Source organism: Pristiophorus japonicus, unplaced genomic scaffold, assembly GCF_044704955.1.
Source record: "Pristiophorus japonicus isolate sPriJap1 unplaced genomic scaffold, sPriJap1.hap1 HAP1_SCAFFOLD_636, whole genome shotgun sequence".
NCBI lineage: Eukaryota > Metazoa > Chordata > Chondrichthyes > Pristiophoridae > Pristiophorus > Pristiophorus japonicus.
This window is the reverse complement of record NW_027254548.1, coordinates 4,417-148,595: the sequence shown is the minus strand read 5'-3', so window position 1 is coordinate 148,595 and position 144,179 is coordinate 4,417. Positions and strand designations below refer to the sequence as shown.

Genomic DNA, 144,179 nt, shown 5'->3' with positions numbered 1-144,179 from the left:
TAGATGCCTGGGCTTTATTGACATGCTTCGTTGAGCTGTGGGCACCAATCAGGGACATCGCTGCAGCTTGACGGCTTTGGGAGAGATATTCAGAACCGGTGGGGGGGGTGAGGGGATACAGGGCAGAAAGGCAATCCGGTGGGTGAGGGGGGAGAGGCAATCTCGGGGCAGGGGGCAGCGGGCTGTGGATTTTGTGGGCCCGGGGGAGCACTCCAACTCCTTCTGCCCCACGCCAAAAAATAAGAAATACTACGTGTGTGGTTTTTTGAGTGGCCTCCAGTGACTGGGACAATGGGCAGAGCATGCTTCGCACACATTCTGTCCATTTGAACCTCAAAATTACAGAGTCCTGTGTACGTCATAGGATTTGTGTATTACAGGTGGCCCCCTGCCTGAAACAGGCGGTCATTCTGGCCGCCCATCTCAGGACCCTACCCAAGATGGAGGCAGCCAGAGCAGCAGCCTAAATAGGGCAGTAAGTGACCTGACGCCATTTTCTGCCGTTACCGTCCCATTTACGCTAAGTGCAGCGAGTTAAAATTGGCCCTGCTGTACCTGATTGCAGCCCGACTGTCTGGGATCAGATTTGAGTGTAGCCATAGCCTTTTCTGTCTACACTGAGGGCTGAAGGGAGCAGGAACTGTTGAAAACCATTACATCCCTCAAAGGAGGAGGACGCATATCATGATTTACAAAAATTGTGCACTGCGAGTTTGAGATTCCCAGGGCCTGAGCTGGAGGGTTGTGAGGAACCAGGACATGCACATATACAAACACTGCACTGGCACTTTTCAACATTCTGGAAAATTGGATCTGGTTCACCAGAGTACAGGACAATCGGGACATTCTATCATGTGGGTCTTCGCATTGCTGGGCGGTAAAACTGATCCACCTGCTCCCTCGACCTAATTCCCACCAAATTGCTGACCAACCAATCCAAATTCCTGGCCCCCATGTTAGCTGACATTGTTAACGGTTCTCTCGCCACAGGTACAGTCCCTACCCCCTTCAAATCTGCATCATCACCCCTCTCCTAAAAAAAAACAACCTTGCAAAATACCGCCCCACCTCCAATCTCCCTTTCCTCTCAAAAGCCTGGAATGTGCTGTCAACTCACAAATCCATGCCATCTTTCCTGGAACTCCATGTTTGTATCCCTCCAATCACATTTCCACCTCTGCCACAGTACCGAAACGGCACTCATCAAAGTCACAAATGACATCCGATGTGACTGTAAACATGGCAAACAATCCCTCCTCATCCTTCTCAACCTGTCTGCAGCCTTTGACACGGTTCACCCCACCATCCTCCTCCAACGCCTCTCCTCCATCGTCCAGCCGGGTGGGACTGCACTCGCCTGGTTCCATTCTTATCTATACAATCGTAACCAGAGAATCACCTGCAATGGCTTCTCTTCCTGCTCCTGCACCGTTACTTCGAGAGCCCCCAAAGATCTATCCTTGGCCTCCTCCTGTTTCTCATCTATATGCTGCCCCTCGGCGACATCATCCGAAAACACAACGTCAGGTTCAAGCTCTAAGCTGCCGAAACCCAGCTTTATCTCACCAGCACCTCCCTGACCTCCCCACTGTCTCTAAATTGTCAGACTGCTTGTCCGACATCCAGTACTGGATGAGAAGAGATTTCCTCCAAGTAAATATTGCAAAGACCGAAGCCATTGTCTTCTATCCCCGCCACAAACTCCATTCCCTTGACACCAACTCTATCCCTCTCCCTGGTAACTGGCTGAGGCTGAACCTGACTGTTTGCAACCTTGGTGTGGTATTTGACCCTGAGATGACCTTCCGACCACATATCCACACCATCACTAAGACCGCCTACTTCCACCTCGGTAACATTGCCTCAGCTCATCTGCTGCTGGAACCATCAAACAGGCCTTTGTTACCTCTAGACCCTCCATAAACTTTAGCTTATCCAAAACTCTGCTGCCCATATCGTAACTCGCAACAAGTCCCATTCACCCATTACCTCTGGGCTCTATGATCTACATTGGCTCCCGGTTAAGCACGCCTCGATTTTAAAATTCTCATCCTGATTTGCCTTCAACTGCCGAGGCGCTTAGCTCTGGAAATCCCTCCCTAAACTTCTCCGCCTCCCTAGCTCCCTTTCCTCCTCTAAGAGGCTCCATAACATCTACCTCTTTGACCAAGCTTTTGGTCAGCTGCCCTGCTGGCCCAGAAATTCCGGCCTCCCCGGAAGTACGGAGTGTCTACGGACCCAGGAATGTATCGCAAAGCCCGGTTTTCAGCGCTCATTGTGCATGCGCTGAAAACTGGCTTTTCCGCTCTGTCAAGCTCCAGCTTAACAGATCATCCGCATATCAGGAGGGAGGACATTTGCAAAGGCAAGATTCTGGTATTTACCCACATCTTGCCCAGCAAATGTCCTCAAAACTCTTGCACCTGATAAAAGCAGGCGCATCGCCTACTGTTACAGGCGTAAGTGTCTTAAAACACACTTAAAACATAAATAATAACATTAACAATACACATTTTATTTTTAAAAACCCTGCCCACTGCATTAAATTTAGTTTAAACCATAATTTAAAAAAAAATTTAAAACTCGGGAAAAAAAAATTTTCTCCAAGATATTTATTAACTTTAATTTCAATTAATTTTAGTGATGTGAGGTGTGTTTTTTATTTTTAATTTGGTGTTATTGTGTTTGTTTTTTTCTCAATTAATAGCAATGAGAACTGGTAGATCCAGAGTTCCCATTGCTATTAATTGGGAATATTGTACCTGATTGGTTGAGCAGACACATGTGACTGCACCTTCTGCATGGGAACCTCGAGGACGGGAGCGCGCTTCGCAGCACGGGAAGAGAAGGCCTCCCCACCGGAATCCGGGGAGCCTCCGGGACCACCAGGTAATTTCGTAAAAATTCTCCGGTCGGAGGCAATTGCCGGCGGGAAGTCTCCGACCGGAATTTCAGGGGAATAGCTCCTTATGTGGCTCAGCGTCAAAGTTTCTCACATCTCCTCTTGCTGCACTTCCAGTGTTTCTCAGAAAAAGCTCAACTGTAGATTATGTCTGATGGACACCAAGATATTTTAGCACTTCTGCTTTTAGATGATGGTTTAAATGGCAATGCCCTGAACTGGTGACCTTTAGGGGTCCGCCAGGTATTCCTGCCCTAAACGTGCTCTCAGACCGGGCGCTTTTATACAGATCTCTTTGGGTTTGTAGATATTCACTGTCGGTAGGAGCCCATGAGTGAAAGTGGCCTTCAACTCCCTGGAATACTATTGGGTACAGTAAGTGCTGGTGTTGGTTAGTTCCCCAGTGCAGTCTAACCAGTTGCAGACACCACAAACTGTTCTGTAGAATCTTAAGCTCCTATTTATGTGGGAAATGGATATCCGATTTGCATACAGGAAGACCTGGACAACATTCAGGCTTGGGCTGATAAGTGACAACACACAAGTGCAATGACCATCTCCAACAAGAGAGAGTCGAATGACCTTCCCTTGACTTTCAATTTCATTCCCATTGACAAGCACCCCAACATTAACATGCTGGAGCTCGTCATTAATCAGAAACTCAACTGGACCAGCCACATGAATGCCGTGGCTACAAGAGCAGGTATTCTGCGATGAGCAGCTCAGCTTCCCCAAAACCACTCCACCCCCTAAATGGCACAAGTCAGGAGTGTGATGGGATACTCTCCACTTGCCTGGATGGGTACATCTGCAACAACACTCAAGAAGATGAAACCATCCACCTTCTTAAAAATCCACTCCCTCCACCACCAGCAGATCACGGCTGCAGTGTGAACTATCGATAGTTTGCTTTGTAGCAACTTATCAAGGTTTCTTCAACAGCACCCCTCAGAAATTACACATCAAAGATAACCTGAAACTAGAAGAAAGATGACACATCTCATTGTGTTTGGAAGTAAAGGGGCTGAAATTGCCCTATTGCACGGGGCCAGTTAGTATCGCCGGCACCAACGTTGCGATAATGAGTTGGCGGGCACGGTGGCCACATCAACCTGCGTGGAATTGCCCATCTCTTCACCGGTGGCCATACAGCTTTGCGCTCCGCTCCGGTGTCGCTCGTGACTCTCTGCGTACGCCGATAATGAGATCGTCACCATGCGCATTGCCTCGAGACCGTCCCTCCAACTAATGCTTGTCAATACCAACGACAGCTTTTGCTGTCAGTTTGAAGTCATCAGGCTGCAGCTGCCGAGATTTAAAGGCACGCAGGTCGAGATATTTTTTGTTGAACAAATTTTTCCACACTTTGAAATGATTTTGTGTTTTGGTTCTGCCTCGGCAACCATTGAATGCTGAGCCTCAGTTTCCCTTGGCTTTCTCTGCAAATCATGGGCTCGGTGTTTGCACTGGACCACCTGCATCCTCACCATCGGAGGATGGTTCGGGGAAGATAACGGCACTGTGATTTAGCCAAGCAGAAGCATTGGGAGAGGGAAAGAGAAAGGCTGCCACTGGGAGAGGCCCATGGAGAGAATCATGGAGAGGCCCATGCTCCAAGGATCAGAGAGAGGGACAAGGAGAGGGACAGACAGAGGCAGATTAAAAGGAACATGGAGAGGCAAACGGAGCAACAGCAGCAGGAGGCTTCAGAGGGACAGCAAATGCAGGACCAACATCAGGAGGTCCATGAGGGTGTGGGCAGAGGAAGATGATTTTGCAGATGTACCAACAGAAGGCCGTACGCACCCAGGGTCTTTCGCCAAACATTTTCCGACTTCCACTTCTCTGAGGAGCAGTGTGTCCGAAGGCTGCGATTTACAAAAGACATGGTGACGGAGCTGTGCCATCTGATGTAGCCAGACCTTGAGCCTCAAACAAGGGTGAGAATGGTTCTTTCAGTGGCAGTGAAGGTCGCCATCGCCCTCAATTTTTATGCCAATAGATCTTTCCAGGGAGCCACAGCAGACATCTCCAACATCTCCCAGTTTGCCACCTATTGCTCCATTTGTCATGTCACAGATGCTCTGTACAGAAGGCAGATGGAATACATCTCATTCCCCATGACAAGACCGAAGCAGCTGGAGAGGTCAACAGGCTTTGTCATGATGGCATGCTTTCCCATGGTGCAGGGTGCCATAGACTGCACACACGTCACATTGCGGGCTCCACACCGAAATCGGCAGATATTTCAAAACCGAAAAGGATACCACTCACTCAATGTCCAGTTGGTGTGCGACCAAGACACAAAATAATGGCCGTTAATGCCCGCTATCCTGGCAGCAGCCACGATGCCTTCATCCTGCGCCAGACCGGTGTGCCAGCTCTGTTCCAGTCACTCAATGCCGCTCCTGGCTGACTCCTCGGAGACAAGGGCTACCCGCTGTGCCACCTGTCTCATGACTCCCCTCTGCAAACCCATCAGTCTTGCCCAGCACGCTTACAATGACAGTCATGCCGCCACCAGGAGCATCATTGAACAGACCATTGGAGTGCAGAAGCAATGGTTCTGCTGTCTTGACCGCTCAGGAGGAGTCTTGCAGTACTCACCTGACCGAGTGTCCCTCTTCCATAAACACGTCAATGAGCCCTTCCTTCCATACCACATGCCCAACAATGAAATGACAGACAAGACCAAACAGTAAAGATGACAATGAACATTTATGTGTAAAAAGTGCAACATCAACATGACATATATCATTCACCCATGTGCATCTCCTTATATCCCCTTTTATGTAAACCTACTCTACTACCATGCCGCAGTGTCTCCCCTGTGGCTGCAGCATGGCTGGTGAAAGGCTGCTGTGTTTCTGGGCCAGAGACTACAGATGGCCTTCTAGGACACCCTCAACCAGCTCTGGGCCTGGAAGGCCCGGGTGCAGACTGAAACACCTCAGGCTGGGCGGTGACAGTCTAGGCTGGCTGGGTAACAGCCGTGGATAGTTGCAATGACGGAGTGGCAGTGGTGGGATCAGAAATGTTGTCGTCCTGAGAGAGGACAGCAGGTTCCTTCTCCACTGAGCCAGTGCCACTCCCCCGGGGCAGCACCTCAGCCTCCTCTCCAATCTGATGGAGCACAGATTGCTGGGCTGCTGTGGCACCGTGTGATCCTCGGTGGACCCTGATGGACCCAGCGCCGATGGCAGCAGACAGAGCTTGCATGGCATCATGCTGAGACTGCATGAGAGCAGTCTGAGCATCCATGCGAGCAACCATGGACTATTGGAGCAGCAAGATGTTGCGTTGCTTCAGCCTATGCCCCAATAGAAGCTGCCACATTGCCCACGAGACACCTCATGAGGTCTGGCTCCGCACAGTCTGTCTGGGAGTCCACCATCATTTGCACACTGGCAATGATGAGCTCCATGATATGCGCAGAGCTGTCTACAATGTGGGAGGCATACCCCTCCACGTTCCTTACCACTTGCGACAGGATCTCGAGCACCCTTGCCATTGCCCATATCATGTCGGAGTGCAAGACCATCAACCTTTGTTCAAACGCCTCTCCAACTAAGTCCTCATCTGAGTCCTGTGGAGCAGAACTCGTGCACGCACTCGTCCTCCGGGGAGCTGGCTCCCGATCTTGCCTTCCCCCTTGACACTGCTGTGGCCCGCTAGGCCCCGGTGCAGCACACTGTGCAGACCCCTCTCCTAAGCTCAACTGCAACGACCGCGTTCTCCCAGTATCTGAGCTGGTGCGTGCGAGTGCGAGAAGCAGTGACGTGGTACATGCATCGTCCTCCTCCTCCTCCCTCTCCTCCTCCTCCCCCATTTCTTCTCCCTGCAGACTGGGTTGAGGGGGTTCAGGAACAGGTTGGGCTGTGCCCAGGGCATTGCCTGAAAGCACAAATGGTACAAGAGTGAGGTTAAGGTGAGGGAAGGGGGATAGGCATGCAGGAAGAAAGGTGGTTGGAATGTGCAGCAGCTAAATGATAAGGGCTCCTGCTTAAAGTGGAAGGTGGGATGAGAGGAAGGGTTTCACTTACCAATGTTGGCCCCAGCAGGCTCGGCGGTGCCCACTGCCATGGGGATGGCCTGCTGCCGGCCCATCAGGTGAAGTACTCGCTCCTTCAGATCTGTGAGCTGGGGCAGTTCAGGCTCCCCCTGTCCTGTTTGCTGCTGCTGCAGCTTGTTATGTGCCATCTTGGTCTGCAAAAGAAAGGAAGCTTGGTGGTGCACTTATTTATGTGGAAGGAATGGGCAGCTTAAGCAGCTGTGATTCTAAGCAAAGCATCAAATGAGCCAATAACTGTGAGTAGGCCCACATCCTGAGTTAAATGCTGGTTTGCTGAGTGCACAGAGGCTGCCTTGTAAGAGTTGTGGGAACAGGCAGAGACTCACAGGTTCATGGGTAAGAGTTGGGGGAACATGTAATCACTTGCACCACACGAGTGAGGTTGCAGAACATTTTGCGACACTGTGTGGGTGTACGGTCAAGGACGGAGGTGCCCGACACCTCGGTGCCACCTCTGCCCAGAGAGCTCTGAGAAGCTGTGGAGTGGTCCTCCCAGCTGGAGGGAGAAGGATGTGTCTCCTGTCTCCCACTGTCCCCACCACTGTCTCCACTTCTGTGTCTGAGAACTGCTTGGCCCTCGTACTGGCTCTCCCAGCTGCCATGATGGCCCTCAGTAAGCAGCTCCTGAACTCTGAGGAAGAGAATCAGCAGAACAAACCTGCAAGGCATCCCCTTTAAGAAGCCCAGTGACCAGGTGACTGGTTATGAGTGAATCAAACTCACCTGCAATTGGCTGCTCATTTCCACCATCGCCCCGGCAGCGCTCCTCCAGCGCCACACGGAGGCCACTTAGTGCTCCAACAGCGCAGCTCTCAGATCTCACAAACAAAGTTCTGAAATTACAAACTTCCTCCCGCCCATCTCAACCGGCGCTAACTTTTCAGTTAATTCAAATTCTGCGCTCCAAACCCAGCGAGGGGCAATTTCATCCCCTTCGAGTTTACTATCATTACAGTGCTGACAGGGAAGGAAGGGGCGGGCCAGCTCCAGCCCAGCACCTCCAGACTCAGGCAGGGTTTGAGTAAATTTAAACAATCTTTCCTGGATTGAAAAAAAACTATTTCGTTCTCAAATCCCTCAGACAGAAAATAGGACACCATCCTGTAACTTCTGCTTATTCTCTCTACACTGAGCTTGAAGTTTACTATTGTCCTTGGTCAGGTGGTCTTTTTCACGGCCTGGCCTCTGCAGCACCAGGAATGGACCCCAAACCTTAGCGGACTTTACCAGCTATAATTACTTACGATTTATCTGTCTGCCAGGGATGGCCCTTTCCGAGACAGGTACGGGACGCTTAAAAAAAGTCACTTTAGATTCCTGACTTTGCTCGCCACTGATGGATTCTGTGCAGGTTTCCAGCTCACGCTTTGTCTTAATAATTACTAGGCCCGACAGTCCAATGTCAGCAACTTTAATACTGTATTAATATGGAACCTTGGTGTCCCACATTCAGTCTGCCCCCTGACACCCTTTAGTGAACAATCCATGTCACCGGTCCGACCCCTGACCTCACGCTTGGTCACAGTGCAAAACTACAGCTGGAACTGGTCCCCTTTCCTGTCTGTGCTTCAGAAGGACACATTCTTTGTTACCGAGCAGCCTTCCGTTACTTGCCTTCAGTCATTTTTTTATTTATTATAATTTCACAAACATAGTTATAAGCATTCACATTATAATTAATCTATTCTATTAGTCACTCTTGCTGAAGCTAATATTGTGCTCAATAACACAAAGATACAAAGATCCTGTTATTTCCTTATCCTGTTAAATATTTCTTGTTGGCTGACCACAACGGCTGTTTTAACAGTGAATGCCTTGATGAACCATCTGCAGTGAAGTTCCTGTTTGTCTAACTCAGGCTTACTTCTCTATCCCATAATGTAGATTAGCCATTTTATGTCAATGTATTTAGCCACTTTATGTTGATATATGTCTGAAACCTACAGTACATACACAGTGGAATGGGAGAACACACTCAATGAATGGGAGTACACACTCAATGGAAAGATGCTCAAAGTTGTGGATGTATTATAAAATTATAATAATGAATAGTCAGCATGGATTTCAAAAGAGAAAGTCTTGCTTGACCAACCTCATTGAATTTTTTGAAGAGGTAACAGAGAGAGTAGACAATGGTAATGCAGTGGATGTAATTTATCTAAATTTTCAAAAGGCCTTCGATAAGGTCATCATCATCATCATAGGCAGTCCCTCGGAATCGGGGAAGACTTGCTTCCACTCCTGAAGTGAGTTCTTTGGTGACTGAACAGTCCAATACGAGAACCACAGTCTCTGTCACAGGTGGGGCAGATAGTCGTTGAGGAAGGGGTGCGTGGGACTGGTTTGCTGCATGCTCTTTCCGCTGCCTGCGCTTGATTTCTGCATGCTCTCGGCGTTGATAATAGACTGATGAACAAGGTCAGAGAATGCGGAGTCAGAGGACAAGTAGCAGAATGGATAGCTAGCTGGCTGCAAGACAGAAAGCAGAGAGTAGGGGTAAAGGGTTGCTACTCACAGTGGCAGAAGGTGGGTAGTGGTGTTCCACAAGGATCAGTGATGGGACCACAGTTGTTCACAATTTGTATTAACGATTTAGACTTTGGAATCAAAAACACAATTTCTACAGTTGCGGATGACACCAAATTGGCTTGGTAGTCAATACTGAGGAGGACTGCAACAAATTAAAGGAGGACATGAATAAACTTGCAGAATGGGCATATAATTGGCAAATTAAGTTCAACACAGATAAATGTGAAATATTACATTTTGGTAAGAAGAATAGGGAGGTCACATCACTTGGAGGGTTAGAGTCTGGGTGGAGTAGAGGAATAAAGGAATCTCGGAGTACAAATACACAAATCACTAAAAGTAGCAACACAGATTAGCAAGGCCATAAAAAAAACAGCACTAGGGTTTATTTCTAGAGGGAAAGAATTGAAAAATAGGGAAGGTATGCGAAACCTGTATCGAACCTTTGTTAAACCAAAGAGTACTGCGTACAGTTCTGATCGCCATATTATAAAAGGGATACAGGAGAAATTTCTTCTCTGAGGGTTGTAAATCTGTGGAATTCGCTGCCTCAGAGAGATGTTGAAGCTGGGACATTGAATAAATTTAAGACAGAAATAGACAGTTTCTTAAATGATAAGGGGTTATAGGGAATGGGTGGGGAAGTGGAGCTGAGTCCATGATCAGATCAGGCATGATCTTATTGAATGGCGTAGCAGGCTCAAGGGGCCATTAGGCCTTCTCCTGTTTCTATTTCTTATGTTCTTATAAAGGCACTGTCGAGGGTGCAGAGAAGATTTACAAGGATGATACCAGAAATGCGAAGGTATACATATCTGGAAAGGCTGGGTCTTTTCTCTTGAAAAAAAATAGATTCAGATGAGGAAAGACGGGAGGAGGCTCGAGTGGAGTATAATCGCGGCATGTCCTGGTTGGGCCGAATGGCCTGTTTCTGTGCTGTTTATCCTATTAATCCTATGAACAGAAAGACCTGTGGATTCAAATACAGAATTGTGTGAAAATCTGAGTGCAGATAAATGAAGCTTATAAAAAAAGACCAATAGTATATTGGGCAGCCCATTATAGAAGGGACATTACGCCATAGAGAGCAGAAAGCAAATTCACCAGGGTCCTGGTGGTGGAAGTGGTGGCTACGAGTCCAACCCATCATCAAAAAACAAGTGTGAAAATATCTTGGTGTCCATCAGACAGAATCTATAGTTGTGGCTTTTGAGAGAAACACTAAAAGTGCAACAAAAGAAACTGTTTGAGCAAAGAAATCACATTTCTTTAATTGCCTCTCAAGACAAGAAGTTCTTCCAGCTGATAATATGGAACTAGATGCCACTTATCAAAATGTTGGTGATCTTTATCCTGATCAACGAAGAGGAGACAGAGGAAAACAGAAAGTGGTGAAGCCAGGTACACATCAGTGATCTGATGTTTATGTATAGTTGTATAGTTTATGCAGTTTGAGTTAATTAGCTCGAATTCACTAACACCCTCAGATCAATTAACAACAGTGAAAAGGTCATTTCTCATTGGTTGAGAGAATGTGTTGTCAGTAAATTCGATTTCTTCAGAAAAACTGATGGATTTTAGAGCTGAACAGTGAAATAAAGCAGTGGGGTCATAAACCCCCGTGACCATCCCTTTAACTGATGGTGTTAACACACAGTGAATAAAGCAGTGGGGTCATAAACCCCCGTGACCATCCCTTTAACTGATGGTGTTAACACACAGTGAATAAAGCAGTGGGGTCATAAACCCCCGTGACCATCCCTTTAACTGATGGTGTTAACACACAGTGAATAAAGCAGTGGGGTCAGAAACCCCCTGTGACCATCCCTTTAACTGATGGTTTAACACACAGTGAATAAAGCAGTGGGGTCAGAAACCCCCTGTGACCATCCCTTTAACTGATGGCGTTGTTGGCTCACGCTGAAATCTGTGAGGAAGGTGTTGAAGTAAAGATGCTGGATGAGGGATGGTGAAAAGTTGAAGAAATGATGAGGATAGAGGTGTGAGCTGAACGAATGGTCTTTATTCCTTGTACCTTGCAGATTACCCGAGTAAATGGTACTTTGTGTCTGATGTTTGTAACTGTCCATAATGTGCGTCACTTCAATTTTGCCCAGTTTCGATCTCTAACCTGCTGTTGATGAATAAACATAAGAAATAGGAGCAAGAGTAGGCCATTCAGTCCCTCGAACCTGCTCCACTTGTTCTTGAATTGAAGAAATGTGCGTTCGATGGGCCCAGTCGTGCAAAGTTTTAAAATTCCGGTGTTGACAACAAGACTCGGCTCCTCTGCCTCTTCTTCAGGTCCAAATGAGAAAAGGTTTGGAGCCTTTTCCACAAGGCGGTTCCCTCTAATCCTTTCAGTGATGACTTGCACTTACACTTTGCAGAACATGGTGTGCGATCAGCAGAGCCTGTCTGAGGAAAACTGTCATCTCTGGTCATCTACATTCTCCTGGGTCTCTCCATCCTGCTGTCTGTAGTCATTCTTGGCACTGCAGTTATACTGTGTAAGTTTGGAGACATTTTAAACTTTGGACCTTATTGTTGCGAATTCTGCAAAGGTAGTTAACAAAGCCAATACAGCGATGTGCATAAATTAGCATGTATTAATAATGTAGGTACTGGGCTGGAATTTGCTGAAACAGTAACTATTAATGTACAAATTGGCCGACATCCTGTGACGAGGAAGAGACAACCTGTGATTTGCAAATTGCCGCAAGTTGCTGGATGATTTGCGCCGCTCCGCCGTGAGATTCGCAAAAACGATATCTCGTCCTGAATCTCCCCGTTAGTTTCCTGACGTTTCTGCATTTGCGTATTAATTGTCCATTAAACTCTGCTCAGAAAAGTAATTAATGGCGTAGGTACCCTTTTAACAATGTGATAATTGTTAATCAGTGCCAGTCTACCTCTCTGGCCCAGAAAGTGAATAATTGAATGGAGAAGTCTCATTCCTTCAGGTATTGAATTGTTTTTGGAGATTTTACAAATGTTATATTTAAAATGTAAGTTTTTTGCTTACTTTTCCTGCCCGTCCCTTTCTTCACTCTCTCGTAATCCAATCTTTTGTTGGCATTGAATACACACAGTTCTCAGTCATTCATAGTTCTCAATCCTTAAATCTCCTTGGTTAAGGATTTAGACATTTGGTCCCGTTGTCCATTAAGGTTGTGAAATTGTCGCAATCGGCGGCCGTAATCTTCTGGGGCCGGTCCTTTTATTGCCTGGCCCGGAAGACCTGCCGTGATGTGAAATTGGGCCTACCGCCCATCAAAGGGAGCAGAGCGCTGTCTCCAGCACGCCACTTCCTTTGGGGGTGGTGCCGGAGCGGTAGCATGGCGCTGAGTCCAGAGCTACGCGGACACTCCGTGTAGCGCCTATGTGCTACAATGCCCCTCGCTTTTCATTAAAGGGGAAGGCCGCTGTGCACACTGCATTGCCTTTTTGTGGCCACCACTTGACCATCAGGGCAGAGTGAGATCAGGCCGGCAGCCCGGCACACAAGACGGAATGTCTGGCTGTACGATGACGTCACGGACCATGCTAGGGCCGCCATCGTCGAGCTAACACGCGGGTCAGCCAACGAAAAAGATGGCGGCCTGCCAGCTTTGCAATCAGGAGGCACTATCAGGGCTATAAAAAGGGGCAATTTCACCCCCTAAGGTCCTACAATGCCCCATTGCACTTGCCGTACCGCTATGAGCTCAAATTTCCAACAAGTTACGGCGCAAAAAACCTTTGAGCTGAAGGGGGCAGGAAAAGTCTAACTACCTGCATACGGTGCGAGTTGCCCCACTCCAGCAAGATTTGACCCAATATTAATTCAGTAGTGGGACCGGGGACCAGAACAATAAAGGTGATCCTACTCGACAGTATGGGGCAGGACATAGAAACGTAGAAACATAAAGGGGAAATCATGCTTGACAAATCTTATGGAATTTTTGAGGATGTAACTAGTAGAGTGGACAAGGGAGAACCAGTGGATGTGGTGTATTTGGACTTTCAAAAGGCTTTTGACAAGGTCCCGCACAAGAGATTGGTGTGCAAAATCAAAGCACATGGTATTGGGGGTGATATACTAACGTGGATAGAGAACTGGTTTGCAGACAGGAAGCAGAGAGTCAGGATAAACGGGTCCTTTTCAGAATGGCAGGCAGTGACTAATGGAGTGCTGCAGGGCTCAGTGCTGGGACCCCAGCTCTTTACAATATACATCAATGATTTGGATGAAGGAATTGAGTGTAATATCTACAAGTTTGCAGATGACACTGAACTGGGTGGTGGTGTGAGCTGTGAGGGGGACGCAAAGAGGCTGCAGGGTGACTTGGACAGATTAGGTGAGTGGGCAAATGAATGGCAGATGCAGTATAATGTGGATAAATGTGAGGTTATCCACTTTGGGGGCAAAAACGCGAAGACAGAATATTATCTGAATGGCAGCCGATTTGGAAAAGGGGAGATGCAACGAGACCTGGGTGTCATGGTTCATCAGTCATTGAAAGTTGGCATGCAGGTAGAGCAGACGGTAAAGAAGGCAAATGGTATATTGGCCTTCATTGCTAGGGGATTTGAGTATAGGAGCAAGGAGGTTTTACTGCAGGTGTATAGGGCCTTGGTGAGGCCTCACCTGGAATATTGTGTTCAGTTTTGGTCTTCTAATCTGAGGAAGAACGTACATGCTATTGAGGGAGTGCAGCGAAGGTTCACCAGACTGATTCCCGGGATGGCTGGACTGACATATGAGGAGAGACTGGATCAACTAGGCCTTTATACATTGGAGTTTAGAAGGATGAGAGGGATCTCATAGAAACATACAAGATTCTGACGGGACGGGACAGGTTAGATGCGGGTAGATTGTTCCCGATATTGGGGAAGTCCAGAACTAGGGGACACAGTCTTAGGATAAGGGGTAGGCCATTTAGGACTGAGATGAGGAGAAACTTCTTCACTCAGAGAGTTGTTAACCTGTGGAATTCCCTGCCGCAGAGAGTTGTTGATGCCAGTTCATTGGATATATTTAAGAGGGAGTTAGATGTGGCCCTTATGTCTAAGGGGATCAAGGGGTATGGAGAGAAAGCAGGAAAGGGGTACTGAGAGGATGATCAGCCATGATCTTATTGAATGGTGGCGCAGGATCGATGGGCCGAATGGCCTACTCCTGCACCTATTTTCTATGTTTCTAGCTTTCTATGATTCTGATCTGTGGGGATGTGAAGAACTGCAATGTGACTGCTGGCTGCGATTAGTGCGGAGCCAGATCCGCAGAATTTCCACCCATTTCAACTTCCCTGGGAAACTGTGCTCAATGGAGGGGCTGCCCCGCTCAGACCTGCCCCATTATATCGCACTGACTGGGGGCATGTCTGGGGCTTTCCAGGACACGGCAGGAATTCTGCCATGAATAATGAGCACAGAGGTGATTGATCCTGAAGGGACTGATTACCTTCACAGAGTTTACCCTCTGTTCCCTGAGCGGCAGGTCAACATTTTCAAACACTTTTCTTTGATTTTAGCTTCTGGGCCCCATCATGGAGTTGCAGGGAGCCACTCCTCAGTCCACCTCCATTGGGGAACGTCAGCTGTCTGAATAATGTTTTAGCAAACGACCCGTCCACAGGCCTCTCTCCGGCCTTTCTCTTCTGTCTACTCCCCTTCCCATCACCCAGTCATGTCATCTTTCATTTCTCAACTCTCATTTGGCCCCTCAATCCCTACTCCAACCCAGCCTATCCTCCTGGCACTGTAGCAAGTTGTATTCCCCTTGGATAAGCCCACAGCTTTCCTCTGTGCTTCTCTGGAATGGTCTATCGAGGAATCTTTCATTGCCTGCTCACAAGTAGCAACCCAAGCTGCTTCATCCTCTTCCTTCCCACCCAGTGCACCGCCACGGACAAACTTCGCACCAACTTCCCATCCCGATCACCTCACATAGTACTGCTCCCTTGGACTTTGCCTGTGGATAAACAATCACTGCTCTTCTCCACACCTCCCTCGAGAATGTCCACTCACTCATGAACAAGGTCCTTGCCATCTTCGACCTTATTGTGGATGGTTGCATTGACATCATGGCTTTCACTGAAACTTGGCTCACTGGTGGTGAGACCTTGCCCCTTACTGAAGCCTCCCTGCCTGGCTTTTCCCTTCACCACCTGCCCCACCCAAACTGCCAGGGTAGTAGTGTGGCGCTTACCACAAATTACACCTTGGTCTCTCCCCTATTCGTCTGATACCTCGACCACTCCATGACTCTTATCTCTCTTGTTACAATTTGGCTTCTGTACCAACCCCACCCAAGCCTTATGCCGAATTTGTCATTAACATAGACATCCTGCTTTCCTCTCTCAGCCTCTGCACGGACAATTCCTCATCCTAGAATCATCGAATCATAGAAATCTGCAGCACAGAAGGAGGCCATTAAAATCACCATCCTTGGTGATTTCAATCTCCATCTCAGCAATCCTCGCTCTCTTTCCTCTCAATTCACTGCCCGCTGTGTTTCCCAAACCTCTCTCTCCATAGAAATCCCCTACCCATATTCACAGCCAGACACTTGATCTTTCCATTTGATCACTGATTAGGTCATTTCCAACCCATTCCTTGCACCCCCTAACTCCTTATGCATCCATTGCTGAAAAAAGTTATTTTCCAAGTTACCGACAACTGGGACTAAAGGTGGACAAGTCCCCAGGACCTGATGCATTGCATTCTAGTGTTGTGGAAAAATATTTCCGAGACTGTATTTAAAGAGAGGTTTATTAAATCGGAGACAAAGCTTTGTGAGAAGTGTTAGAGAACCGCGCCTGCTGAACCACTTTCTCAATTTGAAATCGCCTGCGAGGTTCCTTTATCTTACAAATTACGTCACTTTACATCACGTGCCTTAGCAACAGTCCTTATATCCAGTCATTGCATTGCTAGGTTTACAAAGCTTTTCATACAATTACCGTTCAAGGCTGGGCTCTTGATATAAGCCAGCCTCGCATTGTGACAGGCCATTATAAACAAAGAAGAGGCCTAATTCCTCTGTTTTCACAGAAAAAACAAGTGGCAGGCTTCTTATAACCAGTAAAGGCAAGCATACAATAATGCATCAGTATTGTCTCTTACAAAATTCATTTGAGGTGGACAAATGTTTGGTATACGAGTCAAGTGTCCCCCTAGGCTTTATTATGTCCAAAAATCTGCTCCAACAGTTCCCCCTTTTGGTCCTGGAGGATGTTCACGAAATCCAGATGACCACAATGATGGTAGCATGGTGTTATATATATATACCGTATATACTCGCGTATCCTACGATCTCACGTATCATGCGACCTCTAAATTTTCGTCCCCAAAACATGATTTTATCATATATCTCATGTATCATGCGAGTCACTTTTTTGAGATACCAGATGACACTAGGCTAGGCTTTCAAACAAGTTTAACAAGTACCCAACACGTAACAAGTACCCTAACACATAACAACGATCGAATACAGACCTTAACAACCGAATCATGAAACGAAAAAGGATGGATGAACGATAATGGCTGCAAGATTTGGCTGAAGAGAGTTTGGGAATCAAGAGCAGGTGGTTTACGACACCAAAAAAGTTTACTTGTGTGGGATATGTTTAGGTCATATCGAGTAGATTCTGTTGTGAAAGCTGTTCGCGAATCGAACACCGATATAGCAATCATTCCAGCTGGCTTGACTAGCGTCGTTCAGCCTCTAATAATGCAGCAAACTTCAGAGGGAGTTGTGGGTGGCGATCTCTAGACCACAGCAAAGATACAGTACAAGTGACAATAGAGGCTGCAATCCAGCCCAGGAGATACCTGCCGAGATTCAGCGTGGATACGGTCTGCTTAACAGCCTAACAGCCTAATCTTGGCACCCGCAAATTTTGTATCTCGCGTATCATGCTACCCCCCAAATTTAGGTTACAATTTAGGTCTTCAAAAGTCGCATGATACGCGAGTATATACGGTATTTATATATGGCCTTTGGGGTATGTTACTTCCCTGATGTTCCGTATGTCCACCTTGTCCGTAGCTCTAGGCTACCCTTCAAAGATAGTGGTCAGTGTCAACGTCGTCTGTTTCTTCATCCTTTGTGTCTTCAGGTATTTTCATCAGGTGTACTTCTTCTTCGACGATTACACTGGCTACTGGCATCAGTCGGGCCATCATAACTTTACAGCAGATATTAAAACACCCGATAATCAGACAGCAAGTAGTTATTATTACAACCAGAATAATTACTCCATGCATAAGATAGGACCCCCAGGATTCCCCTAATAGCCAGTCAAACCAGCCAGGTCCTCCTACTGGCGTGGATAACTTCTTTACCTCCCTTCTTATGTGATCAGCGAGGTTGGTTATGTTTTCTGAATTATCGGGAATGTAAGTGCAACATTCAGCTCCAATTAAGGCGCATGTGCTCCCACTTTGTGCTAGTGTATAATCTAGGGCCATTCGGTTCTGGAGTACCATTGTGCGTATGGCTACCATTTCAGCCGTTATGCCCTCCATTGCTTCAGCAGTGTCGTTAGCTATCCGTTCCAGTACTCTCTCTAGGTTACGTAATTCATCCATGGTGCGTCCAATCCCGAATGACCCCAAATAGCCTCTCTACCGGGGTAAGATCTCGTCTTAGTCGATCTGGCGTTTGTACTTCTGCTAAAGTACGTACCCGTCTGACGAAGGGGACCACATATCCAAAATAACAGGACCCCCTCCAGTCCTGAGGCAACCAGGGGTAGGCCTTGTGCCCACACACAAAATAAATGCCACTGTATGCTGTTAGATTCGATCCCAATCTCTCTCTCTCTCAACACCCGTCGCCACCTAATTTTAGGCTCCCAGTCCTGGCTACAAAACCTGTTTTCTCACCAGTCAGGTTTCTAGTGAAACAAATGTCAGCGGTGGGCCTTCCAACTCCTGAGGTGTTGGTCAAAACCAGGAACAGGGGTCGTACCGACCTATTATATTCCGGCTGGTACCATCCGTCAAATGCATCCAAAAGGTAACCCCACCGATCTCCATGTTTCTTTATCCCCACTCTGGTTCCAAGTATCATTTACTTCCCCTGTACCATTTTGTCGCATTACCCACTCCGCTACTTCCGAAATGTTAAGGGAGGTTGACCTCAAGGGGATGCCTCCTTTGCTATGTATGGGGATGTGCGAACATACCCAGCAACTAGAAAGGTTCCCAATTTGCGCATAAATATAAGACATGTACAAAAAGTTATTCACATGTAACTCTCGCTTCGGTCTAGCTAGCAGGCCGGACCGAACACGAACTATGATAATCGCACCGATCGCAACATATAATTTCATCTTATTACTCTATATTTAACAAATGGTCAAAGGCAAAATGGCCGTATGGCTTGCTTGAAGAATCTCTCGCTGTCAATCTGTAAATGGACAACAACAACAACTAATACGTGTGCTGAACGGCTGGTTCAAACACCTTAAGCTGGGATCCAATGCTTCCATTGCCCGTTCCCTTTAATATCGATGCAGGCACAAGTATCCCCACTGATTATAACCTCATATGGTCCTATCAATTTTGGGGCAAACCCCGGTTTTCCCGGGAGGACCCTTACCATAACGCGACTTCCCGCCATCGGAACTTCAGGGAGCTTTGTAAGCTCTGCTTCCGCATCTCTTTCTTCCTGATTGTCCCTAACTAATTTACGCATCCCTTTTAATTGAGTACTTAGTTCCAAAACATACCGTTTTATTTTGTCTTTTAATGGGCCTACATCAGCCGTTATAATGTTCTCTGGTAATTGCATCGCCCTTCCTGTCATTAGTTCATAAGGGGTTAATCCGGTTGTCCGGTTTGTTGTGGCTCTTAACTTCATCAATATAATGGGTAATACTTCCGTCCACGTTTTTCCTGACGTTTGCATGGCCTTTGCCGGGGCGGTTTTAAGGGTACGGTTCATGCGCTCTACCATTCCAGAACTCTGCGGGTGGTAGGGGATGTGGAATTTTTGTTTTATGCCCATCAGCTGGCATACTATTTTTACAATCTTCCCGGTGAAGTGGGTGCCTTGGTCGGAATCTATTTGAAGAGGCACTCCCCATCGGGGAATCACCTGCTCGGTCAATATCCTTGACACTGTTGAGGCAGTGCAATCACGTGTGGGGAAAGCTTCCACCCACCGGGTAAATTGATCTATAATCACTCGGCAATATCTTTTTCCATGGGATGGGGGCAAAGGACCTGTGAAATCAATTTGTACGTGTTGGTGTCCCATTTTAATTTTAATGGGCCTGCCTGGATTATATTGTGCGCACGTAACGCATCGATGGCAATGTTTGGCAATATCTCTCCCCATCCCTTTCCACCACCAATCTCTCCCAAGACTCCCGGTCATGGCCTCTCATCCTGAATGAGACAGGCCATGGTGCAACTCCAATGTATGCATTCAGGCGCCATTACCTTGTCGTTTCATCTCCAAACGTTATCCTTCCCTTGCGTTGCGCCCTGCTTTGTCCACATACCTATTTCCTCCTCAGAAGTGTCCTGGTGTAGTTTCTCAATACTTATCTGTTCGTCTCGGACCCCAGCGGCACTGACTGAGGCTTCCTGTTCTAATGCCTTCTGGGCAGCTGCGTCTGCAGCTTTATTTCCCTGGTGACTCAGCCAATCTGGACTGGTTCGGTCCGGTTCCCTTTGGTGGGCTTTAATTTTAATAACCGCTACCTGTTTTGGTTTATTACTGGCTGCTAAAAGAGCTTCTATTTTCAGCTGATGTCAACTGGTATTTAGTAAGTTATGTCTTTTTCCATCACAAACTCCCCTTTTTATTTTCCCAGCACCTAATTAGTGCGTTACGGCTTTTTTTTCTTCGGATCACCTTTCTTCAAATTAGGTTTTGTATTTTACACGGAGGGCTCGTGACTCCGTAAATTTGTTAATTTAAAATCATCAGACAATCGAAGACACCTTTTCTTTCCAATCGTTCAATTTGTTTACTTTCAAAGTTGCGTCTTTATCTTTTTCTTTTCTCCATAACTAGAACAGAGTCTAGCACGTAGGCTTTGAGGGCTGCTTTTCGTTATCTCCAATTCCAGTTGCAAGGTCATTAAAATGTCTTTTCTAAACTGCCAAAGTTTGCTGTTTTAACCTTTTTTCAAAAGTCCTTTTTACACCTTCGCAGATAGTTCGCCACTCGTCCAGGAGTTTGACCTGATCCCTGAAGGTATTTCGAGATTGTTTCCAAACCTTTTAGTTTTATTTCCTCCTTTTTTCTTTTAGAGACCAGATTTAATTTAATTAATATTTTTTTTAGTTTCGAATCCATCTCAGTATTTTGCTGTGCCTTCTCTTAATATCTCCGAATCCCACTCCAAATTTTTGTAATGCCAAACTTTATTTAAAACCCTTTTTTTTTACTGAGCTAGAAGCTTTCGTGTCAAGGTTTTACACAAAGGAAAATGGGAGCGTTTTAAAAGGCATTCTTTATCTCATTCCTCGACGAAATTTATGTCTTTCAACCCAATGTAATCAATCATTGCATGTTTTCTTTCGACAAGTAAGTGAGCGTGTCAAATAAATTCTTCTTTTTTCAACTACCGGGACCATGTATTTTTATTATTTACTCAACAAACCTATCCTTTGTGCATTTCCTAGCTCTGTAACTTATCATCCGAATATATCCACACCTGCGTTCCTAACTTAAAATGTCTTAAAACTTCCCACATACAGGACAACTTTCACTCTGTTTGGAAAAGTGGATAGAGCTGCACTAATTTTCCAAACAGACTTTCAGAAACATTCATTCCACAGTCAAAAAATCACACAGGACTCTCACTCAAGACAGACATTCACAAAAGTCTCCCTTCATTCAACAAAGCTTATTAATTGGTTGGCCAGCTCTATTTTTGGATCCATATGTCGCTTAAGATAGTCACTATCAGCTTTTTATAGCATTATGTAATTATGCAAGTTACAATGAATTAATTAACGACCCGGGCGGCCCGCGTTTTACATTCCCTTCCTTACCTTCCATGTTCGCCAGTCTCGGACGTTTCCCTTTGTTCCTGTAATACTCACGGCCACGACTACTCTGTGGAGACCTTTTGTCTTCGCAACAAAGCTAGCGTGTTTCCTTACCACCGGAGTTTCAGCTCTAGGTTGGAGTGATCAGCTCCCTACTGCACCGACCTTATTTGCTAAAGGGAAAAAATCAAACTGGTTAGTCAGCCTCCTCCCGCTATCTACTTACTCATACCTTATACACTATCCCGTCGTGCCCGTACGCCTCTCTTTCAGTCTCTAACACCAGATTCCAGATACTGTCTTAATTGATCACGTCTGATCAGACAGTATCCTGTCGTGACGCCATTATGTTGTGGAAAAATATTTCCGAGACTGTATTTAAAGAGAGGTTTATTAAATCGGAGACAAAGTTTTGGGAGAAGTGTTAGAGACCCGCGCCTGCTGAACCACTTTCTCAATTTGAAATCGCCTGCGAGGTTCCTTTATCTTACAAATTACGTCACTTTACATCACGTGCCTTAGCAACAGTCCTTATATCCAGTCATCGCATTACTAGGTTTACAAAGCTTTTCATACAATTACCGTTCAAGGCTGGGCTCTTGATATAAGCCAGCCTCGCATTGTGACAGGCCATTATAAACAAAAAAGAGGCCTAATTTCCCTGTTTTCACAGAAAAAAACAAGTGGCAGGCTTCCTACAACCAGTAAAGGCAAGCATACAATAATGCATCAGTATTGTCTCTTACACAATTCATTTGAGGGGGACAAATATTTGGTATACTAGTCAAGTGTCCCCCTAGGCTTTATTATGTCCAAAAATCTGCTCCAACACTAGGGTCTTAAAAGAAGTGGCTGCAGAGATAGTGGGTGGATTGGTAGCAATGTACCAAAATTCCTCGATTCTGGTGAGGTCCCAACAGATTGGAAAACCGCAAATGTAATGCTCTTATTTAAAAAAGGAGGCAGACAGAAAGCAGGAAACTATAGACCAGTTAGCCTAACATCTGTCGTTAGGAAAATGCTGGAGTCCATTATTAAGGAAGCAGTAGCAGGACATTTGGAAAAGCATGAAACAGTCAAGCAGAGTCAGCATGGTTTTATGAAAGGAAACTCATGTTTGACAAATTTGCTGGAGTTCTTTGAGGATGTAATGAGCAGCATAGATAAAGGGGAACTAGTGGACGTGGTGTATTTGGATTTCCAGAAGGTATTTGACAAGGTGCCACATAAAAGGTTACTGCACAAGATAAAAGTTAACAGTGTTGGGGGTAATATATTAGCATGGATAGAGGATTAGCTAACGAACAGAAAACAGAGAGTCGGGATGAATTGGTCATTTACCGGTTGGCAAACGGCAACTAGTGGGGTGCCATAGGGATCGGTGCTGGGGCCTCAACTATTTACAATCTATATTAATGATTGAATGAAGGGACCGAGTGTAATGTAGTCAAATTTGCTGATGATACAAAGGTAGGTGGGAAAGTCACTTGTGAGGAGGACACAAATAATCGCCACTCCTGCTGTACCTGCCCACACTGCAGTCAGTCGTTGCCCTCCTGCAGCAGCACGTGCTGCTCGCTGCAGTGGTATGCCGCTGCATGCTGCTTGCTCTCATGGCCCCGACCTGCTGATGGTCTTGTAGGCCGGGACCGCGGCGATTTCTGGGTCGGGCCGTCGAATGTTGCTCCCTCTAATGGCCCTAACCTGCTGATTGTCTTACAGGCCGGGACCACATGTACATACCCTTGGTGAAATACAAAGATTCACTCCTCCTTTCAGTATCGCTCCCACGTGGTACAACCCATGTGGTTTGAGCAGAGATAGAGGCAGGCGGCTCAGATACCTGCTCTGACCGCTGAGAGGCTTTTGGCCGATGACCTCTGGGTTTTGGAGCCGGTGAAGACCATGCCATGGTCTTCTCCATCCTCACCTGTGCAGGGGCAGACTCGGCCATCGAGAGAGGAGGCAGCATGTGGGGTACTGACTGAGGGGAGGGGGAGAGGGGAAGAGGTGAAAAGTGGAGTCTCTTTGAGTGGACTCCCCACTTCAATGTCCCCTTTTGACATCATCCCTCTCATGGCCCAGTCGCATTTCACTGTTACCACTGTGCTGGAGAGCACTTTGGTAAGGCCAAGGCTAAGGTATCTGTCATCCTATTTAAGGTTACCAGAGTCTGTATCGCCGTGATCAAGGGCTGCATGGACTCATTTGATTGCCATGACTGATGTTCCATGGAGTTGGCCAATCTATCCATGGAAGAAGACATCCTTGCAATGCTCAATGACATCACTCCACTCATTCTTGTGGCAGAGTTATCCGTTCTCTCTGCAATCATGGACATCGTACTTTGTCTACTGCTGCTCAATGATCTTTGTCCAGCTGAGCAGAGCTTGCAGAGGGTTAAACCCTGCCACCACTGTCTGCTCTTGCTCACTTGTGAACTGTGAGTGACCAGGTGAGAACTAACTATCTGTCAAACTGACCCACTGAACTGCGAGTTTCTGCACTGGTGCATGGTATGCATGAATCCTGTGACGGTGCACCCTCACAAGGAATTAGCTCCTCTAATTCAGCGTCGGGGAGGTCCACTGACTGCTGCTGCATGTGTGAAGGCCCTGGCGAGACAAAAGAGATGAATTAGTGCTGCCAAAGTAACTGTAGTGTATGGAGAAAGAGTCAGACTGAACACTGTGAGCTCAAAGTAAAGTGTGACCTTTGTCTTTCATTGCAGATCTCCAGAATGCCTCTCCAACCTGTGAAGCCTCCTTAAATACCTGTGCTTCCAAGGGATTATGGGATCCCTTGGGACTCCAGGGGAAGAGCACTCTGGTGACTGTACAGAGTAAATAAAGTCCACATATATAACAACACTCCCCCCACAAAGTCAATATTTACAATGTGGGTCAATCTGGAGCCCTTCTTGCCCTGGTTGATCGTCTCGGTGTGAAAGCTGGTGTGGTTGAATTATTTGTTGGGCCCTCGCTGGGCTGCTGTGCAGCTGGCCTTGCTGGGCTGCCTGGTGTGTTGGGCCCTGCTGGGCTGCTGTGAATGATGGGTTCTGTTTCGTGGTCAACCGTGGTGCCGGTTGCCACTGGTGTGTGTGTTGGGGGATCAAAAAGGTAAGGTCCAAGGTGGGTTGCTCAGGATAGTCCGTAAATCTGAGTTTGATTTGGTCCAAGTGTTTCCAGTGAATGAGTCCATTTGAAAGTTTGACCCGAAACACCCTGCTCCCCTCTTTGGCCAAGACAGTGCCGGGAAGCCACTTGGGACCTTGTCCATAATTTAATACAAATACAGGATCATTGATTTCAATCTCGCGTGACACATTTGCGCTATCATGGTATGCACTTTGTTGAAGCCGCCTGCTCTCTACCTGTTCATGTAGATCAGGGTGAACGAAATAGAGCCTTGTCTTAAGTGCTCTTTTCATGAGCAGTTCAGCAGGAGAGAGTGGGGTCTCATGCGGTAGCTAAGCAGGACTCAGGATAGGCGAGACTCCTGCTTAGCAAGACTCCTGGATGTATGAGCAACCGGTTGCAGTTTCCCGAAATCGTTAGCTTGTTGCAATACACACCTGACGATGCATCCCATGCTCGTACCAAACGCTTACATGGATCATACAACACAAACAATTTGTTTGAGCATAACAATTTTCTTGCTTTTACAAAGGCATTTTCTTGGCTTTTGCCCCAAACCCATTCGCCCACTTTCTGGAGTAAGACATGCAGTGGTTCTAGCAGTGTGCTGAGACCGGGTAAGAAGTTACCAAAGTAATTCAGGAGTCCCAGAAATGACCGCAGCTCCGTCACGTTCTGTGGCCTTGGTGCATTCTCGATTGCCTCCATCTTCGTGTTGGTGGCCTGACGCCGTCCGCTGCAATCCTCCTTCCCAAGAATTCCACTTCAGGCATGAGGAAAACGCACTTCGAGCATTTTAACCTGAGCCCCACGCGGTTGAGTCGACTAAGAACATCCTCCAGGTTCTGCAGGTGCTCGACTGTGTTCCGACCTGTGACCAAGATGTCGTCCTAGAAGACCACGGTGCGCGGGACCGACTTCAGTAAACTTTCCATGTTTCTCTGGAATATCACCGCCGCTGATCGGATTCCAACGGGCATCTGTTATAAACAAAAAGACCTTTGTGCGTGTTGATGCAGGTGAGGGCCTTCGATGATTCCTCCAGTTCCTGCATCACGTAGGCTGAAGTCAGATCCAGTTTCGTGAACGTCTTTCCTCCTGCCAGCGTTGCAAAGAGGTCGTTGGCCTTTGGTAGTGGGTATTGATCCTGCAGGGAGAAATGATTGATAGTTACTTTGTAATCGCCACAGATTCTGACAGAGCCGTCTCCCTTGAGGACTGGGACAATAGGACTGGCCCACTTACTGAACTCGATCGGTGAAATGATGCCCTCTCTTTGCAGCCGGTCTCGCTCAATCTCTCCCCTTTCTCTCATCATGTACAGTACTGCTCTCGCCTTGTGATGGATGGTTCACGCCCCCAGAATTAGTTGGATCTGCACTTTTCCTCCTTGGAATTTCCCGATGACTGGATTGAACAGCGAAGGAAATTTGTTTAAGACCTGGGCACACGAGGTGTTGTCAGCGGGCAATAGCGCTCGGATGTCATCTCAGTTCCAGCGTATCTTTCCCAGCCAGCTCCTGCGAGCAGAGTGGAACCATCACCCGGTACAACCCAGAGTGGTAGCTTGTGCACCGCTCCATTGTAGGAGACCTTTATGGTAGCATTGCCGATTACAGGAATCAGTTCTTTAGTGTAAATCTTAGTTTCTTGAGAACTTGAGGTAAGACTGGCCTTGAGGCCTTGTTGCACCACAACCTTTCGAAAGACTTTTTGCCCATGGTGGACTGGCTCGCACCTGTGTCCAGCTCCATTGATACTGGGAGTCCATTTAGTTTAACATTCAGCATTATCGGGGGATAATTCGTGGTGAATGTGTGCACTCCATGTATCTCTGCCTCCTTGATCCGAGGTTCTTCTTCGTTGTGATCCTCCGTGGATCTATCCTCCTCTGCAACATGGTGGTTTTCAGGTTTAACAGGCTTTGCAGCTCGCCTGCACGCTCGTTGGAGGTGTCCCATTGTTCCACAGCCCTTGCAAATGAACTCTTTGAATCGGCATGAATGGAAACAATGATCACCCCCGCAGTGCCAACAAGGTGTTAATGGCCTTGCATTCATCATCCTTGATGGTGGACTCTGAGACATCTGCGGACGTGCAGCTGCAGGTATGTGTGACCTGCCCTGTACGTTCCGATTCGAAAACAACATCACTTTGTTCACAGTACTTGTAGCAGCACTTGTGTGCTGAGAGATTTGCTTCGTATTGTCACTGGTGGCAATGAACGCCTGGGCTATCACTATGGCCTTATTCAAGGTTGGGGTCTCTACAGTCTTTGTGAAGTATAGTTTCGTGGCCAATGCCAAATTCGAAAATGTCTCTGAGCATGTGCTCCAAATGTCCTTCACATTCACAATGTCCTGCAATGCGTCTGAGCTCGGTGACATAACTCCACTTCCTCGCCTTCAGACCTTTTGTAGGTGTAGAACAGGTACCTCGCCATCAGAATGCTTTCCTTTGGGTTCAAATGCTCTCAGACCAGTGTGCACAAATCGTCGTACGATTTCTCCGTGGGTTTCACTGGAGTGAGCAGATTCTTCATGAGGCCATACGTTGGTGCCCCACAGACGGTGAGGAGGATCGCCCTTCGTTTGGCAGCGCTCTCTTCCCCATCTAGCTCGTTGGCCACGAAGTATTGGTCGAGTCGCTCCACAAATGTTTCCCAATCATCTCCCTCTGAAAATTTCTCCAAGGTGCCCACTGTTCTCTGCATCTTTGGGTTCGTTATCTGTATCTCATCGCCAGTTGTAGTGTATGGAGAAAGAGTCAGACTGAACACTGTGAGCTCAAAGTAAAGTGTGACCTTAGTCTTTTATTGCAGGTCTCCAGAGTTCCTCTTCAACCTGTGAAGCCTCCTTAAATGCCTGTGTGCCCAAGGGATTATGGGATCCCTTGGGACTCCAGGGGAAGAGCCCTCTGGTGGCTGTACAGAGTAAATACAAGTCCACATATATAACAGTAACAATGTTGGAACTTAGCATTATGAAGATGATCATATTTAATTTGCTGCTGAATTCCATAAACACGAATGATGTGTGAGTTGCTGATATTTAATTCTGTCACCAGGTCACTGGGAGGTCACAATCTCCCCATCTCTGATAGCCAGGGACGCCGAGGTGCTGCTGATCTCCAGCACTTCCTCCTCTGCACTTGTTAGCTGTGAGGTGGCTGGAGGCCCATCTCCAGCTCTCTCCCTCCCCCTCAAGTTCTGTGCTCTCTTCTCCTGCAACGGGGCAAAGACCAGACCCTTGCGTGATTGTAATGACATGTGTTCACCCGATGGATGGAGGGCATTTGGTGAGGGCGACTATCAGCGAGAAGCATCACATTGCATAAGGATCAGGGTGTGTGTCAGTGATGGATGGATAGATGGGATGTGAGGAAGGACACAGAAAGAGAAGGATGGGTGCAGTTGCAAGGTAGGTGGTGTGAGCAGTAAAGTGATGGAGTAGGCTTGACAAGGTTGCGGGGGTGGGGGGTTGGTGAGGATATGATGTGCACAACAAGATGTAGGTGAATGTGGAACTGTACTCACCTTTCCCGACCTGGTTAGGTTATTATAGCACTTTCTGCACTGAATCCAGGAGCATGGCACAATGCTGCTGCTGCTGACCTCCTGGGCCACCTCCAACCATGCCTCCTTTCTGCCAGCAGATGGTTTCTTCTGTCTGTTGCTGGCGAATAGGATCTCTCTCTGGCTCCTGACAGCATTCTCCGTACATCTAGCGATGCATCATTAAAGTGAGGCACAGTCTTTGAGGATCCTGAGCCCATCTTGTACGATGGCCATCCCTCTGCAAAATCTCCCAACTCCTCCAAATTCCATCTTTGGATTGGATCTTTAAATACTGGAGTTGGGATAATGTCAGGTGGGCCCACACCACTCCCGGTACCGCACATTCAACGCCAAACCCGGAAGTAAAATGATAAAGAGGTGGCTATGTTAAAATGCCACGGACAGACGGACTGAAATTCCTTCTCGGTTTCCCACTCGATATTGCAGCCCCCGCTCCAAACACAAGTTATTATCAGGGTCATTGTCTCAGGCTGACCCAAAATATTCACAACCTCAGCATTCTATTGGACCCCGAGTTGAGCTTCCAACCCCATATCCTTTGCATCACGGAGACTGCCTACTTCCACTTCTGTAACATCACCCACCACCTGCTGCAGAGACCCTCATCCATGTCTCTGCCCCTCCAGACTCAGCTGTTCCCCTGCCCAGCCTCCAATGTTGCACTCTCCGTAATCTTCAACTCATCTAAAACACTACTGCCCATATCGTGTCCCACATCGCAAGTCTCACTTTCTTATCACCCTTGTCCTTGCTGAACTACATTGGCTCCAGGTCACCCAATGCCTCCAATTTAAAATTCTCATATTCGTGTGTTAGGTTTAACTTCAAACCACCACTCGGAGTTGGTTCGTCTTTAAGTAAATGCAGTTTTTATTCATAAAAGTTACAAGCCGGCAGGGGAGCTATCCTTGAAGGAATGCTCAAAGAAAATGCCAGAGACATCTTATTTTATACAGTTTCAGATTATAGCATTACGTAATTATGCAAGTTACAATTAATACATGCTGATTGATTAATACATGACTGATTGGTACAGCGCTTCCTCCAATCTGGCTTCTATATGCCTTAATTGGTCATTCCGGATACAAGTTGTCATGGTTCTCTTTATTTTTATCTTGTCTTGTTATACAATTCAAATTCTATGTTATCTGTGTCTGTGCCCGGCTCCCAAGGCCTTTGGTCTATGAATTGGAACATCTGCTCCTCTGTGGAAGGCATCTCACACATGCTTCCCACAGTCTGAAAAACCGGTATCGCCTGTGTAACTAGTACATCTACGAGAGAGGTCCTTGTACTGACTCCAGTTAATATGTCATTCCCTATAGATCTCCTCTGTCTTCCTCCTTTGTGTCTCAGCTGCTTGTGTTACTCCCTTGCTCCTGATGTGTCACGAGCTTTTCTCAGGATTGTGTCAGCAATCATGTGTACAACGCTTTAGTCTTGAGGCTAAACTTTTCTGGCAGGTATAGGGCTGATAAATTTATGCTCACAGGTAACATTTCGTGCTGCATATTGTCAAATAACAACATTACTTCTGTTCCAAGTTTAACTACCACGCGCTTTCCCAAGGTTAATTCCCCTGGTTTATAATATTCAGGGAACATTTTGTAACCCACTTATCTTGTGGCTTCAAGATAAATGGTCTTGACACTCAGATGCCGCCCCCTAGGGGCTGCTTTACGTAGTTGTTGTACCCTCCGGTCTGGGTATATGCTTCTGGGCCCCTTCGGGACAGCCTTGTCGCTTGTCCTTGTAGAATCGGAAGGGCGGTGGTGATCATGTTTATATTCTGTTGATAACACACATCCTGGATATTCCATGTTTTTAGTTAGAGTCTTACCATTTCTATTTCAACTGGATTGTTTGCACCGTTTCTCCGATTGTTTGCACCGTCTCTCCGGGCATGTGCCCTTTTCCAGATCCATTTTTATTCAGGCCAGTACCCCTAATATTGCAAATATCCATCCTAATCCTCTAAAAAGTCCACCTGTTGTACCTTTATATTCTTTCAGCTGGGACCAGTGCTTCCATCGGCCCTTACTTTTTATATTCACGCATAACACGTGTCTCCACTAATTAATACCTCATATGGTCTGCTCCATCTCGGTGCAAAGCCTGGTTTCTCTGCCACCTCCTTAACCATTACCTTCGCCCCCACCTCAGGGATTATAGCCGAGGCAGTTATCACACCGCCTTCGTCCTCCTCCTTCTGCCTTTCCCAGACCTCCTGTCGCATACCTTTCAACTGCTCACTCAACTCCCTCACATACTTCCTGATTCTGTCTCATAGGGGGCCTAAGTCGTCTCCTTCTGTCACTATCCCTTCTGGTAACCTCATTGCCTCACTCAAGGCGGTTTTAAGGGTCCGATTCATTCTCTCTATCATCCCTGAACTCTAGGGGTGATATGGGATGTGAAACTTGCTTAATGCCGAATATTCTACAAGTGTCTTTCATTACTTAACCTGTGAAATGAGTCCCTTGATCCGAGTCAATCATGTCGTAATAGGACTGCCTCCCATTTAGCATTTCCACCAGTGTGTGTTTTGTGTGCAGTATTATTTCTCCTGTCATTATGACAGGCTCGTTAATTGTGACTGGCCAAGTGACACAATCCAGTGCAGCCACGTATCTGGACAGACCGGCAACCACTGGTGATTTCATAAGAACATAAGAACATAAGAATTAGGAACAGGAGTAGGCCATCTAGCCCCTCGAGCCTGCTCCGCCATTCAAAAAGATAATGGCTGATCTGGCCATGGACTCAGCTCCATTTATCCGCCCGCTCCCCATAACCCTTAATTCCCTTATTGGTTAAAAATATATCTTTCCGTGACTTGAATACATTCAATGAGCTAGCCTCAACTGCTTCCTTGGGCAGAGAATTCCACAGATTCACAACCCTCTGGGAGAAGAAATTCCTTCTCAACTCGGTTTTAAATTGGCTCCCCCATATTTTGAGGCTGTGCCCCCTAGTTCTAGTCTCCCCGACCAGTGGAAACAACCTCTCTGCCTCTATCTTGTCTATCCCTTTCATTATTTTAAATGTTTCTATAAGATCACCCCTCATCCTTCTGAACTCCAATGAGTAAAAACCCAGTGTACTCAATCTATCACCCCCTCATCTCCGGAATCAGCCGAGTGAATCGTCTCTTACCCACTCCAAGGCTAGTATATCCTTCCTTAAGTAAGGTGACTAAAACTGCATGCAGTACTCCAGGTGCGGCCTCACCAATACCCTGTACAGTTGCAGCAGGACCTCCCTGCTTTTGTACTCCATCCCTCTCGCAATGAAGGCCAACATTCCATTCACCTTCCTGATTACCTGCTGTACCTGCAAACTAACTTTTTGGGATTCATGCACAAGGACCCCCAGGTCCCTCTGCATCGCAGCATGTTGTAATTTCTCCCCATTCAAATAATATTCCCTTTTACTGTTTTTTTCCCCAAGGTGGATGACCTCACATTTTCCGACATTATATTCCATCTGCCAAACCTTAGCCCATTCGCTTAACCTATCTAAATCTCTTTGCAGCCTCTCTGTGTCCGCTACACAACCCGCTTTCCCACTAATCTTTGTGTCATCTGCAAATTTTGTTACACTACACTCTGTCCCCTCTTCCAGGTCATCTATGTATATTGTAAACAGTTGTGGTCCCAGCACCGATCCCTGTGGCACACCACTAACCACCGATTTCCAACCCGAAAAGGACCCATTTATCCCGACTCTCTGCTTTCTGTTAGCCAGCCAATTCTCGATCCATGCTAATACATTTCCTCTGACTCCGTGTACCTTTATCTTCTGCAGTAACCTTTTGTATGGCACCTTATCGAATGCCTTTTGGAAATCTAAATACACCACATCCATCGGTACACCTCGATCCACCATGCTCGTTATATCCTCAAAGAATTCCAGTAAATTAGTTAAAAATGATTTCCCCTTCATGAATCCATGTTGCGTCTGATTGATTGCACTATTCCTATCTAGATGTCCCTCTATTTCTTCCTTAATGATAGCTTCAAGCATTTTCCCCACTACAGATGTTAAACTAACCGGCCTATAGTTACCTGCCTTTTGTCTGCCCCCTTTTTTAAACAGAGGCATTACATTAGCTGCTTTCCAATCCACTGGTACCTCCCCAGAGTCCAGAGAATTTTGGTAGATTATAACGAATGCATCTGCTATAACTTCTGCCATCTCTTTTAATACCCTGGGATGCATTTCATCAGGACCAGGGGACTTGTCTACCTTGAGTCCCATTAGCCTATCCAGCACTATCTCGCTAGTGATCGTGATTGTCTCAAGGTCCTCCCTTCCCACATTCCCGTGACCAGCAATTTTTGGCATGGTTTTTGTGTCTTCCACTGTGAAGACCGAAGCAAAATAATTGTTTAAGGTCTCAGCCATTTCCACATCTCCCATTATTAAATTCCCCTTCTCATCTTCTAAGGGACCAACATTTACTTTAGTCACTCTCTTCCGTTTTATATATCGGTAAAAGCTTTTATATATGTTTTTATGTTTTGCGCAAGTTTACTTTCGTAATCTATCTTTCCTTTCTTTATTGCTTTCTTAGTCATTCTTTGCTGTCATTTAAAATTTTCCCAATCTTCTAGTTTCCCACTAACATTGGCCACCTTATACGCATTGGTTTTTAATTTAATACTCTTCTTTATTTCCTTGGTTATCCACGACTGGTTATCCCTTCTCTTACAGCCCTTCTTTTTCACTGAAATATATTTTTGTTGAGCATTATGAAAGAGCTCCTTAAAAGTCCTCCACTGTTCCTCAATTGTGCCACTGTTTAGTCTGTGTTCCCAGTCTACTTTAGCTGACTCTGCCCTCATCCCACTGTAGTACCCTTTGTTTAAGCATAGTACGCTTGTTTGAGACACTACTTCCTCACCCTCAATCTGTATTACAAATTCAACCATACTGTGATCACTCATTCCAAGAGGATCTTTTATGAGGAGATCGTTTATTATTCCTGTCTCATTACACAGGACCAGATCTAAGATAGCTTGCTCCCTTGTAGGTTCTGTAACATACTGTTCCAAGAAACATTCCCGTATGCATTCTATGAATTCCTCCTCAAGGCTACCCCGTGCGATTTGATTTGACCAATCGATACGTAGGTTAAAATCCCCCATGATCACTGCCGTTTCTTTTTCACATGCCTCTATTATTCAGTGTCGAGTAGTGAGCTACAGATCTCATTCTAGTCCCATGCATTTGTGACATCACGGCTCCATAGAAGCCTCCCTGGTTCTCACAATGTACATGGAACGGGAGATCCATGTTTGGGAGTCCCAGCCCTGGAGCTGACATTAGGGCTTCCTTCAGATTACCGTATGCTGCTACTTGTTCGGGGCCCCACTCTATAGTTTCTAAGGATGGTCTTCCCCCTTTCATTAGCCGCTGTATTGGTTCTGCAATTGCCGTGGTTCGGTACAAAATTCCTGCAATAGTTAAAGAGCCCCAGTACCTGACACAACCCTCGGACTGATTTTGGTTGGGGAATAACCTTAAGGGCCTCCTTCCTGTCATTGGACATGGTCCTAGTTCCTTGGGATATTTCGTGCTCCAGGTACTGTACCACAGCTCGTCCAATTTGTGCCTTTTTGGGATTTACTTTAAATCCTGCTTTCCGTTATCTCAAATGTCTTTTCCATAACTAGAACAGTGTCTAGCATGTCGGCTTTGAAAGCTGCTTTCTGTTATCTCAAATGTTCCAGTTTCAAGGCCATTACATCTGCACCTGGGCAGGACCGGAACCAATGTCCTAGGGGGAGTGTTTGCTAGTGCTGTTGGGGAGGAGTTAAACTAATATGGCAGGGGGATGGGAACCAATGCAGGGAGACAGAGGGAGACAAAAATGAGGCAAAAGCAAAAGACAGAAAGGAGATGAGGAAAAGTGGAGGGCAGAGAAACCCAAGGCAAAGAACAAAAAGGGCCACTGTACAGCAAAATTCTAAAAGGACAAAGGGTGTTAAAAGAACAAGCCTGAAGGCTTTGTGTCTTCATGCAAGGAGTATCCGCAATAAAGTGGATGAATTAACTGTGCAAATAGATGTTAACAAATATGATGTGATTGGGATTACAGAGACGTGGCTCCAGGATGATCAGGGCTGGGAACTCAACATCCAGGAGTATTCAACATTCAGGAAAGATAGAATAAAAGGAAAAGGAGGTGGGGTAGCATTGCTGGTTAAGGAGCAAATTAAGGCAATAGTTCGGAAGGACATTAGCTTGGATGATGTGGAATCTATATGGGTAGAGCTGCAGAATACCAAAGGACAAAAAACGTTAGTGGGAGTTGTGTACAGGCCTCCAAACAGTAGTAGTGATGTTGGGGAGGGCATCAAACATGAAATTAGGGGTGCGTGCAATAAAGGTGCAGCAGTTATAATGGGTGACTTTAATATGCACATAGATTGGGTTAACCAAACTGGAAGCAATATGGTAGAGGAGGATTTCCTGGAGTGCATAAGGGATGGTTTTTTAGACCAATATGTCGAGGAACCAACTAGCGGGGAGGCCATCTTAGACTGGGTGTTGTGTAATGAGAGAGGATTAATTAGCAATCTCGTTGTGCGAGGCCCCTTGGGGAAGAGTGACCATAATATGGTGGAATTCTGCATTAGGATGGAGAATGAAACAGTTAATTCAGAGACCATGGTCCAGAACTTAAAGAAGGGTAACTTTGAAGGTATGAGGCGTGAATTGGCTAAGATAGATTGACTAATGATACTGAAGGGGTTGACTGTGGATGGGCAATGGCAGACATTTAGAGACCGCATGGATGAACTACAACAATTGTACATTCCTGTCTGTCGTAAAAATAAAAAAGGGAAGGTGGCTCAACCGTGGCTATCAAAGGAAATCAGGGATAGCGTTAAAGCCAAGGAAGTGGCCAGAAATAGCAGAGAACCCGGGGACTGGGAGAAATTTAGAACTCAGCAGAGGAGGACAAAGGGTTTGATTAGGGCAGGGAAAATGGAGTACGAGAAGAAGCTTGCAGGGAACATTAAGACGGATTGCAAAAGTTTCTATAGATATGTAAAGAGAAAAAGGTTAGTAAAGACAAACGTAGGTCCCCTGCAGTCAGAATCAGGGGAAGTCATAACGGGGAACAAAGAAATGGCGGACCAATTGAACAAGTACTTTGGTTCGGTATTCACTGAGGAGGACACAAACAACCTTCCGGATATAAAAGGGGTCGGAGGGTCTAGTAAGGAGGAGGAACTGAGGGAAATCCTTATTAGTCGGGAAATTGTGTTGGGGAAATTGATGGGATTGAAGGCCGATAAATCCCCAGGGCCTGATGGACTGCATCCCAGAGTACTTAAGGAGGTGGCCTTGGAAATAGTGGATGCATTGACAGTCATTTTCCAACATTCCATTGACTCTGGATCAGTTCCGATGGAGTGGAGGGTAGCCAATTTAACCCCACTTTTTAAAAAAGGAGGGAGAGAGAAAACAGGGAATTACAGACCGGTCAGCCTGACATCGGTAGTGTGTAAAATGATGGAATCAATTATTAAGGATGTCATAGCAGTGCATTTGGAAAGAGGTAATATGATAGGTCCAAGTCAGCATGGATTTGTGAAAGGGAAATCGTGCTTGACAAATCTTCTGGAATTTTTTGAGGATGTTTCCAGTAGAGTGGACAAGGGAGAACCAGTTGATGTGGTATATTTAGACTTTCAGAAGGCTTTCGACAAGGTCCCACACAAGAGATTAATGTGCAAAGTTAAAGCACATGGGATTGGGGGTCGTGTGCTGACATGGATTGAGAACTGGTTGTCAGACAGGAAGCAAAGAGTAGGAGTAAATGGGGACTTTTCAGAATGGCAGGCAGTGACTAGTGGGGTACCGCAAGGTTCTGTGCTGGGGCCCCAGCTGTTTACACTGTACATTAATGATTTAGACGAGGGGATTAAATGTAGTATCTCCAAATTTGCGGATGACACTAAGTTGGGTGGCAGTGTGAGCTGCAAGGAGGATTCTATGAGGCTGCAGAGCGACTTGGATAGGTTAGGTGAGTGGGCAAATGCATGGCAGATGAAGTATAATGTGGATAAATGTGAGGTTATCCACTTTGGTGGTAAAAACAGAGAGACAGACTATTATCTGAATGGTGACAGATTAGGAAAAGGGCAGGTGCAAAGAGACCTGGGTGTCATGGTACATCAGTCATTGAAGGTTGGCATGCAGGTACAGCAGGCGGTTAAGAAAGCAAATGGCATGTTGGCCTTCATAGCGAGGGGATTTGAGTACAAGGGCAGGGAGGTGTTGCTACAATTGTACAGGGCCTTGGTGAGGCCACACCTGGAGTATTGTGTACAGTTTTGGTCTCCTAACCTGAGGAAGGACATTCTTGCTATTGAGGGAGTGCAGCGAAGGTTCACCAGACTGATTCCCGGGATGGCAGGACTGACCTATCAAGAAAGATTGGATCAACTGGGCTTGTATTCACTGGAGTTCAGAAGAATGAGAGGGGACCTCATAGAAACGTTTAAAATTCTGACGGGGTTAGACAGGTTAGATGCAGGAAGAATGTTCCCAATGTTGGGGAAGTCCAGAACCAGGGGACACAGTCTAAGGATAAGGGGGAAGCCATTTAGGACCGAGATGAGGAGGAATTTCTTCACCCAGAGAGTGGTGAACCTGTGGAATTCTCTACCACAGAAAGTTGTTGAGGCCAATTCACTAAATATATTCAAAAAGGAGTTAGATGAAGTCCTTACTACTAGGGGAATCAAGGGGTATGGTGAGAAAGCAGGAATGGGGTACTGAAGTTGAATGTTCAGCCATGAACTCATTGAATGGCGGTGCAGGCTAGAAGGGCCGAATGGCCTACTCCTGCACCTATTTTCTATGTTTCTATGTTTCTATCTCTCTTTCTATGGTTCTTCAACCATCGTATCTGAAGTCACACGTTCAACTTATATTGTCCTTTGTTCTAAACTGCTGAAGCCTGCCGTTTTAACGTTTTAGTTTTTCCAAAGTCCCTTTTACACTTTCGCAGATAGCTCCCCACTTGCCCAGGAGTTTGACCTGATCCCTGAAGGTATTTCTAGATTGTTTCCAAACCTTTTAGTTTTATTTCTTTTTTTTTAAGAGATCAGATTTAACTTTTTATTTTAAATGTATCTCATTTTGTTGTGCCTTTTCTTAACCAGTGGTACTTGAAATCTTCACAACAAAATTAACTCTTCACTGTTCCCATCCTAATTTCTGCTCCCCTTTTGTAGTATTTGTATTTATTGTTGGATTACAAAATGTCAAATATGGTAATACTGTTTTTTTTTATATCAGACTTCTCATTTATGCTTATAGTGATTCACAGATCACAGAATGCAAAGTACTTGTTTTATAATTACATGCCTAACTTCTCATTTAGAAGCTGAACATCAAACACTCTAATCTTTTGCTCTGAAACTTCAATTTTGTGATACAGTATCTCATAAATTAAATTTTTTTAAGCTCCAGCTTCTGACGCAATATGTGTACTTTTATTAAAAGGTGTTCAAACCCAAGATTTTCCAATAAAACCAAAATGTTTATCAAGGAGATTCACCTGAAATGTATCAAAATCTCAATTCAAATATTGTACTGCCAATCTTTTATTTAAAACTCTTTTTACTGAGCTAGAAGCTTTCGCGTTAAGGTTTTACACAAAGGAAAATGGGGGCATACTTCCCCAGCCTGCATCCTCGAGAGACCCACGCAGGCTTTTTTAAAAGGCATTACAACTTCCCTTCTCCATTCTTTATCTCATTCCTAGACTAAATTTATTGTCTTTCAACCCAATGTAATCAATGATTACGTGTTTTCTTTTGACAAATAAGTGAGCGTGTCTCAATGTTTTTTAAAAAACCAATGGGACCACGCATTTTTTATCTTTTGCTCAATAAACCTATCCTTTGTCCATTTCCTAGCTCCGTAACTTATCATCCGAATAAATCCGCATCTTAAAATGTAATTCAATTCTAGGTTCACACTTTCTTAAAACTTCCCACATACAGGACAACACTGCAAAGGGTTAAAAAAAATCTTCCACTCTGTCTGAAAAAGTGGGTGGAGCTAAAACAAACAGACAGCTCCACCATTTTTTCCAACAGGCTTTCAGACACATGAAAAATCTTTAATTCCCACCTCAAATATTCCGCAGTCAAAAATCACACAAGCACTTTCATTCAAAGACAGACATTCACAAAAGTCTCTCTTCATTCAACAAAGCTTATTGTTTGGCTGGCTCCATTTTTGGATCCACACGTCACTTAAGATAGTCACTATCAGGTTTTTTTTAATGGTCGTCCAAAACATATCTACTAAGCGAGCCGTCCGGCCCCCAATCTAGTGTATCTTTACATGCCATACTTAATTTGGTACGTCTACCCTGATATCAGTTTCACTATATTCTCAGATACTGACCGTCTTCCCACTTGTATCATTTAACTCCGGTGTTTACGGTCCCACCGACTTCTTATCGATTTAAACTGTATCTCTAGATACTGATTGTCCCTCTAATTGGTTTCCCCTACCCCTAGAGCCTGCAATCCCATCGACACCCTTATTGATTTATGGTTCCTCTACCCGGTTCCCCTTTCTTTGTAACCACCAGTTGAGTTTCCAGGGTATTTTTTTCCCTTCATCATATCTTGCCTTAACCATTTTCTTCTTAACCTTTTCAAATTTATCTCTCAGAAACTCTTCTGGTAGTTTATACCTCACCCCTCCAAGGGCCTTGGCGCTTTCCTTTATCATTTCTTACACCGGGGCTTTTTCCCCAGTTCCCGTTTTTCCACCTTTACTTATGTGGAACCTCGTTTTCTGGCTGGATAGCTAGTCCACCCTCACCGGGGATTCCCCACTATCCCGTATACATACTTATTCTCCCGACACATGTATTTACTTACAGGGTCCTGACACGCCCCTCAACTGGATTTACCGGCTGCACGGACTCCGCTTCAGATTCGTTGGATCTGTGGCTGGGACTTTGGGAGGAGAATTTCTCAAGGTAATTCTCTACTCACTCGGTTTTAGGTTGGTTCGGCTTTTTGAGTCGAATCTTCCGTCCAGTAGATCCTGCCCGACTGCGTCAAGTTGTTAGGTTTAACTTCAAACCACCACTCGGAGTCGGTTAGCCTTAAAGTAAATGCAGTTTTTATTAATAAAAGATACAAGCCGGCAGGGGAGCTATCCTTGAAGGAATGCTCAAAGAAACTGCCAGAGATATCTTATTTTATACAGTTTCAGATTATAGCATTACATAATTATGCGAGTTACAATTAATACGTGCTGATTGATTCATACATGATTGATTAGTACAGCGCTTCCTCCAATCTGGCTTCTATATGCCTTAATTGGTCATTCCGAACACAAGTTGTCATGGTTCTCTTTATTTTTATCTTGTCTTGTTATACAATTCAAATTCTATGTTATCTGTGTCTGTGCCCGGCTCCCAAGGCCTTTGGTCTATGAATTGGAACATCTGCTCCTCTGTGGAAGGCATCCCACACATGCTTCCCACAGTCTGAAAAACAGGCTGTGGGATCCATTATAAAAACCTGTTAACTCCATTTTAAAACATCCCAATTATTATTATGAATTGTAATTACGATTTGTAATCTGCCCTTTCATCGTGTTGAAATTAATTCATGCCCTAGCCTTTTCCTATTTCTGTATCCTATTTAAGCCCTAAAACCTGTGCATTTACGATGTCCTCCTCATAATTGTGTGGTGTGTTCAGAACTCTCAAAGGAATACACATCCTCACCTCGTGTAAGAGACAACATCAAAGTCAACAGCCAGCAAGAATAATGATGACGATGAAGAAGGAAAGACTTATATTTATAAAGTGCCTTTCAAGCGCTTTACAGTAAATGAAGTACTTTTTGAGTGTAGTCACTGTTGTAATGTGGGAAACATGGCAGCCAATTTGCGCACAGCAAGCTCCCACAAACAGCAATGAGATAATATCCCGGGGGTAACATTTGCTAATGCAGTTTGGGAGTGTTTAAACTAATATGGCAGGGGGATGGGAACCTATGCAGCGAGACAGGGCGAAGTAATATGGAGTCAGAAACAGATGGTAGAAAGGTAAAAAGCAATAGTGGAAGGCCGAGTAAACAAAGGCAAGAAACAAAAAGGGCCACACTACATCATAATTCTAAAAGGACAAAGGGTGTTAAAAAAACAACCCTGAAGGCTTTGTGTCTTAATGCAAGGAGTATCCATAATAAGGTGGATGAATTAACTGTGCAAATAGATGTTAACAGATATGATGTGATTGGGATTACAGAGATGTGGCTCCAGGATGATCAGGGCTGGGAACTCAACATCCAAGGGTATTCAACATTCAGGAAGGATAGAATAAAAGGAAAAGGAGGTGGGGTAGCATTGTTGGTTAAAGAGGAGATTAATGCAATAGTTAGGAAGGACATTAGCTTGGATGATGTGGAATCTATATGGGTAGAGCTGCAGAACACCAAAGGGCAAAAAACGTTTGTGGGAATTGTGTACAGACCTCCAAAGAGTAGTAGTGATGTTGGGGAGGGCATCAAACAGGAAATTAGGGGTGCATGCAATAAAGGTGCAGCAGTTATCATGGGTGACTTTAATATGCATATAGATTGTGCTAACCAAACTGGAAGCAATATGGTGGAGGAGGATTTCCTGGAGTGCATAAGGGATGGTTTTCCAGACCAATATGTCGAGGAACCAACTAGGGGGGAGGCCATCTTAGACTGGGTGTTGTGTAATGAGAGAGGATTAATTAGCAATCTCGTTGTGCGAGGCCCCTTGGAGAAGAGTGACCATAATATGATGGAATTCTACATTCGGATGGAGAATGAAACAGTTAATTCAGAGACCATGGTCCAGAAATTAAAGAAGGGTAACTTTGAAGATATGAGGTGTGAATTGGCTAGGATAGATTTGCGAATGATACTTAAGGGGTTGACAGTGGATGGGCAATGGCAGACATTTAGAGACCGCATGGATGAACTACAACAATAGTACATTCCTGTCTGGCGTAAAAATAAAAAAGGGAAGTGGCTCAACCGTGGCTATCAAGGGAAATCAGGGATAGTATTAAAGCCAAGGAAGTGGCATACAAATTGGCCAGAAATAGCAGCAAACCCGGGGACTGGGAGAAATTTAGAACTCAGCAGAGGAGGACAAAGGGTTTGATTAGAATATGAAAGGAAGCTTGCAGGGAACATTAAAACGGACTGCAAAAGCTACTATAGATATGGAAAGAGAAAAAGGTTAGTAAAGACAAATGTAGGTCCCCTGCAGTCAGAATCAGGGGAAGTCATAACGGGGAACAAAGAAATGGCAGACCAATTGAACAAGTACTTTGATTCGGTATTCACTAAGGAGGACACAAACAACCTTCCGGATATAAAAGGGGTCAGAGGGTCTACTAAGAAGGAGGAACTGAGGGAAATCCTTATTAGTCGGGAAATTGTGTTGGGGAAATTGATGGGATTAAGGGCCGATAAATCCCCAGGTTGATGGACTGCATCCCAGAGTACTTAAGGAGGTGGCCTTGGAAATAGCGGATGCATTGGCAGTCATTTTCCAATATTCCATAGACTCTGGATCAGTTCCTATGGAGTGGAGGGGAGCCAATGTAAAGCCACTTTTTAAAAAAGGAGGGAGAGAGAAAATAGGGAATTATAGACCGGTCAGCCTGACATTGGTAGTGGGTAAAATGATGGAATCAATTATTAAGGATGTCATAGCAGCGCATTCGGAAAGAGGTGACATTATAGGTCCAAGTCAGCATGGATTTGTGAAAAGGAAATCATGCTTGACAAATCTTCTGGAATTTTTTGAGGATGTTTCCAGCAGAGTGGACAAGGGAGAACCAGTTGATGTGGTGTATTTGGACTTTCAGAAGGCTTTTGACAAGGTCCCACACAAGAGATTAATGTGCAAAGTTAACGCACATGGGATTGGGGGTAGTGTGCTGACATGGATTGAGAACTGGTTGGCAGACAGGAAGCAAAGAGTAGGAGTAAATGGGTACTTTTCAGAATGGCAGGCAGTGACTAGTGGGCTACCGCAAGGTTCTGTGCTGGGGCCCCAGCTGTTTACGTTGTACATTAATGATTTAGACGAGGGGATTAAATGTAGTATCTCCAAATTTGCGGATGACACTAAGTTGGGTGGCAGTGTGAGCTGCGAGGAGGATGCTATGAGGCTGCAGAGTGACTTGGATAGGTTCGGTGAGTGGGCAAATGCATGGCAGATGAAGTATAATGTGGAGAAATGTGAGGTTATCCACTTTGGTGGTAAAAACAGAGAGACAGAGTATTATCTGAATGGTGACAGATTAGGAAAAAGCGGGGTGCAACGAGACCTGGGTGTCATGGTACATCAGTCATTGAAAGGTGACATGCAGGTGCAGCAGGCGGTTAAGAAAGCAAATGGCATGTTGGCCTTCATAGCGAGGGATTTGAGTACAGGGGCAGGGAGGTGTTACTACAGTTGTACAGGGCTTTGGTGAGGCCACACCTGGAGTATTGTGTACAGTTCTGGTCTCCTAACTTGAGGAAGGACATTCTTGCTATTGAGGGAGTGCAGCAAAGGTTCACCAGACTGATTCCCGGGATGGCGGGACTGATATATCAAGAAACACTGGATCAACTGGGCTTGTATTCACTGGAGTTCAGAAGAATGAGAGGGGACCTCATAGAAACGTTTAAAATTCTGATGGGTCCAGACAGGTTAGATGCAGGAAGAATGTTCCCAATATTGGGGAAGTCCAGAACCAGGGGTCACAGTCTAAGGATAAGGGGTAAGACATTTAGGATCGAGATGAGGAGAAACTTCTTCACCCAGAGAGTGGTGAACCTGTGGAATTCTCTACCACAGAAAGTTGTTGAGGCCAATTCACTAAATATATTCAAAAAGGAGTTAGATGTAGTCCTTATTACTGGGGGGATCAAGGGATATGGTGAGAAAGCAGGAATGGGGTACTGAAGTTGCATGTTCAGCCATGAACTCATTGAATGGTGGTGCAGGCTCGAAGGGCCGAATAGCCTACTCCTGCACCTATTTTCTATGTTTCTATGTTTCTATGACCAGAGAAGCTGTTTTAATGATGTTGATCGAGGGATAAATATTGGCCAGGTCACCGGGGATAACTCCCCTGCTCTTCTTCGAAATAGCACCATGGGATCTTTTACATCCACCTGAGAGAGCAAACAGATCCTCGGTTTGAAGATGGCACCTCCGACAGTGCAGCACTCCATCAGCACTACACTGGAGTGTCAGCCTAGATTTACGTCTTCAAGTCCCTGGAGTAGGACTTGAAACCACAACCTTTTGACTCAGAGGCGAGTGTGCTGCGCACCGAGACTGATGGGACCATTCGTATATTTACAATATCACTAAATTCCATTCTAGCACCAGAACAGCCTCTTCGCTGCCATTTGTGTGCAAACTATTCTAACCTGTGCCACGGTCTATTTCTGAGTTGAGATCTAAAGCTTTTCTTCCATTCGAGTTCCACAGATGTTTAGTGAAATGAAAGCATCAAATGTTGATTTCAAGATGGAACTTTCCCAGATAAAGAATGACAGAAAGTGTTTAATGATAATTAGGATCTCCACGTCAAAGGGGTCTCTAGTTTTTCAGACGGTCTGCTCATTCTTCAAGGATTGATCTTCAGTGCAGTGTATTTTGATTGGTTCAAAATTTGAACCAATGAAGTACATGTAGATTTGATTGGTTTGCGTTTCCCAGGAACCGATTATAAAAGCACGACAGATTTTTATGCTGTGAACACATTGGGGGAATTTCCAGAGAAGAAAATAAGAACATAAGAACATCAGAAATAGAAGCAAGAGTAGGTTTACGGCCCCTCCAGCCTGCTCCGCCATTTAATACGATCATGGCTGATCCGATCATGGACTCAGGTCCACTTCCCTGCCTGCTCCCCATAACCCCTTATTCTCTTATCGGTTAAGAAACTGTCTATCTCAGTCTTAAATTTATTCAATGTCCCAGCTTCCACAGCTCTTTGAGGCAGCGAATTCTACAGATTTACAATCCTCTGAGAGAAGAAATTCTTCCTCATCTCAGTTTTAAATGGGCGGCCCAGATTATGCCCCCTAGTTCTAGTCTCCCCCATCAGTGGAAACATCTCTACATCCACTTAGTCAAGCCTCCTCATAATCTTACACGTTTCGATAAGATCACCTCTCAATCTTCTGAATTCCAATGAGTAGAGGCTCTTCCTCCTCAACCTTTCCTCATAAATCAAACCCCTCATAAGAACATAAAAAATAGGAACAAGAGTAGGCCATACTGCCCCTCGAGCCTGCTCCGCCATTCAATAAGATCATGGCTGATCTGATCATGGACTCAGCTTCACTTCCCCGTCCGCTCCCCAAAACCCCTTATCATTTAAGAAACTGTCTATTTCTGTCTTAAATTTATTCAATGTCCCAGCTTTCACAGCTCTCTGAGGCAGATAATTCCACAGATTTACAACCCTCTGAGAGAAGAAATTTCTCCTCATCTCTGTTTTAAATGGGCGTCCCCTTATTCTAAGATCATGCCCTCTAGTTCTAGTCTCCCCCATCAGTGGAAACATCCTCTCTGCATCTACCCTGTCAATCCCTCTCATAATCTTACACATTCGATAAGATCACCTCTCATTCTTCTGAATTCCAATTAGTAGAGGCCCAACCTCCTCAACCTTTCCTCATAAGTCAATCCCCTCATCCCCGGAACCAACCGAGTGAACCTTCTCTGAACTATCCAAAGCAAGGTTATCCTTTCGTAAATATGGAAACCAAAACTGCTCGCAGTATTCCAGGTGTGGCCTCACCAATACCTTATGTACCTGTTTTTCCCTGCAATATTTCCCTGCTTTTATACTCCATCCCCTTTGCAATAAAGGCCAAGAAACCATTGGCCTTCCTGATCAGTTGCTGTACCTGCATACTATCCTTTCGTGTTTCATGCACAAGTATCCCCAGATCTTTGTTTTCTGTTAATTAGCCAATCCTCTATCCATGCTAATATATTACCCTGTAGGCTGTGGTCTCAGAGGTCAGGTCCACCTCTGACCTTCTGAGCAGTTCGAATGGCTCCCATTCCCTGAGTTCTAGACTTTGGATTTATTTGGGGATGTGACAAAGTGCAATAGACAACTGGTTTTGGTGCAAAGAACTTTGATTTTATTAAGGGCAAGAACGTACAATGTCAAACTTGTAATTACGAGAATAAAGAACACTTTATCACACATTCAAAGGGGTTACAGAAAAAATATACACCTCCCACCTCCCAATGCCTAACTCTGACTAGGTTGAACTCCAGGGCAAACAGGGATCCTGCTCACTAGTCCTCTGATTGTCAGTTGCCGGCGGTTCACGATTTCAGGGTTCGCTGGACTCTGTAGGTTCTGCTCGCCGTACCCCGAATGTTGTAGAAGACTTCTTGCTGCGTAATCTTTAGTTGGGTGATGTCCGCTGATGAGGTAGGGCGTATATTGGACTTGTGGGATGAGTACTCACTTTTCTTCTGTCAGCAATAGGTTTTAAAGTTCTTTAGGTAATGTTTCACCTGTTGGTAGCTAGGAACAGATTGTAGAGTGGAAACGTTCAAATCTTCGGTTTCTTCTTGAGGAGTTTTGTTCTTGGAGTTCATCGATCGCGGTGGTTTCGATGTTACCACGTTGGCTGTGGTCAGTTGCTGCCGCGATGGTGATGTGGGAAATTACTGGAACTGCTTTTCTCTACCTTGGTGATGTTCTTCCTTCTTCTTCGATAGCAGAGCAGTGTAGCCCAGGAGTGTCGTCGAGGCAGAAGAGCTGCATAGAAGGCTGTGTAGCAAACTCTCTGGAAGTCTTGTTAAAACTGCTGCGGTGGTCTCTCTCCTCTTTCCCTTCTTCCCCTCTCCTTTCGTTAAAAAACAGGGCCCCAGTTATACTTTGGGAGTCGTTCTAATCTGTGCGCCAAATCAGCCCCGATTCTTTGTTTTAATTTTGGCGGGCTTGATATCTCTTAGTTTTAATTTTGGTGGGCCTGTTAATGGTAATCTGTCTCGGATGTGTCGATCTTTCGAATTTGTTTCATGATCGGAAAAATTAGTTTTTGGTATTTGCAATGTCTGCCTAGGCCTGGGTTTTCCATTCGGACTGGATGGGCCATTATCATTATGTATGCGCTGGATGGGTTTCCTGCTCAGAGTGATGGCTGGCTATCTCTGGGTTGATTGTTGCTATGTTAATGTCTCCCGGGGAGAAGGCTTTTCGAGTTTACACAATTCCCCTGACAATTTGTTCAGCTTCAATACCCAAAACTGGTTTCCTTGAAGGATAGTTATCCTTTAGTTCCCCTTTCCACATGGACCCAATTTGCCTTGTAATATCCCAAATTCAATTAAAACTCGTAGTTTCTTCCATGTGCATTTTAGGATCACAAACTTTCTGGTTGATAGTTCCAAATTTAATTTCCTTTCCAATGAGTCCAAACACTGGGATGGTTTTCCCACAAATTTTGCAATCCGACAACCACCAACCCCATGAACTTTTATCTTGTTCAGTAACTTTTTTTGTGGCACCTTGTCAAATGCCTTCTGGAAGTCCAAATACACCACATGCACTGGTTCCCCTCTATCCACCCAGTTCGTTACATCCTCAAAGAACTCCAGCAAACTTGTCAAATATGATTTCACCTGCATAAATCCATGCTGACTCTGCCTGACCAAATTTTGCTTTTCCAAATGTCCTGCTATTGCTTCTTTAATAATGGACTCCAACATTTTCCCAATCACAGATGTTAGGCTAACTGGTCTATAGTTTCCTGCTTCAACTCTGCCTCCTTTTTTAAATAGGGGCATTACATTTGCAGTTTTCCAATCTGTTGGGACCTCCCCAGAATCCAGGGAATTTTGGTAAATTACAACCAATGAATCCACAATCCCTGCCGCTATTTCTCTTAAGACGCTAGGATGCAAGCCATCTCCGGAACCTAGTGAACCTTCTCTGAACTGCCCCCAAAGCAAGTATATCCTTTCGTAAATATGGAAACCAAAACTGCACTCAGTATTCCAGGTGTGGCCTCACCAATACCCTGTATAACTGTAGCGAGACTTCCCTGTTTTTATATTCCATCCCCTTTGCAATAAAGGCCACGATTCCATTGAATAGATAATAAATGCATGTCCATGTACTGTACAATTTAAAAACAATAGAATTTTACAGCACAGGAGGAGACCATTCAGCCCACGACGTGAGCTGGTTCTCAGAGAGAGCTGTTCACTCTGTCTCATTCACCTGTCCCTTCTCCATACCCTTCGAAATATTCTTTTTGTAAAATCTAACCAAGTCCCTTTTAAAAGCTGAATTCTGATCTGGTTTCAGCTTCCATCACTATTTCTGGTCGGGAATTCCATGTCTTAAAAACAGTTTGCACAAAACAGTTCCTAACCTCTCCCTCAACTTTGTCGGTGATCATCTTCAATTGAGGCCCTCTAGTTCCCAACTCACCAACCAGCGGAAATAGTTTTGCCTGTTTTCTCTGTGAAAATCTGTCATAATTCAAAAGCAAAATTGATCTTGCTCTACAAACAGTGCCACATGATCTAAAGTCTTGTTCCTCTTTCAGTTGCAGGATTGTCTGGGCAGACAGAAAGCTCACTCACTGAACTCAGGACTGACACTTCACAGCTGAAGGAGAGTAAGTTTAATAACCATCAGAGAGACCTTTGATCTCCAATTATTCATACTGGAAACTATCTGAATGGTGACACTGAGATCAGGTGATTGATAATACTGCACAGCTACTTATCACTGGCTCTGGTTACTAAATACATTTGGATCAGGTGTGATCATCAAACGATTCTGAACAGCGATAAGGAGATGTGGATTCTGATCTCTAAAACACCAGACATTTACAGTTTTACATATCGGTACAGTTGCTGTACCTTTTGTTGAGAATGTACTAGAGGGGCTGACACTGGTGCAGGGAGGGTGTGTGTTGGTATGGCTGTACATTCTGTTATTGTAGTGCTGCTGATACACATTTCAGCACATTGGGTTTGGCTGACAGTGGGCACAGACAGGGTCTGGCTATGTAGGGGGCACTTGGGACCACACTACCTTGTCCCGACTTATTGCTGTGACACTTGTGACACATCTGACTGTGGGCCTTTACATTGTTGAGATGGAATGGTGTCAGGATCAGCTGCACTCCCTATCAGATAAGATATAAGTAGCAGAGTTTTCGACGAACTGAAGGTTATGCAGGGTGGAAGGCCGGCCAGGAAAGCATTGGGATAATGGATGGTGGAGGTGACAAAGTCATGGATGAGGGGTTCAGTAGCAGGTGGGCTGAGGTGGGGATGGAGGTGGCAATGTTGAATTCGGCAGTCTATGTGATGGAGAGGATACGGGGTCAGAGACTCAGCTCAGGGTCGAATTGGATGTTGAGGCTGTATTGGCTGGTGACCCTGCAATGTTAGTTGGCAGGATTATCAGTGTTGGTCTTCAGCTGCATGTAGTTTAATTGATGGTGGAAAGGCTGGGAGAAATGATTGTTCCTTTCCCACCTTTCAGTGCCTCTGCTGCTTGACAGACTCCAGTTGTCGCCCTTGTGCTGAGTCTGCACATTCCTTCTCCTTTCCCACTGCCACCAATCAATCTAATGTTGGATCTCCACCATGTCTATCTGAACCCCTCCCTCTGTCCTCTTACATTCTCTAGATCTCTTCATTGCAAACTGCCGACGGGACATTGGCCATCTCAATTTCTCTGCTCCACTCACTCACTCCAAACTACCTCCCTCTGAACTTGCAGCACTCCGCTCTGTCAGATCCAATACCAACTTCGACATTAAACCTGCTGACTACCAATGCATTCACTATTTCTAGGGCCACTTCCTTAAGTACTCTTGGATGCAGACTATCAGGCCCCGGGGATTTATCGGCCTTCAATCCCATCAATTTCCCGAACACAATTTCCCGCCTAATAAGGATATCCTTCAGTTCCTCCTTCTCACAAGACCCACTGTCCCCTAGTACATTCGGAAGGTTATTTGTTTCTTCCCTCGTGAAGACAGAACCGAAGTATTTGTTCAATTGGTCTGCCATTTCTTTGTTCCCCATTATAAATTCACCTGAATCCGACTGCAAGCGACCTACGTGTGTCTTCACTAATCTTCTTCTCTTCACATATTTATAGAAGCTTTTGCAATCAGTTTTTGTGTTCCCGGCAAGCTTCCTCTCAAACTCTATTTTCCCACTCTTTATTAAACCCTTTATCCTCCTCTGTTGAATTCTAAATTTCTCCCAGTCATCAGGTTTGTTGCTTTTTCTAGCCAATTTATATGCCTCTTCCTTGGTTTTAACACTATCCTTAATTTCCCTTGTTAGCCACGGTTGAGCCACCTTCCCCCATTTTATTTTTACTCCAGACAGGGATGTACAATTGCTGAAGTTCATCCATGTGATCTTTAAATATTTGACATTCTCAACCCTTTAAGTATCCTGTGACAGTCTATTCTAGCCAATTTATGCCTCATAGCGTCGAAGTTACCTTTCCTTAAGTTTAGGACCCTAGTTTCCGAATTAACTGTGTCACTCTCCATCTTAATAAAGAATTCTACCATATTATGGTCACTCTTCCCCAAGGGGCCTCACACAACAAGATTGCTAATTAGTCCCTTCTCATTACACATCACCCAGTCTAGGATGGCCAGCTCGCTAGTTAGTTCCTTGACATATTGGTCCAGAAAACCATTCCTAATACACTCCAGGAAATCCTCCTCCACCGCATTGCTACCAGTTTGGTTAGCCCAATCAATATGTAGATTAAAGTCGCCCATGATAACTGCTGTACCTTTATTGCACACAACCCTTATTTCTTGTTTGATGCTGTCCCCAACCTCACTATTACTGTTTGGTGGTCTGTACACAACTTCCACTAGCGTTTTCTGCCCTTTGGTATTCCGCAGCTCCACCCGTGCCGATTCCACATCATCCAGGCTCATGTCCCTCCTTACTTTTGCATTAATTTCATCTTAAACCAGCAACGCCGCCCCGATTCCTTTTCCTCTCTGCCTATCCTATCCTTCCTAAATGTTGAATACCCCTGGATGTACGGTAGCACTGCCGATTACAGGAATCAGTTCTTTTGTGTAATTTCTTAGTTTCGTGCGAACTGGAGTTAAGACTGGCCTTGAGGCCTTGTTGCACCACAACCTTTGAAAGTCTTTTTGCCCGTGTCCAGCTCCATTGACACTGGGAGTCCATTGAATTCAACATTCAGCATTATCGGGGGACAATTCGTGGTGAATGTGTGCACCTCATGTACCTCTTCCTCCTCTATCTGAGGCTCTGGTTTGTTGTGATCCTCCATGGATCTGTCCTCCTCTGCAACATGGTGGTTTGCAGATTTAACAGGCTTAGCAGCTCATCTGTACACTCATTGGAGGTGTCTCATTATTCCACAGTCCTTGCAAACATACTCTTTGAATCGGCATGAATGGAAATGATGATCACCCCCGCAGGGCCAACAAGGTGTTAATGGCCTTGCATTCAACGCCCTTGATGTTGGACTCTGAGTCATCTGCGGACATGTAGCTGCAGGTATGTGTGACCTGCTCTGTACGTTACGATTCGAAAACAACATTGCTTTGTTCACAGTAATTGTAGCAGCACTTGTGTGCTGAGAGATTTGTTTCATATTGTCACTAGTGGCAATGAATGCCTAGACTGTCGCTCTAGCCTTACTCAAGGTTGGGGTCTCTACAGTCAAAAACTTGCGATGTATGGTTTTGTAGCCAATGCCAAGTACGAAAAAGTCTCTGAGCATGTGCTCCAAATGTCCTTCAAATTCGCAATGTCCTGCAAGGCGTCTTCGCTCAGCGACATAACTCGCCACTTCCTGACCTTCAGAACTTTTGTAGCTGTAGAACCGGTACCTCACCATCAGAACGCTTTCCTTCGGGTTCATATGCTCTCGGACCAGTGTGCACAAATTGTCGTACGATTTCTCCGTGGGTTTCGCTGGAGTGAGAAGATTCTTCATGAGGTCATACGTTGGTAGCCCACAGACAGTGAGGAGGATCGCCCTTCATTTGGCAGCGTTCTGTTCCCCATCTAGCTTGTTGACCACGAAGTATTGGTCAAGTCGCTCAACAAAAGTTTCCCAATCATCTCCCTCTGAGAATTTCTCCAGGATGCCCACTGTTCTCTGCATCTTTGGGTTCGCTATCTATATCTCGTCGCCAGTTGTTGTGTATGGAGAAAGAATCAGACTGAATACTGTGAGCTCAAAGTAAAGTGTCTTTTATTGCAGGTCTCCAGAGTGCCTCTCCAACCTGTGAAGCCTCCTTAAATACCTGTGCTCCCAAGGGTTTATGGGATCCCTTGGGACTCCAGGGAATGAGCCCTCTGGTGGCTGTACAGAGTAAATACAAGTCAACATATATAACAGGGGGCAAAGACAGGATCTAGCTATGTAGGGGACCCTAGGTGCTATACTACCTTGTCCTGACTTGTTCCTGTGACACGTGTAGCTAATCCGACTGTAGGCCTTTACATCGTTGTTAAGGAGGCCCTGGCTTCATTGGAGCCAGAACTACATGGAGTGTGGATAAAGAGAAACCAGCATGGTAAAATTTCAAATTTAGTTTGAGGATGAGAAAGCTAGGTCTCAAACTAGTGTCCTAATTACAACGGTATGAAGGCAGAGTTGGTTAAAGTGGACTGGCAAGATATATTAAAAAGAAAGAAAGACTTGGATTTATATAGCACCTTTCACAACCACCAGACGTTTCAAAGCACTTTACAGCCAATGAAGTACTTTTGGCGTGCCGTCACTGTTGTAATGTGGGAAACGCGGCAGCCAATTTGCGCACAAGCAAGCTCCTACAAACAGCAATGTGATAATGATCAGTTAATCTGTTTTATGTTGATTGAGGGATAAATATTGGCCAGGACACCAGGGATACATCCCCTGCTTTTCTTTGAAATAGTCAAGGGATCTTTTACGCCCACTTGAGAGAGCAGATGGGGCCTCGGTTTAGCATCTCATCCGAATGACGGCACCTCCGACAGTGCAGTGCTCCCTCAGTACTACACTGTAGTGTCAGCCGAGTTTTTTTGTGCTCAAGTCCCTGGAGTGGTAAGATTGTAGAAAAGCAGTGGCAAACATTTAACGAGATATTTTATAACTCTCAGCAAAGATATAGTTCAGTGAACCATCCGTGACTAACTCAGGAAGTAAAATATGGTATCAGATTGAAAACAAAGGCATACAATGTTGTGAAGAACAGTGGAAGGCCAGAGGTTTGAGCAAAGGAAGACTAAAAAATTGATAAAGGGAGAGAAGATAGCTTATGAGTGTAAACTAGCAAAAAATGTAAAAACAGACAATAAAAGCTTCTACAGATATCTAGAAAGAAAATGAGTAGCTAAAATAAATGTTGGTCATTTAGAGGAACCAATAATGGGAAACAGGGAAATGGCAGAGTCTTTGAACAAATATTTTGTATCAGTCTTCATGGCAGAAGACACTAAAAGCATCCCAATAATTGATCATTAAGGGGCTATTGGGGGGGAACTTAAAACAATCACTATCACAAGAGCAAAAGTACCCGGCAAACTAATGGGACAAAAGTTGGACAAGCCCCCTGGACCTGATGGCTTGCATCCTAGGATCTAAAAAGAGGTGGCTGCAGAGATAGTGGATGCATTGATTGTAATCTACCAAAATTCCCTGGATTCTGGAGAGGTCCCAGCGGACTGTAAAACCGCAAAAGTAATGTCCCTATTAAAGAAAGGAGGGAGACAGAAAGCAGGAAACTATAGACCAGTTAGCCTAACATCTGTCATTGGGAAAATGCTGGAATCCATTATTGAGGAATTAGTGGCAGGACATTTAGAAAATCATAATGCAGTCAAAACAGAGTCAGCATGAATTTATGAAAGAGAAATCTTGTTTGACAAATTTGCTGGAGTTCCTTGAGGAAATAACGAGCAGGGTGGATAAAAGGGAATCAGTAGATGTCGTGTATAATATTTGGATTTCCAGAAAGCATTCGATAAGATGCCACATAAAAGGTTACTGCACAAGATAAGAGCTCACGGGGTTGGGGATAATATATTCGTGTGGATAGAGGATTGGCTAACTGTAACTAGTGAGGTGTCACAGGGATCACTGCTGGGACTTCCACTAATTACAATTTATATGAATGACTTGGATGAAGCGGAGACAGATTTGCTGATGATACAAAGATAGGTGGGAAAACAAGAATCTACAAAGGGATATAGATAGACCAAGTGAGTGGACAAAAATTTGGCAGATGGAGTATAATGTGGGACAATGTGAGGTTATCCACTTTGGAAGGAAAAATAAAAAAGGGAATTATTATTTAAATTGGGAAAGATTACAAAATGCTGTGATACAGAAGGATCTGAGGGTCCTTGTACATGAAACAGAAATACTTAGTATACGGTTACAGCAAGTAATTAGGAATGCAAATGGAATGTTGGTCTTTATTGCAAGGGGATGGAGTATAAAAGTAGGGAACTCCTGCTACTACTGCAGAGGGATTGGTCAGACCACAACTGGAGTACTGCGTACAGTTTTGGTCTCCTTATTTAAGGAAGGATATACTTGCATTGGTGACAGTTCAGAGAAGGTTCTCGAGGTTGATTCCTCAGATGAAGGGGTTGTCATAGGAAGAAAGGTTGAGCAGGTTGGGTCTATACTCATTGGAGTTTAGAAGTTTGAGAGGTGATCTTATTGAAACATCAGATTCTGAGGGGTCATGGCATGACCGGGTAGATGCAGAGAGGATGTTTCCCCTCGTGGGATAATCTAGAACTACGAGGCATAGTTTCAGAATAAGGGTCCGCCCATTTAAAACGGAAATGAAGAGGAATTTCTTCTCTCAGAGGGTCATGAATCTTTGGAATTCTTTAACCCAGGGAGCTGTGGAGGCTGTGTCACTGAATATATTTAAGGTGGCGATAGACAGATTTTTGAACGATCAGTGAGTCAAGGGTTATGGGAGCGGGCGGGGAAGTGGAGTTGAGGCCAGGAAGAAATCAGCCATGATCTTATTGAATGGTGGAGCAGGCTCGAGGGGCCAAATGGCCCACCCCAGCTCCTATTTCTTATGTTCTTCTCACGATGACATGCACTCAGAGGACTCCTCAGTGACTGCTGCAAAAAGAATCAGAGCACAGCTCATCACTGAAGCCCTCTCTTCTGTATAACACTGTCTATCTTTGAGACCAGGGCCTGACCTCCTTCTCTCACACTTTCAGATTAAGGAACATTCCCTCAATCCACTACCCATCTACAGCATGACAAAACATTAGTCCTCTTTGCCCCAACAGCAGCATGTCAATACTCATCACATGAGTGAATGTCAGCACCAAATGAGTGTAAGCTGAAGGCCAGTATTGGAAGAGGTGATTGGTTGCTCCTGCTCTACTGAAGGATCATGGGACTGAGGTGACCCTCCTGTTGTGGCGGCTTGTTCCTGAAATGGAGCCTCTGCTGGCTGTATCTCTGGAGCTTGTTCCTGGAATGGAGCCTCTGCTGGCTGTATCTCTGGAGCTTGTTCCTGGAATGGAGTCGCTGCTGGCTGTATCTCTGGAGCTTGTTCCTGGAATGGAGCCTCTGCTGGCTATATCTCTGGAGCTTGTTCCTGGAATGGAGCCTCTGCTGGCTGTATCTCTGGAGCTTGTTCCTGGAATGGAGCCTCTGCTGGCTGTATCTCTGGAGCTTGTTCCTGGAATGGAGCCTCTGCTGGCTGTATCTCTGGAGCTTGTTCCTGGAATAGAGTCGCTGCTGGCTGTATCTTTGGAGCTTGTTCCTGGGGAGCCTGGTCTCACCTCCCATGTCTGGCCTGGTGCTCTGAGGGGGAAGGCCAGAGGCCTGGCATGTGTTGCTGTCCTGAGTCGAGTAAATGGAGTAGAGGTACAGACCAGAGAAGACTACCATTGACTGCAGTGAAACTATTGATGAGGCAGCCAATAAAAGTGCAAGACGAGCTGCAGCTTGCTCTGTTTACAGAAACAGAACTTTCCAATTCTGGATGAACAACTTGAGATGGCAAACCAGCAAGTAACATGTGAGTACTGCATGATCCATTGAAATAGTGCTGGTGAGGGGTCCTCCCTGCTGGTTATCGCCATGTTGTGCTGTGTGAGGGCAGCATGTGGTGAGTGAAGCGCTGGGACAATCGATAACAGAAAACGGGGCCTTCAAACTGTGCAGGGCCTAATTTAAATAACACATTTTGTCCCTTTAGTAATCTGAACGGGAGCTCCTGATGCCAGTGCATCCACCTGAACCAATATGGCTGAAAATGTGCCTGCGCTTCCTGCCCGCCATATTGGGACCTTAGTCGGCCGGTTAGCGCCCAAAAACTGTGCTGCGCAGACAAATTTCCAGGCCCTCGTCTTTAATTTAAATGTCTGAACAATTTTCAAGCACTTTTAGCGAAAGCACAAAAGTCATTTCCAATTTCTAACCTTTCTTACCCGGCAGCACCACAGGTACAACGTGTAACTAAATAAGTAGAAGAGTTCCAAGACTTACATCCTCATAAAAAGCAAAACTCTTCAAAGAAGTTGAAACCATTTGACTGATTACGTTATCGGCATTGTTAATCTTCATTGTGTAACACAGTACTGTTGGGGCAGACAGAATTAAAGGTTGTTCATCTCATTTAAAATGTAAAATGTTGTTTCCTAACCCTGTCTTATGTGTGCACAAGGATCTGAGACAGACCTTATGGTTTTGGGGAATGATATTAAGTTGAAATTAATATCTTGCACCTTAACTAGTTTTTCTTAAATCTCACATATATATTCACGTTCCCCAATAACTAACGTAACAACCCCAGATACAGGTTGAACTTCTCTTATCCGACACCCTTGGGACCTGGCCTGTGCTGGATAAGGGATTTTGCCGGATATGGAGAAGGTCACGTTAAATTGGATGATACAGGTACTGAGCAAGGGGATATCAGGACTGGTTGGCTTGGGGCTAGGAGTGCGGCAGAGCGATCGTGGGGGGGACGGGGTTGGGGACGGCGGTGGATCGCGGGGTCAGGCCAGCGATTGCGGGAGTCAACAGCGAGGAAGGACTTCAACCTGTTCATGTCGGAGTTCTGCGCATGCGCCACCTGGTGGCCGGGAATAGTGCCGGACGAGGGGTAGTGCCGGATAAGGGAGTTCTGGACAAGGAAGGTTCGACCTGTACCTTAATTGCTGTCAACATTCACTCCTTATTGCAAAGTCCTGACCCTGCAGTGCAGACTTACACGAGGCATATGTTGAAGTCAAGGTCACTCTGGACCTGCTTATTTCACAGCTCTCGAGTGCCACACTTGCCTGAGACCTGCCTTTATATACCTGTGTGGAACAGGTATGCAGTGTCTCCTGCAAGTGCACCCCTGGTGGTAAAGTATGCTTGTGGTTACAGGTTATATCTAGTTACAGTCATGTATAGCATGGTAAGATACAGTTATATAGAGTCGTGTGAGATACATGACACTTATTTACTCTCATACCCCTTAAAGCATCAATTCCCTGTTATGGGTGATTAGCTCGGCAGTGCCAATTGCCACGTGACAATCACGTGTTGTGAACTCGGGAATGTTGACATCATTTACTGCAGTACTTTACTGCAGTGGCCACTGTAGAAAACCAGTTTCATAATTTAATCAGACCCTCGGCTGTAAATTCAGGTGAGTTGGCCTCAGTTACACCAATTCAGTTCAAACCCAAAAACGGAGAAAGTCAATGAGGCAGAAATTGCTGGAGTGGGGCATCTCGCGTGCTCCATTTGTGAGACTTTGTCCTCACCCTTCAGTTTGTGAACTGCTGGAAATGCGAGTTGATAACGGTGAGTTAAATGTACACGGCATTATTAGTGTGTTGTGAGGACAATGAGCGTCTCGAGCCTCAGTGAATGATGGGACCAATAATCTGTCTCCTTAAACAATGAGATTTAAGGATTGGGAAAGAAACAGGGACAACAGAGTAGGAGAGCGAATTAGAGCCAAATTAGGCCCAGAAATAGATAGAGAGGGAAAAAAAGACTGGATTAAAGAAAGAGAAATAAAAAGTGACAAAGGAAAAGTAAGAAAATAAAATTAAAATTTTTAATTTTCAAAATCTCTGAGGACAATTTACTCCCTGCAGGAATGAGAATCCACAGTTTAAATGTTTGCCTTTCTGGGCTGGATGGGTTGAGTGGTATTGCAGGAACATAAATCTCATCATTAAAAGGGTCCTTATGTTGTTAGTTCTTACTGCCCTAATGCAGCAATTTCTTGACCCACACGGGGGCGTGGTTTCTCCTGAGACAGGCACATCACACTTTAAAAAAATCACTTTAGATTCCTGGTTTCGCTCGCCACTAAGATTCTGTGTAAGATTCAAGCTGATCCCTTGTCTTACTAATTACGAGATCCCAGAGTCTAGTGTCAGCAAAATTAACACTTTATTTATACAAGACGTATCTTGTCCACCAATGAAAGTAAAATGCAAGTCCTGCACATCCACGGTAACTTATATCAGATCAGGTCAGCTCGCTGCATGAAACCTTGGTGTCCCACGTTCAATCTGCCCCCTGACACCAAGACTCTCACTATTTATACCCTTCAGTGAACAATCCATGTCACTGGTCCGACCCCTGACCTCACGCATGGTCACAGTGAAAAACTACAGCTCGTCCCCTTTCCTATCTGTGCTTCACAAGGACACATTCCTTGGTACCTTGCAGCTTCCGTTACATTCCTCATTCCTTCAGTCATTTTCTCATTACCCTGAAACTAACTTCCTGACTGTTCAGTGCATTATTGATTATAATTTCACAAACATAAGTACAAACAACCACGTTATAATCTAATCTATTCGATTAGCCACTTTTGCTGAAGCAAATATTTCCTTATCTTGTTACAACAATTGTTTTATCCGTGGTGCCGTGATAAACTATTTGCATCTTTCTATCCAGCTCAGGCTTGCTTCTCTTTTCCATAATGCTGATTATATCAACCACTTTATATCAATGTATTTAGCCTTTTTATGTTAATGTACATATATACTCAATGGAATGGGAGTGCACACTCAATGGAATGAGAGTACACATTCAATGGAATGGGAGGACACACTCAACGGAATGGGAGTACACAGCCAATGGAATGGGAGTACACAGTCAACGGAATAGGAGTACACAGTCAATGGAATTGGAGTACACAGCCAATGGAATGGGAGTACACACTCAATGGAATGGGAGTACACACTCAATGGAATGGGAGTACACACTCAATGGAATGGGAGTACAGAATTAATAGAAAGATGCTGAAAGGTTGTGGATGAATGGAAAGACTTGGGGATTCAGATTCAAATTCAGAATTCTGTGAAAATCTGAGTGCAGGTAAATCAAGCTACAAAAAAGGCCAATAGCATTTGGGGCAAAACCCATTATTGAAGAGACGGTAAGGCCATAGAGAGAGTGAAGAGATTCACCAGGGTCACCGGTGGTGGAGGCGGTGGATACGAGTCCAGTGGCAGAGGCAGCAATCACCAAACTACTGTGTCCTGGATGGTGTTGAGCTTCTTGAGTGTTGTTGTACTGCACCCATCCGAGTGAGTGGTGAATATTCCGCCACACTCCTGACTTGAGCCTTGTAGATGGTGGAGGCTTTAAAGGCTGAGCAGGTGATCCCTCGTCCTAGACAATCCAGCCTCTGTCCGCGCAGCACTCTGGGTTGGTTCAGGTTTGAGACCAATGCCGAAGTTAATGGACACATCTTATCTTAGAGTTCTGCAAAGTTGGGAAGTTAAATGCATGGTAAAGTGACACTGGGTTTAATAGGACTTGATGCAAATCCACTACCCATTTGCCACATATATGAGGGACTGAAGTTTGTGGTGTGTAACTGGTTACACTGCACTGAGAAACTAAACAACACCTGAACTAACTCTCTTTATTGGCACACTTAATGTACCCAATAGGTCCAGGGAGCTGAAGGCCACTTTCACCCATGGGCTCCTGCCGACAGCAGGAAATATTTACAGTTGTGGTTTTTCAGAGAAACAGAGAGCGCAGGAAGAGGAACTGTGTGAGATAAAAGGTCGCATTTCGCTAACTGCCTCTCACATGTTCTTCAAAGACCAGAAGTTCTTCCAGCTGATGACATGGAGCTCGACGATTATCAAACTCTCGACAATCTTCGTCCTGACCGACTGAGAGGAGACAGAGGAACACAGGAAGCGTTGAAGCCAGGTACCCATCAGTGATCTGATCATTATTGTATCATTTATTCAGTTTGAGTTAATCAGCTCAAATTCACTAACAGCCTCAGATCAATTAACAACAGCGAAAAGGTCATTTCTCATTGGTTGAGAGAGCATGTTGTCAGGAAATTCCATTTCTTCAGAAAAACTGATGGATTTTAGAGCTGAATAGTGAATAAAGCAGTGGGGTCATAAACCCCTGTGACCATCCCTTTAACTGATGGTGTTAACACACAGTGAATAAAGCAGTGGGGTCATAAACCCCTGTGACCATCCCTTTAACTGATGGTGTTAACACACAGTGAATAAAGCAGTGGGGTCATAAACCCCTGTGATCATCCCTTTAACTGATGGTGTTAACACACAGTGAATAAAGCAGTGGGGTCATAAACCCCTGTGACCATCCCTTTAACTGATGGTGTTAACACACAGTGAATAAAGCAGTGGGGTCATAAACCCCTGTGACCATCCCTTTAACTGACGGTGTTAACACACAGTGAATAAAGCAGTGGGGTCAGAAACCCCCTGTGACTATCCCTTTAACTGATAGTGTTAACACACAGTGAATAAAGCAGTGGATTCATAAACCCCTGTGACCATCCCTTTAACTGATAGTGTTAACACACAGTGAATAAAGCAGTGGGGTCATAAACCCCTGTGACCATCCCTTTAACTGATGGTGTTAACACACAGTGAATAAAGCAGTGGGGTCATAAACCCCTGTGATCATCCCTTTAACTGATGGTGTTAACACACAGTGAATAAAGCAGTGGGGTCATAAACCCCTGTGACCATCCCTTTAACTGATGGTGTTAACACACAGTGAATAAAGCAGTGGGGTCATAAACCCCTGTGACCATCCCTTTAACTGACGGTGTTAACACACAGTGAATAAAGCAGTGGGGTCAGAAACCCCCTGTGACTATCCCTTTAACTGATAGTGTTAACACACAGTGAATAAAGCAGTGGATTCATAAACCCCTGTGACCATCCCTTTAACTGATAGTGTTAACACACAGTGAATAAAGCAGTGGGGTCAGAAACCCACTGTGACCATCCCTTTCACTGATGGTGTTGTTGGCTCACGCTGAAATCTGTGAGGAAGGTTTTGAAGTAAAGATGCTGGATGAGGGATGGTGAAAAGTTGAAGAAATGATGAGGATAGAGGTGTGAGCTGAACGAATGGTCTTTATTTCTTGTACCTTGCAGATTACCCGAGTCAATGATACTTTGTGACTGCTATTTGTAACTGTCCGTAACTTGTGTCACTTCAATTTCCTGCCCAGTTTAGGGGCCGAAGTTGTCCCTCCCGACAAGGCCTCTGGCCACCTGAAAGTGTCTGCCACGGGGCAGCGCTGTATAGCCGCCGAAACCCTCCCTTGTGGGCCGGTGGACCGAACTTAAAATATGCAGAGCTCGCAGCGGCTCTCCCCTTTAACTGAAGGGCACCTCCGCTGCGGTGAAAAACTTATAAAAACAGAAGGTGCACCTCGTTTCGGGTGGAGGTGAATTTTTAACCCCTCGATCTCTAACCTGCTGTTGATGAATGTTCTTGAATTGAAGAAATGTGCGTTCGATCGGCCCAATCATGCAAAGTTTAAAAAACTCCAGTGTTGACAACAAGACTCGGCTCCTCTGCCTCTTCTCCAGGTCCAAATGAGAAAAGGTTTGGAGCCTTTTCCACAAGATGGTTCCCTCTAATCCTTTCAGTGATGACTTGCACTTACACTTTGCAGAACATGGTGTACGATCAGCAGAGCCTGTCCGAGGAAAACAGTCATCTCTGGTCATCTACATTCTCCTGGGTCTCTCCATCCTGCTGTCTGTAGTCATTCTTGGCACTGCAGTTATACTGTGTAAGTTTTGTGATATTTTAAACTTTGGAACTTATTGTTGTGAATTCTGCAATGACAGTTAACAAAGCTAATACAGCGATGTGCATGAAGCAGCATGTATTAATAATGTAGGTACTGGGCTGGAATTTGCTGAAACAGTAACTGTGTGAATGCCGCACGCCACTATTAATGTACAAATCGGCCAATAACTTGTGGCGGGGAAGGGACACCCTGGATGATTTGCGCTGCTCTGACGTTACCTTCGCAAAAAACGATATCTCGCCCTTAATCTCCCCGTGAGTTTCCTGAGGTTGCTTCATAGGTACCCTGTTAACAATGTGATATTTGTTAATGAATGCTAGTCAACCTCCCTGGCCTATAAAGTGAACAATTAAATGTCTGGAATCTTATTCCGTCAATTAGTGAATTGTTGTTGGAGATTTTAAAAATGTCAAATTTAAAATTTTATTTTTTTCCTACTTTTCCTTCCTGTCTCCTTCCTCTGTCTCTCTTAAACCGATCTTTTGCTGACATTGAATTCACTCTCAGTCATTCCTAGTTAATTTCTCTGTGTTTAAATCTCATTCGTTAAGGAGTTAACCTGTTGTTCCCGTCCTTCACTCAGGTCCTAGATGCCCCTTTGCCCTCACCACGCTGCTATGAGCTCGAACTTCCAGCAAGTTACAGCACAAAAACCCTTTGAGCTGAAGGGGGCAGGAAAAGTCCAACTAACGGCACATGGTGCGAGTTGCCCCACTCCAGCAAAATTTGGCCCAATATTAATTCAGTAGTGGGACCGGGGACCAGTAACAGTAAAGGTGATCCTACTCGACAGTGTGGGGCAGGACACATAACCACACCTTGTAGTAAATACAGGCTCACTGGTCGAACAGGGAATTGGTCACATCCTTACACTCCTGGGTTGAACTTCCTTACAGCATTAGAGCAAAGATACACACATAGGACTAGATTTTCGTTTCTGCTCATTTCAGAGTGGTAATGGCGGCAGGGCGGTAAAGTGTGAGCCTGGGTACAGTTTGCGTCTCAGTCAGCAAAATTCATCAGCTGGGCCCTGAGTGTGAGGCAGAGCGATAAGGGAGGCGTTACACCTCTTTTAAGCCGGCTGACCAACTGAAAATCCATTGCCAAAGAGCCGGCCTCGGAGTGCTCCAGGAGAGGATTCTGTGGCAAAAAAAAAATCACACCTGAAAGCACAACAAACATTCCCAATACCTTAAACATCCCACAATAAGCTACATCGCAAAAATAGAACAAAACAAAACCATCACACTTACCTCATTCACCAATTCCAGCACTCACCGCTGCTGGGACAGCTCTGATCACCTGGTTTTCCAGGCCGTCCCACCGTGGCACACTACGGGACGCTATACGGTGAACACACAGCAAATTTCAATGTACGAGCAAAATACTGTGGATGCTGGAATCTGAAATAAAAGCAGAGAATGCTGGAAATCTCAGCGGGTCAAGCAGCATCTGTGGAAAGAAAAACAAAGTAAACATTTCAGGTCGACGACCTTTCGTCAGAACTGCCAAATGTTCGAAAAGAACAGGTTCTCAAGCACTGAAAGGGAGAGAGTGAGAAAGAACAAAAGGGAAGGTCTGTGATAGGGTGGAAGGCAGGAGAGATTAGAGAGACAAAGGGGATGTTGGGTCGAATTGAAATGGTAATAGTAGAAGTTAGAAAAAAGTCAATCTGGATCATCATATGCAGTCTCTCGAAATCGAGGAAGACTTGCTTCCACTCTAAAAGTGAATTCTTGGGTGACTGAACAGTCCAATATGGGAATTACAGTCTCTGTCACAGGTAGGACAGACAGTCGCTGAAAGAAAGGGTGGGCGGGACAGGTTTGTCACACGCTCCTTCCATTGCCTGCGCTTAATTTCTGTATGCTCTCGGCGACGAGACTCGAGGTGCTCAGTGCCCTCCCAGATGCACTTCCTCCACTTAGGGCGGTCTTTGGCCAGGGACTCCCAGGTGTCGGTGGGGATGTTGCATTTTATGAAGGAAGCTTTGGGTGTGTCCTTGAAACGTTTTCTCTGCCCACCTGGGGCTCGCTTGCCCTACAGGAGTTCCGAGTAGAGCCTTGCTTTGGGAGTCTTGTGTCAGGCATGCCAACAATGTGGCTTGCCCAACGGAGCTGGTCGAGTGTGGTCAGTGCTTCGATGCTGGGGATGTTGGCCTGATCGAGGACGCTAACGTTGGTGCATCTGTCCTCCCAGGGGATTTGCAGGATCTTGTGGAGACATCATTGGTGGTATTTCTCCAGCGATTTGAGGTGTCTACTGTATATGCTCCACATCTCTGATCCATACAGGAGGGCGGGATTGGGTGTGAATGGCAGAGTAATGACCAGCTGCCATTAGAGACAAAGATTTAAAAAACGGAGAAGAACAAAACATAAGATGGGGGGGGAAGACAGCCAAAGATGGCCAGAGGTTATGCTCTGAAATTGTTGAACTTGATCTTGAGTTCAGAAGGCGATAAAGTGCCTAAACGAAAGATGAGGTGCTGTTCCTCGAGCTTGCGTTGAGCTTCACTGGAACAGTGGAGGAGTCCGAGGATGGAGATATCAGAGTGGGAGTGGAGTGGAGAATTAAAGTGACAGGCGACCGGAAGCTCAGGGTCACACTGAACGGAGGTGTTCAGCAAAGCGGTCACCCAATCTACGCTTGGTCTTCCCAGTGTAGAGGACACCACATTGTGAGCAACGAATACAGTGTACGAAATTGAAAGAAGTACACGTAAATCGGTTTCACCTGGAAGGAGTATTTGGGGCCCTGGATAGTGGGAAGGGAGGAGGTAAAAGGTCAGGTGTTGCATCTCCTGCACTTGCACGGGAAGGTGCTGTGGGATGGGGAGGGGCTGCAGGGGGTGACTGCGGTGTGGACCAAGGTGTCCCGGAGGGAGCGGTCCCTTCAGAGTGCTGAGAAGGGAGGGGAGGGGAAGATGTGATTGGTAGTGGGATCACACTGGAGGTGGCGGAAATGGCGGAGGATGATCCGTTGAACGTGCAGGCTGATGGCGTGAAAGGTGAGGACAAGGGGAACCCTGTCATGGTTCTGAGGGGAAGGGGTGAGAGTAGAGATGCAGGAAATAGAACGGGCACGGTCGAGGGCCATCTTAACCACGGCGGAGGGGAATCCTCGGCTGAGGAAAAAGACATATCAGAGGCACGAGTGTGAAAGGTGGTGTCATCAGAGCAGATGCAACGGAGACGGAGAAACTGGGAGAATGGAATGGAGTCCTTATAAGATGTGGGGTGGGAGGAAGTATAGTCCAGGCAGCTGTGGGAGTCAGTGGGCTTCTAGTGGATACTGGTCGAAAGTCTATCCCCAGAAATAGAGACAGAAAAGTCGAGGAAGGGAAGGGAAGAGTCGGAGATGGATTATGTGAAGGTGAGGGAAGGGTGGAAATTGGATGCAAAGTGAATAACATTTTCTAGTTCAGGGCGAGAGCAGGAAACGGCACCGATACAGTCATCAATGTACCGGAAAAAGAGGTGAGGGAGGGGACCCGAGTAGGACTGGAACAAAGAATGTTCCACATATCCCACAAAAAGGCATAGAATGGACCCATGCGGGTTCCCATAGCAACACCTTTAATTTGGAGAAAGTGAGTGGAGTTAAAGGAGAAGTTGTTCAATGTGAGAACAAGTTCAGCCAGACGGAGGAGGGTGGTGATGGATGGGGACTGGTTGGGCCTCTGCTCGAGGAAGAATCGGAGCGCCCTCTGGCCATCCTGGTGGAGGATGGAAATGGAGAGGGATTGGCCGTCCATAGTGAAAAGGAGACGGTTGGGGCCAGGATACTGGAAACTGTTAAAATGACGAAGGGCGTCGAAGAGAGTGGACAAGGGGAGAAGAAAATAGAGTCGAGATAAGAAGAAATAAGTTCTGTGTGGCAAGAACAGGCTGAAACGATGGGTGTTCCGGGGCAGTCCTGTTTGTGGATCTTAGGAAGGAGGTAGAAGTGGGCTGTGTGGTGTTGGGGAACTATGAGGTTGGTGGCTGTGGAGGGAAGATCTCCAGAGGAGATGAGGTCAGTGACAGTCTGGGAAATGATGGCTTGACGATCGGCAGTGGGGTCATGGTTCAGGGGGTGGTAGGAGGAGGTGTCAGAGAGTTGGCGATCAGCCTCTGCAAGGTAGAGGTCGGTTTGCCAAACAACAGCGCCGCCCTTGTCAGCAGGTTTATTCACAAGGTTGAAGTTGGATCTGAGCGAGCGGATTGCTGCAAGTTCAGATAGAGGTAGGTTGGAGTGAGTGAGTGAGGGGAGCAGAGAAATTAAGATGGCCGATGTATCATCGGCAATTTGCAATGAAGAGGTCTAGAGAGGGTTCGAGGCCAGAGGGAGAGGTCCAGGTAGAGCGAGATTTCTGAAAGCGTGAGAAAGGGTCGGCTGTGTGGGGGGAAGACTCCTGGCCGAAGAAGTGGGCAAGAAGGCGAAGGTGGCGGAAAAAGAGCTCAGCATTGTGCCGAGCTCGGAATTCATTGAGGTAGGGGCGTAAGGGGATGAAGCTCTGACCTTTGCTGAGGACTGATCGTTCGGGGTCAGAGAGAGGAAGGTCAGAGGCGATAGTGAAAACATGGCAGGGGATGAGATTGGAAGAAGGGATGGGATCAGGGGGAAGTGTCGGGGAGAAGGTTTCGGAGGGGCATTGGTGTCCAAGAGTTGTTGGAGTTTACAATCCTTGACACCTGAAAGAAAGGAAAAAGGTTTTTGGTGAAAGCGCCAGATTTCAAAGGATGCCGGTTTAATGCTCCCAGGCAGTGCTGCTCTGTGCCCCCGGCGGGACGCTGGGAGCTGGCCGGCCGCCCGGAGACCATCCCCGCCTCCATTACCGCCCCCTGGGCCACAAACATAGGCGGCAACATAGTGAAAATCCAGCCCCTACTCGGGAGACTCTTACCTCCTTCTGCCCGACAGTAACTGGACGGAATGGGACTGAAAAAAAGACCTGGATTTATATCACGTCTTTCAGACCACCGAACCTCTCAAAGTGCTTTTCAGCCAATGAAGTACTTTTTGGACTGTTATAAACCCAAGCAGTAAAGTTCCTGCTCGTTCACTGGCCCGCGGACATTTTAATGCTGATGTTTTCTTGGGTGGTTGAGGCACTTGTTTGACTCAGACGGGAGCCTCATGAATAAATGTAATTCGGTGTCCTGTGATGTACAAAAGAAGGCTAAACTATTTTAATAACTGACTGGGCAGAGCCTATTGAGCCACATCAGCCACCTGTTCTAATCCCATCGCTGTTTGCACCCCGCACTCTTTGCAATCTTCCTCTTTTTCCGAAAAGTCTCATTCCCTTTCAAAAGGATTTACGAGGGTAGATTCTGATCTGTGGAGATGTGAAGAACTGCAATGTGACTGCTGGCTGCTATTAGTGTGGAGGTCATTTCAACTTCCCTGGGAAACTGTGCTCAATGGAGGGGCTGCCCCACTCAGACCTGCCCCATTACATCGCACTGACTGGGGGCATGTCTGGGGCTTTCCAGGACACGCCAGGAATTCTGCCCATTGTGCCCGATAGACCCAGTGATAGGCACACTGCTGAGAGCGGGCACGGGTCCAGTTGTGTCCTGAAGAAGTCCCATGAATAATGAACACGGAGGTGATTGATCCTGAAGGGACTTATTACCTTCACAGAGTTTACCCTCTGATCCCACACGGGCAGGACAACATTTTCAAACATTTATCTTTGCTTTTAGCCTCTGGGCCTTGTCATGGAGTTGCAGGGAGTTGCTCCTCAGTTCACCTGCTCAGTGCGGTGGACACCTCCATTGGGGAACTACAACTGTGTGTGCCCACCTTGGATATCCCAATGACCCCATCCACAGGATTTGGGAAAGGATCAAGGAGACAGAAAAAGAGCAGCGAGAAGTCCCACCCCGCTGCACTTCTGTCCCCTCAAAGGGTCAACGGGAGCTTTGGGCCAAGGACTCTCTCTCCATTCTCTTTGCAGCTCTTCACATCCCCACAGATCAAACCCAAGCCCATTACTTCCATCTCCATTTTTGTCTCTTCGCTCCTCCCTGCTCTCCTGTCTACTCCCCTTCCTATCACCCAGTCATGTCACCTTTCATTTTTCAAATGTCATTTGACCCCACAATTCCTTCTCCAACCCAGCCTACTGTCCTGGCACTGTCAGGTTTGATCCCCCTTTGGATAAGCCCACAGCTTTCCCCTGTGCCTCTGTCGAAGGGTCTATTGAGGAACCCGTCACTGCCTCCTTACAAGTAGCAGCCTTCGCTGCCGCATCCTTCTCTTCCTTCCCACCCAGGCCATCCCTCGGGGCAAAGCTCATGACCCACCTTCCCATCCCGATCACAACAACAACAATAACTTGTGTTTATATACTGCCTCAAACATAGTAAGACGGTCCGAGTTACTTCACAGAAGCGTTATCAAACAAAATTTGACTCTAAGCCACATAAGGAGATATTAGGGCAGATGACCAAAAGCGTGGCCAAAAAGGTAGGTTTCAAGGAGCATCTGAACGGAAAAAGGAGATGTAGAGAGGCAAAGAGGTTTACGGAGGCAATTCCAGAGCTTCGGGCCGAGGCAACAGAAGGTGCGGCTGCCAATAATTAAGCATTTAAAATTAGGGATGCCTAAGAGGGCAGAAATAGAGGAGTGTCGATAGCTCGGGGGGTTGTGGGGCTGATGGAGATTATAGACATTGGGAGGGGCGAGGCCATGGAGGGATTTGAAAACAAGGATGAAAATTTTAAAATCGAGCTGTTGCTGAACTGGGAACCAATGTAGGTCAGCGAGCACAGGGGTGATGGGTGAGCAGGACTTGGTGTGAGTTAGGACACAGGCAGCCGACTTTTGGATGATCTCAAGTTTACGCAGGGTAGAATGTGGGAGGCCGACCAGGAGTGCGTTGGAATAGTCAAGTCTCCAGGTAACATAGGCATGGATGAGGGTTTCAGCATGGATGAGCTGAGGCAAGGGCGGAGACAGGCGATGTTACGGAGGTGGAAATCGGCTGTCTTAGTTACGGCGCAGATATGTGGTCGGAAGCTAATTTCAGGATGAAATATGACACCAAAGTTGCGATCAGTCTGGTTCAGCCTCTGACAGTTGCTATGGAGAAGGATGGAGTCAGTGGCTAGCGAACGGAGATTGTGGCCGGAATTTTCTGTGGGAAGAGTGGGTGGGTTGGAAATGAAAGTTGAAACAAATGTAAAAGCCGACCCCAATCAGCCTCCAACCCGCCCACTTTCACCGAGGTGGGATAGGGGCATGGGGCCAACCCACTGCCAAGAGGAGGGTTGGCAATTTAAATATTATAATGAGGCCTGAAACCTCTACTTTAACCAACTTGGCCAGTTTTACTGCAGACGGCTGAGATCCCGGGGCTTGGGATTTCCGGTGGCTGCAATGAGGCGGCCTCAGCCTCGGGGAGCAATGCTGATGGGACGGGAGGAGCAGGAATGCTTGCTCCTGACCCCCCGCTCACCCAGCATCAGCCCGCAACAATCCAACCCCGGGGTCAGGGATCCGACATCCCGAGGGGTCATACCCTGGGCCTGGAACACACCCACCCCCCCGGGGTCAGCGATCAGACCTCCCGAGCGGTCATACCCTGGGCCTGGAACACACCCACCCCCCCGGGGTCAGGGATCCGACCTCCCGAGGGGCCATACCCTGGGCCTGGAACACACCCACCCCACCGGGATCAGGGATCCGACCTCCCGAGGGGTCATACCCTGGGCCTGGAACATACCCACCCCCCCGGGTCAGCGATCCGACCTCCCGAGGGGTCATACCCTGGCCTGGAACACACCCACCCCCCCCGGGGTCAGCGATCCGACCTCCCGAGGGGTCATACCCTGGGCGTGGAACACATCAACCCCCCCGCACCCCCGGGGTCAGGGATCCGACATCCCGAGGGGTCATACCCTGGGCCTGGAACACTTACCGCCCGCAACCCCTCCCCCCCCCCCCCCCGCCGGGGTCAGGGATCCGACCTCCCGAGGGATCATAGCCCGGGCCTGGAACACTTACCGCCCGCAACCCCTCCCCCGCCCCCCCGCCGGGTCAGGGATCTGACCTCCCGAGGGATCATAGCCCGGGCCTGGAACATTCCCCCCACACCCTCCCCCCCCGCCCCGGGGTCAGGGATCCGACCTCCCGAGGGATCATAGCCCGGGCCTGGAACACTCCCCCCACACCGCCCCGCCCCCGGGGTCAGGGATCCGATCTCCCGAGGGATCATACTCTGCGCCAGGAACAATTACCGCCCGCACCCCCCCTAACCCCGGACACAGGGATTGGAACCCCTGTCCCCACTATCCTGGGCCCACCACTTACCTGTTGCTGCGGTCTCCTTCTCTGAGTTTCCCACACGACTGGAAGCCAGCCCACCACTCAGGGAACCCACCCCTGAAGTCGCTCACGATCTGTGAAGTCACTCCACACTTGCGGGTTTCCCACCATATCCCGGGTCGCTCCGCACTGTGTGGGTGAGACTCAGAAAAATCCAAATATTTAATTGCAGGAAATTTCAGCTGATTAAGTATTGGATGTCAGATAAGCAGTCTGACAACTTAGAGACCATGGAGGGGTCAAGAGAAGTGAGGTAGAGCTGGCTGTCACAGCATACATGTGGAAACTGATGCTGTGTTTTTGGATGATGTCGCTGAAGGGCAGCATAAGGATGAGAAATAGGAGGGGGCCAAGGATAGATCCTTGGAGGACACCAGAGGTAACGATGTGGGAACGGGAAGAGAATCCATTGCAGGTGACTCTCTGGCTACAATTAGCTGGATAAGAATGGAAGCAGGCGAGTGCAGTCCCACCCAGCTGGATGAAGGTGGGAAGGCGTTGGAGGAGGATGGAGTGGTCAACTGTGTCAAAATCTGCAGGCTGGTCAAGAAGGGAAAGTTTATCTTTGCCACCATCACAAAGGCTGTCATTTGTAACTTTGATAAAAGCTGTTTTGGTTCTGTGGCAGTGGTGGAAACCTGATTGGAGGGATTCAAACCTGGAGCTCCGGGGGAGGCGACAACACGATGAAAGACTCTGGAAGGGAAAGGGAGGATGGAGATGGGCAGGAAGTTTGCAAGCTCGTTGAGTCCAGGATTGGTTTTTTTGAGGAAAGGGAGACAGTACCCGAGGAGAACCGTTAACAATATCAGCTACATATTGATCCTGGAATAGTGATCAGTTTTGGAAGGCGAGAGCAAAACCCGATAATGCTTGATGTGGTCCAGCCATATCGGACAGTGAATGGCTAAACCAGTTGTCTGCCATATCCATTCAAGTACCAGGCAGAACGGACAGGGTGGGAGTGCAATGGTTTTAACAGAGACGGGAGCATCAACGGTGGTGGTCAGGGTGTGGTTGAGCAGGTCGGTAGCTGCAGAAATGTCAGATTGAATCGAGGGCCAAAGGCTGGACAGTTTGGATTTTGTAAGTGCAGTTGTAAGTGATGTGGGTGAGAGTTTTTTTCCCGGGCCGGACACAGAAGGAAGTAGGGTCAGGGCGGGCCTGGGGCAGAGGGGGCAGGGGTCAGGGGGGGGAGGGGGTGATGTGGTGGAGAGTAATACAAGGAAGTGGTCAGAGATGGCCTTATATGTGAGTGACACGATGGGAGTAGCGAGGCCACGAGAGATCAAGGTGAGACCAAGGACGTGGATATGTGTTGGGGAGTTTATGTGGAGAAAGAGATTAAGGGAGGAGGGTAGTGAAATCATAGGAGAGAAAACATGATGGATTGAGATGGAGGTTAAAATCATTGGGGATGAGAAATTGCTTGGTGCAGAGGCTGAGGGAGGGAGCACTAAAGATAATCTCGCTGATAAAATGTTTATGGTACTTGGCTGGGTGGTGGAGAACGAGAATTTTAAATGAGATGTGAGGGGGGTGGAACGAGGTGAGATGCTCAAAGGAGGAGAAAGTACCAGAGGAGTCGGGGGACAGACCAAGGTGTGATTTGGTGGAGAGCCACACCGCCACAATGGTGGTCTGAGCGGGGCAAGTGGTGGAACCTATAGCCAGACAGGTAGGCTTCATTTCAGGGTAAGCTGTCATGATCCCTCAGTCAGCTTTCCGTCAAGACCATGATGGTGATGTAATCATTCACGATAATCTCATGGATGACAAGGGCCGTGTTCACAAATGAACAGACAGAGGGTAATGCGAAGCGAGTCGGTGATGACTGATCCACTGTCAGAGTCCACAGGGTCAGCACAGGGAGGAGTGCGTTTGACCAGGAGGAGGTTTGCAAGATTAGCCCCCATTGGGCGAGCTGGGTGGGTAGGTCCTTGAGAGAGTATAGAATCATAGAAATTTACAGTACAGAAGGAGGCCATTTCGGCCCATCGTGTCCGTGCCGGCCGACCAAGAGCTATCCAGCCTAATCCCACAAAACACAGGTGAGATCATGAGTTGGGTTTCAAAATTCAACTGGCATCTATTCTTGAAAAACTGAACTAATATTAGCATAAGGAAGCACACTCACATCAACAGTGCAATATGCTTTTGTAAGTTTAGCTTCACTGGACCAAACTTCCTCAAAGTTTCCCACCTGCCCTCGCCCTGAACTCGCATCTTTCTTTAGTTTCTCTCCGATCTCTCTCATGCCCTCTCCCAGCTCATCTTGTCCAGGAGACCCACTTCCTGCTCCCTCGACTCGATTGCCACTAAACTGCTGACCACCCAACTTCCCTTCCTGGCCTTAGTTAGCTGACATTATGAACGGTTCGCTCGCTTCAGGTACTTCAAATCTGCTGTCATCATCCCCTCCTCAAAAAAAACAACCCTTGGCTCTCCGTTCTTGCAAGCTACCAGCCCATCTCCAACCTCCCTTTCCTCTCCAAAGTACTTGAATGTATTGTTGCCTCCCTAATTTGTGTCATCTTCCCCAGAACTCCACGTTTGAATCCCTCCAATCAGGTTTTCGCCCATCACAGTACTGTAACGGGTTCCCATCAAAGTCACAAATGACATCCTATGTGACTGTGACAAGACAAACTATCCTTCGTCCTTCTCGACCTGCCTGCAGCCTTTGACACGGTTGACCAAACGATGCTCCTCCAATGCCTCCTAGACCTTTCTGATCTCCTACCGTAGGATGGGATAGTTGAGGTTGCTTCTCGTGAAGAGGCAGCGATGAGTGCCTTGATGGCCTTTCGGAGGGTTCCAGGAGAGGCACAGAGGGAAGTTGTCGGTTTATCTCAGAGGGAGTCAAGTGATGGATGGATAGATGGGATGTGAGGAAGGGCATAGAATGAGAACATAAGAACATAAGAAATAGGAGAAAAGGCTATAGGGCCCCTCGAGCCTGCTCCGCCATTTAATACGATCATGGCTGATCTGATCATGGACTCAGGTCCACTTCCCTGCCCACTTACCATAATCTCTTATCCCCCATATCATTCAAGAAACTGTCTATTTCTGTCTTAAATTTATTCAATGTCCCGGCTTCCACAGCTCTCTGAGGCAGCGAGTTCCACAGATTTACAAATCTCTGAGAGAAGAAATTTCTCCTCATCTCTGTTTTAAATGGGCGGCCCCATATTCTAAGATCATGCCCTCTCGTTCTAGTCTCCCCCATCAGTGGAAACATCCTCTCTGCATCCACCCTGTCAAGCCCCCTCATAATCTTATATGTTTCGATAAGAACACCTCTCATTCTTCTGAATTCCAATGAGTAGAGGCCCAACCTACTTAACCTTTCTTCATAAGTCAACACCCTCATCCCCGGAACCAACCGAGTGAACCTTCTCTCAACTGCCTCCAAAGCAAGTATATCCTTTCGTAAATATGGAAACCAAAACTGTACGCAGTATTTCAGGTGTGGCCTCACCAATACCTTATAGAGCTGTAGCAAGACTTCCCTGTTTTTATACTCCATCCGCTTTGCAATAAAGGCCAAGATACCATTCGCCTTCCTGATCACTTGCTGTATCTGCATACTATCCTTTTGCGTTTCATGCACAAGTACCCACAGGTCCCGCTGTACTGTGGCACTTTGCAATCTTTCTCCATTTAAATAATAACTTGATCTTTGATTTTTTTCTGCCAAAGTGCATGACCTCACACTTTCCAACATTATACTCCATCTGTCAAATTTTTGCCCACTCACTTAAACTGTCGATGTCCTTTTGCAGATTTTTGTGTCCTCACACATTTCTTTTCCTCCCATAGAAACATAGAAAATAGGCGCAAGAGTAGGGCATTCGGCCCCTCGGGCCTGCACCGCCATTCAATAAGATCACGGTTGATCATTCCTTCAGTACCCCTTTCCTGCTTTCTCTCCATACCCATTGATCTCCTGAGCCGTAAGGGCCATATCTAACTCCTTCTTGAATATATCCAATGAACTGGCATCAACAACTCTCTGCGGCAGGGAATTCCACAGGTTAACAACTCTCTGAGTGAAGAAGTTTGTCCTCATCTCCATCCTAAATGGCCAACCCCTTATCCTAAGACTATGCCCCCTGGTTCTGGATTTCCCCAACATCAGGAACATTCTTCCCGCATCTAACCTGTCCAGTCCGTCAGAAACTTATACATTTCTATGAGATCCCCTCTCATCCTTCTAAACTCCAGTGAAAAAAGACCCAGTTGATCCAGTCTCTCCTCATATGACAGTCCAGCCATCCCTGGAGTTAGTCTGGTGAACCTTTGCTGTACTCCCTCAATAGCAAGAACATCCTCCCTCAGATTTGGAGACCAAAACTGAACACAATATTCCAGGTGAGGCCTCACTAAGGCCCTGTACAACTGCAGTAAGACCTCCCTGCTCCTATATTCAAATCCCTTAGCTATGAAGGCCAACATACCATTTGCCTTCTTCACCGCCTGTTGTACCTGCATGCCAACCTTCAATGACTGATGAACTATGACACCCAGGTCTCGTTGCACCTCCACTTTTCCTAATCTGCCGCCATTCAGCTAATATTCTGCCTTCGTGTTTTTGCCCCCAAAATGGATAACCTCACATTTATCCACATTATACTGCATCTGCCATGCATTTGCCCATTCACCTAATCTGTCCAAGTCACCCTGCAGCCTCTTAGTGTCCCCCTCACAGCTCACACCACCATCCAGTTTAGTGTCACCTGCAAACTTGGAGATATTACACTCAATTCCTTCATCCAAATCGTTAATGTATATAGTAAAGAGCTGGGGTCCCAGCACTGAGCCCTGCGGCACTCCACTAGTCACTGCCTGCCATTCTGAAAAGGACCCGTTTATCCCGACTCTCTGCTTCCTGTCTGCCAACCAGTTCTCTATCCACATCAGTACTTACCCCAATATCATGCGCTTTGACTTTGCACACCAATCTCTTGTGCGGGAACTTGTCAAAAGCCTTCTGAAAGTCCAAGTACACCACATCCACTGGTTCTCCCTTGTCTACTCTGCTAGTTACATCCTCAAAAAATTCCAGAAGATTCGGCAAGCATGGTTTCCCTTTCATAAATCCATGCCGACTTGGACCGATCCTGTCACTGCTTTCCAAATGCGCTGCTATTTCATCCTTAATGATTGATTCCAACATTTTCCCCACTACTGATATCAGGCTAACCGGTCTATAATTACCCGTTTTCTCTCTCCCTCCTTTTTTAAAAAGTGGTGCTACATTAGCTACCCTCCAGTCCATAGGAACTGATCCAGAGTCGAAGGACTGTTGGAAAATGATCACTAATGCATACACTATTCCTAGGGCCACTTCCTTAAGTACTCTGGGATGCAGACTATCAGGCGCCGGGGATTTATCAGCCTTCAATCCCATCAATTTCCCTAACACAATTTCCCGCCAAATAAGGATATCCTTCAGTTCCTCCTTCTCACTAGACCCACTGTCCCTCGTACATTTGGAAGGTTATTCATGTCTTCCTTCGTGAAGACAGAACCGAAGTATTTGTTCAATTGGTCTGCCATTTCTTTCTTCCCCATTATAAATTCACCTGAATCCGACTGCAAGGGACCCACATTTGTCTTCACTAATCTTTTTCTCTTCACATATTTATAGAAGCTTTTGCAGTTCTTTGTATCGTCAGCAAACTTGGCTTACACTCAGTCCCTTCTTCCAAGTCGTGAATATAGATTGTAAAAAGTTGGGGTCCCAGCACTGATCCCTGCGACACCTCACTAGTTACTGGTTGCCAACCAGAGAATGAACCATTTATCCCGACTTTCTGTTTTCTGTTAGTTAGCCAATCCTCTATCCATGCTAATATATTATCCCCAACCCCGTGAACTTTGATCTTGTGCAGTAACCTTTTATGTGGCACCTTGTCAAATGTCTTCTGGAAGTCCAAATGCACCATATCCACTGGTTCCCCTTTATCCACCCTGTTCGTTACATCTTCAAAGAACTCCAGCAAATTTGTCAAACATGACTTCCCCTTCATAAATCCATGCTGACTCTGCCTGACCGAATTTTGCTTATCTAAATGTCCTGCTACTGCTTCTTTAATAATGGACTCCAACATTTTCCCAATCACAGATGTTAGGCTAGCTGGTCTATAGTTTCCTGCTTTTTGTCTGCCTCCTTTTTTAAATAGGTGCGTTACATTTGCAGTTTTCCAATCTGTTGGGACTTCCCCAGAATCCAGAGAATTTTGGTAAATTACAACCAATGCATCCACAGTCCCTGTCGCTACTTCTCTGATGACCCGAGTATTATATATGTATACTTGTATTTACTCTGTATAGCCACCAGAGGGCTCATCCCCTGGAGTCCCAAGGGATCCCATAATCCCTTGGGAGCACAGGTGTTTAAGGAGGCTTCACAGGTTGGAGAAGCACTCTGGAGACCCGCAATAAAAGACTAGGATCACACTTTACTTTGAGCTCATAGTGTTCAGACTGACTCTTTCTCCATACACAGCAACTGGCGATGAGATACAGATAACAAACCCAAAGATGCAGAGAACAGTGGGCATCCTGGAGAAATTGTCAGAGGGAGATGATTGGGAAACTTTTGTGCAGCGACTCAACCAATACTTCGTGGCCAATGAGCTAGATGGGGAAGAGAGTGCTGCCAAATGAAGGGTGATCCTTTTCACTGTCTGTGGGGCACCAACGTATGGCCTCATGAAGAATCTGCTCACTCCAGCGAAACACATGAAGAAATTGTACGACGATTTACGCACACTAGTCCGAGAGCATTTGAACCCAAAGGAAAGCGTTCTGATGGCGAGGTGCTGGTTCTACACCTACAAAAGGTCTGAAGGCCAGGAAGTGGCGAGTTATGTCGCCAAGCTAAGACGCCTTGCAGGACATTGCGAATGTGAAGGACATTTGGAGTACATGCTCAGAGACTTTTTCGTACTTGGCCACGAAACCATACTTCGCAAATTGTTGACTGTCGAGACCCCAACCTTGAGTAAGGCCATAGCCATATGAAGCCATACGAAGCAATACCACCAGTTACAATACGAAGCAAATCTCTCAGCACACAAGTGCTGCTACAAGTACTGTGAACAAAGTGATGTTGTTTTCGAATCGTAACGTACAGGGCAGGTCACACATACCTGCAGCTGCACATCCGCAGATGTCTCAGAGTCCACCATCAATGAGGATGAATGCAAGGCCATTAACACCTTGTTGACACTGCGGGGGAGATCATCGTTTCCATTCATGCCGATTCAAAGAGTATGTTTGCAAGGGCTGTGGAACAATGGGACACCTCCAACGAGTGTACAGGCGAGCTGCAAAGCCTGTTAAACCTGAAAACCACCATGTTGCAGAGGAGGACAGAGCCACGGAGGATCACAACGAACCAGAGCCTCAGATCGAGGAGGCAGAGGTACATGGAGTGCACACATTCACCATGAATTGTCCCCCGATAATGCTGAACTTTGAAGTAAATGGACTTCCGGTGTCAATGGAGCTGGACACGGCGTAAACCAGTCCATCATGGGAAAAAAAGATTTGTGAAAGGTTGTGGTGCAACAAGGCCTCAAGGCCAGTCTTAACTCCAGTTCGCACGAAACTAAGAACTTACACAAAAAAACTGATTCCTGTAATCGGCAGTGCTACCGTAAAGGTCCCCTACGATGGAGCGGTGCACAAGCTACCACTCTGGATTGTACCGGGCGATGGTCCCACGCTACTCGGCAGGAGCTGGCTGGGAAAGATACAATGGAACTGAGAAGGCATCAGAGCGCTATCGCCCGCTGACGAAACTTCATGTGCCCAGGTCTTGAATAAATTTCCTTCGCTGTTTGAACCAGGCATCGGGAAATTCAAAAGAGAAAAAGTGCTGATCCACCTAATTCCGGGGGCGCGACCCATCCATCAAAAGGCGAGAGCAGTACCGTTCATGATGAGAGAAACGGTTGAGATCGAGCTAGACCGGCTGCAAAGAGAGGGCATCATTTCTCCGATCGAGTTCAACGAGTGGGCCAATCCTATCTTCACAGTCCTCAAGGGAGACGGCACCATCAGAATCTGTGGCGATTGCAAAGTAACTATCAATCGTTTCTCCTTGCATGACCAATACCCACTACCAAAGGCCAACGACCTCGTTGCAACGCTGGCGGGAGGAAAGACGTTCATGAAGCTGGATCTGACTTCAGCCTACATGACGCAGGAACTGGAGGAATCAGCGAAGGCCCTCACCTGCATCAACACGCACAAAGGTCTTTTTGTTTATAACAGATGCTCGTTTGGAATCTGATCGGCAGCGGAGATATTCCAGAGAAACATGGAGAGTTTACTGAAGTCGGTCCCTTACTCCGTGGTCTTCCAGGACGACATCTTGGTCACAGGTCGGAACACAGTCGAGCATCTGCAGAACCTGGAGGAGATTCTTAGTTGACTCAACCACGTGGGGCTCAGGTTAAAACACTCGAAGTGCGTTTCCTGGCACCTGAAGTGGAGTTCCTGGGAAGGAGGATTGCGGCGGACAGCATCACGACCACCAACGCGAAGATGGAGGCAATCGAGAATGCACCGAGACCACAGAACGTGATGGAGCTGCGGTCGTTTCTGGGACTCCTGAACTACTTTAGTACCTTCTTACCGGGTCTCAGCACACTGTTTGAGCCACTGCATGTCTTACTATGAAAAGGGGATGAATGGGTTTGGGGAAAAAGCCAAGAAAATGCCTTTGTAAAAGCGAGAAAATTGTTATGCTCAAACAAATTGCTTGTGTTGTATGATCCATGTAAGCGTTTGATACGAGCATGTGATGCGTCGTCATATGGCGTCGGGTGTGTATTGCAACAAGCTAATGATTTCGGGAAACTGCAACAGTTGCTTATGCATCCAGGAGTCGGTCCAAGGCTGAGAGAGCCTATAGCCTGATTGAGAAAGAAGCGTTAGCTTGTGTTTATGGTGTAAAGAAAATGCATCAATGCTTGTTTGGCCGAAAATTCGAATTGGAAACGGACCATAAGCCACTTGTATCCCTGTTTTCCGAGAGTAAAGGGATAAATACCAACGCATTGGCCCGCATCCAGAGATGGGCGCTCACGATGTCTGCATACAACTACACCATCCGCCACAGGTCAGGCACAGAAAACTGCACCGATGCTCTCAGTAGGCTGCCATTGGTGGAAATGGCGCAGCCCGCAGATCTAGCCATGGTTATAGAAACATTTGAGAGTGAGCAATCACCCATCACTACCCAACAGATCAAAACCTGGACAAGCTAGGACCCCTTATTATCTCTAGTCAAAAGCTGTGTGCTTCACGGGAGCTGGTCCAGTGTCCCAGTGGAAATGCAGGAAGAGATAAAGCTGTTTCAGCGGTGCAAAGATGAAATGTCAAGACAGGCAGACTGCCTTCTGTAGGGCAATCGAGTAGTGGTCCCCAAGAAGGGCAGAGGTACCTTCATCAATGACCTCCACAGTACCCACCCAGGCATCGTAATGATGAAAGCGATAGCCAGATACCATGTGTGGTGGCCAGGTATCGATGCGGACTTAGAGTCCTGCATTCACAGATGTAATACATGCTCGCAGTTAAGCAATGTACCCAGGGAAGCGTCGCTAAGTTTATGGTCATGGCCCTCCAAACCATGTTCTGGGGTACACGTCGACTATACAGGCCCGTTCTTGGGTAAAATGTTCCTTGTGGTTGTAGATGCATACTCCAAGTGGATTGAATGTGAGATAATGTTAGCTAGCACATCCGCTGCCACTACGGAAAGCCTGCGGGCCATGTTTGCCACAAACGGCCTACCCGATGTCCTGGTGAGCGACAATGGGCCATGTTCTACCAGTGCTGAGTTCAAAGAATTCATGACCCGTAATGGGATTAAACATGTCACATCTGCCCCGTTTAACCAGCGTCCAATGGTCAGGCAGAGAGAGCAGTGCAAACCATCAAGCAAGACTTGAAGAAGGTAACTGAAGGCTCACTGCAGACTCGCCTTTCCCGAGTCCTGCTTAGCTACCGCATGAGACCCCACTCGCTCACTGGGATCCCACCTGCTGGACTGCTCATGAAAAGAGCACTTAAGACAAGGCTCTCATTAGTTCACCCTGATCGACATGAACAGGTAGAGAGCAGGTGGCTTCAACAAATTGCATACCATGATAGCGCAAATGTGTCATGCGAGATTGAAGTCAATGATCCGGTATTTGTATTAAATTACGGACAAGGTCCCAAGTGGCTTCCCAGCACTGTCGTGGCCAAAGAGGGGAGCAGGGTGTTTCGGGTCAAACTTTCAAATGGACTCATTCACCGGAAACACTTGGACCAAACCAAACTCAGATTCACGGACTATCCTGAGCAACCCACCTTGTACCCTACCTTTTTTGATCCCCCAACATACACATCAGTGGCAACCAGCACCACGGTTGACCACGAAGCAGAACCCATCATCCACAGCAGCCCAGTAGGGCCCAACACACCAGGCAGCCCAGCAAGGCCAGCTGCACAGCAGCCCAGCGAGGGCCCAAAAAATGATTTAACAACACCAGCTTTCACACCGAGATGATCAACCAGGACAAGAAGGGCCCCAGATCGACTCACATTGTAAATAGTTACACTATTGACTTTGGTGGGGGGGGGCGGCGGGGAGTGGTGTTATTGTGTGTGTACTTGTATTTGCTCTGTACAGCCACCAGAGGGCTCATCCCCTGGAGTCCCAAGGGATCCCATAATCCCGTGGGAGCACAGGTATTTAAGAAGGCTTCACAGGTTGGACAGGCTCTCTGGAGACCTGCAATAAAGGACTACGGTCACACTTTACTTTGAGCTCACAGTGTTCAATCTGACTCTTTCTCCATGCACAACACCTTGGATGCAAGCCATCTCCGGAACCTACTGAACCTTCTCTGAACTCTCCCCAAAGCAAGCATGTCCTTTCGTAAATATGGAAACCAAAACTGCATGCAGTATTCCAAGTGTGGCCTCACCAATACCCTGTAAAACTGTAGCAAGACTTCACTGCTTTTATACTCCATCACCTTTGCAATAAAGGCCAAGATACCACTGACCTTCCTGATCACTTGCTGCACCTGCATACTAACCTTTTGTGTTTCATGCACAAGTACCCCCAGGTCCCACTGTATTGCAGCACTTTGCAATCTTTCTCCATTTAAATAATAACTTGCTCTTTGATTTTTTTCTGCCCAAGTGCATGACCTCACACTTTCCAACATTATACTCCATCTGCCAAAATTTTGCTCACACACTGAGCCTGTCAATGTCCTTTTGCAGATTTTGTGTGTCCTCCTCACACATTGCTTTTCCTCCCATCATTGTATCGTCAGCAAACTTGACTACGTCACACTCAGTCCCTTCCTCCAAGTCATTAACATAGATTGTAATTAGTTGGGGTCCCAGCACTGATCCCTGCGGCACCCCACTGGTTACTGATTGCCAACCCGAGAATGAACCATTTGTCCCTACTCTCTGTTTTCTGTTCGTTAGCCAATCCTCTATCCATGCTGATATATTACCCCGAACCCCGTAATCTTTTATCTTGTGCAGTAACCTTTTATGTGGCATCTTATCAAATGCCTTCTGGAAATCCAAATACACCACATCCACTGGTTCCCCTTTATCCACCCTGTTCGTTACATCCTCAAAGAATTCCAGCAAATTTGTCAAACATGATTTCCACTTCATAAATCCACACTAACTCTGCCTGACCGAATTTTGCTTTTCCAAATGTCCTGCTACTGCTTCTTTAATGGGTGTCCTCGCAAGGTAGGTCGGAGTGAGGAGTATAGTAATGGAGTAGGCTTGACAAGGTAGAGTGGGGTGGGGAGGGGGGGGGTTGGTGGGAGATAATGTGCACAACAGGATATCGGTGAATGTGGAACTTACTCACCTTTCCTGACCTGGTTAGGTTATTATAGCACTTTCTGCACTGAATCCAGGAGCATGGCACAATGCTGCTGCTGCTGACCTCCTGGGCCACCTCCAGCCATGCCTCCTTTCTGCCAGCAGATGGTTTCTTCTGTCTGTTGCTGGCAAATAGGATCTCTCTCTGGCTCCTGACAGCATTCTCCGTACATCGAGCGATGCATCATTAAAGTGAGGCACAGCCTTTGTGGGTCCTGAACCCATCTTGTACGATGGCTGTCTCTATGCAAAATCTCCCAACTCCTCCAAATTCCATCTTTGGATTGGATCTTTAAATACTGGAGTTGGGATAATGTCAGGTGGGCCCACACCACTCCCGGTACCGCACATTCAACGCCAAACCCGGAAGTAAAATGATAAAGAGGTGGCTATGTTAAAATGCCACGGACAGACGGACTGAAATTCCTTCTCGGTTTCCCACCCAATATCGCAGCCCCCGCTCCAAACACAAGTTATTATCAGGATCATTGTTTCAGGCTGACCCAAAATGTTCACAACCTCAGCATTCTATTGGACCCCGAGTTGAGCTTCCAACCCCATATCCTTTGCATCACGGAGATTGCCTACTTCCACTTCTGTAACATCACCCACCACCTGCTGCAGAGACCCTCATCCATGTCTCTGCCCCTCCAGACTCAGCTGTTCCCCTGCCCAGCCTCCAATGTTGCACTCTCGGTAACCTTCAACTCATCCAAAACTCTTCTGCCCATATCATGTCCCACATCCCAAGTCTCACTTACTTATCACCCCTGTCCTTGCTGAACTACATTGGCTCCAGGTCCCCCAATGCCTCCAATTTAAAATTCTCATATTCGTATTTTAATCCATTCATGACCGAGCCTTTCCTTATCTCTGTATCCGATTTCAGCCCGAAAACCTGTGCATTTACCATGTCCTCCTCACAATTGTGTTGTGCGTTCAGAACTCTCAAAGGAATACACATCCTGACTTTGTGTAAGAGGCAACATCAAAGTCAACTTCCAGCAAGAATAATTAGCCTATTAACGATATCATTAAACTCCAATCTAGCACCAGAACAGCCTCTTAGCTGCCATTTGTGTACAAGCTATTCTCGCCTGTGCTGCAGTGTTTTTCTGGGTTGAGATCTAAAGCTTTTCTTCCATTTCAGTTCCACAGATGTTTGGTGAAATGAAAGCGTCAGTGGCTGATTTCAAGATGGACCTTTCCCAGATAAAGAGTAACAGTAAGTGTTAAATGACATTCATTTAATCTCTAGTCTCTAGTTTTTCGGACGATCTGCTCATTCTTCAAGGATTGATCTCTAGTGCATTTGACACTGACGTGTGTTTTGATTGGTTCAAATTTTGAACCAATCAAGTACAAGTAGATTTGATTGGTTCACATTTCCCAGGAACCGATTATGAAAGCATTACAGATTTTTATGCTGTGAACACATTGGGGGAATTCCCAGTGAAGAAAATTAAATAGATAATAAAGGAGTGTACATGTACAGTACAATTAAAATCAATAGATTTTTACAGCACAGGAGGAGGCCATTCAGCCCATCACGTGAGCTGGTTCTCAGAGAGAGCTGTCCACGCTGTCTCTTTCACCTGCCCCTTCTCCATACCCTTCGAAATATTATTTTTGAAATATCTAATCAAGTCCCTTTTAATAGCTGGATTCTGATCTGGATTCAGCTTCCATCACTATTTCTGGTCGGGAATTCCATGTCTTAAAAACAGTTTGTATAAAACAGTTCCGAACCTCTCCCTTCACTGTGTCGGTGATCATCTTCAATTGAGGCCCTCTAGTTCCCAACTCAACAACCAGCGGAAATAGTTTTGCCTGTTTTCTCCTGTGAAAAACTCATAATTCAAAAGCAAAATTGATCTTGCTCTACAAGCAGTGCCACATGATCTACAATGTTGTTCCTCTTTTAGTTACAGGATCGTCTGAGGAGACAAGAAGCTCACTCGCTCAACTTAGGACTGACATTTCACAGCTGAAGGAGAGTAAGTTTAATAACCATCAGAGAGACATTTGATCTCCAATTATTCATACCGGAAACTATCTGAATGCTGACATTGGGATCAGGTGGATTGATAATGTCATGTATGTCGACCATGTATACTAACTGTATAGTCACATAAGGTGTGCCACCAGAGAGCACTGCATGGGAGACCTGAGGGTCACCTGCATAGGTGTGCAGGGCCCAGTATAAAAGGCTGCCCACCATGCTTGTACCTCACTCTGGAGTTACAATAAATGGGACTAAGGTCACAACAGCACAAGTACAATACTAGACCTCTTGGAGTCATTCATAAGGGTATTAAAAGACATAACAACTGGTGACGAGATTACAAACTTGCATGCAAAAATGACTAACGTTGGTGCATTAGAAAAGTTCTCAGAGGGTGAAGAGTGGGAAGCCTTTACGGAGCTCGACCAATATTTCGTAGCAAACGACGTGGTAGGCGATGATCCAGCCACACTGGCAGATAAGCGCAGAGCTATCCTGTTGACCAGTTGTGGGCCCGCGGTCTCTGGCTTCGTCAGGGACTTGTGAGCACCAGAGAAAACAACGATCAAGTCATACGAGGAACTGAAAGTGCTAATTCGGGACCAACCCAAACCAAAGGAGAACATCCTCACGGCCAGGCATCGATTTTATACACACTGCCGCCCCGAGGGCCAGGGAATCGCAAAGTAAGCTGCCGACCTCAGGAGGCTAGCAGGACCGTGTGAATTCGGCGCATCCCTCACCAATGCATTGCGGGACGTCTTCGTAATTGGCATCGGTCATGAGGCCCTTCTTCACAGGCTACTGTCTGCTGAAACCACCGTCACTCTGCAGAAGGCCATCAGCATCAGCCTGGCGTTCATGACCTCAAGCTGCAGCTCCAAGCAGATGATGACTCACTCTCAGGACTCAAACCCGGCAAGTACTGTAACTAGAATTGCGCCTTTCACAGGCAGAACTCTTGAACGTGAATCTGCCCAAGGCAGAGCGTACAGGTCCCCGAGTCCTTTAACTCAGAGTCCGCCGAGGGGTGCAAACGTAAGTCGAGTAGCATATGCTGGTGTTGCAGATGTAATCACAGGGCTCATCAGTGTCGGTTCAGAGACTATGGGCCCAAGTTTCCACATGATTTGCGCCTGATTTTGAGGAGCAACTGGTGGAGAACGGGTTATCTTAGAAATCGCAATTCTCCACATTTTTTTTTCTGCAGTTCTAGTCAGGTAAAACAGTTCTACTTTGGAACAGAATTATTTCTTCAAAAGGGGGCGTGTCCGGCCACTGACGCCTGATTTGAAAGTTTCCACAGTGAAAACATACTCCAAACTAAAGTAGAATGGAGCAAGTGAAGATTTTTGTCGAACTGAAAAAACCTGTTCTACACATTAAAAAATCAGGCACAGGTTACAAATTAGGCGTCCAGAACGAGGTGGGGGGGGGGAGGGGGGGAAGGGAACTCATTAAATTCTACAATAAATCCTTATTTATACTTCTACAAATATTATACAAATAAATCCAACCTGAATAAACATTTATAAGCAAAGAAAAGATTAAATAAACCATCTTCCTACCTGTGTGAAAGTGCTTCAGGCAGGGAGAATTCTGCAGCCGTTCGTTCCCGCGGGGGAGGGGGGAAGGAGACAGTGAGAAGGCTGCAAGTGCTAATGTGCTTTTATTAAAAAAATGTTCAAAAATTAAACAGCTACAAAGAACTACAAAAATGGCCGAGTGCCAATGTTTTTTTCACACTGAGCATGTGCGAACGCTCCAACGCGCATGCGCAGCGTTGCTGGCAGGAAAGAAAACTAATTTAAATAGTACCTGCCCCCTCCCACTTACAAAATCGGCGCGAGTGTAGGCTCCGCCCCCCTGGGCACCGCGCCAGGCAGACAAGGAGCTGCAGAACGCGCCAGAATTGCAAGTTTTTTTTTAGGCGCCATTTTAGGCGCGAAAAACAACGGGCGCCCAGCTCGGAGGGGCGCCCGTTTTTTATCGTGTGGAAACTTGGGCCCTATGTGTGCAAAGGCTGCAGCACAAAGGGCCACCTCCAGCGAATGTGCAAAAGAGCTGTGACTCACCACGTGGGAGAGGAGTCAGCAGGTGGCTGTGAATCCAGCACGGATTACGAGGAGATGGCTAAAGAGGCAGTTCAGTCCCAGGACGAAGTGTATGGAGTATATACCTGCACCAGAGATTGTCCTCCAGTGATAATGGAAGTTCAGATAAATGGCGTTCCAGTCTTCATGGAAGTGGACACAGGGGGCGAGTCAATTAGTAATGAGCCAGAAAGCCTTTGAGAGGCTATGGAAAGATCAAGCAGAACGACCCAAGCTGGTCCCAGTTCAGGCAAAGCTGCATGACTACACCAAGGAACTGATATCAGTTGTTGGTAGTGCGGATGTAAGTGTATCCCATGATGGCGTGGTGTGCAATTTACCATTGTGGATTGTTTCAGGTGATGGACCAACGCTACTTGGAAGAAGATAGATGAGGAAGATTCATTGGAACTGGGAAGACTTCATCTCTCTAGCGATCGACGTCCCCCGTGCTCAGAGGCAGAGTAAGCCCCCCACCTTCGGTTGGACCAGGCACCGTAGAGCAGATCCGCGCAGCCCCCGAGGCACAGACCGCTCATCACGACTGAGTGGTGATGATCTGGCCGAGACGACCTGAACACACCTTCCCGGTTTCAGTGGCAGGACTCCTGGGGAGGAAGATTGGATCCGAGGGCGCCTTCCCAGCTTCAGTGACAGAATCCCTGGGAAAGAAGATCGCAGCAGTCGAAATCATGGACAGGGAAAAGATGGCGTCCAAACCAAGAGGTGCAGCGCTAATGGAGCAACGACATGTGGTTCTATGCAAGGAAGACGATTGGGATAAAAGTAGTAAGGCCATTTTAAAGGAGACCAGCAACCCGCCATTTTTGAATGAACTGCTTGAAATTGGTAACCCAGTGTAAAAGTCCAGCTGTAACGAGCAAAATGTTGTTAAGCGATGTCGGGTGCAAATTGCAATCAGCCAATGTAGCTGGCGAACACTTCACGGTCGTATACAGGTCCAGCGGGCTACCCAATGCTTTAGCCTGCATCCCCGGGACCAGAACGATGTATCATAAAGTGTCCCCACAGCTGACAGAAGTAGACAAGCCGCAAAGTAAACGATCCCTGGAGAGCAGAGGCACCGTTAGAGATACCCTGCCTCAGATCGGTTTAACATTGCAGGCACCCGATGGCATGAACCGCCACAGGCCAGAAACAGTAAACTGCGCCTATGCTCACAGTCGGCTACCGTCGCCTACCATCCAGGTGGAAAAGGCGCAGCCCACAACCCCACTCGCCACCACGACAATGCCCAAGAGCGAAGGGTCACCCGCAACGGCTCCTCCGAACGGGACCTGGACCAGCCAGGATCCCAAACTAAAGAGTGCTCACAACGGTGCCCTTAGGAAAGTGAGTCAGCAGTCCCCTGTGAACTGCTAGACAAGACGAGGCAGCCTCACCGTCGCTTAGACAAAATGCTCACTCGCTCAGACCGTTTCCCAGGGAGCAGCAGAGACACTGTTCAAACGAAAAGGACAGGGAGGTCACAGACACATCAGCTGTCTTTGGGCCTGCCCGACACTAGGAGTAACGGCAAGAGCTCCGAGCTCTGGCAACTCGAGCAAAATGAGCTCACCTCACCCACAGACTCACTAGCATGGGACACTGCGTCACCACCAGACGACCCGATCTCATCCGGCCATGCTGGAACTAGACTGTCCTTGTGTACCTATACTGAGATACCTGTACTGATCATGTAAATGCACCACACAAAAAGAAACGCAACTGTAATCCACCCAACAAATATACCAAGATGTAAATATAAAACCTATGTGATGAACTTGAATGCAACTTGCATGTAACGGGCCAGTAGCATGATCTCTGTGATGGGAGAGAGAATGGAGTTCCAGAACCAGAAACCACTGGGACCTCCACTGGCAACAAATCTCACTACCAACCCACCCAAGCTAGAAGCGACCCTCCAATGGCCAACCAGGAAGAGCAAAGCCCAGGTCACCGTCAATGTACGAGTCAATTTGCATTGAAGACTTGGGGGGGTGGGGGGGGTGGAAGTGATGTTGTGTATGTCGACCATGTATACTAACTGTATAGTTACATAAGGTATGCCACCAGAGGGCACTGCGGTGGGAGACCTGAGGGTCACCTGCATAGGTGTGCAGGGCCCAGTGTAAAAGGCTGCCCACCATACTTGTGCCTCACTCTGGAGTTACAATAACTGGGATTAAGGTCACAACAGCTCAAGTACAATACTAGACCTCGTAGAGTCATTCATAAGAGTATTAAAGACATAACAGATAATACTGTGCAGCTTCTTATCACTGGCTCTGGTTACTAAATACATTTGTATCTAGTGTGATACAACAAACGTTTCTGAACAGTGATAAGGAGATGTGGGTTCTAATCTCTCAAAGTCACCAGACTTTTACAGATTTGCATAGCGGTACAGTTGCTGTACTTTTTATTTAGAAGGTACCAGGGGGACTGACACTGGTGCAGGGAGTGTGTCGATATGACTGCACATTCTGGTATTGTAGTGCTACTGCTACACATTTCAGCACAGTGGGTTTGGGTGACAGAGGGCGCAGAGGGTCCAGCTATGTAGGAGGCCCGAGGGGCTACACAACCCTCTTGTTCCTCTGACACTTGTGGCTTATCTGACTGTGGGCCTTTGCATTGCTGTTAAGGAGGCCCTGGCTCCATTGGAACCAGACCTACATGGAGGAGAGCATCACGATAACCTGCACTCAGAGGACTCCTCAGTGATTGCTGCAAAAAGCATCAGGGCACAACTCATCACTGAAGCCCTCTCTTCTGTACAACACTGTCTACCTTTGAGACCAGGGCCTGACCTCCTTCTCACACACTTTCAGATTCAGGACCATTCCCTCAATCCACTACCCATCTACAGCATGACAACATGTTAGTCCTCTTGGCCCCTATAGCAGCATGCCAATACTCACCAGGAGTGAATGTCAGCACCAAATGAGTGTAAACTGAGGGCCAGTGTTGGAAGAGGTGATTGGTTGCTCCTACTCCTTTAAAAAAGGAGACCGACGAAAAGCAGGAAACTATCGACCGGTTAGCCTAACATCATCATTGGAAAAATGGTGGAGTCCAATATTAAGGAAGCAGTAGCGGGAAATTTGGAAAAGCATAATTCAATCAAGCAGAGTCAGCATGGTTTTATGAAAGAGAAATCATGTTGACAAATTTGCTGGAGTTCTTTGAGAATGTAATGAGCAGGGTGGATAAAGGAGAACCAGTGGATGTGTGTATTTGGATTTCCAGAAGGCATTCGATAAGGAGCCACACAAGATAAAAGTTCACAGGGTTGGGGCTAACAGAAAACAGAGAGTCGGGATAAATGGGTCATTTTCCATTTGGCAATCAGTAACTAGTGGGGTGCCGCAAGGATTGGTGCTGGGTCCTAAACTATTTACAATCTATATTAATGACTTGGATGAAGTGCAATGTAGCCAAGTTTACTGATGATAAAAGATGGGTGGGAAAGCAAATTGTGAGGAGGACACAAACAATTTACAAAGGGATATAGACAGGCTATGTGAGTGGGCAAAAATTTGGCAGATGGGGTATAATGTAGGAAAATGTGAGGTTATCCACTTGGGCAGAAAAAAAAGAAAAGCAAAGTATAATTTAAATGGAGAAAAATTCCAAAGTGCTACAGTACAGATGGACCTGGGCGGTCCTTGTGCAGGAAACACAAAATGTTTGTGTGCAGGGACAGCAAGTAATCAGGAAGGCAAATGGAATGTTGGTCTTTATTGCAAAGGGGATAGAGTATAAAAGCAGAGAAGTCCTGCTACAACTGTACAGGGTATTGGTGAGGCCATAGCTAGAGTACTGCGTACTGTTTTGGTCTCCGTATTTAAGGAAGGATATACTTGCACTGGAGGCAGTTCAGTGAAGGTTCACTCGGTTGATTCCGGAGATGAGGGGGTTGACTTATGAGGATAGGTTGAGTTGGTTGGGCCTAGACACAGTGGAGTTCAGAAGAATGAAAGGTGATCTTATCAAAACGTGTAAGATTTTGAGGAGGCTTAACAAGGTGATGCAGAGAGGATGTTTCCACTGATGGGGGAGACTAGAACTAGAGGGCATGATTTCAGAATAAGGGGCCATCCATTTAAAACAGATGGGGAGAAATTTCTTCTCTCAGAGAGTTGTAAATCTGTGGAATTCGCTGCCTCAGAGAGCTGTGGAAGTTGGGACATTGAGTAAATTTAAGATAGAAATAGAGTTTGTTAAACGATTAGGAGATAAGGGGTTATGGGGAGTGGAGCTGAGTCCATGATCAAATCAGCCATGATCTTATTGAATGGCGGAGCAGGCTCGAGGGGCCGTATGGCCTACTCTTGCTCCTATTTCTTATGTTCTTATGCTCACTCCACTTTCCTGCACTGTCCCCATAACCCCTCATTCTCTTAATATCCAAAAATCTATCGCTCTCTGTCTTGAATATACTCAAACACTGAGCATACACAGCTCTCTGAGGTAGAGAGTTCCAAAGATTCACCACCCTCTGAGTGATGAAATTTCTCCTCAGCTTAGTCCTTAATGACTGACCCCTTATTCTGAGACTGTGACCCCTAGTTCTGGACTCCCCAGCCAGTGGAAACATCCTCCCTGCATCTACCCTGTCAAGTCCCTTAAGAATATTGTATGTTTCAATGAGATCACCTCTCATTCTTCTATACTCGAGAGAATATAGGCCAGTCTACTCAATCTCTCCTCATAGTACAACTCCCTCATCGCAGGAATCAGTCTGATGAACCTTTGTTGCAGTCCCTTAATGGCAAGTACATCCTTTCTTCGGTAAGGAGACCAAAACTGTACACAATACTCCAGCTGTGGGCTTACCAGTGCCCTATATAATTGCAGTAAGATTTACTCTTATACTCAAATCCTCTTGTAATAAAGGACAACATTTGCTTTCTTAATTGCTTGCTTTACCTACATGTTAACTTTCAGTGATTCGTGTACAAGGACACCCAGGTCCCTCTGAACACCAACATTTCCCAATCTTTCACTATTTAAAAAATACTCTGCTTTTCTATTTTTCCAACTAAAGTGATGGGCCCCGAAATTTAGTACCGCTGGCAAGCTGGTGCTCCCCCCATCTTTTTGTGGCCATTAGCGCCAACATTTTTTCATTGCTGGGCCATGCCATATTCAGCTCCAAAAATAAACAAATGGGTTCCAGCGCTAAATAACCCTTCCAAAGTGGATTTTTCAGCGGCATGGCTGTCATAAGTTGATCGTTCTCACCACTGAGAAATGCAGCATGCAGGAAAGGGTTTCGAATGAGCCAACTGCTCCCTGGTCTTTTTAAAGGACAGGGTTTGCAGCAAGGCTCTGAGGGGGGGAGGAGTTTGGAAGGATGGCTGGTGTAAGAGGTGCAAGGAGAGCGAACAGGTTCACTGATATGGAGCTGGAGACACTGATGGACGGTGTGGAGGACAGAAGAATAATGTTTCCTGACGTGGGGAGACCTGGCAGACCGCCGGTACATAATGCTAAGAGGGAGATTGCAGAGGAGGTGTCAGGCACCTCCAGATATGTGATGACGCCCTCTCCCAGGAGGGTGCTGGCCAGTGTGCACCCGGCCCTTCCAGGATGGCGATGGGTCGTCGCCTCCTAGCTCTGGGGCGATAGGGATCCTCCTCCTGAGATGGTACTGCTGGCTCGACCTCCAGCGGCTGTCCCTTCATGACGGCCAGGTTATGCAGCATGCAGCAGACCACGACAATGATGGAGACGCTTTGAGGAGAGTACTGCAAGGTGCCACAGAGCTGTCCAGGCACCGGAACCTCTGCTTAAGGATGCCTATGCACTGCTCGATGATATACCCAGTGGCACAATGAGTGTCATTGTATGCTCTGGCGCTGTCCTGGGGTTCCACAGTGGAGTGAGCAGCCAAGTGGACAGGGAATATCCCTTGTCCCCAAGCAGCCAACTGCAATCCTAACTCGGGCCTGTCAAGACGTCGGGCACACTGTCTGACACAGAACGAACTAATCATGGCTGCTGCCTCCCTTGCCCACTGCCTCTCTGCACGGCCTTCTCCTGCGTGCCGCCCTGCTTCGGAGCAGGTGTACCAGATGTCACCCACCCAACATTTCTCCCATCCTCAGGGTGAGACCTGCCAAGCAGATCTCTGCAGTCCACAGGCCTCCACTGAAGAGTCAGACTTGAAAGCTGTACAAAAGTACAGGGGTATGTGCAAACCTCCTGAGCAGCACTCAGCAGGTTTAATGGAGCCAAAACAATTAATGAAACTAAACATGAAAAGATAAATACAGTGGTTGATGTAGTTGTTATGTCCCAGGATGCTCTGATAATGAATCCACGAGGTAAGGTGTTGTACTTGAACTGTAGTGACCTTAGTCCTTTATTGATAACTCCAGAGTGAGGCTCATACCTGGAGGCCTGCCTTTTATACTAGGCCAGGCACACCTGTACAGGTAACCTACAAGTCTCACACTGCTGTGCCCTCTGGTGGCACACCTTGTGATAGTAGCCATGTAAGATACATGATATTACTCTCCCCTAAGCCTTCAGTGCAAATCGCCTCTGCATTGACTGTGCTCTGAGCTTAGCTCTATCTGGTTTACCCTTGGTGGGTCATTTCAATCTTGGGTGAGTGGTTGGTGTTTCGTTGGCAGTAGAGTGCTGGTGGTTGCTGTTTGTGTGTGTTTGCTGACCACTACATTCTCTCCCCACCCCACATATAAGTTATGCTAGAGGCTCATTGCACTCATATACATTCAAGTCCAGAAAAACAAGTTTGCATTACATTTGTGGTTCAGTTGTGAGACAAGTACATTAAACTGGTGAGATACATTGTCGATACGTATTGGGGATCGGTAACCGGTGCGCAAGGACAAGCTAGTTCCAGAACTGCTGGATGGTGTCCAGTCAGTCTGGTGACGGCGCGGTGCCCAGTGCTGGCAGTGGGAACCCGGTTGGCTCAAGTTGCTTGCTCTCGGGGCTGTTGCAGTTGCTCCTAGTGTCGGGCAGGTTCACAGAAGCCTGTGACCTCCCTGTCCTTTCTTTGTGCCCTGGGTCGCTGCTGCTCCCTGAGGAGCTGTCGTCCAGCAGTGCACAGGGAACTGCTGACTCACTTGCCTGGGCGCTGTTTGGTTTGGGATCCTGGCTGGTCCTGATCCCCTTTGGGAGAACTGTTGCAGGTGACCCTTTGTTCCCGGGTATGGCCATGGTGGCCATGGGGTCTGGGGGCTGCGCCTTAGCACAGTTTGCTCTTTTAGGCTCGTGGCGGTTGGTGCCATCGGGTGCCTGAGAGGCGGAGCTGATCAGGGGCAGGGTATCGATACTGGTGCCGTTGCCCTCCACTTGCTCTGCAGCTCGTGTGAATTGGCTGCTGAAGGCCACACTCCATGGTGCATAACTCTGGTCGCAGGGATGCAGGCCACAGCTTTGGGTAGCTCGCTGGACCTGGGTGCTCCCGATGGGTGTTTGCCCGCTGCATTGGCTGTATGCAGTTGAAATCCTACATCGCACAACGTTTCATTCCTTATTGTGAATACCCTGTAGCTCCGATCGTGATTGCGTGACTTTTCCTTGCTTGTTGTATGTACACAACTCTGATCATCAGTTACACATTTTACCTCTAACTCACAGTTTCTATTACATCGCTTGAGTGTGTGGAACTGTCCCTTTAAGTGTGGTGGGTTGCAGGCCTCCTTTAAGAGAGCCTTGCTTTCTTTACCCCAATCGTCTTCTCCGTTTGGTGCCACGTGTTGCTCCATCAGCGCTGCACCTCGTGGTCTGGCCGCCGCCATCTTTTTCTTCAGCGCATCACCTCGTGGTTCAGGCGCCATCTTTCCTCCATCCACGACGTCGACTACGATGATCCTCTTCTCCCCGGGTTCTGCCACCGAAGCTGGGAAGTCGCCTTTGGATCCGATTTTCTTCCTCCGGAGTCCTGCCACTGGAGCTTGGAAGGTGCATTTGGGTCGTCTCAGCTGGATCATCTCCACGCAGTTGTGCTGTGTGGTCTGTGCCTCGGGTGCTGTGCTGGTCTGCTCTCTGGTGCCGATCCAACCTCAGGTGAAGGCTTGTTTTGCCTCTGAGCACAGAGGACGTCGATCGCTGGAGGGGTGAAGTCTTCCCACTTACAATGGATCTTCTCCATCCACCTTCTTCTGAGTAGAGTTGGTCCATCACCTGCAACAATCCACAGAGGTAACTTATGCACCTCGCCATCATGGAGTACCTTTACATCCGCACTACCAATGACTGGGATAAGTTCATCGGTGTAGGTGCGCAGCTTTGCCTGAACCGGGACCAACTTGGGTCGTTTAGCTTGATTGTTCCACAGCCTCTCAAAGGCTTCTTGATTCATTACTGACTGGCTCTCTCCCATGTCCACTTCCATGAAGACTGGAACGGCAGCTGTCTCGACTTCCATCCTCAACAGGGAACATTCGGTGGTGCAGGTAAACACGCTATATACCTCATCGTGGGGCTGAGCTGCCTCTCTGCATATCGTTTCATAATCCGCGCTGGATTCATGGCCATCTGCAGACTTTTCATCGACACAGTGAGTCATATTTTTCTTACACATTCGCTGGAGGTGGTCCATTGTGCTGCAGCCTTTGCATACATCGTCATTAAACAGCACTGGTGAGCCCTGTGATTCCCTCCACAGCGCCAACATAGGGCTACTCGGTTCGCCCCCCTCAGCGGACTCTGAGTTAAGGGACTCGGGGGCCTGTTCTCTCTTCCTTCAGAAGGTTCACGTTCTACAGTCCAGCCTCCAAAAGGCACCACTCTGTGCACAGTACTTGCTGGGTTTGAGTCCTGAGGATGAGTCATCTGCCCAGAGCCGCAGGTCGAGGTCATGAATGCCTGGTTCACAGCGATGGCCTTCTGCAGTGTGTGACTGTGGTATCCGCCGACAGCAGCTTATGAAAAAGGTCCTCATGGCCCGCAGCGCTTCGGTCAGGTGGTCGCCGAACTCGCACGGTGCCACCAGTCTCCTGAGATCTGCAGCATATTTCACGATTTCCTGGCCTTCGGGCCGTTGGTGGGTGTAGAACCGGTGTCTGGCTGTGAGGATGCTCTCCTTGGGCTTGAGTTGCTCGGATCAGTGTTACGAGCTCCTCGTACATCTTGGTCATTGTCTTCGCTGGTGCCAGCAAATCCCTGATGAGGCCATAGACGGTGGGCCCACAACTGGTTAGCGAGATGGCTTTGCGCTTGCCAGTCAGTGTGGCCGGGTTGTCTCCTGCCAGGTCGTTTGCTGTGAAGAAATGATCGAGCCTCTCCACAAAGGCGTCCCAATCATCACCATCGGCGAACTGCTGCAACGTACCCAGGGTAGTCATTTTTGCGTGAAAGTCCGTAATGTCGTCGCCAATTGTTATGTCCTGATAATGACTCCACGAGGTAATGTGTTGTAGTTGAACTGTAGTGACCTTAGTCCTTTATTGATAACTCCAGAGTGAGGATCACACCTGGTGGCCTGCCTTTTATACTAGGCCAGGCACACCTGTACAGGTAACATACAAATCTCCCATTGCTGTGCCCTCTGGTGGCACACCTTGTGATGGTACAAACAGTAGCCATGTAGGATACATGACAGTAATCTCACATAAAAACACATCATTAATAAAACTATTTCCCGACCAAAGGGCCCCGATTGCGGCAACACTCCAGTGGTGTCGTGTTCGAGCACTGCATCGAATATCTTGCGGGGGCACTACCGGGAAAAGTCTTACCTTTTTGCAGCTTCAGCGGCCTGCACGCTGCAGAGCTCACCACTGGAATGTTACCTTTACAGCGGCTTCACCCCGCTGTTTTTGGCGGAAGTGAGCACCGCTCAAATCCCCACCCCTCCCCCCCTGCCCCCCAAGCTGAATAGGCTCGGGGAGGAAAATCATCCGACTGCGGCGGCTGATCGATTTTCGATCGGCCGCCCAAACCCCACGGTAGCCATCACTTTGGGGACGGTGAATTTCGTCCCCGATAACAACATTTCTCGACATTACATTCCATTTGCCATGTTCTTGCCCACTAACTTAACCTGTCTATAGCCCCTGGAAGCCTCTTTGCATCCTCCACACAATATGTTACATTTGGTTCCCTCATCAAAATCATTGATCGAGATTGTGAATAGCTGGGGCCCAAGCACTGTTCCTGACGGTACCCCACTAGTTACAGTCTGCCAAACCGAAAATGATTTGTTTATTCCTACTCTCTGTTTTCTGTCCATTAACCAATCTTCAATCCATGCTAGTATATTATCCCCAATCCCATGAGCCCTAATTTTGTTTAATAACCTCTTGTGTGGAACCTTATCGAATGCCTTCTGAAAATCCAAATACACCGCATCCACTGGTTCCTCGTTATCTATTCTGTTAGTTGCAACCTCAAAAAACTAATAGACTTGTCAAACATGATTTCCTGTTCTTAAATCCATGTTGCCTCTGCCCAATCTGATTGGTATTTTATTAAGTATCTTACATAAGCTTCCCTTTTTCACTTTATCCTACCCTGTATGCCCCTTGACATCCAGAGGGCTCTAGATTTGGGAGTCCCACCCTTTTTCTTTGTAGGAACATATTTGCTCTGAACCCTCACAACCTCTTCCTTGAATGCCTCCCACTGCTCTGATACCAATTTACCTTCAAGTAGCTGTTTCCAGTCCACTTTGGCTAAATCACATCTCAGCTTAATAAGATTGGCCTTTCCCTAATTAAAAACGTTTACTCCTGGTCTACCTCTGTCCTTTTCCATAACTACGCTAAATCTAACTGAATTATGATCGCAACCATCAAAATGCTCTCCCACTGATACCCCTTCCAATTCCCCAGCTTCATTCCCTAAAACCAAGTCCAGAACCACCCACTCTCTCGTTGGGATTGTAACATACTGGCTAAAAAAACTTCTCTTGAATGCATGTTAAGAATTCTGTGCCATCTATACCTTTTACACTGATTCTATATCAGTAAATATTCGTTGAAATCCCCTACTATTGTTGCCCTATTAGTTGAAATCCCTTACTAATACTGCCCTATTGTTTTTGCTCTTCTCAGAAATGTGTCTGCATATTTGCTCTTCTATCTCTCTCTGACTATTTGGAGGTCTATAGTACACTCACAGGAGTGTGATTGTCCCTTTTTTATTTTTCCTTTCAATACAAATGGGCTCATTTGATGATCCTTCCAACATATCATACTTCCTCAAAGCTGTAATTGTTTCTTTAACCAATATTGCGACCCCCACCTACTTTTTTACACCCCTCTCTATATCGTCTGAAAACCCTGTAACCAGGAATGTTGAGCTGTCATTCCTACCCTCCTTTCAGCCATGTTTCAGTAATAACTACGATATCATCCACATGTCTATCTGTGCCCTCAGCTCATCTGCCTTATTTACTAGACTCCTTAAAGCACTGCCAAACCTCTTATATATTTTCTAGCCTTTATTTCCTCTGCCTTTCAAACTCACATACTAATTTACTGCCTCCCATTTCCAGCATGCATTCTCTCCCTTCTGAATCTATGCTCAGGTTCCCATCTTCCTGCCAAGCTAGTTTAAACCCTACGCAACAGCAGTAGCAAACCTCCCTGTGAGGATATTGCTTGCAGCACTGTTGAGGTGCAAACCGTCCGGCTTGTAAGGATCCCACCTCCCAAGAAGGTGGGACCTCAGGAATCTAAAGCCCTCCCTCCTGCACCATCTCTCCAGCTAGGTATTAATCTGTTCTATCCTCATATTTCTGTACTTTACAGATCTGCATTGTTTGCTGCATCCCAACCAATGGATCCCGTTCAAGCAAAAACTTTATTACTTTTCAACAAGTAAAAAAACTTGGAATGAAGCCCAGGAATCCTGTAAATCAATGGATGCCAATCTTGTTGTCATTAACAGCGCTGAGGAGCAGGTAGGATCTCTGTTTATTATATTCACTGGCTGTCAAATTTCAATCTCATTTACAGCAGATTGTTTGCTACAGTTTTTACTGCTACATTATAAATAAGGGGCTGAAATTGCTGGGGGCTTGCGCTAGTAATGATGCATTCCTGGTGTGCGCTATTATTTTAACCTAAAGAATCCAGTAAATAATAGCACAACTGAGATTTGCCAACAGGTGCAATCCTACATAATTTGCTGGATCATTTGTGCCACACCATTGACAGATTTGCCTCAGCCGTTAAAGGTTTGTTGACGCCACTCAGGCCACTGTTGAAGGCAATGGCGATCACCAATTTGTTGGATTTATACCTGGATCTCTGTTCTGGTCCAATACTTCAAATACATTCACATTTATCCCGTAATCTACAACAACCAATGCTACTGGGCTAAATCTTACCGTACATTTCCCTGTATTAACTGCATCTGCCATTTCTCCTCCCACTGATCAAGCTTGTCAAGATATTTTTGAATTTGTGCGCATTGATATTCGTCATTTTCCTTCAAGTAATTTGGTATTGTCTGCAAATTTGGACACTTTGAACACAATTCCTTCCTCAAAATCATTTTGAAAAATTACAAACAACCGTGGCCCCAACACTGAACCCGCTGGCACTCCACTGGTAACTGGCTGTTGACCAGATACTTGCCCATCCTCTACTACTCGTTGTTGTCTACCCACCATTTGCCAATCCTTTTCGATACATTCCCATACATCCCATGGACTTGGACCTTATGTAGCAGCCTATTATAGAAACATAGAAATTAGGTGCAGGAGCAGGCAATTCGGCCCTTCGAGCCTGCACCGCCATTCAATAAGATCATGGCTGATCATTCACCTTCGTACCCCTTTCCTGCTTTCTCTCCATAGCCCTTGATCCCTTTAGCCATAAGGGCATATCTTATGTGTCAAAGGCATTTGTCAAATCTTAGTAGATAACATCCCTGGTCTCTCTTAGCTATTAGGTCTGCCATCCGCTAAAAGAATGCCAATAAACTCGTCAAGCATAACATCCCACTCCTAACACCATGCTGACCATCTCGGATTGTATCCTGCCCCTCAAGATGCTCCCTTATATTATCACTCATAAAACTTTCAGACACTTTGCCAACAATGGAAGTAGGTCTTACCCTTAGGGTTCACGCTTCAGTCCATTGTTTGGAGATGGATGCCACTTTTGCTATTTCCCAGTCCTCTCGGATTTAGCTTGAATCCAACGAACTTTGAAAAAGACTCAGAAATGTGTGAGCCAATTTCCGTGTGCTAGACACATTGGCCCTGATATTAGCTCAGAGAAGGGTAGGGAATGGGGAGAAGGGGGTGCTGTTTTGTTCGGGAAACCAGGAAGATTGAGATTCCCCCAGGCTTTGTCAGATTTAATGACAAGGCCTGATTAACAGTTTTTGTCTCTGTTTCTTGGCTGCATCCAGCAAGATTGAGAGGCTGGCTGGCTGTCGGGTGAGAAGGCCTGTTGGGGACTGGAGAGGAGGGAGGGAGAGAGCATGTATCAGTGGCCGTGCATCGATCGGAGAGTCAAAGACATGGAGCGGTGGGGTGGGGGCAGAGACACATTGGCGGTGGGGAGGGGGGGGAAGAGTGGAGATATATCTGTGGGTGGGTGTCAGGCAGGCATTGGGCAGGGTGTCCAGAGACACATTGGGGGCCGGAGTGAGGGATCAGAAAGGCGGGGGGCTGGAGAGCAAAGGCCGGAGGGGAGATTGCAGGCGGGTGGTGAGATTGGAAGGGTCGGTTTGGTGGGAGATCGTGGCTGTGTGGGGGGTGTTCAATCGCGGGGTAAGTGGGGAGAAGTAGGTGAGCTGGATCCAGCAGGTAATTAAAAAGGCACTTGTAAGGCATTTACCTGCTGGATCCAGCAGTCCTCGCCTCCCTTTAGCTACCGCATTAAATTTTAAATGGAGATTAAATCTGAGGCACGCAGCCTCATTAAAATATCTAAATGACCAACATACCTCCCGGGAAGCTCTGTTCAACCCGGAAGTGGGCGGGTTTGAGGCGTGTTTGGTTCAAGTTTGAGATTTGTAACATTTTATCATTCCACCTGACCCAAACCCACCTGTTTTCGGGGGGTTAAAATTCCAAGAGATGCATAAAACACTCGGAGAACTAGCAATAATGATAATAAAGGATGGGATAAAGAAAATAGAGAGAATAGATCTTCGCTTGGAAAATCAAGATGTAGAATCACTTTGACTAGAGCAAAGAAACAATAAAGGGCAGAAAACATTGGTGGGAGTAGTTTATAGGCCCCTAACAGTAGGTGTAATGTCGGGCAGAGTATAAATCAGGACATTAGAGGTTCATGCAACAAGGTTCATACAGGAATCATGGGGGACTTTAATTTTGATATAGGCTGGGCAAATCAAATTTGCAGTAATACTACGGAGGATGAATTCATGGATAGATTAGTATGTTGAGGAACCAACTGGGCAACAGGTTATTTTCGTGTTTATTTTAGTAGATCTGGTATTATGCAATGGGACAGAGTAAATTAATACCCTTGCAGTAATGAGTGATCATACTATGATAGAATTTATAAAACACTGGTTCGGCTTCAGCTCAACTGGAGTATTGTGTCCAATTCTGAGCAACACACTTTACGAAGGTTGTGAAGGCCTTAGAGAGGGCGCAGAAAAGATTTACAAGAATCCAGGGATGACGGTCTTCAGTTACGTGGATAGCCTGGAGAAGCTGGGGTTGTTCTCCTTAGAGCAGCGAAGATTGAGAGATTTGATGGAGATGTTCAAAATCATGAGCGGTCTGGAGAGAGTAGATAGAGAGAAATTGCTCCCATTGGCAGAAGGTCGAGAACCAGAGGACACAGATTTAAGGTGACTGGCAAAAGAACCAAAGGCGACATAAGAAAAACATTTTTACACAGCAAGTGGTTGGGCTCTGGAAAGAACTGCCTGAAAAGGTGGAAGAAGCAGACTCAATCGTGGCTCTCAAAATGGAGTTGGGTAAGTACCTGAAAGAAAAAGATTTGCAGGGCTATGGGGAAAGGACAAGGGAGGTACTTTTGTCGAGAGCCGGCATAGGATCGATGGGCCGAGCAGCCTTCTTGCGTACTGTAACCATTCTATGACTGCTTTTATTGTGTTCCTAACACAGATGAGACTGCACACAGTGAGGTAAAAGTAACAGTGACCTCAGTCTTTATTAAGACACTCCAGAGTGAGGAACAGGCCTTAGGGGCCGGCTTATATACAGTGCTCCCAAGGGATGCTGGGATCCCTCGGGACTTCAGGGGATGCACTCCCTGATGGCGGAACATGGGAGTGCATGCTTTACAGATACACAACATCACTCCCTGGCAAAGTCAAAGTGAAAACTATTTACAAGGTGAGGCGGTCGGGAGCCTTTCTTTCCCTGGTGGACCACCTCGGTACAAATGTCTGTTCTGGTGTGTTGGCTGTGCCCTCGCTGGGCTGACATGTTGTTGGCCCTGCAGGGCTGCTGGGTGAGCCTGGCCTTGCTGGGCTATTGGGTGTGATGGCTTTGATTTCCTGGTCCGGGGTGGTGTCGTTGATCCTTTGGGTGTGTGTTGTGGGCTCGAAAAAGGTGGTGTCTGCTGTTGGTTGTTCAGGGCAGTCTGTGAACCGCAGCCTCATTTGGTCCAGGTGCTTTCTGCAAATTTATTCATTGTCTAGTTTGACGACAAACACCCTACTCCCTTCTTTAGCTATCACCGTGCCCGCGATCCACTTGGGACCATGTCCATAGTTTAGCACATACATAGGGTCATTCAGATCAATTTCCCGTGACATTGGCACGACCATCGTTTACATTTTGTTGCTGCCGCCTGCTCTCTACCTGATCATGCAGGTTGGGGTGAACCAGCGAGAGTCTGGTTTTAAGTGTCCTTTTCATGAGTAGCTCAGCCGGCGGCACCCCTGTGAGCAAGTGGGGTCTCGTGCGGAAGCTGAGCAGTACTCGGGACAGGCGGGTTTGGAGTGCGCCTTCTGTGACTCGTTTGAGGCTCTGTTTGATGGTTTCTACTGCCCACTCTGCCTGCCCATTGGAGGCTGATTTAAACGGGGCAGAGGTGACATAGAAACATAGAAAATAGGTGCAGGAGTAGGCCATTCCGCCCTTCGAGCCTGCACCGCCATTCAATGAGTTCATGGCTGAACATGCAACTTCAGTACCCCATTCTCGCTTTCTCACCATACCCCTTGATCCCCCGAGTAGTAAGGACTACATCTAACTCCTTTTTAAATATATTTAGTGAATTGGCCTCAACAACTTTCTGTGGTAGAGAATTCCACAGGTTCACCACTCTCTGGGTGAAGAAGTTTCTCCTCATCTCGGTCCTAAATGGCTTACCCCTTATCCTTAAACTGTGACCCCTGGTTCTGGACTTCCCCAACATTGGGAACATTCTTCCTGCATCTAACCTGTCTAAACCCGTCAGAATTTTAAACATTTCTGAGATCCCCTCTCATTCTTCTGAACTCCAGTGAATACAAGCCCAGTTGATCCAGTCTTTCTTGATATGTCAGTCCCGCCATCCCGGGAATCAGTCTGGTGAACCTTCGCTGTACTCCCTCAATTGCAAGAATGTCCTTCCTCAAATTATGAGACCAAAACTGCACACAATACTCCAGGTGTGGCCTCACCAAGGCCCTGTACAACTGTAGCAACACCTCCCTGCCCCTGTACTCAAATCCCTCGCTATGAAGGCCAACATGCCATTTGCTTTCTTAACCGCCTGCTGTACCTGCATGCCAACCTTCAATGACTGATGTACCATGACACCCAGGTCTCGTTGCACCTCCCCTTTACCTAATCTGTCACCATTCAGATAATAGTCTGTCTCTCTGTTTTTACCACCAAAGTGGATAACCTCACATTTATCCACATTATACTTCATCTGCCATGCATTTGCCCACTCACCTAACCTATCCAAGTCACTCTGCAGCCTAATAGCATCCTCCTCGCAGCTCACACTGCCACCCAACTTAGTGTCATCCGCAAATTTGGAGATACTACATTTAATCCTCTCGTCCAAATCATTAATGTACAGTGTAAACAGCTGGGGCCCCAGCACAGAACCCTGCGGTACCCCACTAGTCACTGCCTGCCATTCTGAAAAGTACTCATTTACTCCAACTCTTTGCTTCCTGTCTGACAACCAGTTCTCAATCCACGTCAGCACACTAGCCCCAATCCCATGTGCTTTAACTTTGCACATTAATCTCGTGTGTGGGACCTTGTCGAAAGCCTTCTGAAAGTCCAAATGCACCACATCAACCGGTTCCCCCTTGTCCACTCTACTGGAAACATCCTCAAAAAATTCCAGAAGATTTGTCAAGCATGATTTCCCTTTCACAAATCCATGCTGACTTGGACCTATCATGTCACCTCTTTCCAAATGCGCTGCTATGGTATCCTTAATAATTAATTCCATCATTTTACCCACTACTGATGTTGGGCCTCGCACAACGAGATTGCTAATTAATCCTCTCTCATTACACAACACCCAGTCTAAGATGGTCTCCCCCCTAGTTGGTTCCCCGACATATTGGTCTCGAAAACCATCCCTTATGCACTCCAGGAAATCCTCCTCCACCGTATTGTTTCTAGTTTGCTTAGCCCAATCTATATGCATATTAAAGTCACCCATGATAACTGCTGCACCTTTACTGCATGCACCCCTAATTTCCTGTTTGATGCCCTCCCCAACATCACTATTACTGTTTGGAAGTCTGTACAAATCTCCCACTAGCGTTTTCTGCTCCTTGGTATTCCGTAGCTCCACCCATACCGATTCCACATCATCCAAGCTAATGTTTTTCCTTACAATTGAATTAATTTTCTCTTTAACCAGCAACGCCACCTCGCCTCCTTTTCCTTTCTGTCTATCCTTCCTAAATATTGAATACCCCTGGATGTTGAGTTCCCATTCTTGGTCACCCTGGAGCCATGTCTCCGTGATGCCAACTACACCGTATCCGTGAACTGCTATCTGCACAGTTAATTCGTCCACCTTATTCCGAATACTCCTCGCATTGAGGCACAGAGCCTTCAGGCATGCCTTTTTAATGCACTTAGACCCCTTAGAATTTTGCTGCAAAGTGGCCCTTTTTGTTTTTTGCCTTGGGTTTCTCTGCCCTCCACTTTTACTCATCTCCTTTCTGTCTTTTGCTTCTGTCTCAATTTTGTTTCCCTCTGTCTCCCTGCATTGCTTCCCATCCCCCTGCCATATTAGTTTAACTCCTCCCCAACAGCACTAGCAAACACTCCTCCTAGGACATTGGTTCCAGTCCTGCCGCGGTGAAGACAATCCGGTTTGTACTGCTCCCACATCCCCCAGAACCGGTTCCAATGCCCCAGGAATTTGAATCCCTCCCTGCTGCACCACTGCTCAAGCCACGTATTCATCTGAGCTATCCTGCGATTCCTACTCTGACTAGCACATGGCACTGTAGCAATCCCGAGATTACTGCTTTTGAGGTCCTACTTTTTAATTCAGCTCCTTAAATTCGTCTCGGAGGACCTCATCCCGTTTTTTACAATATCGTTGGTACCAATGTGCACCACGACAACTGGCTGTTCACCCTCCCTTTTCAGAATGTCCTGCACCCGCTCCGAGACATCCTTGACCCTTGCTCCAGGGAGGCAACATACCATCCTGGAGTCTCGGTTGCGGCCGCAGAAACGCCTATCTATTCCCCTTACAATTGAATCCCCTATCACTATCGCTCTCCCACTAATTTTCCTGCCCTCCTGTGCAGCAGAGCCACCCACGGTGCCATGAACTTGGCTGCTGCTGCCCTCCCCTGATGAGTCACCCCCCTCAACAGTACTCAAAGCGGTGTATCTGTTTTGCAGGGGGATGACCGCAGGGGATCCCTGCACTACCTTCCTTGCACTGCTCTTCCTGTTGGTCTTCCATTCCCTATCTGGTTATGGACCCTTTACCTGCGGTAAGACCAACTCACTAAATGTGCTATTCACGTCATTCTCAGCATCGTGGATGCTCCAGAGTGATCCCATTGCGGGTCATGAATTCTTTAAATTCGACACTGGTGAAACATGGCCCGTTGTCACTGACCAGTATGTCAGGCAGGCCGTGGGTGGCAAACAATGCCCTCAGGCTTTCAATGGTGGCAGTAGCGGTGCTTCCCGACATTATTTCACATTCAATCCATTTTGAAAAAGCAACCACCACCACCAGGAACATTTTACCGAGAAACGGGCCCGCATAGTTGACATGGATCCTCGACCATGGTCTGGAGGGCCAGGACCACAAACTTAGTGGTGCCTCTCTGGGCGCGTTGCTCAACTGAGCACACACGCTGCATTGCCGTACACAGGACTCTAAGTCAGAGTCGATACCAGGCTACCACATGTGGGATCTGGCTATCGCTTTCATCATTATTATACCCGGGTGTGTGCTGTGGAGATCCGAGATGAACGTCTCCCTGGCCTTTTTGGGTAGCACTACGCGGTTACCCCACAACAGACAGTCTGCCTGAATGGACAGCTCGTCCTTTCACCGCTGGAACGGCTTGATTAGTCCTTGCATTTCAACGGGGATGCTGGCCCAGCTCCCATGCAGTACACAGTTTTTTAATCGGGACAGCAGAGGATCTTGGCTGTTCCAAGTCCTAATCTGCCCGTGACAGGTGATTTATCATTTTCAAATGCTTCCATGACCATCAACAAGTCTGCGGGCTGCGCCACCATCAACAAGTTTGCAGGCTGCGCCATTTCCACCCCTGTGGTGGGCAATGGTAGCCGACTGAGAGCATCCGCACAGTTCTCGGTGCCTGGCCTGTGGCGGATGATATAGTTATCCGCTGATAGCACGAGTGCCCACCTTTGTATGCAGGCTGAGGCATTAGTATTTATCCCCTTATTTTCAGCGAACAGGGATGTGAGGGGCTTGTGATCGGTTTCCAGCTCAAATTTGAGGCCAAACAGGTACAAATGCATTTTCTTTACCCCGAACACACACGCTAATGCCTTTCTCAATCATGCTGCAGGCCCTCTCGGCCTTAGACAAGCTCCTGGAGGCATAGGCGACAGGTTGCAACTTCCCCGCAACGTTAGCTTGTTGTAATACACACCCGACTCCGTAAGACGACGCATCACATGCTAGCACAAGTCTTTTACACGTGTTATACAATACAAGCAGCTTGTTGAAGCATAAAATGTTTCTGGCTTTCTCAAAAGCAATAACTTGTTTTTTTCCCCATACCCAGTTCTCACCTTTATGCAATAGCACAGGTAGTGGCTCGAAGAGGGTGCTTAACCCCAGTAGGAAGTTACCAAAATAGTTGAGGAGTCCCAGGAACGACCGCAGCTCCATGACGTTCTGTGGCCTGGGTGCATTCCTGATAGCCTCTGTCTTGGCGTCTGTGGGCCGAATGCCATCCACCACGATCTTTCTCCCCACAAACTCCACTTCTGTTGCCATGAAGGTGCATTTTGATCTCTTCAGCCGCAGCCCTACGCGATCCAGTTGCTGGAGGACCTCCTCCAGGTTTTGTAGGTGCTCGACGGTGTCCCGACCCATAACCAATATGACGTCCTGAAAAACCACAGTGCGTGGTACCGATTTGAGTAGGCTCTCCATGTTTCTCTGGAAGATCGCTGCAGTCGACCGAATTCCAAACGGCATCTGTTGGAGATGAACAGTCCCTTTTGCGTGTTGATACAGGTGAGGCCCTTCGAAGACTCCTCCAGCTCCTGCGTCATGTAGGTCGAAGTCAGGTCGAGCTTGGTGAATGTCTTGCCTCCTGCCAGCGTCGCAAATAGGTCGGCTGCCTTAGGTAGTGGGTATTGGTCCTGTAGCGAGAAACGATTAATAGTTACTTTATAATCGCCGCAAATCCTGACCGTGCCATCACTTTTGAGTACTGGAACAATCGGGCTGGCCCACTTGCTGAATTCCACTGGGGAGATGATGCCCTCGCGTTGCAGCCTGTCCGGCTCGATTTCCACTCTTTCCCTTTGCATGTGAGGTACCGCTCACGCCTTGTGGTGAATGGGTCGTGCCTCTGGGACCAAGTGGATCCACACCTTCGCCCGGAAAAGTTTCCAATGCCTGGCTTAAAAAGGGAAGGAAATTTGTTAAGAACCTGGGTACATGAGGCCTCATCGACATGCGATAGCGCTCGGATGTCATCCCAGTTCCAGCGGATTTTGCCCAGCCAGCTCCTTCCAAGCAATGTGGGGCCATCACCCGGGACAACCCAGAGTGGCAGGTCGTGCACTGTGCCCTCGTAGGTGACCTTGACCATGGCGCTGCCCAGGACAGTGATGAGCTCTTTTGTGTATGTCCTCAGTTTCATGTGGATGGGGCTCAGGGCTGGTCTGAGTGCCTTGTTGCAACACAGTCTCTCAAACATCTTTTTACTCATGATCGATTGGCTAGCGCCAGAGTCCAGTTCCATGGCTACGGGTTTTACATTTTACATTTAGCATTATAGGTGGGCATTTCGTCGAAAATGTGTGCACCCCGTGTACTTCAGCATCTGCCTCCTCACTGAGGCTCGAAATTGCTTTGATCCACCATGGATCGATCTTCCTCTGCCACATGGTGGTTAGCAGGTTTTGCAGAGCTTGCGGCATGAATAGGCTGAATGGAAGCCTCCACAACGCCAACAAGGTGTGAATTCCCTTGCATTCATCCTTTGTTGCGGACTCTGAGTCATCTGGGTCACCTGAGGCCTGCTGGCAGTTGCAGACTCGTGGTTTCTGCCCTGTACATTTCTGCTCGCAAACACAGTCCCAGTTAATTTATGAACATTGCTAGCACTTGTGTGCTGAGAGATTTGTTTGGTGTTATCACTGGTGGACATAAACGCCTGTGCTATCGCAATGGCTTTACTGAGGTTCGGTGTCTCCACAGTCAAACGTTTTCGTAGGATGGTCTCGTGGCCAATGCCCAGTACAAAAAAGTCTCTGAGCATCTGCTCCAGGTAGCCATCAAACTCACATTGTCCTGCAAGTCACCTTAGCTCCGCGACGTAGCTCGCCACTTCCTGACCTTCAGACCACCGGCATGTGTAGAACCGATACCTCGCCATCAGCACGCTCTCCCTCGGGTTAAGATGCTCCCTAACTAGTGTACACAGCTCCTCATACAACTTATCTGTGGGTTTCAGCGGAGCCAGAAAATTCTTCATGAGGCTGTAGGTCGGTGCCCCGCAGACCGTGAGGAGGACCGATCTCCTTTTTGCAGCGCTTCCTTTTCCGTCCAGCTCGTTGGCTACAAAGTACTGGTCTAGCTGTTCGACATAGGCTTCCAAGTCCTCACCCTCCGAGAACTTCTCCAGGATGCCCACGGTTTGCTGCATCTTTGCGTTAGATTCGTATGCTCATCGCCAGTTATTGTGTTCCGAACACAGATGAGACTGCACATCGGGAGGTTAAAGTAACAGTGACCTCAGTTTTTATTAAGACACTCCAGAATGAGGAACAGGCCTTAGGGGCCGGCTTATATACAGTGCTCCCAAGGGATGCTGGGATCCTTTGGGACTTCAGGGGATGCGCTCCCTGGTGGCGAAACATGGGAGTGCATGCTTTACAGATACACAACACCTTTCTTCTAGTATTTTTAGTGGTGCAGCAAATATGAGGGAAAGGGGAAATCTTAATCTTGTCTCTATACATGAACAACAGACAGTTTGAAAACACAAAGGCAGAGAATGAAAACATCCAGGTCTAGGAAACAGGATAAACATTTGGCCAAAGCACTTACTGTGCTATAAATAAAACTGGTAGCACAAAGGCAAAGGCTGAAAGAGATAAGCTGGGTAAACGCCTAAAAGTGCGGCCTGGGCAAAACCTGCAAACTGCATATTGGTACTTACATAAGGTTGCATTATAGTATAAGAATAGAACCAGATTCCCTTTAACTTCAGAGTGTTCTTGAGGGTCAGGACCTGGTGGGCGGGAGCTGGTCGCTCCAGGACTTGTGTTGTTCTCTAGGGTCGGAGCGTGCTCTCAAGGTGGTCGGAGCCTGGGAACCAGGTTGTATTACTTGCATGTTATTTCCTATAAATGGAAGGTTAAATCAATCAGTGTAATAAAGCTTGTTATAAAAAATACTCATGCGTGAATCACACACAGAGTTATTGTCGCCGGACTAACAACCCTTTCTTGTGATGGTAACGACGAAGAAATCTGCTAACACAGCTACATTGTTATTTACCCGACAGGCATATTTACAATGCAGTATACTAGATGAACTTTGGATTGGACTCGATGACCGTGTTGAAGAAGGGAAGTGGCGCTGGGTGGATGGTACAGATTATGCTTCAACTGTCAAGTGAGTATGGGTTTGTATCACACAGTAAGGTCATTTTCACTTTCACTGTCTGGACAGTAATCTGACAGAGTGCATCGTCCAACATATTGAACCCACTCAAATTTTATCCCATTGCTTTCTGCCCTCCAGTTTTCTTTCTATCTCTGTGGCCATGTCCCCTTAATGCCATGTGCCATTATCTTCACCATGAATCCCTTATCCATAAATCTGTTCTGTGATACTTGATAAAAATGCTTTTGGAAATCTATAAAAACCTCATGTGCTGCATTTCCTTTTTCTCTCGTTATTTTTTCAAAGAATTTGATCGGTTTGGTCAAGCGTGACCTTCCTTTTAGAGGTCCATGGGATTGGCCCTGATTAACTCATGTTTCTCCCAGTGCTCAGTATTTCAGTTTACCAACTGAAGGGAGACTAACTGGACTATAATTCCCTGGTTTGTCCCAGTTCTCTATATTGTTTTAAAGAGAAGGGTCCCATTTCCCCCTCTCCACTCCTCTCGCACAATTCGCTGTTCATAGAACTTTCAAAAATTATAATCAGAGCTTTCAAAATTTCTGTTCCAGCTTCCCCAGGATCCTCGGGTTTCAGTAAGTTCTTTCGTACCATTACTTTTTGAATAATAATCTCCATTATCTGTCTTGCACCCTCCACTGCGGGTTGTACAATCCCAAAATTCATCCACCTTGAACACCCATGCATCGTCCTAATTTATTAACTCTGCCTCTCTCCCACTCACACCGTCCCCATCTCTCAGGAACCCAGCCCCACACAGTCTATCCTCTCCCTCCCCCACACCATCTCCATCTCTCAGTAACCCAACCCCACACAGTCTATCCTCTCCCTCCCCCACACCATCTCCATCTCTCAGTAACCCAACCCCACACAGTCTATCCTCTCCCTCCCCCACACCATCTCCATCTCTCAGTAACCCAACCCCACACAGTCTATCCTCTCCCTCCCCCACACCATCTCCATCTCTCAGTAACCCAACCCCACACAGTCTATCCTCTCCCTCCCCCACACCATCTCCATCTCTCAGTAACCCAACCCCACACAGTCTATCCTCTCCCTCCCCCACACCATCTCCATCTCTCAGTAACCCAACCCCACACAGTCTATCCTCTCCCTCCCCCACACCATCTCCATCTCTCAGTAACCCAACCCCACACAGTCTATCCTCTCCCTCCCCCACACCATCTCCATCTCTCAGTAACCCAACCCCACACAGTCTATCCTCTCCCTCCCTCACACCGTCTCCATCTCTCAGTAACCCAACCCCACACTGTCTATCCTCTCTCTCCCTCACACCACCTCCACCTCTCAGGAACCCAACCCCACACAGTCTATCCTCTCCCTCCCCCACACCATCTCCATCTCTCAGTAACCCAACCCCACACAGTCTATCCTCTCCCTCCCCCACACCATCTCCATCTCTCAGTAACCCAACCCCACACAGTCTATCCTCTCCCTCCCCCACACCATCTCCATCTCTCAGTAACCCAACCCCACACAGTCTATCCTCTCCCTCCCCCACACCATCTCCATCTCTCAGTAACCCAACCCCACGCAGTCTATCCTCTCCCTCCCCCACACCATCTCCATCTCTCAGTAACCCAACCCCACACAGTCTATCCTCTCCCTCCCTCACACCGTCTCCATCTCTCAGTAACCCAACCCCACACTGTCTATCCTCTCTCTCCCTCACACCACCTCCACCTCTCAGTAACCCAACCCCACACAGTCTATCCTCTCCCTCACTCACACCATCTCCATCTCTTGGTAACCCAACCCCACACTGTCTATCATCTCCCTCCCTCACACCGTCTCCATCTCTCAGTAACCAACTCCACACTGTCTATCCTCTCCCTCCCAATGTGCCTATAAAAAGCCTGTTACTGCCCTTCATGCTTTAGCTATTGTCTCTCGTACTCCCTCAGTCTTTCTAATCTCTATTGCAATAGCTTTCCTATATTCTCTATACTTGGCCCAACGGTCTTCATCATCTGCTTTGGGAATGCTCAATTCACCTTTTTAAGTTATACAGTTTGATAGAATCATATAGCACAGAAGGAGGACAATTTCTCTGCATCATCTCGAAGGCCTTGATATCCTCTCTAAAGTGCGGTGCGCAGAACTAGCATAGCCTCCTTGCTTTTGTACTCTGTTTATAAATCCAAGGATCACATTTGCTTTTTTAACAGCCTTATTAACTTGTCCTAGTACCTTCAAAGATTTGTGTACGTAAAATCCCAGATCTCGCTGGTCCTGCAATCCCCTTTAAAATTTCGTTTACACTATTCCATTTAGGACTGGAGAATGGCAAATGTTACACCTTTGTTCAAAAAGAGTATAAAGATAAACCCAGCAACTACAGGCCAGTCAGTTTAACCTCAGTGGTGGGGTAACTTAAAGAAACGATAATCCGGGACAAAATTTAACAGTCACTTGGACAAGTGTGGATTAATTAAGGAAAGCCAGCATGGATTTTTTTAAAGGCAAATTGTGTTTAACTAACTGAGTTTTTTGATGAGATAAGAGAGGGTTGATGAGGACCTCAAAGGTAGTAATCTCGGGATTGCGACCAGTGTCACGTGCTAGTCAGAGTAGGAATCGCAGGATAGCGCAGATGAATACGTGGCTTGAGGAGTGCTGCAGAAAGGAGGGATTCAAATTCCTGGGACATTGGAACCGGTTCTGTGGGAGGTGGGACCAGTACAAACCGGACGGTCTGCACCTGGGCAGGACCGGAACCAATGTCCTAGGGGGAGTGTTTGCTAGTGCTATTGGGGAGGGGTTAAACTAATATGGCAGGGGGATGGGAACCTATGCAGGGAGACAGAGGGAAGTAAAATAGGGGCAGAAGAAAAAAATATAAAGAAGAAAAGTAAAAGTGGAGGGCAGAGAAACCCAAGGCAAAAATAAAAAAGGGCCACATTGCAGCAAAATTCTCAAAGTATGTTAAAAAGGCAAGCCTGAAGACTCTGTGCCCCAATGTGAGGAGTATTCAGAATAAGGTGGACGAATTAACTGCACAGGCAGCAATGAATGAATATGATATCATTGGCATCACGGAGACATGGCTCCAGGGTGACCAAGGCTGGGAACTCAACATCCAGGGGTATTTAACATTTAGGAAGGATAGACAGAAAGGAAAAGGAGGTGGGGTAGCATTGCTGGTTAAAGAGGAAATTAATGCAATTGTAAGGAAGGACTTTAGCTTGGATGATGTGGAATCTGTATGGGTGGAGCTGTGGAATAACAAAGGGCAGAAAACGCTAGTGGGAGTTGTGTACACACCACCAAACAGTAGTAGTGAGGTTGGGGACAGCATCAAACAAGAAATTAGGGATGCGTGCAATAAAGGTACAGCAGTTATCATGGGCGACTTTAATCTATGTATAGATTGGGCTAACCAAACTGGTAGCAATACGATGGAGGAGGATTTCCTTGAGTGTATTAGGGATGGTTTTCTGGACCAATATGTTGAGGAACCAACTAGAGGGCTGGCCATCCTAGACTGGGTAATGTGCAATGAGAAAGGATTAATTAGCAATCTTGTTGTGCGAGGCCCCTTGGGGAAGAGTGACCATAATTTGGTAGAATTCCTTATTAAGATGGAGAGTGACACAGTTAATTCAGAGACTAGGTTCCTGAACTTAAGGAAAGGTAACTTCGATGGTATGAGACGTGAATTGGCTAGAATAGACTGGCAAATTATATTGAGGGTTGTCGGTGGATAGGCAATGGCAAACATTTAAAGATCACATGGATAAACTTCAACAATTGTACATCCCTGTCTGGAATAAAAATAAAACGGGGAAGGTGGCTCAACCATGGCTAACAAGGGAAATTAAGGATAGTGTTAAATCCAAGGAAGAGGCATATAAATTGACCAGAAAAAGCAGCAAACCTGAGGACTGGGAGAAATTTAGAATTCAGCAGAGGAGGACAAAGGGTTTAATTAGGAGGGGGAAAATAGAATATGAGAGGAAACTTGCCGGGGACATAAAAACTGACTGCAAAAGCTTGTGAAGAGAAAAAGATTAGTGAGGACAAACGTAGGTCCCTTGCAGTCGGATTCAGGTGAATTTATAATGGGGAACAAAGAAATGGCAGACCAGTTGAACAAATACTTTGGTTCGGTCTTCACGAACGAAGACACAAATAACCTTCCGGAAGTACTAGGGGACCGAGGGTCGAGTGAGAAGGAGGAACTGAAGGATATCCTTATGAGGCAGGAAATTGTGTTCGGGAAATTGATGGGATTGAAGGCTGATAAATCCCCGGGGCCTGATAGTCTGCATTCCAGAGTACTTAAGAAAGTGGCCCAAGAAATAGTGAATGTATTGGTGATCATTTTCCAACAGTTAATAGACTCTGGATCAGTTCCTATGAACTGGAGGGTAGCTAATGCAACACCACTTTTTAAAAAGGGAGGGAGAGAGAAAACAGATAATTAGCCTGACATCAGTAGTGGGGAAAATGTTGGAATCAATTATTAAAGATGAAATAACAGTGCATTTGGAAAGCAGTGATAGGATCGGACCAAGTCAACATGGATATATGAAAGGGAAATCATGCTTGACAAATCTTCTGGAATTTTTTGAGGATGTAACTAGTAGAGTGGACAAGGGAGAACCAGTGGATGTGGTGTATTTGGACTTTCAAAAGGCTTTTGACAAGGTCTCACACAAGAGATTGGTGTGCAAAATTAAAGCACATGGTATTGGGGGTAATGTACTGACGTGGATGGAGAACTGGTTGGCAGACAGGAAACAGAGTGTCGGGATGAATGGGTCCTTTTCAGAATGGCAGGCAGTGACTAATGGGGTGCTGCAGGGCTCAGTGCTGGGACCCCAGCTATTTACAATATACATTAACGATTTAGATGAAGGAATTGAGTGTAATATCTCCAAGTTTGCAGATGACACTAAACTGGGTGGCGTTGTGAGCTGCGAGGACGCTAAGAGGCTGCAGAGTGACTTGGACAGGTTAGGTGAGTGGGCAAATGCATGGCAGATGCAGTATAAGTAGATAAATGTGAGGTTATCCATTTTGGGGGCAAAAACACGAAGGCAGAATATTATCTGAATGGCGGCAGATTAGGAAAAGGGGAGGTGCAATGAGACCTGGGTGTCATCGTATGTCAGTCATTGAAAGTTGGCATGCAGGTACAGCAGGCAGTGAAGAAAGCAAATGGTATGTTGTCCTTCATAGCTAGAGGTTTTGAGTATAGGAGCAGGGAGGTCTTACTGCAGTTGTACAGGGCTTTGGTGAATACTGTGTTCAGTTTTGATCTCCTAATCTGAGGAAGGACATTCTTGCTATTGAAGGAGTGCAGCAAAGGTTTACCAGACTGATTCCCGGGATGGCTGGTCTGACATATGAGGAGAGACTGGATCCGACTGGGCCTTTATTCACTGAAGTTTAGAAGGATGAGAGGGGATCTCATAGAAACATATAAAATTCTGACGGGACTGGACAGGTTAGATGCAGGAAGAATGTTCCCGATGTTGGGGAAGTCCAGAACCAGGGGACACAGTCTAAGGATAAGGGGTAGGCCATTTGGGACTGAGATGAGGAGAAACTTCTTTACTCAGAGAATTGTTAACCTGTGGAATTCCCTACCGCAGAGAGTTGTTGAGGCCAATTCGTTGGATATATTCAAGAGGGAGTTAGATGTGGCCCTTTCGGCTAAAGGGATCAAAGGGTATGGAGAGAAAACAGGAAAGGGGTACTGAGGTGAAAGATCAGCCATGATCTTATTGAATGGTGGTGCTGGCTCGAAGGGTCAAATGGCCTACTCGTGCACCTATTTTCTATGTTTCTATATTTCTGTGATGTGGTATACATAGACTTGCCAGCAAAGTTGAAACCCATGGAATAAAAGGGACAGGGGCAGCATGGATACAATATGACTAAGTGACAGGAAACAGAAAGTAGTGGTGAACAACTGTTTTTTGGACTGGAGGAAGGTATACAGTGGTGTTCCCCAGGGGTCGATACTAGGACCACTGCTTTTCTTGATATATATTCATGACGTGGACTTGGGTGTGCAGGGCACAATTTCAAAATTTGCAGATGACACCAAACTTGGAAGTATAGTGAACAGTGAAGGGGAAAGTGATAGACTTCAAGAGGACATAGACAGGCTGGTGGAATGGGCGGACACGTGGCAGATGAAATTTAATGCAGAAAAATGCAAAGTGATATCCTTTGGTAAGAATAATAAACTGAAGCAATATCAACTATAGGGCACAATTCCAAAAGGGGTGCAGAAACAGAGAGAGCTGGGGGTATATGTGCATAAATTGTTGAAGGTGGCAGGGCAGGTTGAGAAAGCAGTTAAAAAAGCAGACGGGATCCTGGGCTTTATAAATAGAGGCATAGAGTACAAAAGCAAGGAAGTTATGATGAACCTTTATAAAACACTGGTTCAGCCTCAACTGGAGTATTGTGTCCAATTCTGGGCACCAGCTTTAGGAAGGATGTGAAGGCCTCAGAGAGGGTGCAGAAGAGATTTACAAGAATAGTTCCAATGATGAGGGACTTCATGATAGACTGGAGAAGCTAGGTTATTCTCCTTAGAGCAGAGAAGGTCGAGAGGAGATTTGATAGTGGTATTCAAAATCATGAGAGGTCGAGATAGAGAGAAACTATTCCCTTTGGTGGAAGGGTCAAGAACCAGAATATACAGATTTAATGTGATTGGCCGAAGAACCAAAGGCACCATGAGGAAAATCTTATTTACACAGCGAGTGGTTATAATCTGGAGTATTGGTGGAGGCAGATTCAATCGTGGCTTTCAAAAGGGAATTGGATAAGTACCTGAAGGAAAACAAATTGCGGGGCTATGGAGAAAGGGACTCGATGAAATGCTCTTGCAGAAAGCTGGCACGGTCTTGACGGGCCGAATGGCCTCCTTCTATACGCTGTAACTATTCTATGATGCTATGATTCCATATTGCCCCTCCTCATTCTTCCTTCCAAAATGAATCACTTCATCCTGCTCTGTATTAAATTTCATCTGCCATTTGTCTGCCCACTTCACTGTCTGTCTATGTCCGTCTGATATCTGTTACTATCCTCCTCATAATTTACTACATTTCCGAGTTTTTGTCATCTGCAAACTTTGCACTGAATAGGTCAGACCTCAGTTTTCGATACACTTATGAACATATTAACAGTGACGAAGAGGTAAAGACCTGCTGGTCCATCCAGCCTGTCCCACACAATTGCGATACCTGGTGTATCACAATATATACAATCTCCACCACACCCGAACCCATTTGATCTCCTGGGAGAGAGGAAAAAACCCCAGGCCAATTTGTGACGGGGTGGGTGGGGAGGGGGAGGGGGCGGGGTGGTGCGGATCTGGGAAATTCCTTTTTGATCCATCTAGGTGATTAAAACTAATCCGGGAGATCACTGGCCTTGAATTTCCAGCAGCACCTACCAGCAGCCCCACCCAGAAACAGGTCCTGCTCTCACTTGAAGGAATTCAGTGAATCAGTGTCCACCGCATGAGCCGGCAGCCTGTTCCATTGGCTCACTATTCTCTGGGAAAGGACCACCTCCTGACATCTAACCTGGATCTGGCCACATACAACTTAAAATTGTCACTCCTGATCCTCCCTAACCTGATAAACTGTCAACTGAAACACAATCTATTCCTTTCATCATCTTATAAACCTCAATCAGATCACCTCTAAGTCTACACTTCTCTAAGGTGTAGAGCCCCAAATAGTTTAGCTTATCTTGATAATTAAGATGCTTTATACTGGGAATTAATCTGGTGGCCTCCTCTGCACCCCTTCCGAAGCCTCAATACCAGCCATCATGTGAGGAGACCAAAACTGGATTCCAAGTGCGACCTGATCAAGCACAAAATACTAGACTTCGTCTGATACTGAATTGTCGTATGCACGCACACCAACACCCTATCACTCTAGCTATCGCCACACGGCATTGCTCATGTTCTTTTAGAGCTGGATGCACTAGAATGCCCAGGAATCTTTCTTTCTCCATCTTCTTTAATGTATTTCAATAAAGGGTGAATGTGCGTTGAGCATTCACCCTGCCCACATGCATAACACTGGACTTTTCCAAATTAAACATCATTTGCCAGTCATGATTCCAATCTCCCAACACATAAAGATCCGCCTGAAGCCCTCGAGCATTGTCTATATTCCTAACGCTTGCACACATCTTGGTATCATCTGAAAATTTGCAGATCATGCCTGGCGGGATATTTTCAGATGGGTTAGAGAGAGGAAAAAAAGGAGGGGGTCGCAGTATTGATTAAAGAAACAATTACAGCTGTGAGGAGGGATATGATGTTAGAAGGATCATCAAATAAGGTCATATTGGTCGAATTGAAGAACAAAAAAGGGACGATCACACTGCTGGGATGTACTATAGACCCCCAAACAGTCAGAGGAAGACAGAAGAGCAAATATGCAGGCAAATTTCTGAGAAGTGCAAAAACTATAAGGCAGTACTACTGCGGGATTTCGACTACCCTAGTATTAATTGGGATAAAATTAGTATGAAAGGTATAGAAGGTGCAGAATTCGTAAAATGCATTCAGGAGAACTTTTTTAGCGAGTACGCAGCAAGCTCAACAAGGGAGGGGACGGTTCTGGACTTAGTTTTAGGGAATGAAACTGGGCAGGAAAGAGGAGCAGCTTTGACCATCATTTTCCAATCCTCTCTGGCTGCGGGTGTGGTGCCAGAGGGCTGGAGGACTGCTAATGTTGTACCTTTGTTTAAAAAGGGAGAAAAGGATAAGAACCGAAGAAATAAGAGGAGTAGGCCATATGGCCCTCGAGCCTGCTCCGCCATTTAATACAGTCATGGCTGATCCGATCATGGACGCAGGTGCACGTCCCTGCCCGCTCCCCATAACCCCTTATCGGTTAAGAAACTGTCTGTCTCTGTCTTAAATTTATTCAATGTCCCAGCTTCCACTGCTCTCTGAGGCAGCAAATTCCACAGATTTACAACCCTCTGAGAGAAGAAATTCCTCCTCATCTCAGTTTTAAATGGGTGGCCCCTTTTTCCAAGATTATGCCCCCTAGTTCTAGTCTCCCGTTTAAGTGGAAACATAGTCTCCGCATCCACCTTGTCAAGCCCCCTCATAATCTTATACATTTCGATAAGATCACCCCTCATTCTTCTGAATTTAATGAGTAGAGGCACAACCTACTCAACCTTTTTTCATGTCAACCCCCTCATTCCCGGAATCAACCGAGTGAACCTTCTCCAAAGCAAGTATATCCGTTCTTAAATATGGAAACCAAAACTGTACACAGTAATCCAGGTGTGGCCTCACCAATACCCTGTATAACTGTAGCAAGAGGTGATCTTATCGAAACGTATAAGATTATGAGGGGGCTTGACAAAGTGGATGCAGAGAGGATGTTTCCACTGATGGGGGAGACTAGAACTAGAGGGCATGATCTTAGAATAAGGGGCTGCCCATTTAAAACTGAGATGAGGAGAAACTTCTTCTCTCAGAGGGTTGTAAATCTGTGGAATTCACTGCCTCAGAGAGCTGTGGAAGCTGGGACATTGAATAAATTTAAGACAGAAATAGAGGGGATAAGGGGTTATGGAGATCGGGCAGGGAGGTGGAGCTGAGTCCATGATCAGATCTGCCATGATCTTATTGATTGGTGGAGCAGGCTCGAGGAGCCGTATGGCCTACTCCTGTTCCTATTTCTTATGTTCTTATGTCACTCATTACAAGGGGATTCTTTACTAATCCTGTCTCATTACACAGGACCAGATCTAAGATAGCCTGCCCCCTGGTTGGTTCCGTTACATACTGCTCAAGGAACCGTCCCTTATGCACTCGATGAACACTTCCTCAAGGCTATCCTGACCAATTTAATTTGTCCAATCAATATGGAGGTTAAAATCACCCATGATTATTGCTGTTCCCTTTTTACAAACCCCCACTATTTCTTGGTTTATACTCTGACCAACAGAGTTGCTACTGTTCGGGGACCTTTAGACTACGCCCACCAGTGACTTTTTCCCCTTATTATTCCTTATCTCCACCCAAACTGTTTCAACACCCTGATCATTTGAGCTAATATTCTTTCTCACTATTGCAGTGATTCCATCCTTTATCAACAGAGCTACACCACCTCCTTTTCCTTTCTGCCTGTCCTTCCGAATTGTCAAGTCCCCCTGAATGTTTAATTCCAGTCTTGGTCACCTTGCAACCACTTCCCTGTTATGGCTACCAGATCATACCTATTTGTAACTATTTGTGCCGACAGCTCATCTAATTTGTTACGAATAGAAACATAGAAACATAGAAAATAGGGGCAGGAGTCGGCAATTCGGCCCTTCGAGCCTGCACCGCCATTCAATAAGATCATTGCTGATCATTCCCTCAGTTCCCCTTTCCTGCTTTCTCTCCATACCCCTTGATCCCCTTAGCCGTAAGGGCCATATCTAACTCCCTCTTGAATATATGCAATCAACTGGCATCAACAACTCTCTATGACAGGGAATTCCACAGGTTAACAACTCTCTGAGTGAAGAAGTTTCTCCTCATCTCAGTCCTAAATGGCCTAACCCTTATCCTAAGACTATGTCCCCTGATGCTGGACTTCCCCAACATCGGGAACATTCTTCCCGGATCTAACCTGTTCAGTCCCGTCAGAATCTTATACGTTTCTATGAGATCCCCTCTCATCCTTCTAAACTCCAGTGAATAAAGGCCCAGTTGATCCAGTCTCTCCTCATATGACAGTCCAGCCACCCCTGGAATCAGTCTGGTGAACCTTTGCTGCACTCCCTCAATAGCAAGAATGTCCTCCCTCAGATTAGGAGACCAAAACTGAACACAATATTCCAGGTGAGGCCTCACTAAGGCCCTGTACAACTGAAGTAAGACCTCCCTGCTCCTATCCTCAAATCCCCTAGCTATGAAGGCCAACATACCGTTTGCCTTCTTCACCGCCTGCTGTACCTGCATGCCAACCTTAAATGACTGATGAACCATGACACCCAAGTCTCGTTGCACCTCCCCTTTTCCTAATCTATCGCCATTGAGATAATATTCTGTCTTCCTGTTTTTGCCCCCAAAATGGATAACCTCACATTTATCCACATTATACTGCATCTGCCATGCATTTGTCCACTCACCTAACCTGTCCAAGTCACTCTGCAGCCTCTTAGCATCCTCCTCACAGCTCACACCGCCATCCAGTTTAGTGTCATCTGCAAACTTGGAGATATTGCACTCAATTTCTTCATCCAAATCGTCAATGTATATTGTAAAGAGCTGGGGTCCCAGCACTGAGCCCTGTGGCACTCCACTAGTCACTGCCCGCCATTCTGAAATGGACCCGTTTATCCCGACTCTCTGCTTCCTGTCTGCCAACCAGTTCTCTATCCACGTCAGCACATTACCCCCAATACCATGCGCTTTGATTTTGCACATCAATCTCGTGAGCGGGACCTTGGCAAAAGCTTTTTGAAAGTCCAAATACACCACATCCACTGGTTCTCCCTTGTCCACTCTGCTAGTTACATCTTCAAAAAAATTCCAGAAGATTCGTCAAGCAAGATTCCTTTTTCATAAATCCACGCTGACTTGTACCGATCCTGTCACTGCTTTCCAAATGTACTGCTATTTCATCCTTAATGATTGATTCCGACATTTTGCCTACTACTGATGTCAGGCTAACCGGTCTATAATTACCCGTTTTCTCTCTTCCCTCCTTTTTTAAAAAGTGGTGTTACATTAGCTACCCTCCAGTCCATAGGTACTGATCCAGAGTCGACAGACTGTGGGAAAATGATCACCAATGCATCCACTATTTCTAGGACCACTTCCTTAAGTACTCTGGGATGCAGACTATCAGGCCTCGGGGATTTATCAGCCTTCAATCCCATCAATTTCCCGAACACAATTTCCCGCCTATAAGGATATCCTTCAGTTCCTCCTTCTCACTAGACCCACTGTCCCCTAATACATTCGGAAGGTTATTTGTGTCTTCCTTCGTGAAGACAGAACCAAAGTATTTGTTCAATTGGTCTGCCATTTCTTTGTTCCCCATTATAAATTCACCTGAATCCGACTGCAAGGGACCTACATCTGTCCTCACTAATCTTTTTCTCTTCACATATTTACAGAAGCTATTGCAGTCAGTTTTTATGTTCCATGCAAGCTTCGTCTCATACTCTCTTTTCCCCCTCTTAATTAAACCATTTGTCCTCCTCTGCTGAATTCTAAATTTCTCCCAGTCCTCAGGTTTGCTGCTTTTTCTGGTCAATTTATATGCCTCTTCCTTGGTTTTAACACTATCCTTAATTTCCCTTGTTAGCCACAGTTGAGCCACCTTTCCCGTTTTATTTTTACTCCAGACAGGGATGTACAATTGCTGAACTTCATCCATGTGATCTTTAAATGTTTGCCATTGGTTATCCACCATCAACCCTTTAAGTATCCTTTGCCAGTCTATTCTAGCCAATTCACGCCTCATATCATCGAAGTTACCTTTCCTTAAGTTCAGGACCCTAGTTTCCGAATTAACTGTGTCACTCTCCACCTTAATAATGAATTCTACCATATTATGGTCAATCTTCCCGAAGGAGCCTCGCACAACAAGATTGCTTATTAGTCCCTTCTCATTACACATCACCCAGTCTGGGATGGCCAGCTCTCTAGTTGGTTTCTCTACATATTGGTCGAGAAACCATCCCTAATACACTCCAGGAAATCCTCCTGCACTGCATTGCTACCAGTTTGGTTAGCCCAATCAATATGTAGATTAAAGTCGTCCATGATAACTGCTGTGCCTTTATTGCACACATCCTTTATATCTTGTTTGATGTTGTCCCCAACCTCACTACTACTGTTTGGTGGTCTGTATACAACTCCCACTAGCGTTTTCTGCCCTTTGGTATTCCGCAGCTCCACCCATACCAATTCCATATCATCCAGGCTAATGTCCCTCCTTACTATGGCATTAGTTTCCTCTTTAACCAGCAATGCCACCCCGCCTCCTTTTCCTCTCTGCCTATCCTTCCTAAATGTTGAATTCCCCTGGATGTTGAGTTCCCAACCTTGGAATACCCTGGAGCCATGTCTCCGTGATGCCAAATACATCATATCCATTAACTGCTATCTGCGCAGTTAATTCGTCCACCTTATTCCGAATACTCCTCGCATTGAGGCACAGAGCCTTCAGACTTGTCTTTTTAACACACTTTGCCCCTTTAGAATTTTTCTGTAATGTGGCCTTTTTGATTTATGCCTCTGCCCTCCACTTTTACTATTCTCCTTTCTATCTTATGCTTCTGCCTCCATTTTATTTCCCTCTGTCTCCCTGCATAAGTTCCCATCCCCCTGCCATGTTAGTTTAACTCCTCCCCAACAGCATGAGCAAACACTCCCCCGAGGACATTGGTTCCGGTCCTGCCCAGGTGCAGACCATCCAGTTTGTACTGGTCCCACCTCCCCCAGAAGCGGTTCCAATGTCCCAGGAATTTGAATCTCTCCCTTTTAAGAACAGAAGAATTAGGAATAGGAGTAGGCCATCTCGCCCCTCGAGCCTGCTCCGCCATTCAATAAGATCATGGCTGATCTGGCCGTGGACTCAGCTCCACTTACCCGCCCTCTCCCCGTAACCCTTAATTCCCTTATTGGTTAAAAATCTATCTATCTGTCACTTGAATACATTCAAGGAGCCAGCCTCAACTGCTTCCTTGGGTAGAGAATTCCACAGATTCACAACCCTCTGGGATAAGAAATTCCTTCTCAACTCAGTTTTAAATTGGCTCCCCCGTATTTTGAGGCTGTGCCCCCTAGTTCTAGTCTCCCCTACCAGTGGAAACAACCTCTCCGCCTCTATCTTGTCGATCCCTTTCATTATTTTAAATGTTTCTATAAGATCACCCCTTATCCTTTTGAACTCCAACGAGTAAAGACCCAGTCTACTCAATCTATCATCATAAGGTCACCCCCTCATCTCCGGAATCAGCCTAGTGAATCGTCTCTGTACCCCCTCCAAAGCCAGTATATCCTTCCTTAAGTAAGGTGACCAAAACTACACGCAGTACTCCAGGTGCGGCCTTACCAATACCCTATACAGTTGCAGCAGGACCTCCCTGCTTTTGTACTCCATCCCTCTCCTCACTCCTCAAGCCACGTTTTCATCTGGGCTATCCTGCGATTCCTACTCTGACTAGTTCGTGGCACTGGTAGTAATCCTGAGATTACTACTTTTGACGTCCTACTTTTTAATTTAGCTCCTAGCTCCCTAAATTCGTCTCGTAGGACCTCATCCCATTTTTTTACCGATATCGTTGGTACCTATGTGCACCACGGCAACTGGCTGTTCACCCTCCCTTTTCAGAATGTCCTGCACCCGCTCCGAGACATCCTTGACCCTTGCACCAGGGAGACAACATACCATCCTGGAGTCTCGGTTGCGGCCACAGAAACGCCTATCTATTCCCTTTACAATCGAATCCCCTATCACTATCGCTCTCCCACTCTTTTTCCTGCCCTCCGGTGCAGCAGAGCCACCCACGGTGCTATGAACTTGGCTATTGCTGCCCTCCCCTGATGAGTCATCCCCCTCAACAGAACCCAAAATGATGTATCTGTTTTACAGTGTGAATTCAGATAAAGAGCTTTTAAATGTGTTTTCTTACCATTTCTCCTGCTATGGCCTCAGTTTCTTATACACTCTTATGTTTATCGATTCTGTCCCTTCCTGTTGCGCTCTGGTTTTCGTTTCCCTCAGTGCTACCCGGCTCTATTGCCTTCACCTTGTTCATTGAGCTTTTAGGTTTCTGCTCACCTGAACCCTCCCCCCCACTAATTAGTTTAAAGCCCTCTCTGCAGCGTTAGTTATTTGGTTCGCCAGAACCCTAGCCCCAACACGTTCCAAGTGGAGTCTGTCCCGACGGAACAGACCCCTCTTAGCCCAGTACTGGTGCCAGTGCCCCAGGGACCAAACCCAATTCTCCACACCAGTCTTTGAGCCACAAGTTTAGCTCTCTGATCTTATTTAACCTATGTAAATTTGCTCGTGGCTTGGGTAGTAATCCAGAGATTATTACCTTTGTGGTTCTGCTTTTTAATTTGGCCCCTAGCTGCTCATAATCCATTAGCAGAACCTTCTTGTCTGTCCTATCTATGTCGTTGGTACCCACGTGGACCACGACAACTGGATCTACCGCCTTCCACTCCATGTTCCTCTCCAGCTCCGAGGAGATGTCCTTAACCCTGGCACCGGGCAGGCAACACAGCCATCGGGACTCACGCTCACGGCTGCAGAGAACTGTATCTATCCCCCTAATGATCCTGTCCCCTATGACTACAATGTTTCTTTTTACTCCCCCCATTTGAATGGCCTCCTGTGCCACGGTGCTGTGGTCAGTTTGCTCATCCTCCCTACAGTCTCTGCTCTCGTTCACACAGGGAGTAAGAGCCTCGAACCTGTTGAACAAGAGCAAGGGTTGAGGCTCCTCCATCACTACCTCCTGAATCCCCATACCTTCCTGACTCGTAGTCACACGCTCCTGTCCTTGACCGCTAGCCAAATCTGAGTTAGTTAACCTAAGTGGTGTGACTATCTCCTGGAACACAGTGTTCAGGTAACTCTCCTCCTGCCTGATGTGTTGCAGTGTCTGCAGCTCAGACTCCAGCTCATCAATGCTGAGCCGAAGTTCCTCGAATTGCAGATACTTATTGCAGACGTGGCCATCGTGGACTTCAATGGGGTCCACCAGCTCCCACATGTTGCAGCACTGACACATCATCTGTCCTGCCATCTTAATGTAATTAATTAATTAATTAAGTTTTATTTTTAGTCCCACCAATGCCACAGAATTCTAACCCTTAGTAAAACACACACTACTGCTATTAAGAAAACAGTTGATTAAATAATTAAGCAAGAAAAGCAAGAAAGGAGAACTCACCAACCAATCACTTCCCTGCTTTCCTGGGATAGTCCGAATAATTACAGGCCAGTCAGCCTAACCTCAGTGGTGGGAAAACTACTGGAATAAATCCTGAGGGACAGGGTAAATCTTCATTTGGAAAGAAATGGATTAATCAATGACAGTCAGCATGGATTTGTAAAGGGATGGTCATGTCTGATTAATTTGATTGAATTTTTCGAAGCGGTAACCAGGAGGGTCAATGAGGGCAGTGCGTATGATGTAGTGTATATGGATTTTAGCAAAGCTTTTGATAAGGTTCCACAAGGCAGACTGGTCAGGAAAGTAAAAGCCCATGGGATCCAGGGCAAAGTGGCAAGTTGGATCCAAAATTGGCTCAGAGGCAGGAAGCAAAGGGTTGATGGATGTTTTTGTGACTGGAAGGCTGTATCCAGTGGGGTTCTTCAGGGCATTATTGCTGGATCCCTTGCTTTTTGTGGTATATATCAATGACTTGGACTTGAATGTTGACAATATGATTAAGAAGTTTGTAGATGACACTAAAATAGGCTGTGTAGTTCATAATTAAGAAGAAAGCTGCAGACTGCAGGAAGATATCAATGCACTGGTCAGGTGGGCAGAACAGTGGCAAATGGAATTCAATCCAGGTAAGTGTGAGGTAATGCATTTGGGTAGGTCTAACAAGGCAAGGGAATACATATTAAATGGTACGACACTGAAAAGTGTAGAGGAACAAAGGGACCTTGGAGTGCAGGTCCACTGATCCCTGAAGGTAGCAGGCCAGCTAAGTAAGGTACATGGAATACTTGGCGTTATTAGTCGAGGCATGGAATTCAAGAGCGAAGACGTTGTGCTTGAACGGCATAAAACACAAGTTAGGCCGCAGCTGGAGTACTGCTTGCAGTTTTGGTCACCATATTACAGGAAAGATGGGATTGCACTGGAAAGGGTGCAGAGGAGATTTACAAGAATGTTACCTGGACTATTTTAGCTACGAGAAAAAATTGGAGATGCTGGCTCTGTTTTCTTTGGGAGAGAGGAGGCTGAGGGGAGACCTGATTGAGGTGTATAAAATTATGAGGGGCCTGGATAGAGTGGATAGGAAGGACCCATTTCCCTTGGCTGAGGGGCCAACAATCAGCGGGCATAGATGTAAAGTAATTGGAGGGAGGTTTAGAGGAGATATGAGGGAAATTTCTTCACACAGAGGGTGGTGAGGTCTGGAACTCACTGCCTGAAAGGGTGTCGAAGCAGAAAGCCTCACCACATTTTACAAATATTTGTCCGTAGCCCTGCAGGTTACGGCACTTTAAGTGCACATCCAAGAGCTGGAAGGTGGGATTAGGCTGGAGAGCTCTTGGTCAGCCGGCACGGACATGATGCACCGAAATGGCCTCCTTCCATGCTGTAAATTTCTATGATGATTCTATGATTCTAAGGGGTATCAGTGGGATGGCAGTTTGATGGCAGTGATCATAATTCAGTTAGATTTAGGGTAATTATGGAAAAGGACAAAGATAGACGAGGAATAGAAGTACTAAACTGAGATGTGATTTAACCAAAGTGGACTGGAAACAGCTATTTGAAGTGTCAGAGCAATGAGGTGCATTCAAGGAGGAGATTGTGAGGGTTCAGAGTATGTTCCCTTAAAGAACAAGGTTGGGACTAACAAATCTAGAGCCCTTGGTTGTCAAGGGGCATACAAGGTAGGATAAAGAAAAAAAGGAGGCTGATGACAGATACTGACGGCTCAGTACCCTAAGAGTATAGAAAGTGCAGACGTGAAATCAAAAGGGAAATTAGGAAAGCGAAGAGAGAGCATGAAAAATATTCACAAGTAAAATCAAAGAAAACCCAAAGATGTTTTATAAATACATTGGCCCCAAGTTTCCACATGATTTGCTCCTGATTTTTAGGAACAACTGGTGGAGAACGGAGTATCTTAGAAATCGCAATTCTCCACATTTAAGTTTTCTGCATTTCTAGTCAGTTAGAACAGTTTCACTTTTGAACAGAATTTTTTTTTCCAAAAGGGGGCGTGTCCGGCCACTGACGCCTGATTTGAAAGTTTCCACAGTGAAAACGTACTCCAAACTAACTTAGAATGGAGCAAGTGAAGATTTTTGTAGGCCTGAAAAAACCTTGTCTACACATTAAAAAATCAGGCGCAGGTTACAAATTAGGCGTCCAGAACGAGGTGGGGGGGAGGGGGGAGGGAAGGGAAGTCATTACATTCTGCAATAAATCCTTAGTTATACTTCTACAAATATTATACAAATAAATCCAACCTGAATAAACATTTATAAGCAAAGAAAAGATTAAATAAACCATGTTCCTACCTGTGTGAAAGTGCTTCAGGCAGGGAGAAGGCTGCAGGAAGCCTCACAAGTTGAGGCAGCCGTTCCCGATGGCAGGGGAGGGGAGGCAGTAAGGGCCCGACCGATGGCAGCGGGGGGGGAGGCAGGGAGGAGGCAGCCGTTCCCGATGGCGGGTGGGGGGGAGGCCCCCCTGCCGTCGGTCGGGCCCGTTGGGAAACAGCTGCCTCAACTTCTGAGGCTTCCTGCAGCCTTCTCACTGCTGCAAGAAGCCTCAGTGCTGATCATGGAAGGGCAATGTGCTTTTATTAAAAAATGTTAAAAATGGAACACCTACAAAGAACCAGAAAAATGGCCGAGTGCCAATGTTTCCTTCACACTGCGCGTGCGCGAACGCTCCAACGCGCACACGCAGGGTTGCCGGCACGAAAAGAACTCATTTAAATGGTACCCGCCCCCTCCTACTTACAAAATCGGCGCGAGTGGTAGGCTCCGCCCCCTGGGTGTCGCGCCAAGCTAACATCGAGCTGCAAAGCGCTCGAGAATAGCGCGTTTTTTTTCAGGCGCCGTTTTCGGCGCGCAAAACGGGCGCCCAGCTCGGAGGGGCCTTGGGGCCATAAAGAGCAAGAGGATATCTAAAGAAAGATTAGGGCCTATTAGAAACCACAAAGGTAATCTGTGTTTGCAGGCAGAAGATATGAGTCTGGTCCTTAACGAGTACTTTGCGTCGGTTTTCAAAAAGAGGTGGGTGATGCAATCAGGGAGGGGGAGTGTGAACTATCAGATGAAACATAGCGAGAGAGGGGGCCCGAAATTCACCGTCCCCAAAGGGACGGTTACCGCAGAGTTTGGACGCTCGATCAAAACAATCGATGGGCCACCGCGGTCGGGTACTTTTCCTTCCCCGCGCCATATTCAGGGGAGGATTTTAGCGATATTCATTTCCGCCGGAACCAGCGCGGTGAAGTTTCTGAAAAGGAAGGTTTCCAGCGGTGAACTCTGCAGAATGCAGGCCGCTGGAACGGGTCTGCCACAGAGAAATTTACCAAGGGAAAGGTAGGACTTTTCCCGGCAGTGCCCCTGCGAGGTTTTCGATGTGGTGCCCAAGCACGACAGCGCTGGGGCCCTTTGGCAGGTAAAAAGATTTATTAATTATTATTGTTTTTATATCATTTTCCAGCATGCATCCGCAGTATTTATCGTTTGATGTAGTTTTATTACTTATTAGTGTTTTTATTTCATTTTCCAGCATCCGCAGTGTTTATCTTTTGATATTGTTTTAGTAGTTATTAGTGTGGTTATTTCATTTTCCATGGTTCGCAGTATTGAGATTTTGAGATAATTTTATTAATTGTTTTGGCTCCATTAAACCTGCTGAGTACTGCTCAGGAGGTTTGCACGTATCCCTGTACTTTCGTACAACTTTTAGATCTGACTCTTTAGTGGAGTCCTGTGGACCGCAGAGATCTGCTTGGCAGGGTTCACCCTGAGGATGGGAGGAGCGTTGGGAGAGCGACACTTGTTACACCTGCTCAGAAGCAAGGTGGCACACAGGAGAAGGCATTGCCGCCAGCACTGTGCAGAGAGGCAGCGGGCAAGGGAGACAGCAGCCATGATTTGTTCATTCTGTGCCAGACCAGTGTGGTCGCCGCCTTCACTGGCCCGAATCCGATGATGAAGGGCGAGGCAAAAGCCCCCACTACCACCAGCAGAAGAGGCAAAATGCCAATGCGACCAGCACAGTCCAGCTCCGGGACCCCGGGAGCAGTGATGTCACCGATGCACCCCTGCTCCGGATTTCCGGGAGCGACGAAGCCACCAATGCACCCCCGCTCCGGATCTCTGGGAGCGACGAAGTGACAGATACACCCCAGCTCCAGAACACTGTGAGTGACGACACCACAGGGGATACACACAAGGAACAACCAACACCAGGCGAGGGCAGCCCATCTGACATGGAGGACCCCCGTCCACACTGCTGGCGTCCCCTGGTCGAACCATCCCCAAGGCAGAGGACAACCTATATCTGATGGATGTGGTAAAAGATGCCAAGCTGTGCGACGTCTTCAGCAACCCTGCAGATGGAGCACCGCGCAGATACACCTGGTCGAGACCAGACGGGTCCGTCCGTTCCAGAATAGACTTCCTGTTTGTGTCTCACACGCTCAAGGTCAGATCCACCGACGTCACGCCGGTGTTCTTCTCTGACCACTGCCTCCTACTGGCCGACTGCCTCCCACAGGAAGACCAGAAATTTGGCAGGGGGATATGGAAGCTCAACGTGAAACTGTTGACCCCGGAAAACATTGAGGAACTCAAGAGGGATTACAAAGGTTGGAGAACCGTAAAACCCCTCTGCGATTCCCCGATGCACTGGTGGGAAACAATCAAGACAAACATCAAGTGGTTCTTCATCCTCAAAGGTGTTCAAGAGGCAAGAGGAAGACAGAGGGAATTGTCCCAACTCCAGAAGAGCATGCAAAACCTGCTCCTGCTGCAGTCGATGGGGGTTGATGTCGCGGAGGAACTCGAAGAGGTGAAGGGCCAGCAAACCTCGCTCTTTGCCTCAGAGTCCTCCAAAATCATTTTCTGCTCCAGAGTCCGCTCCGTCGAGCAGGATGAGACGTGTTCGCGCTTCTTCTTCCAAAAGGTACACAGGGGGAGCTCTGTGATCAGCAGACGAAAGGAAGAAGATGGTTCTGTGACGTCTTCACAGCCCGACATGCTGAGGATCAGTAAATCCTTCTATGCCGGGCTGTACGACGTCAAGCCCACAGACCGCGTGGCCTCCCTGTCTTTCCTGTTGTCTATCTCAGAGGTCTTAGACGACAGCGAGCAGGAGAGTCTGGACCACCTGATAACTCTGGACGAGATGACAAAGGCCCGGAAGCGACGGAGTTGTATTCAGCACCGTGAGACTGGATAGGCCCAGACCGGCTGGAAGTGTACGGAGGTATGCTTCTGGCCGGCAGCATGTCAGAATCAATGAGGAAAGGCATCATCACCCTTATCGACAAGCAGAAGAAGGAGAGAGAGGAAATCAAAAACTGGCGACCCATTTCGCTGCTCAATGTGGATTACAAGATCCTGTCGAAGATCATCGCCAACAGGGTCAAGTCTGCTCTGGAGTTGGTGATCCACCCGGACCAGACCTGCGCTGTCCCCGGCAGGAAGATCTCTGATAGCCCGGCGCTGCTCAGGGATACGATTGCCTATATGCGGGACAGGAGGGTGGACACCTGCTTAATCAGCTTAGACCAGGAGAAGGCCTTTGACAGAATATCGCACATGTACCTGATGGACGTGCTCTCCAAAATGGGGTTTGGGGAGGGTATCCGCAATTGGATCCAACTGCTCTACACAGACATCAGTAGCACAGTTCTAATCAAATCAACGGGTGGGAAACTGAAAGCTTTCCGATCAGGTCTGGAGTCAGACAAGGCTGTCCTCTCTCCTCTGTCTTGTTTGCGTGCTGTATCGAGCCCTTTGCCGAGTCCATCAGGAAGGATGCGGGCATTAGAGAGGTGACGATCCCAGGCAGCGGAGGCGCTCAGGTCAAGAATTCCCTGTACATGGACGACGTCGCCGTCTTTTGTTCGGATCCGCAGTCGGTCCGCAGATTGCTCACAATCTACGACCAGTTTTAACTGACCTTGGGAGCGAAGGTCAATCGCAGCAAAAGCGAGGCCATGCTCTTTGGCAACTGGGCCGACCGATCCTTTATTACCTTCACCGTGAAGTCAGATTACCTGAAGGTTTTGGGAATATGGTTCGGAGCTGACGGGGCGTGCGTCAAAAACAGGAAGGAGCGTATCGCTAAAGCCAAACATAAACTGGGATGGTGGAAGCTGCGCTCACTCTCCATGGCAGGAAAGAACCTGGTCATCAGGAGTGAGGTGCTCTCGCTGTTGTTGTCCATGGTGCAGGTCTGGTCCATACCCAGTTCCTGTGCCGTGGTAGTCACCTGAGCCGTCTTCCACTTCGTCTGGAGATCGAAAATGGACCGTGTCCGCAGAGACACAATGTGCAAATCGCTGGACAAGGGGGGAAAGGACGTTCTGAATGTGGCCCTCATCCTGATGGCCACCTTTGTGTGCGGCTGCATCCAGCTGTGCACAGACCCTTCGAAGGGTACGTGCTGAGATTCAATCTGTCCCCGGTGTTGCGAAGGATGGGTCTGGCCAGGCTGCCGCGGAACGCTCCGAGCAGTTGGACCATGCCTCAGCACCTGTCCTTCGTGGAAAAGATTTTCAAGAAAAACACTTTTGACCACAAGGCCATAAAGCAGTATTCGGCACGCAAGGTCCTCGACGCCCTACAGAAGAAGGCAATGATGGATTCTGTCAGACGGTTCCCTGAGCGGACTGTCGAACTCGTTTGGCAGAATGTCTCATCGGCAGAACTTTCACACAAGCACCAAGACGTAGCTTGGTTGGTGGTGAGAAGGGCCCTACCCGTCAGATCTTTCGTGCACAGCCGGGGTTTCAGAGACACGGCACTCTGCCCCTGAGTTGGCTGTGGTGCGGACGAGACTGTCACCCATCTCCTTTGGGACTGCCCCTTTGCAAGGCAGGTCTGAAAGGAGATGCAGTGGTTGCTGTCGAGGTTCATCCCAAGCAGCTCCGTAACACAGGACTCTGTGCTCTACGGACTGTTCCCAGGGACACACACCGTGACAGACATCATCTGCTGCTGGAGGGCCATCAACTCGGTGAAAGACACACTTTGGTCTTGCCGAAATTTGCTGGTCTTCCAGAGCAAGGAGATATCCACGTCTGCGTGTTGCAGAAAGGTGCAAGCCAAGATCCATGACTACGTGCTGAGGGACGCACTAAAAATTGGTGCAGGCGCTGCAAAGGCACAGTGGGGAAGAGCCACAGTTTAAGCCCCTTCCGCCACGGTAAACCCGGGGGCTGGAATCAGTATAAAACTCCCCTCAATCTGTACTTGTAAACTTTTTGTATACATAGAGCACCATGATCTGAAAACACCTATGCAGTGCCATGTATAATGCAAGTTCAGCAACTGTTTCGTAATGTATGTTGGAAAGAAATGTGACTATACCCTCACCCGTTCCGTGTACTGTATAGTGCCACATGTAACGTAATTTGATAATGTACTGAACTGCCTTCCAATGTATCGTGCAAATTTTTATATGAATAAAATGTATATTTTGAAATTAAAAAAAGAATCAGGATTGCTGTTGGCTGCTTGGGGACAAGGGATATTCCCTGCCCACTTGGCTGCTCACTCCTCTGCGGAACCCCAGGACAGCGCCAGAGCATGCATACAATGACACTTATTGTGCCACCAGGTGCATCATCGAGCAGTGCATCGGCATCCTTAAGTCGAGGTTCCAGTGCCTGGACTGCTCTGGAGGCACCTTGTAGTACTCTCCTCAATGGGTCTCCATACTCGTTGTGGCCTGCTGCATGGTGCACAACCTGACCATCATGAGGGTACAGCTACTGGAGGTTGAGCCAGCAGTACCACCGGAGGAGGAGGAGGATCCCCGTCGCCCCAGAGCTAGGAGGCGTCGAACCAATGCCACCCATAGGAGGTGGGTGGGGTGGCTTGACCCATCCACCTCCACGGAGGTGTGTGGGGGACCTGACCCATCCACCTCCATGGCACGAACCTGGTATTGCAGTACTTCCAGGAACGGTGCAGTGGCTCTAGGCCTTTTGGCTAAGAGCATTGGCGCAGAGTGATCCTTGAATGGGCCCAAGGTGACCTCTGGCGTTTGTGATTTGAAAAAGAATTGGAACGATTGGCTACGAATTTCAAAAAAAAAAAAATGCCACCCTGGAAGGGCAGGGTGCAGACTGGCCAGCACCCTCCAGGGAGGGTGGTGTGTCCGATACCTCCCCTGCAACCTCCCTCTTAGCATTATGTCCTGCCTGTCTGCCAGGTCTCCCCACATCAGGAAACAGTATTCTTCATCTGTCCATCAATGTCTCCAGCTCTATATCAGTGAACCATATGGCTCTCCTTGCACCTCTTACACCAGCCATCCTTCCAAACCTCTTCCCCCCTCAGGGCCTTGCTGCAAACCCTGGCCGTTTAGAAACCCTTACCTGCATGCTGAATTTCTCAGTGGTGATAATGCTCAAATTAAGACAGCCGCACTGCTGAAAAATACACTTTGGAAGGTTTCAGTATCGCTGGAATCCATTTGTTCACTTTTGGAGCTGAATATGGGGTGGCCCAGCCACGAAAAAATGTTGGTGCTAATGGCTGTAAAAAGTTGGGGGGAGAACCAGTTTTTCAGCAGTACTGGATTTCGGGTTCAGAAAGTATTAAGGAGTTTAGCATCTTTGAATGTGGATAATCCCCAGGCCCTGATGAACTGTATCCCAGGCTGTTGAGAAGCAAGAGAGGAAATAGCAGAGGCTCAATCCATCATTTTTGAATCCTCTCTGGCTTCATGTGTGGTGCCAGAGGACTGCTAATGTTGTACTGTTGTTCAGAAAGGGAGAAAGGGAAAGACCGAGTAATCACAGGCCACAGTCAGCCTAACCTTAGTGGTGGGAAAATTATTGTAAAAAATTTTGAGGGACAGGATAAATCTTCATTTACAAAGACACGAAGTCAGCATGGATTTGTTAATGGAAGGTCCTGTCTGACTAACTTGATTGAATTTTTTGAGAAGGCAACAATGAAAGTCGATGAGGGTAGTGCGTTTGATGTAGTGTGTATGGATTTTAGCAAGGCTTTTGTTAAGGTCCCACGTGGCAGACTGGTCACGAAAGTGGCAAGTTCGATCCAAATTGGGTCAGAGGCAGGAAGCAAAGGGTAACGGTCGATGGATGTTTTTGTGACTGGAAGGCTGTTACCAGTGGGGCTCCGCAGGCTCAGTACTAGGTCTCTTGCTTTTTGTGGAATATATCAATGTTTTAGACTTGAATGTAGATGGTATGAAGAAGTAATTTACAGATGATATCGAAATTGGCCGTGTGGTTGATAATGTAGAAGAAAGCTGTAGACTGCAGGAATGGACTGGTCAGGTAGGCAGAACAGTGGCAAATGGCATTCAATCCAGAGAAGTGTGAGGGAATACATTTTGGTAGGGCTAACAAGGCAAGAGAATACACAATAAATGATAGGGCACTGAGAAGTGCAGAGGAATAGAAGAACCTTGGAGTGCTTGTTCACAGATCCTGAAGGTACCAGGACAGGTAGATAAGGATAAGAAGGCATACGGGATAATTGCCTTTATTAGCCGAGGCATAGAATATAAGAGCACAGCGGTCATGCTGGAACTGTATAAACACTAGTTAGGCCACAGCTGGAGTACTGCATGCATTTCTGGCCACCACATTACAGGAAAGATGTGATTGCACCAGAGACAGTACAGAGGAGATTTAAGAGGATGTTGCCTGGACTGGAGAATTATAGCTATGAGGAAAGAATGGATACACTGGGGATGTTTTATTAGCATTGAAATCTTTATTTTCATCACTTTGCCTTCTTGGACAGATTTGTATGCACCTTTGAATGTGTCTGAGTGAGTTCCAGTGAATGGTAAGGCATATCCCACCCCCAATTGTGATGCGCATGAAAGTAATGGCTTGGACATTGTAGGGAAGCTTTATGGTGCTGGTATGGGGTGGTACCAACCTGGCATATCATGTTGCAGCCAGGGTGTGCAGGGTTAAGTGAAGCAAATCTGGACGTAGTGCGGCCATCACTGGAGCTCCGGGCAGCAATGTGCATGGGTGATGATGCCCTGTGTCCAGTGCAGCATCAGTTGATTGTGGAGAAGGTTGGTGTGGATGTTTGTGCTACTAGTGTGCCTGGTGATGCTGGTGTTGGGAATCTGAGGACCAAGGTGAGATTTTTTCAAGGGCACCAATGCTAATGGAATAGATGGCAGGTGAGGTTGAGATGACAGAAGCAATCTGTCAATGGCGAGAGCTTGTTCCAATGAGGTGACACTTGCTAGCTGCATAAAGGTCAATCTGTCTGTGATATATTCTTACGACATCACTAACAAACACAATCTATAAGATGGCTATTAACTCAGGAACTGTGATCATGTGACTGTCATGATCCTTGATTGTTATACTGACACATCAGTAGTTCCATTATCACAGTAGTCCACTAGGTGAAGCAGTAATCCACTAGGGGGAGCTCTATTACACTGTCTTCTAAATGCAGTGAGCAACTACGTCAAACCTTGGAAAGTGAAGACCCATGAACTGGGAGCTTTGAGAGACCATTTGTAGCGGTCAGGTTATTGAATTATTTAATGCTGACACAGCAACTGATCTACCTACCTGACGCGCTCCGGGAAACTCGTTAAAAACCTGGCAAAATAGTAAGTACATGGTAAAATTCTGCTTAACTACTTTTTAGCCATCTAAATTGGCTGGCCCGCCGCTTGGCGTCGGGTCTGTTCAGGAATGACAGACCCAACACTTGGGAAACTGACAAGGAGGCGGGTTTACAGCGGGATACCGACCCGCTGTCAATCTTTTTTATTTGGACAGTGGACCCGCCTCCAAACCCGCACTCTGAGCGTCGGCAAAATTCCAGCCTTTGTGTCCAACCGTCCATTCATTCTGTTCTATTCATCTCTTTTCTCATTCAGGTTTTGGGCGAGTGGACAGCCCGATCAAAATGGAGATGAAGACTGTGCCATGGCCTCTAAAACTCAAGGATGGCACGATTGGCCGTGCAGTTCCAGACATTCCTCCATCTGTGAAAAATCACCATAATTCGATTTTCCTTAACGTTACAGTCAGTTCTGAGTGTAAAATGAATCTATTTTTAAATGTTCAGTACGTGTACATTGGGCACGCAGCCCTGAGCTAGCATTGGGTGGGTGTGTGGCCAGGGCTCTCCCTCCCTCTCCTGACTGCCACTATCCTAAAGCCCACTGGACACACTCAGGTTTACCCCTTTATTTTAATCCAGCATTGCGAAGACCCACATGGTAGAATGTCCTGTACTGTGGTAGAGCAGACCTAGTTTTCCGGAATGGTGAAAATTGCCAGTGCAGTGTTTGCACACCTGTGTCCTGCTTCCTCACATCCCTCCAGCTCAGGCCCATTGGAACACAGCTGCTCGGGGAATCTCAAACTTGCAGCGCTGTTTGGTATTGTTGATATACGTCCTCCTCCTTTGAGAGATGTAATGGGTTTTCAACAGTTCCTGCTCTCTTCAGCCCTCAGAGTGTAAACAGAAAAGCCTATTGCTTTGACTTCACTCAAATCCAATCATTCAATCACTCCCCCACATCCCAGGCAAAAGAACCAGAGGCGACATTGTTACTCAGTGAGTTGTTGTGATCTGGAATGCACTGCCTGAAAGGGTGGTGGGATCAGATTTAATAGTAACATTGTAAAATGAATTGGATAAATACTTCAAGGGAAAATATTTACAGGGCTGTGGGGATAGAGCAGGGGAGTGGGAGTAATTGCATAGCTCTATCAAAGAGCCGGCACAGGCACGATGGGCCGAACGACCTCCTTATGTGCTGGATCATTCTATGATTGTATGATTGCATGAAATCTGATCCTAGACAGGCAAGCTGCCAGCCCAGGTCCATCCCCCTCCGCGTTTGCTGCCGCGCTGCCCATTCCTCCCCTCGCCCCTCCCTGCTCCCCCTCTGCCCCCCACCGTCCTCTCCTCCAACCAACTTCCTCCTCACAGCTCTCCCTCCGGGCCCCTCCACCCCACCTCTGCCCCACCCCTTCCCCCTGCCCAGGAGCCGTGGGCCGACTGAGTGTCGGAGGCTGACGGGATTGTTCAGGCCGCGACTGGCGAGCTGACTGACGTCCCCAGCTCACCGTGTTAGAGCCAGTGAGGCCAGAGTTCCAATTCTGATTGAGCCACAGGACGCCGAGACCAGCTCACAAACCAACCACTTCACCATTTTTTGCCAGTTTCTCAGCCGTGTCTCTCTTTGCAGCGAATGGGCACTGCCCATATTAAACGACACGGCTGGTACAATTTGATCCCTTGACCCTCTGACACACAGCAATGCAGTAAATATAAGAACAAAAAAATCGGACAAGTGCAGGCCATACCACACATCGAGCTGCTCCGCCATTCAAAAAGATCACGGCTGAACTTCTACATTAAATCCACTTTTCCGCACTATCCCTATACAGGTATCTCTTGATTCCATTTGTGCCCAAAAATCTATCAATCTGAGACAAGTATATCGTTCTTTAGGTAACGAGACAAAAACTATACACAGTATTCCAGGTGTGGTCTCACCAATGCCTATATAATTGCAGCAGGACCTCCTTACTCTTATAGTGCAACCCCCTTGCAATAAGCGCTAACATACCATTTACCTTCCTAATTGCTGCTGTACCTGCAAATTAACGTGATTCGTGTACAAGGACCCCCAAATCCCTCCGAATACCAACATTTACTAGTCTCCCACCTTATAAAAATATTCTGCTTTTCCATTCTTCCCACCAAAGTGGATAATGTCACAGTTCCCCACATGTGACAGGTTAAAGATCTGTCCATCTCCAGATTTTGCGAATCAACAATGATTCTCTGCCGTGGCTGGTGAGAAGCACCTGCCCAGTGAGGGAGTGAGGTAGAGATTTGAGCAGATCCATGTCCCTGCTCAGTATGTTCATGCTATGTCCTGGGGAACTGTCACACCTCTGTTTATGTCGGTCGATTTACAAATGATAAAGACACAAAGTCCAACCTCATTAAAGAAATGTTCAATATTGAGCGCTGGGCAATGCATCACCCATCCTTCTGCTTGTGGCATTTGCAATCGTCTCATCAGGAATCCTGCAGTGAGACTCTCGCAGTTTGTGCCTTGAAGGTGTGTGAGCTGCTCGCCTGGTTTCTGGGAGACTACCTGGTACCTGGGCCATCTAATTAGATTGATGGGCCTGTAACGGCAAGTTCGTGTTCTAGTTCTTTAGGTATTATAATCTTTGTGAAATCTGCTGCTTGCTTTATCTTGTTTCTGATAACCTTAATTCTTAATAAAAAGTGATTTGCATTTCTGAATTGGTGTGTTGTTTATCAGCAGTCAGAGGGTTCACGGAGGTATGGTGAGATTTTTGCTATTGCTAATGTCCATCTTAATCGTATAAGAGGTTCGTTGTTCACCCTGAGGCCTGCAACCCCAGAATAATTTGTACACCAGGTCATGTTTCAGTCCAGAAGGAGTAAACAATATATTTTGAATTGAGTACGAGAAAAATTGTCTGGAGCAAGTTTGAATCAGAACAGAAACCACTTCCTGTCCGCTTTTGTGATTATATTTCTTTTAAGGTGCATCATGGGAATTCTCAGTTAACAGTGCAGTGCATCATGGGAATTGTTATTAGGTGTCTAGTGCATCATGGGAATTCTTTAGTAAGTCTGGTATCACTGTAGTGTCATCAGTGCGTACACCCCTACACTCGATGCAACGGATGAGGCTGAAGAGGGTTTTTATTCCAACCTCGAGGCATCCTTGTCCCGCGTCCCCACGGGTGACAAATTGATCCTCTTGGGTGATTTTAATGCCAGGGTCGGCAAAGACACATCCCTCTGGGGAGGCGTGATTGGCAGAGAGGGTGTAGGGAAAGCCAACTCCAGCGGTACCCTACTCCTGACAAAATGTCTAGAACATGAACTCCTCATCACCAACACCCTGTTCCGCCAGAGGGACAAATACAAGGCATCGTAGCAACACCCTCGCTCCAAACACTGGCACTTGCTTGACTATGTCATCGTCCGAGCCAGGGATCGCAAGGATGTGCGCATCACCCGTGCCATGACAGGAGCTGACGACAGCTGGAAGGACCAGCGCCTAATCCGATCCATCATCAACATTAACATTGCCCCAAAGCAGAGGGGACAGCAGAAGCAGTTCCGTAAAAAAGTTAATGCCAGGCCACTTAGAGACCCAGCTAAGAGAGCCCGATACAGCCAGCGCCTCACAGCCAATCTGGCGTGCCTTGATGACCCTGAGATGCTGAATGCCCATAGTGCTTGGTCTGCCCTCCAGGCCTCTATAACCAATGCCTGTGAAGAGACACTTGGTCACTCAACCAGAAAATATCAGGACTGGTTTGATGAAAATGATCAGGAGATCGAAGAACTAATAGATCACAAGCACAAAGCATTTCTGAGCCTCAAGCAACAACCCAACTCGAGAGCTGCAAAACAACATTACAGAGGGCTCAAGGCTCAGGTCCAACAAAAAACTCGGGACCTAAAGAACAGATGGTGGATGGAGAAAACACAGGAGATACAACAACTGGCCGACAGCCATATGATGCGAGGATTCTTAGCTGCAATCAAGGCCACCCACGGTCCAAACTCCCAAGGCCCGACCCCACTCCTGGCCAAGAACGGGGAAACACTCATCAAGGACACTGAGGCTGTCAGGGCCTGATGGAAGGAGCACTTTGAAGATCTCCTCAATCCAGACTCTGCCTTTGACTCGAGTGTTCTCGATTCCATCCTGCAGCACGCGACCTGCCACCAACTCAGTGAAACCCCAACGCTGCACGAGGTAGGCAAAGCCAAAAAACAGCTCAAGAATAACAAGGCTACGGGTGCGGATGGAATCCCTGCTGAGGCGCTAAAGTATGGCGGAGAGGCGCTGTTGGCGCGGATACATGATCTCATCTCTCTCTCATCTGGAGGGAGGAGAGCATGCTGGGAGATCTCAGAGATGCAGTGATTGTGACCATTTTTTAAAAAGGGGACAAGTCCGACTGCGGCAACTACAGGAGAATCACCCTGCTTTCAGACACTGGGAAAGCTGTCGCGAGAGTTCTCCTCAATTGTTTTCTCCCTGTGACCGAGGAGCTCCTCTCAGAATCACAATGCGGATTTTGTCCCCAACGGGGCACAACAGACATGATCATTGCAGCGCGACATTTGCAGGAAAAATGCAGGGAGCAGTGCCAGCCTTTATACATGGCCTTTTTCAATCCGACAAAGGCCTTTGACACTGTCAACCATGTGGGTCTCTGGAGCGTCTGCCTCCGTTTCAGATGCCCCCAAAAATTTATCAACATCCTTCGCCTGCTTCACGATGACATGCAGGCCGTGATCCTTACCAACGGATCCATTACAGACCCAATCCACGTCCGGACCGGGGTCAAACAGGGCTGCGTCATCGCTCCAACCCTCTTCTCAATCTTCCTTGCCGCCATGCTCCATCTCACAATCAACAAGCTCCCTGCTGGAGTGAAACTAAACTACAGAACCAGTGGGAAGCTGTTTAAGCATGGATGAATTACAACAATTGTACATTCCTGTCTGGCGTAAAAATAAAAAAGGGAAGGTGGCTCAACCGTGGCTATCTAGGGAAATCAGGGATAGTATTAAAGCCAAGGAAGTGGCATACAAATTGGCCAGAAATAGCAGCGAACCTGGGGACTGGGAGAAATTTAGAACTCAGCAGAGGAGGACAAAGGGTTTGATTAGGGCAGGGAAAATGGAGTACGAGAAGAAGCTTGCAGGGAACATTAAGGCGGATTGCAAAAGTTTCTATAGGTATGTGAAGAGAAAAAGGTTAGTAAAGACAAACGTAGGTCCCCTGCAGTCAGAATCAGGGGAAGTCATAACGGGGAACAAAGAAATGGCAGACCAATTGAACAAGTACTTTGGTTCGGTATTCACTAAGGAGGATACAAACAACCTTCCGGATATAAAAGGGGTCAGAGGGTCTAGTAAGGAGGGGGAACTGAGGGAAATCTTTATTAGTCGGGAAATTGTGTTGGGAAAATTGATGGGATTGAAGGCCGATAAATCCCCAGGGCCTGATGGACTGCATCCCAGAGTACTTAAGGAGGTGGCCTTGGAAATAGCGGATGCATTGACAGTCATTTTCCAACATTCCATTGACTCTGGATCAGTTCCTATGGAGTGGAGGGTAGCCAATGTAACCCCACTTTTTAAAAAAGGTGGGAGAGAGAAAACAGGGAATTATAGACCGGTCAGCCTGACCTCAGTAGTGGGTAAAATGATGGAATCAATTATTAAGGATGTCATAGCAGTGCATCTAGAAAATGGTGACATGATAGGTCCAAGTCAGCATGGATTTGTGAAAGGGAAATCATGCTTGACAAATCTTCTGGAATTTTTTGAGGATGTTTCCAGTAAAGTGGACAAAGGAGAACCAGTTGATGTGGTATATTTGGACTTTCAGAAGGCTTTCGACAAGGTCCCACACAAGAGATTAATGTGCAAAGTTAAAGCACATGGGATTGGGGGTAGTGTGCTGACGTGGATTGAGAACTGGTTGTCAGACAGGAAGCAAAGAGTAGGAGTAAACGGGTACTTTTCAGAATGGCAGGCAGTGACTAGTGGGGTGCCGCAAGATTCTGTGCTGGGGCCCCAGCTGTTTACATTGTACATTAATGATTTAGACGAGGGGATTAAATGCAGTATCTCCAAATTTGCAGATGACACTAAGTTGGGTGGCAGTGTGAGCTGCGAGGAGGATGCTATTAGGCTGCAGAGTGACTTGGATAGGTTAGGTGAGTGGGCAAATGCATGGCAGATGAAGTATAATGTGGATAAATGTGAGGTTATCCACTTTGGTGGTAAAAACAGAGAGACAGACTATTATCTGAATGGTGACAGATTAGGAAAAGGGAAGGTGCAATGAGACCTGGGTGTCATGGTACATCAGTCATTGAAGGTTAGCATGCAGGTACAGCAGGCGGTTAAGAAAGCAAATGGCATGTTGGCCTTCATAGCGAGGGGATTTGAATACAGGGGCAGGGAGGTGTTGCTACAGTTGTACAGGGCCTTGGTGAGGCCACACCTGGAGTATTGTGTACAGTTTTGGTCTCCTAACTTGAGGAAGGACATTCTTGCTATTGAGGGAGTGCAGCGAAGATTCACCAGACTGATTCCCGGGATGGCGGGACTGACCTATCAAGAAAGACTGGATCAACTGGGCTCGTATTCACTGGAGTTCAGAAGAATGAGAGGGGACCTCATGGAAACGTTTAAAATTCTGACGGGTTTAGACCGGTTAGATGCAGGAAGAATGTTCCCAATGTCGGGGAAGTCCAGAACCAGGGGTCACAGTCTGAGGATAAGGGGTAAGCCATTTAGGACCGAGATGAGGAGAAACTTCTTCACCCAGAGAGTGGTGAACCTGTGGAATTCTCGACCACAGAAAGTAGTTGAGGCCAATTCACTAAATATATTCAAAAGGGAGTTAGATGAAGTCCTTACTACTCGGGGGATCAAGGGTTATGGCGAGAAAGCAGGAAGCGGGTACTGAAGTTTCATGTTCAGCCATGAACTCATTGAATGGCGGTGCAGGCTAGAAGGGCTGAATGGCCTGCTCCTGCACCTATTTTCTATGTTTCTAACCTATGCCGCCTCCAGGCCAGGTCCACGATCACCCCAACCTCTGTCGTTGAGCTGCAGTATGCGGACGACGCCAGCGTCAGCGCACATTCAGAGGCTAAACTCCAGGATATAGTCAATGTATTCACTGAGGCATATGAAAGCATGGGCCTTGCACTTAACATCTGTAAGACAAAGGTCCTCCACCAGCCTGTTACCGCCGCACAGCACTGCCCTCCAATCATCAAGATCCACGGCGCGGCCCTGCACAACAGAGACCATTTCCCATATCGCAGGAGCCTCTTAACAACAAAGGCAGACATTGGTGCAGAGATTCAACATCGCCTCCAGTGCGCCAGAGCAGCCTTCGGTCGTCTGAGGAAAAGAGTGTTTGAAGACCAGGCCCTCAAACCTGCCACCAAGCTCATGGTCTACAGGGCTGTAGTAATACCCGCCCTTCTGTATGGATCTGAGGCATGGACGATGTATAGAAGGCACCACAAGTCGCTGGAGACATATCACCAACGATGTCTCCGCAAAATCCTGCAAATCCCCTGGGAGGACAGGCGCACCAACATCAGTGTCCTCGACCAGGCTAACATCCCCAGCATTGAAGCACTGACCACACTCGATCAGCTTCGCTGGGCAGGCCACATAGTTCGCATGCCAGATACGAGACTCCCTAAGCAAATGATTTATGCGGAGCTCCTTTGTGTTAAACGAGCCAAAGGGGGACAGCGGAAATGTTATAGGGACAGCCTCAAAGCCTCCCTGGTAAAGTGCGACATCACCACTGACACATGGGAGACCCTGGCCGAAGACTGCACGAGGTGGAGAAAGTACATCCGGGAGGGCGTTGAGCTCGTCGAGTCCCAACGCAAAGAGCATGATGAGTCCAAGCGCAGGCAGCGGAAGGAGCGCGCGGCAAACCAGCCCCACCCACCCCTTCCCTCGACGAATGTCTGTCCCACCTGTAACAGGGTCTGTGACTCTCGTATCGGACTGTTCAGCCATCAAAGCACTCAATTTGGGAATGGAAGCAAGTCTTCCTCGATTCTGAGGGACTACCTATGATGAGTAGCTTTCTCGCCTCCGAGTCAGAAGGTCATGGGTTCCAGCCCCACACCAGAGACTTGAGCACAAAAATCTAGGCTGACACTCGAGTGCAGAACTGAGGGAGCACTGCATTGTTGGAGGTGCTGACTTTCGGATGAGACATTAAACCGAGGCTTCGTCTGCTCTCTTGTGTTGATCCCATGGCACTATTTTGAAGAAGAGCAGGAGAGTTATCCCCAATATTTATCCCTCAACATAACAAAGACAGATTATTTGGTCATATCACATTGCTGTTTGAGTGAGCTAGCTGTGGGCAAATTGGCTGCTGCGTTTCCCACATTGCAACAGTGACTACTTTGTACGTCATTGGCTGTAAAGCACTTTGGAATGTCCGGGTGATCATAAAAGATGCTCTATAGACAGGCACAATGATAAAGGAGGGGGCGGGGGGGTTAGCCCTGATAATAAAGGATGACATAAGGACAGTAGAGAGAAAGGATCTGGGCTCAGAAGATCAGAAGTAGAATCAGTATGGGTGGAGATAAGGAATAACAAGGGGCAGAAAACACTGGTGGGAGTAGTGTATAGGCCCCCTAACAGTAGCTATGC

The 144,179-nt window shown here is 46.9% G+C and overlaps 1 protein-coding gene across 1 annotated transcript; it reads left to right on the top strand.

The window, feature by feature from the left end:
• The first annotated feature begins 28,236 nt into the window (after positions 1 to 28,236).
• LOC139255807 (hepatic lectin-like) lies at positions 28,237 to 138,148 on the top strand. Its single transcript, XM_070874001.1, has 11 exons — positions 28,237 to 28,356; positions 39,145 to 39,243; positions 55,279 to 55,336; positions 57,085 to 57,117; positions 59,398 to 59,505; positions 61,253 to 61,372; positions 82,797 to 82,871; positions 83,572 to 83,643; positions 97,486 to 97,637; positions 108,860 to 108,969; positions 135,814 to 138,148. The coding sequence occupies exons 1-11, from the start codon at positions 28,237 to 28,239 to the stop codon at positions 135,938 to 135,940; spliced, it is 1,074 nt and encodes a 357-aa protein (XP_070730102.1). The 3' UTR covers positions 135,941 to 138,148.
• Positions 138,149 to 144,179: the final 6,031 nt, after the last annotated feature.

Bases quoted from the DNA above. Each gene is read 5' to 3' on its own strand.
- LOC139255807 (XM_070874001.1), top strand. From the start codon at position 28,237: ATGCTGCTGCTGCTGACCTCCTGGGCCACCTCCAACCATGCCTCCTTT. The intron at 61,373-82,796 runs GTAAGTTTTGTG...CTTCCATTTCAG, and splicing joins TGGCACTGCAGTTATACTGT to TTCCACAGATGTTTGGTGAA. The intron at 82,872-83,571 runs GTAAGTGTTAAA...TTCCTCTTTTAG, and splicing joins TTCCCAGATAAAGAGTAACA to TTACAGGATCGTCTGAGGAG.